At 43.5% G+C, this 144,179-nt stretch overlaps 1 protein-coding gene and 2 non-coding genes across 3 annotated transcripts; 1 reads left to right on the top strand and 2 right to left on the bottom strand.

Annotated features, from left to right (window-relative positions):
* Window positions 1-14,193: 14,193 nt before the first annotated feature.
* Window positions 14,194-14,279, bottom strand: TRNAR-UCU (transfer RNA arginine (anticodon UCU)). The gene is given in 2 exon segments: window positions 14,194-14,229; window positions 14,243-14,279. It is a non-coding gene; the product is annotated as a tRNA-Arg (tRNA).
* A 277-nt stretch (window positions 14,280-14,556) lies between these two features.
* TRNAR-UCU (transfer RNA arginine (anticodon UCU)) lies at window positions 14,557-14,642 on the bottom strand. The gene is given in 2 exon segments: window positions 14,557-14,592; window positions 14,606-14,642. It is a non-coding gene; the product is annotated as a tRNA-Arg (tRNA).
* Window positions 14,643-59,357: 44,715 nt separating this feature from the next.
* Window positions 59,358-143,129, top strand: LINGO3 (leucine rich repeat and Ig domain containing 3). The gene is made up of 2 exons (XM_069740613.1): window positions 59,358-59,441; window positions 137,339-143,129. The coding sequence occupies exon 2, from the start codon at window positions 137,371-137,373 to the stop codon at window positions 139,186-139,188; it is 1,818 nt and encodes a 605-aa protein (XP_069596714.1). The 5' UTR covers window positions 59,358-59,441; window positions 137,339-137,370; the 3' UTR covers window positions 139,189-143,129.
* Window positions 143,130-144,179: the final 1,050 nt, after the last annotated feature.

Here is a 144,179-nt window from a genome sequence, read left to right as displayed (position 1 = left end):
TACTTTTTCCACGGCGCTGTGATTTAAGTACCCTTAGCGGCCGCCGTTAAAAGGTGTATCGGCGGTCGCTAAGGGGTTAAATTGACTTGATTTACTAAAGTTGCTATAAAAAGAAAAAAAAGGGGGAGACATGCAAATTTTGTAGTATTATGATACTTACGCATAATGATATGTAAGATCATGTTTAACATTCATTCCCATAGGTATTCTTAAACAAAGAACACCCGAGATACGTCCAGAAATAAATGAAAAGTTTTGTTATTATTAATACAAACAAAATGAACAAAAATATAAAAAGGTGGGGACAATACCAGAACTTGAGGGGCACACCGAAGGGACAACAAGACTGCACAAAGTTCAATTACAATATACTGGAAAAAGTTCATAAAAATAGGAAACGGCAGTGAGCATGTGCTGGGAATATTTAATAGAAAAATATTCCAAATATATTACCCATTCAAAAATAAATAAATAAAGGACAGCGGTGAACATGTGCTAAAAATAATTAGCACACAAAAATAACAAATATACTGCCACTCCAAAGAGTAGTTTTAAGACACGTGCAAAAACTGACATTTGCAAAGTAAGCAGTGCAAAATGCACCAAATGAAATCTCCAGATAAATACCTTAACCCCTTCATGACCTTGGGATTTTCCGTTTTTCCGTGTTCGTTTTTCGCTCCCCTCCTTCCCAGAGCCATAACTTTTTTATTTTTCTGTCAATATGGTCATGTGAGAGCTTATTTTTTGTGAAACAAGTTGTACTTTTGAACAACATCATATGTTTTAGCATGTTGTGTACTAGAAAACGGGAAAAAAAATTCCAAGTGCGGTGAAATTGCAAAAAAAGTGCAATCCCACACTTTTTTTTTTTTTGGCTTTTTTGCTTGGTTCACTAAATGCTAAAACTGACCTGCCATTGTGATTCTCCAGGTCATTGTGAGTTCATAGACACCTAACATGTCTAGGTTATTTTTTATCTAATTTTATCTAAATTCCAAACTTTGATTTAAAAAAAATTGCGCTGTTTTCCGATACCCGTAGCGTCTCCATTTTTCATGATCTGGGGTCGTTTGAGGGTTTATTTTCCTATTTTTATGAACTTTTTCCAGTATATTTTAATTGAACATTGTGCAGTCTGGTTGTCCCTTCGGTGTGCCCCTCAAGTTCTGGTATTGTCCCCACCTTTCTATATTTTTGTTCATTTTTTTGTATTAATAATAAAAAACTTTTAATTTATTTCTGGACGTATCTCGGGTGTTCTTCTTTGTTTATGATTATATTTTCCGATTTGTCCCCTTTTTTTGAATTATCCATGTATACACACATTGAGGTGTAGGTATTTTCCTACTATTATATACTGTAAATAAAACGTTGTTGTCTGAAGAAACCATGGTTACACACTACAGGAAATTGTAAATGTGGACATCGCACATGTTTATGTTGCGATCATATGCTTAAGGCCGGCGTCACACTCAGCGTATAAAAATACGGTCTGTAATTTAAGGCCGTAATACGCAGAAAAGTCCCCAATATAGTGGTCCGTAGCTCCTGCATAAGCAGGGTGTGTCAGCGTATTTTGCGCATGGCATCCTCCGTATGTAATCCGTATGGCATCCGTACTGCGAGATTTTCTCGCAGGCTTGCAAAACCGACATACGGACATACAATGGATCCATGTTGTCAAAAAATCGTAACAACATATATACTGTCTATATATATATATATATATATATATACACATATATATATATATATATATATATATATATATGTCAGTAGACACATATATGTATATATATTAATATTTCATCCAGCGCGAGATAGCTTTAAAGCCGGTAATTCAATTGCCGGCTTTTGCTATCTCTTTCCTAAACCCGACATGATATGAGACATGGTTTACATACAGTAAACCATCTCATATCCCCATTTTATTTGCATATTCCACACTACTAATGTTAGTAGTGTGTATGTGCAAAATTTGGGCGCTCTAGCTATTAAAATAAAGGGTTAAATGGCGGAAAAAAATAGGCATGGGCTCCCGCGCAATTTTCTCCGCCAGAGTAGTAAAGCCAGTGACTGAGGGCAGATACTAATAGCCTAGAGAGGGTCCACGGTTATTGCCCCCCCCCACCCCCCCGGCTAAAAAAACATCTGCCCCCAGCCACCCCAGAAAAGGCATGCGCCTATTCTGGCACTTGGCCACTCTCTTCCCATTCCCGTGTAGCGGTGGGATATGGGATAATGAAGGGTTAATGTCACCTTGCTATTGTAAGGTGACATTAAGCCAGATTAATAATGGAGAGGCGTCAATTATGACACCTATCCATTATTAATCCAATAGTCTGAAATGGTTAAAAAAAACACAAACACATTATTACAAAGTCTTTTAATGAAATAAAAACACAGGTTGTTGGAATATTTTATTATCCTGGTAATCCACCTGAAGACCCTCGCTCTGTAACAAAGGAAAATGAAAAAAACAACAATATCTTATACCTTTCGATGATCTGTCACGTCCCACGATGTAAATCCATCTGAAGGTGTTAAAATTTTTTACAGGCAGGAGCTCTGCTATAATGCAGCTGTGCTCCTGGCTGTAAAACCCTGGCGAATGAATGTAAAGTAGGTCAATGACCTGTAGTTACCTTCATTCGCGGTGATGCACCCTCTGCTGGTCCGTGCGTATTTCTCGCAATTCACACTGCTGGTCCGTGTATAATCTGGATTTTCTGGCCCCCATAGACTTTCATTGGCGTATTTTTTGCGCAATACGGTGACAAACGCAGCATGCTGCGATTTTCTACAGCCGTAGAAGACCGTATAATATGGATCAGTAAAATACGGCTGATAGGAGCTGGGGCATAGAGAAGCATTGTACCGTATGCAATCCGTATTTTCAGCACCTCTCTTACGTCCGTAAAACACGGTAGTGTGACGCCGGCCTAATAGTAATGAATTTAAATCAAGCTTAACTGGTAAAAATTATAGAATTAAAAAATAAATAAATTACAATACCACCTATGTAGTATATCTTTTAACCCGTTTGTCCTGCGATGTTCAATATGTAGGTTTTACCACCAATCAATTAAAAATTAGGCTCAGGCGTCATCTTTCTGATGATGCCAACAAAAAAGTATTTAAATGTTCAGCAGCCTCAAAGCACTTTGCGATAAATCATAATGTGGATACTTTCATTTGTAAAGTTGCAGGAATAGAAAGATTCTCCAAACGTTTGAGAGGTGGGGACCATCAAAGAAAATTATTGAATAGAGAATCCTGGTGGATCTATAATCTGCGTACAAGAATACCTATGGTTAAATATTTGAGAACACTCAAGGAAAAAATACACACACGATGTTCACGGCAATACGTAATATACAGTATATATATACTTGTAGACAAAATATCTCCCAAGTTTGTGTTTTTTTAGCAGAAAAACTTATGGGGCTAGATAATATAGTTTTTAATTTTTCATCTTGGTGTAATATAGGAATATATTACTCCAGTCACCTTCCATGACAGCCACTTTGGAGGTTGTCTTCACCGCCCTAAGGGAGCAGGAACACAAAGAGGTTAAATACCTCTCCCCTTCCTGCAACCACCAGTGTTTTCCTGTCCCCTATGGGGCATGAAGAAGATCTCTGAAGTTGCTGCCGTGGCCTGCGATCGGAGCACCCCACATACCTCCAGCTGAGGTCGGGGGCTTCGTCTCTCCTCCTCCAGTGCTGCTCCTGTCTCTTCACTCTCACAGGACTCGAGACCTTCCCGCCCCTCCTGCGCTCCCTCCAGGGGTAAAGCGGGGAGGTGACGTGCGAGCCCGAGGCCTCTTGCAGCTTCCCGGTTTCCTCCTCCCCCTATGCTGTTCCCTTAGTGGGCTCTGGCCGGGTGGCGTGCCCCCACTTCCGAGGCTGTGTTCTACGCTGTGGTCCGCATCACTTCCAGTGGGGTGCGCGTCACTTCCGGTTCCTTCCCTGTTGTGTTACACGATGGAGCGCACGCACGCACCGTCTGGCGGTTTTTCCCCTTGGCCAAAGCAGCAAAACCAGGGATGTTCCATGGAAGTTTCCCCCTATTGGGCCAGATTTTGGGGAGGAGGAGCACAGATGACGCTGGACCCTCGATCCTATAAAAGATCCGGGTGGGGAGTCACCAGGTAAGACATACTGTTTGATGCTGACTGTGGATTGACAGACATGGACGGTGACAAACCCCCTTTCTCTGTGTCTGCGGAGCCCAGCGTACCCCCTCCTACTGTAAGTAGCAGGTGTCGGCCCTGGCTATCCAGTATTTAGTCTCACAAGTGGCTTAGCAATCTCTCTCTCTCTCTTATTGAGACAAAAGGTCTCTGACCCTAATAGAACAAGCCGCAAGTATATAAGTGTATAAGATGTGTGCTGCCAGGCTCCCCTCTACATATGGGAAAAAGCTCTGCCAGTCCTGTACAGATGAGGTCCTAAACTCCAAACAGCCCTCCCTCCTGGATAGCATCAGATCCCTCATTAAACAAGAAGTCCAAACCTCTATGGCTACCCTCTCCCAGATCCCGGTGCCTCAACCACCTCCTCCTAAAAAGAGGAAAAGGGCTCCGGTGGAGTCTGACTCGGACTCTGGAGAAATTTGATCCTCGGGCTCGGAGGACGTTTGGGAGAATGAGGGTTCCACTTCCACCCCCACCCCTAAATCAGAGAACAGTAAATACTATTTTAGTTCCGAGGATATGCGTGAGCTAATCAGTATCGTGAGAGGCACCATGGGGGTGCAGGATGAAGAAATTAAACTCACGGTACAGGACGAAATGTTTGGGGGTCTGAAACCCAAAGATCAAAGGGTTTTCCCCTACATAGAAATATACAAATTCTGATTCTACATGAATGGGGCCTCCCTGAAAAAGGACTTAGCGTACTCTCAGAACTAAAAACCACTTCCCTTTGGACGGGGATAACTCCTTATGGGAAACTCCTAAAGTGTATGTCCAGGTGTCCAGTGTAACTAAAAAACAGCCCTTCCCTTTGAGGACTCCTCCCAGCTCAAAGATCCAATGGATCAAAAATTAGAGAGCTTGTTAAGGAAATCCTTGGACACCTCCACAAATTTACTTAAAACCAACATAGCCTCCACATGTGTGGCCAGATCCCTGTTTATCTGGTTATGCAAACTTGAGGATCATCTGACACAGGGCACCTCAAGAGAGGAAATCCTAGACTCCTTACCCCTGCTGCAGAAGGCAACGGAGTTCCTAGCCGACGTCTCCGCTGAGTCTGTCCGAGTAACCATAAAAGCTGCCGTCCTCAACAACTCATCCAGGAGAGCACTATGGCTGAAATCTTGGGGAAGTGACTTCGTCTCCAAATCCAAATTGTGCAGCATTCCCTTCCAGGGTAATCATGTATTCGGGCCCGTTCTGGATGATATCCTGGATAAGGCTTCGGACAAGAAAAAATCTCTTCCTGAACCAAAAATCCCTAAGAGACATTTTTTTTTACCCCTCCCGTGACCAACTTTCACAGAGAGACTATAAGGGAAAAGGCAAAACAGGGAGATGGAGTTATCCCAAAGGAGGCAAAGGCAGGAACATCCTTGTCCCTCAATTCCAACAAACCCCAGAAAAGCAATGACAGCTCTCCGTTCTGGGTCGACTCTTACTCTTTCTCACCCAGTGGCAGTCCATCTCCACAAATCAATGTGTCCTTCGTACCATACGAGAAGGACTAAAAATAGAGTTTGAGAGACCTCCCCCACAATGCTTGAGGGTAACCTCCCTACAAACTCCACATATCCAAAACTCCTTATTAAAGGAGCTACAAGTTCTGCTCCATTCAAAGGTGATCTCACGGTGCCAAGACAGGAAGAAGGATGTGGCCTTTACTCGCGTCTCTTCCTGGTGACCAAACCATTGGGCAAAAACAGAATCATCATAAACCTGAAGCCATTAAACAAATCAGTCCGGTACAGGAGATTCAAAATGGAAACAATCAGGTCGACAACCCCCTCATCGGGAAGAATTAGTTAATGGCAACGGTGGAACTGAGGGATGCATATTACCATGTACCAATCCACACAGAACACAGGAAATTCCTCATATTTGCAGTCTCTCAAGGATAGCAAATCAAACACTTCCAGTTCAACATCCTACCCTTCGGCATCTCCTCGGCACCGCAGGTCTTTACCATAATTGTGGCAGAAGCAGTGATTTTCATCCGTCACAAGGGGATATGCATTGTCCCATATCTGGATGATTTCCTCATCACTGCACCATCTACCTCAAGTCTGAAGATGGACGTTACAAAGACCATAGAGATTTTAAGTTCCCTGGGCTGGATCCGAACTTAAAAAAAATCTGAAATCCATCCCTCCACAAGGAGAAAGTTTCTAGGGGTCCTTCTGGACTCAAAAGAAAGGACATCCTTTCTACCCAAGGATCATTAGGTCAATCTTGTCCGCAGGATAACCAGATTCAGGGACTAACGGGCACCAACTCTCACAGAATCAATGTCTGTTCTAGGATCCCTGACCGCATGCATTCAAGTGATTTACTGAGCTCAGGCTCATACACTAATCCTACAGACCCAGGTGCTTCTACATTCCAGAAGATGACAAATTCTATTGACCCAAAGGATTCCCCTTCCGGCCATGTAAGATCGGCCCTGAAGTGGTGGTTAAATTACCGAAACCTTCAGAAGGGGGTCAGCTGGGATCAGCTTCCCGTGAAAACACTCCGCTCAGATGCCAGCCAACGAGGTTGGGGTGCAGTGGTAGAGGGTTCCTATTTCCAGGGACGATGGCCATCAAACATCAGCACCAGTTCCTCAAACTTGAGAGAACTAAAAGCTGTGGAAGAAGCCCTAAAGGCGTCATTACCGCTGATCCAAAACCACCACGTCCGTATCTACTCAGACAACATGACCACAGTGGCCTATCTCCAGCACCAGGGAGGCACGAAGTAGGCCACTCTAAAGGAAATAGCAGCAAAGATTTTTTTCTGGGCAGAGAAAAACCTACTATCAGTCACGGCGGTACATCTGAGAGGGTTAGACAATACCCAGACAGATTTCCTCAGCTGGACAGACATACATCCAGGGGAGTGGTGCCTAGACGGTGTTCTTGTCCCTAACCTCAAGATGGGGGACTCAGAGGTGGACCTATTTGCCAACAGGCAGAATGCGAAAGCGGAAACATTTGTGGCACCCCTAGGGGTATTTGCCACAAAAATAGTTACTGACAGTAAATACAAATACTAAAATAGCAAGACTGCACTACCACCTCCGGCCAGAAGGGGGAGCTCCAGAGACTCCCCTTGATCCATTCTGGTCTGAGAGAAGAAATGGCAGTTGGGCTAAGGAGCTGAAAGTGAGAGGTCATACAGCTGAATTTCTAACAGTCCTGTGACTGTTTCCAGGCCTAAATCACCGGCCTGAGGAGAAGAGGGACAGAGAAAAAGGACATTGTGAGAACCGGGTAGCATTAATCACTACCCAGAACAGGCGCAAAGACGGATACCGGATCCGTGGCTGTATTCATTATATATAATACAGCAACTGGAAAAACGTGAGGTGATATCAGCTTCACTAGGGCCGGACGCAGCAACAGACACAGAGTTCAGCGGTGCTCCCGAAGGGGGTAAGCTGATAAAAGGACTCGGGTTGCCCGTCGAACCACGACCCGGAGGGGACAGATTGGGCCGGCAGCCAGTTCACATACAGCAGCAGGGCCACACAGAAATTGCGTACAATAAGAGGCGAAGACCCCGGCAGGGTCAAAGTAACTCAGAGTTCCCATACAGACTCCGGTGACAGGACTGGTTGTAAATCCCTTTATGTTGAAGTAAACTGGTTAAACGTTTCAGTGCCTCAGTCTTTCATTTGGACAATAGCCATCTATCCAGGGTCGGGATCATCACCGCTGGGAGAACCTGCTGCTGATCAAGTAAGTGCCTGTTCCCTCACGATACCCCTTACACTGTGCATTGCCTGAGACCACAGCACCGGGTCAAGCCACCCGTGACATCCCCCTCAAGAGACAGACCCCATTGGTCCGGTGCTGGGTACCCCGGTCTCCTGGGCATCACACATTGTTCTCCTTCTACCACAGGAACGGAGCACAGGGAATATATGCATTCACACAACTGTGGAATTTCAGCCTCGCTGATGCCTTTCCACCCATACCCATGCTGTCAAAGACATTACAAAAAATCCAGACATATCAAACCACCACAATCCTAATCTCCGCTCTGTGACACAGGAGTAGCTGGTACAGTGCCCTACTGGACATGGCTCAGGAGGGCCCCTGGCTTCTACCTCAAAAGTTGACCTCCTTCACCAAGGTCCTCTACTATGCCCGGACCTACACAAACTGAACCTGGCAGCATGGTTACTGAGGCCAAAATTCTGAAAGCCAAAGGACTCTCGGATAAAGTAATCCAAACTCTTGAAAAAAGCAGAAAGCCAATAACCACTGCCATCTATGCCAAAGTTTGGAAAAGGTTTTCGTCCTGGTTCTCCCCAAAAAACCCTGACCCCTTCCACCCCAATATAGCACAGATCTTAGACTTTTTACAAAAAGGTCTAGAAATGGGCCTTACCCCTAGCACACTAAAAGTGCAACTGTCAGCTCTTAGCACCTTTTTTGATTTTGACTTAGCCAGCCACCGCTGGATCAAACGCTTAATGGCACCAGCAGCCAGGATTCGTCCTAAACTCCGTAGTCAGGTGCCTCCTTGGGATCTCAATATCGTGCTTAACAGCCTAACCCAAGATCGAATTGAGCCTTTAGAAACTGTTACCATAAAAAACTTGACCCTTAAAACAGTCTTCTTAGGGTACCGTCACACTATACAATTTACCAACGATCACGACCAGCGATACGACCTGGCCGTGATCGTTGGTAAGTCGTAGTGTGGTCGCTGGAGAGCTGTCACACAGACAGCTCTCCAGCGACCAACGATGCCGAGGTCCCCGGGTAACCAGGGTAAACATCGGGTTACTAAGCGCAGGGCCGCGCTTAGTAACCTGATGTTTACCCTGGTTACCAGCATAAAAAAAAAACAGTACATACTTACATTCCGGTGTCTGTCCCTTGCCGTCTGCTTCCCGCACTCACTGACTGCCGGCCGTAAAGTGAAAGCACAGCACAGCGGTGACGTCACCGCTGTGCTCTGCTTTCACTTTACGGCCGGCAGTCAGTGAGTGCGGGAAGCAGACGGCAAGGGACCTGACGGACACAGGAATGTAAGTATGTACTGTTTGTTTTTTTTTACATTTACGCTGGTAACCAGGATAAACATCGGGTTACTGAGCGCGGTCCTGCGCTTAGTAACCCGATGTTTACCCTGGTTACAAGCGAACGCATCGCTAGATCGGTGTCACACACACCGATCTAGCGATGACAGCGGGAGATCCAGCGACGAAAGAATGTTCCAATCGATCTGCTATGACGTATGATTCTCAGCAGGATCCCTGATCGCTGCTGCATGTCAGACACAGCGATATCGTAACGATATCGCTGGAACGTCACGAATCGTACCGTCGTAGCAATCAAAATGGCACTGTGTGACGGTACCCTTAGTCGCAATCACTACTGCTAGATGTATAGGAGAGTTATTAGCCCTGTTGATACAGGAACATTAACTGATGCTCACTGCAGATAGTATTATTCTAAGATTAGATAATTCTTTTTTACCTAAAGTGGTCTCAAACTTCTATAGGGATCAGGATATTGTACTGCCCTCTTTCTGCCCAAATCCTTCCAGCCCTAAGGCGCAGACCTTTCACACCCTCGACGTTCGCAGGGTAGTCCTATTTTACCTACAACAGACTCAAGCTTGGCGAATTGGCCAGAATCTATTCATCCAGTTCTCAGGATGGAATAAAGGCAAAAAATATAGTTACTTACCGATAACGGTATTTCTCTGAGCCCATGACGGCACCATGGAGAGAGGGGATCCACCCACCAAGGACAGGAAACCTACAGATAAAAAGGCGTTACCTCTCTCCCGCATCAGTTGTTTACAGAGCATGATGGGAACTTAGGTTAATAAACAAAATATAATTTCAACATTACTCAAAGTCTTAACCGAGATACTGCGTGACTATTTACTTAGGTATCAACATAAAAATAATTTACTAGTGTACACACCCACTCGTGAAGAGTGGGAATGTACAGGTGCCGTCATGGACAAATACCGTTATCAGTAAGTAACTATATTTTTCTCTGTCCCCCATGACTGCACCACGGAGAGAATTGCAGAGACTGTACATTAGGGAGGGACCATGGCTTCCAGCACCCTTTTCCCAAAGGTAAGCTCTGAAGAAGAGACAAGGTCCAATCGATAGTGCTTAAAGAATGTAGAGGGTGAAGACCAGATAGTGGCTCTGCATATCTGATCAATTGAGGCACCGGCCCATTCCGCCCAGGAGGCTGCTACTGCTCTCTTTGAGTGAGCTCTGATTTTTCCCGGGACGGGCACCCCACTTGATGTATATTACAGGTTGATGGCGTCTCTGATCCATCTTGCTAGGGTGCTTTTGGAGGCTTTTTTCCCTTTCCAGGAAACCTGGAAACATACAAAAAGAGATCTATCCTCCCTACACTCTCAAGTGGCTTCTATGTAATGAATCAGGCATCTCCCAACATCCAACGTGTGTAAGGTCTTTTCCTCCTCAATCTTGGGGTTAGGAAAAAAGGAGGGAAGGGAGATTTCCTGTGCGCAATGGAATGGAGAAGCTACTTTTGGGAGGTAGGCTGGATCAGTTTTGAGAACAACCCTATCATCCAAGAATTGTGTGAAAGGGGGGCTGGTTGAAAAGGCTTGTATATCACTAACCCTGCGTGCAGCGGTGAGGGCAACCAATAGGGATGTTTTAAAAGATAGGATTCTCAATAGAACTTCTACCAAGGGTTCAAAGCGAGATTTAGTCAGAGCCGTAAGGACTAAATTTAAATCCCACTGAGAGATACTCTGTAAGGGTAGAGGTCTTGACCTTCCTGCTGCTTTTATGAACCTGGAAACCCAACGTTTCCCAGCTAGATCATAATTGAATAGAGCCCCCAAAGCTGCTACGCGGACCTTTAGGGTACTTGTGGCCAGACCTATTTCCAATCCCTTCTGCAGGAACTGTACTATGGCTTTAAGAGGAACTCCCTCATCTAATTTAGTGCCCGAGGACGACAGGAATTTTTTCCATATTTTCCCATACTGTTTGGTCGTAATCAGTTTCCTACTTTGCAGCAGGGTTGACACCATCCCCGGCGAGAACCCTCTATTTCATAAAAGATCCCTATCAAATTCCAGGCTGTCAAGTGTAAACTTGCAACCTGTGGATGCTCCTCATACTGCCTCCTCCCCGCCCAGAGGGACCCCGTGTGTGCGGCTGTCGGTGTCCGGGATGCTGCTGCTGCGCCATGAGGAGTTATCACCTGGAGAGGCAGCCGCCATCTCCTTTCTGTCTCTCCTCGCATACCCTAGAGGCTTGCTAACCCCAGCAGTGGCGCTTCAGGTGACCACACCAGCCGAGGCAGGGAACCCCCGCTGCCTGGATCGGACTGATTGGCCCCGGAATCCCACAAAGATCGAGGTAAGCTTCTGTAGGTCCCCCATCAAGGACAGGATACCAAACTGATGCGGGAAAGAGATACCGCCTTTTTATCTGCAGGTTTCCTGTCCTTGGTGGGCGGATCCCCTCCGTGGTGCCATCATGGGGGACAGAGAAAACATGGCAAAGAACACGATCATGCATTGGATCAGATAGTCTATTTGCCTAGCCTACTCATCACAGAAGCTGGATCCACATCCAGCCGCCACCTGGTCGTCTATCCACATGTTCACCAGACATTGCAGGCTAAATTTTAATAGGAATTTAATATTTGGCAGACGAGTTCGGCAGAATGTGATCTCTACCTAGAGAAATTAGCTGTTGGTACTACTCCGAAGTGGCTGTCGTGGAAGGTGACTGGAGAAAATAGAATTAGTCTTACCGGTAATTCAGTTTTTAGGAACCTTCCACGACAGCACTAATTTCCCTCCCTATCTGATGTTCTTATTGGATGATTCCTGCACTTGTGGTAACTATACATGCTAGTGTGTCCAGGAAAACACTGGTGGTTACAGGAAGGGGTATTTAAGGCTACGTTCACATTAGCGTTCCGCTAATGTGCGTCGCTGTTGCGTCGGCAACGCAGCGGCGACGCAGCGGCGACGCGCCCCTATGTTTAACATAGGGGACGCGTGCGTTTTTTTGGTTGCGTTTTTCGACACGTGCGTCGTTTCCGACGCTAGCGTCGGACGCAAGAAAATGCAACAAGTTGCATTTTTCGTGCGTCCGATTTTCGTCCAAAAACGACGCACGCGTCGCAAAACGCAGCGTTTTTGCGCGCGTTTTGCGCGCATTTTTTGTGCGTCGTGCGTTGCGTCGCCGAAGCACCGGCGCGCAACGCTAATGTGAACGTAGCCTAACCTCTTTGTGTTCCTGTCCCCTATTAGGGCGGGGAAGACAACCTCAGAAGTGGCTGTCGTGGAAGATTCCTAGAAGCTGAATTACTGGTAAGACTAATTCTATTTTCTGTATGAGACACTTAATGTCCATAAATTGTGGACTATATTGGGTAACAAAAGAAATTTTATTTTGTCCCTGATATATTTTATTAGTTTTTTCATTTAACATATATTCTCTATTTTTACGAGTAACCGAACTTGTTGCTCTATCTAGCATCCACTGGGAGTAGTCTCTTGCTTTTTACCCATTATTAATTTTAATTGCTTCCTTCTGGTAGATTGTTTTAATGGAGGTATTTCTTCTAATTCTTATGTGTTCGCCTAATGAAATATATTCTGTATGTTTTTTTGGGATGGCAAGACCTGACGTGGAATTTGTTGCGGTCTCTTTCCTATAAGGAGTGAATATCAAGCCTTTGGGTGATAGGTTTAAAGAAATGTCCAAAAAAATCAATTAAATTATCTTGAATATTCAAGGTGAATTTAAAATTCATATTATTATTATTATTGATTTAATGCATCCACAAATTTCTCAGCTACTTCCTCAATCCCATCCCATATCAGGAGGAGGTCGTCAAAATAACGACCATACCTCCTGATATGGGAGTGAAGTTCAGATGCAGCCGAGAAAATGTAACTTTGTTTTCTAATATTTACAAGGATTATGTACAAGTGGTAATGAATACAAAGTCTTAAAAACGTTTCTTTAACAGTGTAAAACATTTTCGCACACACAGTGTCCTTCCACTGTAGTCTACGCCATGGCAGGTGAAGCACACGGTTTTGCCCTACTTCATTACAGTCTAGCTTGTCACCACAGTCCTAATCAGCAGGTTTCTCTACCTGCTCAGCAGTTTTGTGTTCTTTCCTCTACTACTTGCACCCTTGATTTACAGCTTGGGACCACCCACTAGTCCTATGAACTCAGTCCTGTTTTGGACCATTGTCTTCAACATTTACCAAGCTCAGGCTTTCTCTTGACACGTCGTCCAATACAAGTCCCCTGTAAGATGGAAGGCCACAATTTCTCTTAGGAAGTTCCAGGTCGCGCTCTCCCCTAGTCTCTGTGTATAGTTCACCCAAAGTATACACATCCAGCACTTGTTGAGCCACATAAGACTTTGTTATCACAAATGTATACCTATTTGGGCCTAATGAAGGACTTTGTAAAGGCAATGGATAAAAATGCAAAAGCATTAAAGTATCTCATTGATAAATTTCCAAGGTTGAGTGAAGCAAAGATAAAGTGAGAAGTTTTTATTGGACTTCAGGCTGAATCTTTTCTACATTAATTATATGTAGTGGTAAAAGAAAAAGTTTTTAATATCAAAAAATTTGAATTCAGGAGGTCAAAGTCATTGAAACATGGCTCATTTTATAACTGAACCTGAAAACTTTAGAAAATATGTAGAACAGTGAGATACTTCAAGCACTGAAAGCACTTCAGGCACAGGAAATACATCAGGCATAGAAAAAACTTCAGGCACAGAAAACACCTCAGGCGCTGGAGATACTTCAGGCACAGAAGATACTGTACTCATAGTAACATAGTAACATAGTTAGTAAGGCCGAAAAAAGACATTTGTCCATCCAGTTCAGCCTATATTCCATCATAATAAATCCCCAGATCTACGTCCTTCTACAGAACCTAATAATTGTATGATACAATATTGTTCTGCTCCAGGAAGACATCCAGGAAAATACAACTCTGGTGGGACTCGAACCCACAACCTTTGAATCACATCAGTTCCCTAGAAGTCCAATGCGCTATCCATTGCGCCACAGAGCCACAAATTTATATAGCGCTAACATATTCCGCAGCGCTTTACAGTTTTGCACACATTATCATCACTGTCCCCGATGGGGCTCACAATCTAGATTCCCTATCAGTATGTCTTTGGAATGTGGGAGGAAACCGGAGTACCCGGAGGAAACCCACGCAAACACGGAGAGAACATACAAACTCTTTGCAGATGTTGTCCTGGGTGGGATTCGAACCCAGGACCCCAGCGCTGCAAGGCTGCAGTGCTATCCACTAAGCCACCGTGCTGCCCTTGGACTAAATACAACTCTGGGGGGACTCGAACCCACAACCTTTGAATCACATCAGTTCCCTAGAAGTCCAATGCGCTATCCATTGCGCCACAGAGCCACAAGTCTTTTTTGGAAAAGAGTACTAAATGCACATCTTTATCTTCCTCTTTATTGTTTTTATATAGTACTAACATATTCCGCAGCCCTTTACAGTTTGCCCACATTATCATTGCTGTACCCAATGGGGCTCACAATCTAAATTCCCTATCAGAATGCCTTTGGAATGTGGGAGGAAACTGGAGTGCCAGGAGGAAACCCACGCAAACCCGGGGAGAACATACAAACTCTTTGCAGATGTTGTCCTTGGTGGGATTCGAACCCAGGACTCCAGCGCTGCAAGGCTGCAGTGCTAAATACTGAGCCACCATGCTGCCCTCTTTCTTCATGGTTACACCCCTAATGATGTTATTATTAATTGTCGTGCACACACTTCTCAGTGCATGACATGGGATGCAAGCAGGTTAATGTATATCCTCTCACTCAATCCAGCGCTCAACCTATGTTTTAGACTATAAAGTGAGCATAAATCAATCCCTGACACATTCAGCACACCCTGATTTCTTAACGCTGCTGCCACCACTAATCAAATAGTCGAGGTGATGAATCCCCAAAATATATTACTGTCTGACAATCAAAAGGTCACACTCTCTCTCTCAAAGGCTATGAATTCTTTAGAGAATACAAGGATCAAACTTATTAAAGACTTTAATCTTTAATATAAATATATTGTGCTTACAGTAAAACATAAAAAGCTAAAAATAAAATGACACACAAATATGCAAAACAGTTATAAAATAAAAAGGGAGAAATAACAGAAATACTAAATGTTTCCATATACAGTTATCTTCTGTTTCCTTGAGGGAAGGAGAAATGAATCATATATCACACCAGCATACACAGGCCTCACATGTGAACAACTTCTCTTTGTGCCTCCCAGCTTATTATAGTCCTAACCATAGGTTCATATTTCCATTTTAACCCTTTCACGACCTATGACGAATAGATACATCACAGGTTGTGTCCCGGCATTTGATGCAGGTTCCGGTGCTGAGCCCGCATATTTTCAGGCAAATGACATGTGCCTCTAACAGCCACAGGTGCAATCAAGATCCATCTGCAGCTGTAATATGTTAAATGCCACTGTCAATCTCTGAAAGTGGCATTTAACTCATGCAAATCATATACGCGTCACTAGCTCATCCCATCTGCGCTCCTGTCACATGGTTTCAGGTCATTGATTTGTTGGCATGATTCTCCGGGGTTTGCAGGAGATCCCCGTGGCTGTCATTGCTGATCTGCTATGAGCGCAGCCCTGTGGCCGGCATTCATAGCAGATGATCAATTCTGCTACACATAGCGAAAATTGCATATCAGAAGATTGCAACTTAAAGTCTTCTAAGGAGACTATTGAGACAAGTGAAAATTTTTAAGTTTTAAAAAATATTCAAAAAATTAAAACAAAATAAAAGTTTAAATAACTGTCCTTTTGGCCCATTCAAAATAAAACAAAAAAAAACACATAATTGGTACCGCCAATCTATCAAATTATAAAATAATTAATCAAAACAATAAATGGCGTAACGAGATAAAAAATCAAAATGGCAGAAGTATGTTTTTTGGTCACCGCAACATTGCAATAAAATGCAATAACATATTGACGAAAAATTGAAAAAAAATTGTGGCTCTGGGAAGAAGCGGAGTGAAAAGCGCAAAAATGGAAAATCATAAGGTTGTGAAGAAGTTCAAATATAACAAGATTTAAACAGAGGGCCTTTTTCAGATGAAATATTCCCATGAAATTTCCCTACCCAGTAATTTTTATTTTCTTTCTGTAATTAACAAGGTCATGAATGTTCGGTTTGATGACTGACCTCCACATGTATTTATATTACCATATGGACATTAGTTCATATTAGTTACCGTATTTTTCTGACCATAAGACGCACTTTTTTCCTCCAAATTTGGGAGGAAAGTGTGGGTGCGTCTTATGGTACGGATGTAGCATGTGGGGAGGGGGGCAGCAGTGAGTGAGATCGCAGTTATCCCACTTAAGGATGTCCCCACTGCCAGGAATCAGTGCTGGGGAAACCATGTGGTCCCGATGATTAAGTGCAGTGAATATTCAATAGCTACTCCCCGCCCACCTATCAGCTGAGTGGTGAGGGAGCAGCAAATGAATACTGCACTTAAGCAGCAACACACATGGCTTCCCCAGCGCTGATTCCTGCAGCAGCTGGGGAGATCTGTGTGTCCGGGGGAGAGGAGGCAGCAGCAGCACAGCAGGGTCCGGGGGAGAGGAGATCGCTGTACCTTCCTGGGCTGGAGCTGAGTGCTGTGCAGTGTGCACAAGGAGGACCTGTGATGATGTCAGAAGTGGGCGGGCTGGAGCATCACATGGCAGCACAGAGCCCTCCCTCTTCTTGACATCATCACAGGTCCTTCAGACTCCAACACTAGAATCTGCTGGCTTCCATTACCTGTGCTGTGGAAAGGCAACAAGAGGGAGGGCTCTGTGTGCAGTCATGGGATGCTTTTACCTCACCACAGTGTGGTTGGCTGCCACAATTAAGAGGTTAGTCTTTCCAAAAGACAATAAAGCACTCTGCCACTTCTTTAGTGAACTATAACTCCCAGCATGTCATAGGATCTGCAGGACATGCTGGGAGTTATAGTTCTCCCATTGGATTTTAAAGCAGCACTCCAGTGTTATTTTGCAGTGCTGGAGCGTTGCTTTAAATATAAGCCCTGAGCCCCCATTCTTATAGTCACCCTCCAGCATCTTCATATAGTACTGTACAGACACCACACTGGTCCCTCAGCTTCCAACATAATAACATACTATTATATGTGGTGTTATTATATATAATAGTATGTTATTAAATATTTTACCACATTTTTTTGCTTGTAATTTTTTTTTCCCCTATTTTCCACCTCTAAAACCTGGGTGCGCCTTATAGTCCGGTGCGTCTTATAGTCCGAAAAATGTAACTTGAGGATTTTATTTATCCTGATCTACAAATTCCTGTTTAGTGTATGAAAGGGAGCCAGTGGTTTAATATAAGGTAGACATATGGACTATCCTGTAATAGGTCACGCATAGGTTAATTTGATTGAATCACTTGTTGGATGACACATACCGATGGGATTCTCCGTGCAGACAGTAATAGGATTCTATTTATAATCATACTATTACTGAAAGCATAACAGGATTACTGAGCAAAATTATAGAAGAACAGAACCACTGTGTTCTAAATGAGGCCATTAATAACCCCAGGTGTAAAGTGAACCTGGTAATTGCATCTATTCTCTAATTATGCCAAGGTCCCTGTATTTATCTCGACATTACTTGCCTATCTTCATCATAAAGGGGCTAATTGGCAGAACTCATTATTTGCAAAGAAAATGAAAAGTCTAATCTGTACTTCTCTTCTTTAAATTTCAAGGACAACACACAAAAATATATGAGCATAAGAATCATATTGCAGTGGTTTTTAATTTACCTTCCTACATTGGTGGATAGTAGTAATAAGCGAATTTGTTCAGAAAATGATCGCCAAACATAAATTCGGCACAAATATGCCACATTCGGATTCGTGATGAGAAACACAAGCAAAATTTTTGTAAGATTGCACTTACTGAGTGTATTGGGGGACACTCATTTGGCAGCGGATTAACGTAGTCAGGCACGGGTTTTCACTTTAACAGTCCATGTGGTTTATTATGGAGTCATAAGCCAGAGAAATATGAACAACAAGCAAACAGTCTTTACATCAATCTTCACATCATAGTATACGGCTTTGAAACGCGGTCACTAAACACGCTGAACCTCTGTGTCCAGTTATCGTGGGTGACCGTACACCATCCAGTTCATTAATGTCCATGGAGCACAACAGGCACCAACATATGACACTACGGTTGCAGTCTCTAATCATGCTGGACCTTACTCCATCCAGTTACCATGGGTGACTGCATGGTTCCCCATATGCTGGGTTACCTTCAAGGAGCTCCGGCTCCATACGCTGACTCCTGTCAGTACTCTCTCTCTCAGGGAAGCAGCCGCACTGGGATCACCTTCCGTGGCAATGCCTTGCTCACCAGACCACCTGACAGTCCAGATCCTCAGATGGGCTGTAGCTTCCCCAAACGCAGTGCCACCACGGACTCTGCACACGCGTCATCTCTGTGCGCTATTCAGGACGTCCATCCCCATCTGGGACCGTCCAACACACAGGCCCCCAGGTCCAAGGCCTCCCCATGTGCTCTTCAGGGATCTAGTCCTACTCCCAGGACCTCCCAACACAGAGGCCCTTCAGGACCTGGCACACAGACCACTCAGATCCATCCATTTCTCCCCATGTGACCCACATGGTCACATTATATACTTATAGCCACTCCCATAGGTGGGAGGTGTGTGTTGCTATTTCAACCATTACAACTACAGATATGCCTCCATGCATATCCTGAGGAGCACATGCAGCGCCCCTAGCTGTAACAGGGGTCACTGCATCACATTTTATAGAATCTGGAAAAATTGTTAACATTCGGTAAAAAGTGTAGGAAAATATTTGCATTGCCACAAAAGTATTTTCAGCACTTTAGCAATGATAATGGTGGTGTATCATGAGCGTTTGGCACATGTTTGATGAGGGGAGGGGGTTTGCAGAGCTCAGAGGCACCGCGTTCTTGAAAACAATAATTTTTCCTAACTTTATGTGTGCACATTGCAGCTAGCCAATCAGGGTGCAGGAAACATCCACAATATCCTGACATAATGGCTTGTGTCATTGGCTGCTGAAATCACATGTCCCTCTCCATATAAAGAGTGGGCATCTTGTTTTAGCACCATTTTGACAATGTAATAGCGCAGAGAAGCTGTTCCTGATGCTCACACTGTCAGCAAGATTTTAGAATCAGAAAAAGAAAAAATGTACACAGGAACCAATCCTATAAAAAAATAAAAAAAAAAATATTAACAAAGAAAAACAAAAAAAATACAGTAATTAAAAAGTGGGAAACCAAAAATTTGGCAACAAGAGCCCACCACATATTGTAAAGAGGTTGTACATAAAAGTTGGTGGACTAACACACGACACAGAGTATTACATCAAAAAAGAAGGCTAAAGTTCCTAGTAGAAAAAACATTCTAAAGTAGTGTGAAACATTACAAAGAGTTGATCACAATAGTACAAAAAGATTGCCTCTGGTGGGTGCCAGTGCCTGCCCTTACATACCTACGTATGTTTCGGCTATTGCCTTCTTCTGGGGGTCAGATTTTAGCTAGTTAGCTAGGCGGTTGTATATCAGTGAGGTAGTGCAGCTAGCTAGTGTCCAGTGTGCTTGTTAAATTTACCTTCCAGCTTTTTTTTTTTGGCCACAGACAGAGCCAGCAGGTGTTGTGAATTCTGTTGTCGGGCTCCCTCCTGTGGTCATGAATGGTACTTCGGCTGGTTCTGTCCATGGACTTCCTCGGGTGGCTGTGGGTGTTTCTGAGTTTCCTTCCACAGGTGACGAGGTTAATTCGTTAGCTGGCTGCTCTATTTAACTCCTCTTAGATCTTTGCTCCATGCCACCTGTCAATGTTCCAGTATTGGTCTAGTTCACTCCTGGATCGTTCTTGTGACCTGTCTTCCCAGCAGAAGCTAAGTGCCTGCTTGTATTTCTCTGGTTTGCTATTTTTCTGTCCAGCTTGCTATTTTGATTGTTGTCTTGCTTGCTGGAAGCTCTGGGACGCAGAGGGAGTGCCTCCGCACCGTGAGTCGGTGCGGAGGGTCTTTTTGCGCCCTCTGCGTGGTCTTTTTGTAGGTTTTTGTGCTGACCGCAAAGCTACCTTTCCTATCATCAGTCTGTTCAGTAAGTCGGGCCACACTTTGCTAAATCTATTTCATCTCTGTGTTTGTATTTTCATCTTTACTCACAGTCATTATATGTGGGGGGCTGCCTTTTCCTTTGGGGAATTTCTCTGAGGCAAGGTAGGCTTTATTTTTCTATCTTCAGGGCTAGCTAGTTCCTTAGGCTGTGCCGAGTTGCCTAGGGAGCGTTAGGAGCAATCCACGGCTATTTCTAGTGTGTTTGATAGGATTAGGGATTGCGGTCAGCAGAGTTCCCACGTCCCAGAGCTCGTCCTATATTATCAGTAACTATCAGGTCATTCCGTGTGCTCTTAACCACCAGGTCCATTATTGTCCTGACCACCAGGTCATAACAGCAGGGCACCTATCCTACAAGTGTTTTGTGCACTGCTTCTATTGTGCTCCATGCACGAGTATAGCATTCCAAATAATATTTTTTCACTAGCTAAATGTGAAACAGCGTGCCGTATCCCACCATGTCATTTAGTACTGTGGTGATATGAAACTGTCTGCAGACCTAACGTGCATTAAAAAAATGATAATTTTTCAGTTGCAAAAAGTTAGACAGCTGGCCATATCACACTTTGTCATTTTGTTGGGTTGAAATTAAGCTGTCTGCAGATCTTATGTACATTACCAAAAATATTTCTATTGCGAAACGTCATACAGTAGGGTACCTGACTTTTAAATAGTTTGTAGCATCTAGTGTGTTATAGATGCTTTGATACAGAGGCCATCAAAAATTCTTCTGTTCCTAGTGTCAAATAGTAGAAGACATCTCACATTCAAATAGCTTATAGCATCTAGTGTGTTATAGAGGCCTGATCCAGAGGCCACCAAAATATTCTTCTGTTCCTAGTGTCATACAGTAGGGAACATCTCACATTCAAATAGTTTGTAGCATCTAGTGTGTTATAGAGGCCTGATCCAGAGACCACAAAAATTCTTCTGTTTCTAGTGTCATACAGTAGGGGACCTGACTTTCAAAGAGTTTGTAGCATATCTTCTACAGGTGTCATCCACACTCAAACAATTCTTTCTTCTTTGACTATTTGACTAATGCGATACAGCTCGCAATATTTCACATTGGAATTTACTGCCGCTGAAATTCAGCTGTTTGCAGAGGAATGCAGAGTATAAAATCTCATTTTTTGTTGCTATTACTGTGCTCCTACCACACTATCTGAGCAAAATGCCTGGAAAAATGCGAGACCGTGGTGGAAGGTGAACTAGGCTTGGTGTTCAAGGTGTACGTGGGATAGGTGGTAAGGTTAATGAAAGCACCAGTGAACCAACATTACCTCCTATGCAAAGACATCTGACAACTTCTGGTACTGGACGGGCTACTCCACTACCTTTCTTTGGCAGATGCACAACGCCTTGTTGATGAGGCCCAGAAAGAGCATTTGCTTGAGTGGATGGCAAGCGCAGCTTCAAGTGGCCTCTCCAAATCTTCCTCCACCTCAACATCACACCCAGTACAGGCCACATATGTGGAACCCAAATTCCCATTGCTTCCCCCTGTGTCCCAACTCTCCAACTGTACAACTGACTATATGGAACCACAGATGGGTGAGTCTCAAGAGCTGTTCACATATTCTATGCTATGGTCATCAGAAGTGTACTCAAAAGCTTCACAGGGTCAAGAGGTAGAGATCTGCACAAAATGTTTTCAGCTTGAATCCGCGGCAGGATGAAGTAGAGTCCCAGCAGCATCATGACCCTCGTCATCAGACGTTAACTCCTGGGGGGAAGGTGATTCTGATGAGACTCTGTTATCAGAGGCTCACGTGGACTGTACTGTGCTGTCATGGAAGGAAGAGGAGGAGGGCGACTCCAAAGCGAGGACACAGATGATGATAATGAGGTGCTAGATCCCAGTTGGTGTGAACATAGAGGCACACAGTTGAGTAGGTTATCTGAGGAGGAAGACGAAGAGGTTATGTTGCATCATACGTCCCAGACACGTATTTATGTAACCACAATGACTGAGCAATGCATCCTTAGCCACAACTCTGGCTGTGAACAGCAGCATCCATGGGTCTGCAGCTTGCAGGGGTGGCAAGGGTTGCCTAGCCTGGGCTTTTTTTGACACTGCAAAGGATGAGCCAACTCATGTAATTTGCCAACTTTGCAAAAAAAAAAATTGAGTGGAGGTAAAAAGTGCAATAATTTGACTACTACATGTATGAACTTTCACATGCGCAATCAACGTGGGTTGCTCTGGGAATCCCACTGCACAAAAATGCAGACTAGTGAACCTCAACAACCATCAGCCGCCCAATCTATTACATCTGCTGCTTATTACTCCTTCTCTGTTACCGTGCCATCTATTGAGATGCAGATGTTAAACCACAGAACCTTGGGTTCTTTACCCGATCCAGTCACGCTGACTAAGAGCCCGCCATCAGCTGTAATGGATGCAGACATGCCTGCTGTTTTAAACCCATCTCAGAGAACGAGCACACCACATCTTTCGCAATCCACCGTAACATCACCTGCACCTCTCTCATGGTCCAGCAGTTTGCCAGGTTCACCGTACTCCACCCTCTCTCAGCACTGCAGCCAGCCCACAGTACCGCAGTTGTGGTCATGTAAAATATTGTTTCCACCTACGCATGATAACGCTAAGAGGTTGAACTTCACCATCTCCAATCTCTTGGCCACGGAAATGCTGCCTTTCCACCTGGTAAATACAGACAGTTTCAAAAGCTGATGGCCGTCGCAGTCCCCCAGTACCAATTGCCCAGTTGCCATTACTTTTCTAGGAAAGCTGTGCCTGCACTACACTAGCATGTAGCAGACAACATCACCAGTTCTCAGACTAAATCTATGTCTGCCACGGTGCATTCCACCACAGAAACTTGGACGAGTAAGCATGGCCAAGGGCGTTACATCTCATTGACTGGGAACTGGGTGACACACACGTGCCTTGCATGGCTCACGTCCTCAACCTGGTGGTACAGCTTTTTTCTGCTACTATCCTTGCTTGGGTGAGCTTCTTCTGATAGCACATAAGCTGTTTGCATCGATACAAAGGTCTTTGTCCATGCCAGCTAACAGGTTGATATGCTATCTGCCAACACGGTGGAATTGCACTCTGCACATGTTGCAGTGACCGTGGCAGCAGCAATGAACTATGACACATTATATCAGGTCATATAGCGTGGGCCAACGCAGTACGGATGTGGCGCATATCACATTTACAGAGTAGGCACAATTTAAGGACCTCTGCACGCTTGTGCACAGTTTTGAAATGGCTACTAAGATGGTTAATGCTGACAACGCCATCATCAGCATCACTTTTCTGGTGATCTATATGATAGAGCAGACTTTAAATAGCCTGCGGGAGGAGATGGTGGTCTCAGAAGAAGAGGAGGAATCATAGGAGGATGCAGAAGGGATAACATTGTCTCTAAGTTCCAGACTGTTGTCACACAGGTGGGTGCCAAGGGAGGGTGGATTACTGAGATCGAGGGGCGCTGGTGGCTGGTGATAGACAAACTGTTATCGAACTGTTATTGAAGGTGCAAGATCCGAGGAACAAATGGAGCAGGAAGAGGTGATGTGCAAGCAACTGTCAGTTGAAGAAGATAATCCTCCCCTCTCTGTTGTTCATGGTTGCCTGGAGGGGTTGGAGGAAACAAGAAAAATTGTTACAAAGCCACCATCACAGCATGGGCTTGGACCTCACGGTAGAGCCCGACATATGAGTGCTTTCTTGCTGCACTATTTGCAACATGATCCCTGTATAGTTATGATTAGAAATACTGCTGACTACTGGGTTGCCACTCTGTTAGATCCACATTATAAAACCAAATTTTGCCAGGTGCATCCCGTCCTGGAAAGGGACAAGTGAATGCTGGAGTATCAAAAACACGCTTTTACACAGCTGTGAAGAACATAGTTCGCATCATAGCTCTAGACTTCCAACCTCCGGCACGTCAATTCATCAATGCCAAAATATTAGCAGCCGCAGCAGTATTGTAAGTGGAAGAAGCCAATTCTGTGAGTCCTTTGACACTTTTTTAGACCATCTTGTGCACCAGCACAATAGAGTCCAAGTCTTACACGTGGTGAACGAATGGAGAGGATGGTGCAAGAGTATCTAGAACTGAATATGAATTTCATCAGGGAGGGGTTGGACTCTCACATTTTGGTCTTCCAAAATGGATGAGTGGCATGAGCTAACCTCACAAACCTTGAAGGTTTTATAGTGCCCGGCAGCCAGAATTCTCTGACAGCATATCTTGAGTGATGCTGGTGGTATCCTGATGGATAAGTGCAGCCAGCTGTCCCATGAAAGTGTAGACAGCCTAACTTTCATCAAGATGAGCAAGTCATGGAAATCCAAGGACTTTTGTACCCCAATCGCAGACTTTGCAGACTAGGTGATATTGCATTTTTTAGTGTGCTGTTTAATGTCATGTAACTGCACTCTGTGATATCTTTAGTGTGACTTCTGTGCCTGCTGTGGCTGCTGCTGCTTATGTTAGCACAAATTTGTGGAAATATGAACAGTCATGGTTGGTCTACATCTGCTGTGTTGGCTGTAGTGGAAGACCTGTCAGTCCCTATTATACTATTTCTACTCTCATGAAATTTATGCCACTTCTGTGGAGTAAGGCCCTCATTTGTTTAAATGTGAACGCTCCTGGTTGAGTGTCCATCTGCTGGATTGGGCATAGTGGAAGTTCTGTCGGTCCCTATCATACTATTTCTACTCTGGTGAAATTTATGCCACTTCTGTAGTGTAAGGCTGGGGTCACACTAGCGCATTACATCCGATGCGAGAGCATCGGATGCGATATGCTAATCACCCTCGGCTCCTGCTCTGCTGCGAGCAGGAGCCGAGTGTCATGCGTCTGTGCTCCTATCGTCTCGCACAGAGCAGATCGGAGCACAGCTGCGGAGGAGGCGGAGAAACTAATTTCTCCATCTCCTCCATTGCTGGGGTCCACTTATAACGCACAGCACTTGGATAATATCTGAGTGATGTGCGCTGTCTCACTCGCACCCATAGGCTCATATGGGTGCGAGTGAGCCGAGAGTTGGCCGAGTGTCCGTGACATTCGCAGCATGCTGCGATTGTCTCGGACCGAGGAAAACAACCGACAAAAAGTCGGCTGCTGGGAGCTGCCCCATAATTTAACATTGGTCCGAGTGCAATGCGATTTTTAATCGCATTGCACTCGTCTGTTTAAGTCGCCAGTGTGACCCCAGCCTAAGGCCCTCATTTGTTTAAATATGAACACTCCAGGTTGAGTGTCCATCTGCTGGATTGGGTGTAATGGAAGTCCTGTCGGTCCCTACTATGCTTTTTCTACTGTGGTGAAATTGATGCCACTTTGTTACTGTCTGCTAATAATATTTGGAAATGTGAACAACACTCCTGGTTGGGTGTCTATCTGCTGCTTTGGGTGTAGTGGAAGACCTGTCGGTCCCTATTATATTATTTCTACAGTCCTGAAATTGATGCCACTTTGGTGGTGTCTGCCAATAATTTTTGGAAATGTGAACACTCCTGGTTATGTCTCCTTCATGTGCGTTGCCTGAAGCAGTAGGTCTCCGAGACCGTCAGGCCTCCACTTCCTTGGTTCAACTACCCAGGGCCGCCATCAGGGTATTACAGCCGTGACTGGCGTATGGGGCCCGGTGAGCAGAGGGCCCCCTCTTACCTGCTCACCGGGCCCCTACCGGCAGCCACAGGCTGAACCGGGCCCTTAGCGACGGCCGGCGCTAGAGCTGTACGCTATTGACGTGCGGGCCCGCATCCGCACGTCAATAGTTAACAGCCGCCAGCCGCAGCGTGCAGGTCGCTGGCGTCTGACGTCATTGTCAGTCGCCGGCGAGTGCACGGTGCAGCTGCGTGGAGAGAGGAGCGCGGCAGGTAAGCAGAACTTTTTTTTTTTTTTGAGAGCGGCGATGCGGGGGGGAGGGGGGCCCAGGGCAGTAAAGCTGGACACAGGAAGGGGGGGGGCAGTAAAGCTGGACACAGGGAGGGGGGGGGCAGTAAAGCTGGACACAGGGGGGTCAGAAAGCTAGACACGGGGGGCAGAAAACTGGACACAGGGGGGGGCAGTAAAGCTGGACACAGGGGGGGCAGAAAGCTGGACACAGGGGGGGCAGAGTGCTGGACAGAGATGGGGCAGAGTGCTGGACAGAGATGGGGCAGAGTGCTGGACAGAGATGGGGCAGGATTGGACACAGATGGGGCAGAGTGCTGGACAGAGATGGGGCAGGATTGGACACAGATGGGGCAGGATTGGACACAGATGGGGCAGAGTGCTGGACACAGATGGGGCAGGATTGGACACAGATGGGGCAGGATTGGACACAGATGGGGCAGAGTGCTGGACACAGATGGGGCAGGATTGGACACAGATGGGGCAGAGTGCTATGGTGGCGGCTTAAAAAATCTTTTGGCCAAAACAAAAGCTGCCGGCTATATGTGTGATCTGGTGATGGGAACTGTTAATGTGTGATAGGTGAGAAGTGGAGATTTTCCAAGAGAGAGCGGTGGGACTGTGGACAGTTCGTGGGGTGGAGCCTGGAGGCGGGGCTGGGGTGGAGCCTGGGCGGAGTTTCAAGGGGGCCCCGAAAATTTTGCCAGTATGGGGCCCCAAAATTTCTAGTGGCAGCCCTGCAACTACCCATGTCACTATTCTTAAATTTTTCTGACAATGGTAATTTACAAAACTGATATGTGTGCCACCTGAGTGAGGCTCAGCATGAGATCAGGTAGTGGTGTTGCATGTGGTATCAGGGCTCCCAGCAAAGGAGGCCTATACCGATCCCTCACCCTCTTTGTCTAAGGCTACTTTCACACTAGCGTTGTACTCGGCCCGTCGCAGTGCGTCGGGCCGACGTACCGACGCTAGCAGTGAATGTGCCGCACAATGGGGGCAGCGGAGCATTTTTCGAGCGCATCCGCTGCCCCATTGTGAGGTGCGGGGAGGTGGGGGCGGAGTTCCGGCCGCACATGCGTGGTCGGAAATGGCGAACCGTCGGCAGCAAAAAACGTTACATGTAATGTTTTTTGCTGCCGGCGGTCCGCCACAACACGGCGCAACCGTCGCACGACGATTGCGACGTGTGTCAATGCGTCGCAATGCGTCGCTAATGTTAGTCTATGGGGAAAAAAAGCATCCTGCAGACAACTTTGCAGGATGCGTTTTTTCCCCTAAACGACGCATTGCGACGTATTGAAAACGACGCTAGTGTGAGAGTAGCCTTACTGTGACATTCAATTGAAAGCTGTAAATGCTGTCCCAGACCTCGATACCTCTTGTATGGCTGACTGCAGTGCTGTGCTGAAATTTGTAATGTGGGTGAATAGAGGCCACTTTCCTGGTGTCTGTCCCTCATTTGATGTGTTTTGACAGCATTTGGGGCCGTTATAAGGTGTTGTGCGCACGTTTGTTTTTCCCTTCTATTGATATGAATGGCGTTCAGTTATATTTGGTGAATATTCGATGAATTAATCGGCAAATATTGCAAACTCAGTGATCGTAATTAGAGTTGAGCGACCTTGACCTTTTTAGAGTCGAGCCGGGTTTCGCGAAACCCGACTATCTCAAAAGTCGAGTCGAGTGGAATCCGCCGATTATCGCGAAAAGTCGGGGATCAACCGAAACACGAAACCCAATGCAAGTCAATGGGGGAGCATAGTCGGCAGTGAGTAGAGGCCAGGAAAACATGTACAGAGCCGATTGTATTGGCAAAAACATCCATTCTTACTACTGAAGCTTGTCAATCATAATTTAGCTTATAATAATTGTAAGGCATTTGAAATTGGGGGTCATTTGGCTAAAGTTGTGGGGGGTAGGGCTGGTTCAAGTAATTAGTGTGCCCAGTAAATCTGGACCACCTCACGGCAGTGGAGCAGGGAGAGGTAAGTATTTCAACTTTGCAAGTGCTGTGATCCTGAGCAAGCAGGAGGGGCCCACTCGTTGGCACTGGCACAGGGCCCATCAAAGTACAGCGGTGTGCTTGCACGGCGGGGGCGCCTCCCACCGGCAGCAACACTTTTGCGTACTATGAGAGGCCCTGTGCCAGTGACATCGCCAACGAGTATTCCTCCCCCTACCTGATGAAGGAACCTGCACCTTCATCTGCACCTTCCTCTTTGTCCCCGTGTAATGTGGTATGGTATGCGGGAAGGGGGACCTGACTTTCAGCAGGGTCACAATCTTGCAGTGTAGCGTGCACGGGGAATGTTGCGTTATGGGTCAATGTACCAGCAGACTCATCTATCACTGGCTGGGCAATGGGCAGGATGAGGGGGAAACAGATATGGGCCCAAAGAATAAAGTGGGCTACATGCAGTTCAAAATTGGTAACAGGACTAACCAGGGGGCATTGCTTTGTTCAGTGGAGGACAACTGGAATGAGAGGCTGACACAGAGAGTAGGCCCAAATCAGTAAGTATTCTAAATGCAGTTCAAAATTGGCAACAGTAGTAAACCGGCGGCACATCTTTGTTCACTGGAGGAGAACAGCAAGGAGCGGCAGACACAGATAGAAGGCCCCAACCCAACTAGTAGGCCTAATGCAGTGTAGTTTTCAACAACTACTAAACGAGAGTCGGAAGACCGAAGCAATGGAGAGGAAACCTGGGGAACACCTTGGAGTGGAACACACCGTCTCTACACCCCATACCCAATGTGCAGGCCTAATGCAGTGTAGTTTTCAACAACTACTAAACGAGAGTCGGAAGACCGAAGCAATGTAGAGGAAACCTGGGGAACACCTTGGAGTGGAACACACCGTCTCTACACCCCATACCCAATGTGCAGGCCTAATGCAGCGTAGTTTTCAACAACTACTAAACGAGAGTCGGAAGACCGAAGAAATGGAGAGGAAACCTGGGGAACACCTTGGAGTGGAACACACCGTCTCTACACCCCATACCCAATGTGCAGGCCTAATGCAGTGTAGTTTTCAACAACTACTAAACGAGAGTCGGAAGACCGAAGCAATGTAGACGAAACCTGGGGAACACCTTGGAGTGGAACACACCGTCTCTACACCCCATACCAAATTTGTAGGCCTAATGCAGTGTAGTTTTCAACAACTACTAAACGAGAGTCGGAAGACCGAAGCAATGGAGAGGAAACCTGGGGAACACCTTGGAGTGGAAGACACCGTCTCTACACCCCATACCCAATGTGCAGGCCTAATGCAGTGTAGTTTTCAACAACTACTAAACGAGAGTCGGAAGACCGAAGCAATGGAGAGGAAACCTGGGGAACACCTTGGAGTGGAACACACCGTCTCTACACCCCATACCCAATTTGTAGGCCTAATGCAGTATAGTTTTCAACAACTACTAAACGAGAGTCAGAAGATTGAAGCAATGGCGAGGAAACCTGGGGAACACCTTGGAGTGGCAGACACCGTTAGTAGGCCCTACCGAAGTAGTAGCCCCAATGCAGTTTTCAAATTCCTAGAGGCCTAACATAACAAAAGTAGGATGTAGGCACTTTAAAATAGCTTCCAGGGGTACACGGGCAGCAGTGGTGTGGTCAGTGGAGGAGTATTGGAAGGAGGGACCGCAGACAGGCGTAGTAGGCCTAACATAACAAAATTAGGCTGTAGGCACTTTAAAATTGGTACCAGGAGTACACGGGCAGCAGTGGTGTGGTCAGCGGAGGACAATTTGAATTAGGGACTGCTGACAGACTTTGTAGGCTGTCCCCTGTGGACCATGCATCCAACACATTAACCCAGTGCGCCGTAATGGACACGTAACTTTTTGTGGACATGCCTACTGGTCCATGCGTCTCTTGTCAGGTGCACCTTTCTACTGTTTGATTGCCTGAGTGCTATGACAATGCAGACTTTTTCATGCCGGTGGAGGGCTGGGATGGCTTTTCTCGCAAAAGAAATGTCGACTGGGTAGCTTGAACCGTGGTACAGCGTAGTTCATCTGGGCTTTCTAAATATAAAACAAAGAAAAAAAGGAGGCTCCATGCACTTTCAGCTGGGTTCCAGGGGTACACGGCCAGCATTGGTCTGTTCAGTGGAGAACTATTGGAAGGAGGGACTGCAGACAGGCTTCGAAGGCCTAACATAATAAAATTGGGCTGTAGGCACTTTAAAATTGGTTCCAGGGGTACACGGGCAGCAGTAGACAGGTCAGTGGAGGCCTAGTGGAAGGAGGGACCGCAGACAGGCTTCGAAGGCCTAACATAATAAAATTGGGCTGTAGGCACTTTAAAATTGGTTCCAGGGGTACACGGGCAGTAGTAGACAGGTCACTGGAGGACTAGTGGAAGGATGGACCGCAGACAGGCTTCGAAGGCCTAACATAATAAAATTGGGCTGTATGCACTTTAAAATTGGTTCCAGGGGTACACGGGCAGCAGTAGACAGGTCAGTGGAGGCCTAGTGGAAGGAGAGACCGCAGACAGGCTTCGAAGGCCTAACATAATAAAATTGGGCTGTAGGCACTTTAAAATTGGTTCCAGGGGTACACGGGCAGCAGTAGACAGGTCAGTGGAGGACTAGTGGAAGGAGGGACCGCAGACAGGCTTCGAAGGCCTAACATAATAAAATTGGGCTGTAGGCACTTTAAAATTGGTTCCAGGGGTACACGGGCAGCAGTAGACAGGTCAGTGGAGGCCTAGTGGAAGGAGGGACCGCAGACAGGCTTCGAAGGCCTAACATAATAAAATTGGGCTGTAGGCACTTTAAAATTGGTTCCAGGGGTACACGGGCAGCAGTAGACAGGTCAGTGGAGGACTAGTGGAAGGAGGGACCACAGACAGGCTTCGAAGGCCTAACATAATAAAATTGGGCTGTAGGCACTTTAAAATTGGTTCCATGGGTACACGGGCAGCAGTAGACAGGTTAGTGGAGGACTAGTGGAAGGAGGGACCGCAGACAGGCTTCGAAGGCCTAACATAATAAAATTGGGCTGTAGGCACTTTAAAATTGGTTCCAGGGGTACACGGGCAGCAGTAGACAGGTCTGTGGAGGACTAGTGGAAGGAGGGACCGCAGACAGGCTTCGAAGGCCTAACATAATAAAATTGGGCTGTAGGCACTTTAAAATTGGTTCCAGGGGTACACGGGCAGCAGTAGACAGGTCTGTGGAGGACTAGTGGAAGGAGGGACCGCAGACAGGCTTCGAAGGCCTAACATAATAAAATTGGGCTGTAGGCACTTTAAAATTGGTTCCAGGGGTACACGGGCAGCAGTAGACAGGTCAGTGGAGGACTAGTGGAAGGAGGGACCGCAGACAGGCTTCGAAGGCCTAACATAATAAAATTGGGCTGTAGGCACTTTAAAATTGGTTCCAGGGGTATACGGGCAGCAGTAGACAGGTCAGTGGAGGCCTAGTGGAAGGAGGGACCGCAGACAGGCTTCGAAGGCCTAACGTAATAAAATTGGGCTGTAGGCACTTTGAATTCTCTTGCAGGGGTACACAGGCACCATTGGTGTTGTCAGCGGAGGCCGATTGTAATGAGTGTCTGCCAGTTAGTAGTCCCAAACAATAAATACATGTTAATGTCTCGCATTACAACAAAACGAAACCACAAAAGGGTGCAATCATTAGGTACAGGGGTGGGCTCCTCTGCGTAGTTTCAGACCTAGTAATTTGGCGCAAAGTATTTACTTGGGTAAATATAGGACACTGCCCCTGTGGTAGAGCAATGTTTGAGCTGGGGGTGGGGGAACTCTTTTGTGGCAGGCGGTACAGGCCCAGGGCCTCTCATGTTACAACAGTGTGTCTGACGTTGGGTGCGCACCACCACCGCCAGAGACACTTTATTGTACTATGAGGGACCCAGTGGCAGTGCCGTCGACCAAAAGCGGGCACACCCATCTCTTCAGACAAACAGCACTCTCACGGGTGCTTGCGCCAAGTGGCGATAACACGACCCCGTGTGGGGAGTTTGGCCATTTAGGGAGGTGTAAACATGTCGTATGCTGGACAATCAGCTGCTGCAAATTACGAGATTGGAAAAGTCATTCAGAGTAGTCTACAGGCAAGACTTTTTCATAGGAAAGCTAGGTGTCGGCCGGGCAAGGTGGGGCAAAAGAATTCGAAATCCAGTTGTGGTTCATTTTAATGAAGGTTAGATCATCAACATTTTGGGTAGCCAGACGAGTCCTTTTTTCGGTTAAAATTGAACCTGCAGCACTAAATACTCTTTCTGATAGGACAGTAGCTGCCGGGCAAGCAAGCTCCTGCAATGCATATTCTGCCAATTCTGGCCAGGTGTCTAATTTGGATGCCCAGTAATCAAATGGGAATGACGGTTGAGGTAGAACATCGATAAGGGATGAAAAATAGTTAGTAACCATACTGGACAAATGTTGTCTCCTGTCACTTTGAATTGATGCAGCAGTACCTGTCCTGTCTGCGGTCATAGCAAAATCACTCCACAACCTGGTCAGAAAACCCCTCTGTCCAACGCCACTTCGGATTTCTGCACCTCTAACACTTCTGGTCTGCTGCCCCTTGCAGCTCGTGTGAGAAAGATCACGGGCGCTGTGTGCTGGGAATGCCTGAAGCAAACGGTCAACAAGAGTTGATTGTTTGGTTGCTAATATTAGTTCCAAGTTCTCATGTGGCATAATATTTTGCAATTTGCCTTTATAGCGAGGATCAAGCAGGCAGGCCAACCAGTAATCGTCATCGTTCATCATTTTCGTAATGCGTGTGTCCCTTTTGAGGATACGTAAGGCATAATCCGCCATGTGTGCCAAAGTTCCAGTTGTCAAATCTGCGGTTGTGCTTGGTTGAGGGGCAGTTTCAGGCAAATCTACATCACTTGTGTCCCTCAAATAACCCAGAACCCGGCCTTGCCACGCCACCAATTTCCAGTGGCCCCGGAGAAGCTTCCTCATTAAAAAAATACTCATCCCCATCATCCTCCTCATCCTCCTCCTCCTGTTCGCCCGCTACCTCGTCCTGTACACTGCCCTGACCAGACAATGGCTGACTGTCATCAAGGCTTTCCTCTTCCTCGGCTGCAGATGCCTGCTCCTTTATGTGCGTCAAACTTTGCATCAGCAGACGCATTAGGGGGATGCTCATGCTTATTATGGCGTTGTCTGCACTAACCAGCCATGTGCATTCCTCAAAACACTGAAGGACTTGACACATGTCTTGTATCCTCGACCACTGCACACCTGACAACTCCATGTCTGCCATCCTACTGCCTGCCCGTGTATGGGTATCCTCCCACAAAAACATAACAGCCCGCCTCTGTTCGCACAGTCTCTGAAGCATGTGCAGTGTTGAGTTCCACCTTGTTGCAACATCTATGATTAGGCGATGCTGGGGAAGGTTCAAAGACCGCTGATAGGTCTGCATACGGCGGGAGTGTACGGGCGAACGGCGGATATGTGAGCAAAGTCCGCACACTTTGAGGAGCAGGTCGGATAACCCCGGATAACTTTTCAGGAAGCACTGCACCACCAGGTTTAAGGTGTGAGCCAGGCAAGGAATGTGTTTCAGTTGGGAAAGGGAGATGGCAGCCATGAAATTCCTTCTGTTATCACTCACTACCTTGCCTGCCTCAAGATCTACTGTGCCCAGCCACGACTGCGTTTCTCTCTGCAAGAACTCGGACAGAACTTCTGCGGTGTGTCTGTTGTCGCCCAAACACTTCATAGCCAATACAGCCTGCTGACGCTTGCCAGTAGCTGGCCCATAATGGGACAACTGGTGTGCAACAGTGGCAGCTGCGGATGGAGTGGTTTGCCGACTGCGGTCTGTGGACGAGCTCTCGCTTCTGCAGAAGGACGAGGAGGAGGAGGGGGTGCGAACACCTACAGCCAACTGTTTCCTAGACCGTGGGCTAGGCAGAACTGTCCCGAAATTGATGTCCCCTGTGGACCCTGCATCCACCACATTCACCCAGTGTGCCGTGATGGACACGTAACGTCCCTGGCCATGCCTACTGGTCCATGCATCTGTTGTCAGGTGCACCTTTGTACTCACAGATTGCCTGAGTGCATGGACGATGCGCTCTTTAACATGCTGGTGGAGGGCTGGGATGGCTTTTCTCGAAAAGAAGTGTCGACTGGGTAGCTCGTAGCGTGGTTCAGCGTAGTCCATCAGGGCTTTGAAAGCTTCACTTTCAACTAACTGGTAGGGCATCATCTCTAACGAGATTAGTCTAGCTATGTGGGCGTTCAAACCCTGTGTACGCGGATGCGAGGATAAGTACTTCCTTTTTCCAACCAGAGTCTCATGTAGGGTGAGATGGACTGGAGAGCTGGAGATCGTGGAACTAGCGGGTGTGCCGGTGGACATGAGAATGAGAGACGGTTGGAGACGGTATTGTTTCCGCCGGTGCCCTACATGCAGTGTTTCCTACTACGAAATTGGTGATTCCCTGACCCTGACTGCTTTGGCCTGGCAAAGAAACCTGCTCAGATACTGCAGGTGGTGCGGAAAATGGTGGCCTTACAGTGACGGCAGGGATGTAGCGTTGCTGACTAGCTTCATTGGCCGAGGGTGCTAGAACCTTAAGGGACGTTTGGTAGTTAGTCCAGGCTTGCAAATGCATGGTGGTTAAATGTCTATGCATGCAACTTGTATTGAGACTTTTCAGATTCTGACCTCTGCTTAAGGTAGTTGAACACTTTTGACAGATGACTTTGCGCTGATCAATTGGATGTTGTTTAAAAAAATGCCAGACTGCACTCTTTCGAGCCTCGGATCCCTTTTCAGGCATTGCAGACTGAGCTTTAACCGGATGGCCACGCTGTCCTCCAACAGGTTTTGGCTTTGCCACGCGTTTTGTCCTATCTACGGGCCCGGCAGATGGAACCTGTTGCGATGTTGATGCCTGCTGCGGCCCCTCCTCCTCCGCTTCAGAACTACTGCTGCCTGCACCCTGTTCCCCCAATGGCTGCCAATCGGGGTCAACAACTGGGTCATCTATAACCTCCTCTTCTAGCTCGTGCGCAACTTCGTCTGTGTCACCGTGTAAGTCGGTGGTAGAGCGTTCGTGACGGGGCAACATAGTCTCATCAGGGTCTGATTCTGGATCAGTACCCTGCAAGGGCAATGTTGTGGTCTGAGTCAAAGGACCAGCATAGTAGTCTGGCTGTGGCTGTGCATCAGTGCACTCCATGTCAGATTCAACTTGTTATGGGCATGGCCTGTTAACTGTTTCACTTTCTAAGCCAGGGACGGTATCTGTAAAGAGCTCCATGGAGTGACCCGTTGTGTCGCCTGCTGCATCCTTCTCTGTTGTTGTTTTTGCTGAAGAGGACAAGGAAGCGACTTGTCCCTGACCGTGAACATTCACTAACGACGCGCTGCTTTTACATTTACCAATTTCAAAAGAAGAGGCAAAAGAGCTAGAGGCTGAGTCAGCAAGGTAAGCCAAAACTTGCTCTTGCTGCTCCGGCTTTAAAAGCGGTTTTCCTACTCCAAGAAAAGGGAGCGTTCGAGGCCTTCTGTAGCCAGACGACGAACCTGGCTCCACAGCTCCAGACTTAGGTGCAATATTTTTTTTCCCACGACCACCTGATGCTCCACTACCACTACCATCATTACCAGCTGACAATGAACGCCCACGGCCACGACCTCTTCCACCAGACTTCCTCATTGTTTTAAAAACTTAACCAAAGTAACGGTATTTGTTGCTGTCAAACAACTTACACGGTGAGCTATAACTTCAGTATGATTTAGATATCCCTTTACAGGTGGGTGAGACCGCAAGGAAAATCAGGCACAATGTTACACACTCTGTTTTCGGTGGCACCAAATGAGAGAGATGCCACACACGCAGGACTGTCACTCAAGCACAAATGTCAATATTGATCTCCCACTTTTTTTTTTTTTTTTTTCAGGGAGACTTTAGAAACCAAATTAAAAAAATGATTTTTTCAGGGACAATTTAGAAACCAAATAAAAAAAAATAGGCTTTCTATGGCCCACTATTTGAGAGAGAGAGATGGCACACCCAGGAGTCAAGACTGGCACACAAGCAGAAAGGCCAATATTAATCTCCCACTGATTTTTTTTTATTTTTTCAGGGAGAATTTAGAAACCAAATAAAAAAAAAATAGGCTTTCTATGGCCCACTATTTGAGAGACAGAGATGGCACACCCAGGAGTCAAGACTGGCACACAAGCAGAAAGGCCAATATTAATCTCCCACTGATTTTTTTTTATTTTTTCAGGGAGAATTTAGAAACCAAATAAAAAAAAAAGGCTTTCTAAGGCCCACTATTTGAGAGACAGAGATGGCACACCCAGGAGTCAAGACTGGCACACAAGCAGAAAGGCCAATATTAATCTCCCACTGATTTTTTTTATTTTTTCAGGGAGAATTTAGAAACCAAATAAAAAAAATAGACTTTCTATGGCCCACTATTTGAGAGACAGAGATGGCACACCCAGGAGTCAGGAATGGCACACAAGCAGAAAGGCCAATATTAATCTCCGACTGATTTTTTTTTATTTTTACAGGGAGACTTTAGAAACCAAATTTTAAAAAATGATTTTTTCAGGGAGAATTTAGAAACAAAAAAAAAAAAATAGGCTTTCTATGGCCCACTATTTGAGAGAGAGAGATGGCACACCCAGGAGTCAAGACTGGCACACAAGCAGAAAGGCCAATATTAATCTCCCACTGATTTTTTTTTTAAATTTTTAGGGAGAATTTAGAAACCAAATAAAAAAAAAATAGGCTTTCTATGGCCCACTATTTGAGAGACAGAGATGGCACACCCAGGAGTCAAGACTGGCACACAAGCAGAAAGGCCAATATTAATCTCCCACTGATTTTTTTTTTTATTTTTTCAGGGAGAATTTAGAAACCAAATAAAAAAAAAATAGGCTTTCCATGGCGCACTATTTGAGAGACAGAGATGGCACACCCAGGAGTCAGGAATGGCACACAAGCAGAAAGGCCAATATTAATCTCCCACAGATTTTTTTTTATTTTTACAGGGAGACTTTAGAAACCAAATTAAAAAAATGATTTTTTCAGGGAGAATTTAGAAACCAAATTTAAAAAAAATGATTTTTTCAGGGAGAATTTAGAAACCAAATAAAAAAAAAATAGGCTTTCTATGGCCCACTATTTGAGAGAGAGAGATGGCACACCCAGGAGTCAAGACTGGCACACAAGCAGAAAGGCCAATATTAATCTCTCACAGATTTTTTTTTATTTTTTCAGGGAGAATTTAGAAACCAAATAAAAAAAAATAGGCTTTCTATGGCCCACTATTTGAGAGAGAGAGATGGCACACCCAGGAGTCAAGACTGGCACACAAGCAGAAAGGCCAATATTAATCTCCGACTGATTTTTTTTTATTTTTACAGGGAGACTTTAGAAACCAAATTTAAAAAAATGATTTTTTCAGGGAGAATTTAGAAACCAAATAAAAAAAAAATGATTTTTTCAGGGAGAATTTAGAAACCAAATAAAAAAAAAATAGGCTTTCTATGGCGCACTATTTGAGAGACAGAGATGGCACACCCAGGAGTCAAGACTGGCACACAAGCAGAAAGGCCAATATTAATCTCCCACAGATTTTTTTTTATTTTTACAGGGAGACTTTAGAAACCAAATAAAAAAAATGATTTTTTCAGGGAGAATTTAGAAACCAAATTAAAAAAAATGATTTTTTCAGGGAGAATTTAGAAACCAAATTAAAAAAAATAGGCTTTCTATGGCCCACTATTTGAGAGAGAGTGATGGCACACCCAGGAGTCAAGACTGGCACACAAGCAGAAAGGCCAATATTAATCTCCCACTGATTTTTTTTTTAATTTTTTCAGGGAGAATTTAGAAACCAAATAAAAAAAAAATAGGCTTTCTATGGCCCACTATGTGAGAGACAGAGATGGCACACCCAGGAGTCAAGACTGGCACACAAGCAGAAAGGCCAATATTAATCTCCCACTGATTTTTTTTATTTTTACAGGGAGACTTTAGAAACCAAATTAAAAAAATGATTTTTTCAGGGAGAATTTAGAAACCAAATTAAAAAAAATGATTTTTTCAGGGAGAATTTAGAAACCAAATAAAAAAAAAAAATAGGCTTTCTATGGCACACTATTTGAGAGACAGAGATGGCACACCCAGGAGTCAGGAATGGCACACAAGCAGAAAGGCCAATATTAATCTCCCACTGATTTTTTTTGTTTTTTCAGGGAGAATTTAGAAACCAAATAAAAAAAAAAAATTGGCTTTCTATGGCCCACTATTTGAGAGAGAGATGGCACACCCAGGAGTCAGGAGTGGCACACAAGCAGAAAGGCCAATATTAATCTCCCACTGATTTTTTTTTTATTTTTACAGGGAGACTTTAGAAACCAAATTAAAAAAATGATTTTTTCAGGGAGAATTTAGAAACCAAATAAAAAAAAAATGATTTTTTCAGGGAGAATTTAGAAACCAAATTAAAAAAAATAGGCTTTCTATGGCCCACTATTTGAGAGAGAGATGGCACACCCAGGAGTCAGGAATGGCACACAAGCAGAAAGGCCAATATTAATCTCCCACTGATTTTTTTTGTTTTTTCAGGGAGAATTTAGAAACCAAATAAAAAAAAAAAATTGGCTTTCTATGGCCCACTATTTGAGAGAGATGGCACACCCAGGAGTCAGGAGTGGCACACAAGCAGAAAGGCCAATATTAATCTCCCACTGATTTTTTTTTTATTTTTCCAGGGAGAATTTAGAAACCAAATAAAAAATAAATAGGCTTTCTATGGCCCACTATTTGAGAGAGAGATGGCACACTCAGGACTGGCACACAAGCCCAAAGGCCAATATTAATCTCCCACTGTTTTTTTTTATCAGGGAGAATTTATAAACCTCACAAAAAAAAACTGAAAAATAAAAAGGCTTTCTATGGCCCACTATGTGAGAGAGATGGCACACACAGGGATGGCACTCTAGCAGAAATGCCAATCTTAATCTCCCACAACTTATTTTTTTAGGGAGAATTTAAAAAAAAACAAAAACAGGGACTGTCCTACAATTACTATCTCCCTGCAGTAATCTCAGCCAGGTATGGCAGGCAGCAATAAGGAGTGGACTGATGCACAAATGAAATAAAAAGTGTGGACAAACAAGATAGCTGTGCAGAAAGGAAGGAACAACAGGATTTGTGCTTTGAAAAAAGCAGTTGGTTTGCACAGCGGCGTACACACAGCAATGCAGCTAACAGGGAGCCTTCTAGGGCAGCCCAATGAGCTACAGCGCTGAGGGGGAAAAAAAAAGTAGCTTCCACTGTCCCTGCAAACAAAAGGTGGTGTTGGACAGTGGAAATCGCTACAGCACAAGCGGTTTGGTGGTTAATGGACCCTGCCTAACGCTATCCCTGCTTCTGACGAAGCGGCAGCAACCTCTCCTTAGGCTCAGATCAGCAGCAGTAAGATGGCGGTCGGCGGGAACGCCCCTTTATAGCCCCTGTGACGCCGCAGACAGCAAGCCAATCACTGCAATGCCCTTCTCTAAGATGGTGGGGACCAGGACCTATGTCATCACGCTGCCCACACTCTGCGTCCACCTTCATTGGCTGAGAAATGGCGCTTTTCGCGTCATTGAAACGCGACTTTGGCGCGAAAGTCGCGTACCACATGGCCGACCCCACACAGGGGTCGGGTCGGGTTTCATGAAACCCGACTTTGCCAAAAGTCGGCGACTTTTGAAAATGAACGATCCGTTTCACTCAACCCTAATCGTAATCCGAACCGAACATTGAAATATTCGCTCATCTCTAGTGGATAGTCATTTCTTAAGCTTTCACACATGAGCCGGGGTTACCACACAGGCACCCTAGTCATTAGATGTAATTCATTGCAAACATTATTTATTGCCCACTGAGGTCTCACAATTAGGTCTACTTTTACAACCCAGTTGAGCCAGTCTCATGTATTGATTTATTGCTGTGAACTGGAGCTCTACATTATGATTCTTGCTTGTCCTATCTTTTAAATAATCTCTATTTCACTGTGTTTGAATTATTTGTCATTTGACCTTGACCTTTCTTGTTTGCTTTGAGTTATTGCTTAGTAAATTTGATTTCCATTTTGGTCAGGAATCCCAGCCACATTCACAAATCCTAATGGTGAGATGGAACAGCACATAGTTTCTCTATTGCTTTGTTAGATTAACTTTCCGCACATTATCTTCTCATTTAATTGGAATATTTAGAAAATATAGAGTGCTTAGATCCTGATTATATGGATAACCAAAGAGGATTTCCTTGATTCATGTGTAGTAGAGTCACTAAAGCCCTGTCTCATTCTTTAATATCAGGCTTAATCCACAACATAAAATAAAGAAATTACATATTACTCAGTCTTCACAATGTAGCACGGATTAGTTATGCAACATTTACTAAAAGGAGCAATTTCAGTCAATACTAACCAAGCAAATAAAATGCCAAAGCAGAAAGAACATGAGAAAGTTTTGACAATGCACAGAAAAACAACCGTACAATATTGAGCAATACAAATAATAATTTACTACATGGTTGAACACGGTTTTTGAAAATTACGTCCCTCAAGACGAGATAGGTGAACTCATGTAATTTCTCACATATCACACTTCTTGGACACTTATAGAAACAGCACCAGAGGCCTAAGAATTAAGGGACTAGAGGGTATCAATGTGACCATTAGGGGTGGAAATGTTACAACCCAATTACTGAGATGTGAATCCAAATGGATGTACAAGCTACGAAGCCTCACACCAGTTGGACTGAATGAAGAGCTTCTGTTTACTGGCTATTACAAGCAACTTTAACATCATTCTCTTTTTTGGGGGGGATTTTGTGGTTTAAGGGACTCAGCCTATAGGAAAATATGTCAAACCCCCCCTTTTTTTCTCTCTGATTGGTACCCAATATAGGAAACTAGTCTTCTTTCTGCCATTCTAGACATTACCTTGGTGATCGTATCTTGTTAAATCTTTCCTCGCGCCGTTGCTATACATGTTTGGGGTACAATTAAACAAAAGGCACTTCATGATATACCCTAGTTATGTTTTTTATGTCATATTGATAGGCAATTATTACAGGCAGAAGTGCTCTCTCATTCTAAACGGTTGGTGCGTTGATAGATTCAAACTGATTCGTACCCGATGTAGGGCTCGCAGAGGGGCCTGTTATGATCCGGTGGTTAGGACAAATAATGGACCTGATAGTTACTGATAATAAGGACGAGCTCTGGGACGTGGGAACTCTGCTGACCGCAATCCCTAAACCTATCAAAACACACTAGAAATAGCCGTGGATTGCTCCTAACGCTCCCTATGCAACTCGGCACAGCCTGAGAAACTAGCTAGCCCTGAAGATAGAAAAATAAGCCTACCTTGCCTCAGAGAAATTCCCCAAAGGAAAAGGCAGCCCCCCACATATAATGACTGTGAGTAAAGATGAAAATACAAACACAGAGATGAAATAGATTTAGCAAAGTGAGGCCCGACTTACTGAACAGACCCAGGATAGAAAAGGTTACTTTGCGGTCAGCACAAAAACCTACAAAAGACCACGCAGAGAGTGCAGGGAAAAATACCTTCCGCACCGACTCACGGTGCGGGAGGCGCCCCTCTGCGTCCCAGAGCTTCCAGCAAGCAAGGCAATATTGACAAAAGCAAGCTGGACAGAAAAAATAGCAAACAAGCAAAATAGCACAGAGTAACTTAGCTCCTGCTGGAGCAACAGGAACTCAGAACGATCCAGGAGTGAACTAGAGCCATAGTACAACATTGACAGCTGGCATGGGGCAAAGATCTAAGTGGAGTTAAATAGAGCAGCCCACTAACGAATTAGCCTCGTCACCTGTGGAAGGAAACTCAGAAACACCCACAGGCACCAGAGAAAGTCCATGGACAGAACCAGCCGAAGTACCATTCATGACCACAGGAGGGAGCCTGACAACATAATTCACAACAGGGGCCCATTCTACAAGCTTCAATTGATTTTGAAAACTAATTTAGGTTGTCTGGTTCCTATTACATCTGTACTTAAAAAACATATTGATTTAGGGGATATAAAAAACATCCCCGATGGTGATGATATTCCCCTCTCTTTGGAGGGTTAAAAATTGCTGGTTTCAAACCACTTTTGGTGGACCTTTGGTCAAACCTATGTCCTTTTTGATACATATTTTAATATTGCTAAATGCGGTTAGGATTATTGAAGGGCTATGTGCCTTAATTCTGGATGGGTCTTGCGCTTTGAGGGGCTTTTGCCCTTGGGGACGCATGTACTGTCGTCAGACTTTATTCACTTTTCGGGTGTGCGGACTTGAATTTGTATGTGCGGTGATGGGTGATCTACGGCGCATGTGCAATAGGTGGAACGCTGTTCTATCTTCATGGCGACCCCTGCCCTTGCACGGTGATATTCTCGCACACTTTAAATGACATGAAAAGGGATATCTGTACTTTTACGCCACAATAAGCCCATTACTTTGAGGAGTGCTATGTATTTCTGTTAATATATCTGCCCATCTAACTCGGTAGTTAGTAGTAATTCGTTGCATATTTAGCCTCTGATGATGTCTAAGTTGCCGCGCTTGCGCAATAGAGTCGACGCCGTCTTATTTCTATGGTGGTCGCTGCTCATGCGCACTATATAACCGCCTGGTTAACTGCGTTTTCTCAGCAGTAATTCGTTGCTAATTCAGCCTCTGATGGTGTCCAAGTTGCCGCTCTTGTGCAATAGAGTCAACACCGTCTCATCTCTATGGTGATCTCTGCTCATGCGCATTAGCTACTTTCAGTATTTAATAAGGATAATGTGTTAGCGTTCTGCTCCGGCGTGACTCGTGCTGCAGCTGCATTGAATTCTTTAATCTGTGAGTGTATAAATACTTTATTGTTTGTCAGTTAACCACACTACTTTGCCCCTGATGAAGTCACTGAGGTGACGACACGTGTTGGGTGGGTTACATGGGAGCTGGTTCCTGATTCTTGTCAGCTAAATGCACGGTGTGAACATGTCCATTAGGTGCTTATGTTAAATGTTTTGGGAAATGTCCTGCTTATTTATATACTATGCCTGTATTGTTATGGCATTAATTATTCCCTGTGTATTTGATACATTTATTACCTCCACTTAGGCTGCTACAGAGGTTGCACTGTGCACTTTCTGGATCTATATTGGGTACCAATCTGCAATATAAGGATTGCTATATTCTCTCCTTAGTATAACTTGGATTTAACCAATGTGACGTTGTTTATTATACTGCTTAGGAGGAAATGTGATAATGGACTGGACCCATTTCTTCTATTCTTCTTCCCCGTATTTTTTATTGGGTATCTTGGGTATATCTTGTTATTTGTGGTTTTAAATGTTTTTAAACTTTGAGAGTTGTGTGGTCAAAAGACATTGAATAAATAAAATTTGTTAATTTTTCATGTTGATCCCTGCATATGTGCACGGCTCTTTTGCCTCTTTGTATAGTGTATACATCTATATTTACAGTGTTTGTGTGTGTACATATAGCCATTTTTTGTGTTTATATATCAATGTCAGTGTTTGTTTATATTACCGTGTGTATGTGTGTCTATATATATATGTATATATATATATAATCATATATATCAGTGCATCCGTGTGTATTTTTTTCTAGAAACGCTAAACTTGCTTTAATAATTTGTTGCCTATTCTGTAGCAAATTGTATTATATATTGGGCACTTTTTTTTATAGGGGCAGGGCCACTAACAGCAATTCGAATCGACTGTGACATTTATGTCTCTACTTATATTCACCTGTTATTTTTTATTTATTTTTCAGCTGCTTCACACATTTCCCCCACAGCACACCAAGGACGTAATAATCTTCTGGGGGGATGTTTACATATTGAAATATATTTTTATTTTCATCTTATTTTCCTTGTAATAGGAGCTAGTATAATATCTCCTGTTACAAGGGTACTGCAGTTTTCTGGTTGCAAAGCAGAGCTGTCTGGGTGTCCTACGACCTAATAGCTCCTGTTCCCTTACTATACACATTGATCACATAACCACTAGGTATGGAGGAGGAAGCACTGTCAGTGCTTCCTAATACTGTGTACATTGCACATCTTTCGTGCTGTGTATACAGCGATGGAGAAGTCACAGACTATAATAAACCATCTGTGCCTTCTCTCTGAGGATTTTCGCTGCTGAAGCTATGCGATTGCATGTTGCTATGCTCATATGCAGTGATGTTTTAGAACATCACTGCAGAGTAGCAGAAGCATCGCTCAGACATTTAAAGTCCAGAAGCAGTAAAGAACTAGCTTTTAAAAAAGTCCTAGACGTGATAATACGTCCCTCGCAGAGCCCTAATCTCAACAACATGGAGCCTGTCTTGTCCTGGATTACTTTACAGACTTTTTTCCACACCTGACATCTCCTGAAAATACTATGACAGAAAACATATGGAATTTTTAGACATTCAAATTCATATTGCCGATGACGATCTGATAGAGACAAATGTCTTTAGAAAAGATACAGCAGTCAAGATACTGCTCTACTGTAGCTCTGCCCACAATCCATCCACTATGCGAGCAATTCCAGTTCTATAGAATAAAACACATAACAATGAAAATTGTATGTATAATAATAGAGGAAAAACTAGCAACTGCAAATCTAAACTTAGAGTAGCATAGCTTTAAATAAACAACAGAAAACTACAGGTGTGTACAGGTGAACACATCACAGCACTGATAAGCTAAATTAAGCCCTAACTATAAGTACAACAAATAGAGCACATCATGTCACAAAGGAATACAACAAGATAATGGAATCATAAATTGCTGATACCTTGGGGCATGATGAGACAATAAAGATAGTATTCCAGGAGAGACACAAGGAAGGGGTGCACAAGCTCCTCGACGCATGTTTCACCTCACTGGGCTTCATCAGGAGACATAGCTAACATTAACATGAGTGCATTATTTATGTATAGATAAAAGGGTGTAACCAATTAGTGTATCCCCTTGTAAGGCCAGAAAAACCACTGATGACAGCTAGGAGAAATACAAATCTTGGGGATCATTTGGTCAAGAGTCATTATGTAGCTGAACAAAAAAAAATGTTAAGCTTCAAGGGACCAAAATGAGGATTGCGTTTCTTGTAAAAAATATATCTAGGTCTGCCTCATTTCATATCCTCTGAAGGTATGGAGGAGTTTGAGATTAGGACATTCATTTCTTGTAGTGCAACCCAGGTAATTTACCATGCGACGTGTACCTGTGGTAAAATTTACAGTGCACTGACCTCACATGAACTGCGCATCTGCACAAGAGAACACATCAGAAACATTTTAGCAGCAAAGGAGACAACATATACTGCATCAATTAAAATACTACCCAAACACGTTAAACACTCTTTTATACAGTGCCTTGCGAAAGTATTCGGCCCCCTATAACTTTTTAACCTTTTCCCACATATCATGCTTCAAACATAAAGATACCAAATGTACATTTTTGTTGAATAATCAACAACAAGTGGAACACATTTGCAAAGTTGTACGAAATGTATTGGTTATTTTAAATTTTTATGGAAATTCAAAAACTGAAAAGTGGGGCGTGCAATATCATTCGGCCCCTTTAACTTAATACTTTGTTGTGCCACCTTTTGCTGCGATTACAGCTGCAAGTCGCTTGGGGTATGTCTCTATCAGTTTTGTACATCGAGAGACTGAAATTCTTGCCCATTCTTCCTTGGCAAACAGCTCGAGCTCAGTGAGGTTTGATGGAGATCGTTTGTGAACAGCAGTTTTCAGCTCTTTCCACACATTCTTGATTGGATTAAGGTCTGGACTTTGACTTGGCCATTCTAAAGGTACCGTCACACTAGACGATATCGCTAGCAATCCGTGACGTTGCAGCGTCCTGGCTAGCGATATCGTCCAGTGTGACAGGCAGCAGCGATCAGGCCCCTGCTGTGCTGTCGCTGGTCGGGGAAGAAAGTCCAGAACTTTATTTCGTCGCTGGACTCCCCGCAGACATCGCTGAATCGGCGTGTGTGACACCGATTCAGCGATGTCTTCACTGGTAACCAGGGTAAACATCGGGTAACTAAGCGCAGGGCCGCGCTTAGTAACCCGATGTTTACCCTGGTTACCATCCTAAAAGTAAAAAAAACAAACACTACATACTTACCTAACGCTGTCTGTCCTCTAGCGCTGTGCTCTGCACTCCTGCTGTACTGGCTGTGAGCGTCGGTCAGCCGGAAAGCAGAGCGGTGACGTCACCGCTCTGCTTTCCGGCCGCTGTGCTCACAGCCAGTACAGAAGGAGTGCAGAGCACAGCGCTGGAGGACAGACGGCTGTAGGTAAGTATGTAGTGTTTGTTTTTTTTACTTTTAGGATGGTAACCAGGGTAAACATCGGGTTACTAAGCGCGGCCCTGCGCTTAGTTACCCGATGTTTACCCTGGTTACCGGCATCGTTGGTCGCTGGAGAGCGGTCTGTGTGACAGCTCTCCAGCGACCAAACAGCGACGCTGCAGCGATCCGGATTGTTGTCGGTATCGCTGCAGCGTCGCTAAGTGTGACGGTACCTTAACACCTGGATACGTTTATTTGTGAACCATTCCATTGCAGATTTCGCTTTATGTTTGGGATCATTGTCTTGTTGGAAGACAAATCTCCGTCCCAGTCTCAGGTCTTTTGCAGATTCCAACAGGTTTTCTTCAAGAATGGTCCTGTATTTGGCTCCATCCATCTTCCCATCAATTTTAACCATCTTCCCTGTCCAACGAAAATGTGAACATTCCTGGTTGGGTCTCCATCTGCTGGATTGGGTGTAGTAGAAGACTGGCATCAAATGAGAAATTGGATGCCAAAGATGTACATAACCTATAAAATAGGCTCAAAACAATTTCAAACTCAGATCTCGGCAGCTGTATCACGTTTGTAAAAAAAAATAAAATAAATTTATTTTAATGTGCAACAGCCCTGCACACAGAACAATTTCAACACCACTAAATGAAAAGGTTGGATATAGCGAGCTTTATCACGTTGATCAACATAAAAAAAATAAATATTTTAATGTGTCTGAGGTCTGCAGACCTCACAAAATGGCAACGTGGGATACGGAGGGCTGTATTACATTCAGCAACAGACAAAAATAAAAAATTTTTTAATGCGCATTAGGTCTGCAGACAGGTTCATATCACTGCCACAATATGACAATGGGGGATATGGTGGGCTGTATCACATTCAGCAACAGAAAAAATGTAGCAGGCTGTTTCACATTTAGAAACAGAAAAAAATATAATTTTTTTTAATGCGCCTTAGGTCTGCAGGCAGTTTCATATTACCACAGCACAAAATGACAAGGTGAAATACAGCAGGCTGTTTCACATTTAGCTAGTGAAAAAATATTATTTAGAATGCTGTACACATGCATGGAGCACAATAGAAGCAGTGTACAACACACTTGTAGGACATGTACCCTGCTGGCTTTGCCTGTGGCCAAAAAACAGTGCCAGCGTCAGGAGCAGCCTCTCTGCACTGTGCAGTGTCAAGATGGTGCTAAAACAAGATGTCCACTCTTTATATGGAGAGGGGCATGTGATTTCAGCAGCCAATGACACAAGGTATTGTGTCAGGACAATGTGGGAATTTCATGCACCCTGATTGGCTAGCTGCAATGTGCACACATAATGTTAGGGGGAAAAATGACTGTTTCCAAGAATGCTGCACCTTTGAGCTCTGCAAACCCCCTCCGCTTATCAAACACTGGCCAAGAGCTCATGATACATCACCATTATCATTGCTAAAGTGCTGAAAATACTTTTGTGACAATGCATTTTCCCGCACTTTTACCAAATGTTACCGATTTTTCTGGATTTTATAAAATTTTGCTGGTGTTTCCAATCACGAATTTGAATATGCCATCTTCGTTCAAAATTTATGCATGGCGATCATTTTCCGAACAAATTCGCACATCATTAGTCAGGTCCCCTACTGTATGACATTAAGCACAGAAGAATTTTTTGGTGGCCTCTGGATAAGGCCTCTATAACACACTAGATGCTACAAAGTAATTGAATGAATGTGATATGTCCCCTACTGTATGACACTAGGAACAGAACTATTTTTTAGTGGCCTCTGGATAATACCTTTATAACATGCTAGATGCTACTAACTATTTGAATGTGAGATGTCCAGTACTATATGACACTAGGAACAGAATCATTTTTTGGTGGTCTCTGGATCAGGCCTCTATAACACACCAGATGCTACAAACTATTTGAAAATCAGGTCCCCTATTGTATGACACTAGGACCAGAACAATGTTTTGGTGGCCTCTGGATCATGCCTCTATAACACACTAGATGCTACAAACTATTTGAATGTGAGATGTTCCCTAATGTATGACACTAGGAACAGGAGAATTTTTGGTGGCTTCTAGATCAGGCCTCTATAACAAATTAGATGTTACAAACTATTTGAAAGTCAGGTCCGCTACTGTATGACATTTAGAAACAGAAAAACTTTTTTGGTTATGTGCGTGAGAGCTGCAGACAACTTAATTTCAACCCCAAAAAATGAGAAGTTTGATACGACGGGCTGTCTAACCTTTTGCAACTGAAAAATTATAATTTTTTTAATGTGCCTTAGGTCTCCAGCAGTTTCATATCCCCACAGCACAAAATGACAAGGTGGGATACAGCAGGCTGTTTCACATTTAGCTAATGAAAAAATATTATTTAAAATGCTATACTCATGCATGGAGCACAATAGAAGCAGTGCACAACACACTTGTAGGACATGTGCCCTGCTGACTTTGTCTGTGGCCTAAACAAAAATGCTCAAAGGTAAATTTAACAGCCACACTGGGCACTAGTTAAGGTACCGTCACACTTAGCGACGCTGCAGCGATACCGACAACGATCCGGATCGCTGCAGCGTCACTGTTTGGTCGCTGGAGAGCTGTCACACAGACAGCTCTCCAGCGACCAACGATCCCGAGGTCCCCGGTAACCAGGGTAAACATCGGGTAACTAAGCGCAGGGCCACGCTTAGTAACCCGATGTTTACCCTGGTTACCATCCTAAAAAGTAAAAAAACAAACGCTACATACTTACCTACCGCTGTCTGTCCTCGGCGCTCTGCTTCTCTGGTCTGGCTGTGAGCTCCGGGCAGCCAGAAAGCAGAGCGGTGACGTCACCGCTCTGCTTTCCGGCTGACCGACGCTCACAGCCAGAGCAGGAGGAGAGCAGAGCACAGCGCTGGAGGACAGACGGCTGTAGGTAAGTATGTAGTGTTTGTTTTTTTACTTTTAGGATGGTAACCAGGGTAAACATCGGGTTACTAAGCGCGGCCCTGCGCTTAGTTACCCGATGTTTACCCTGGTTACCAGCAAAGACATCGCTGAATCGGTGTCACACACGCCGATTCAGCGATGTCTACGGGGAGTCCAGCGACGAAATAAAGTTCTGGACTTTCTTCCCCGACCAGCGATCTCCCAGCAGGGGCCTGATCGCTGCTGCCTGTCACACTGGACGATATCGCTAGCGAGGACGCTGCAACGTCACGGATCGCTAGCGATATCGTCTAGTGTGACGGTACCTTTAGCTACACTATCTGACTGATATACAACCACCTGGCTAACTAGCTAAAATCTTGCTGCTAGCAGTGCCAGTGTCAAGAGCAGCCTCTTTGTTCTGTTACAGTGTCAAAATGGCACTAAAACAAGATGTCCGCTCTTTATATGGAGAGGCACATGTGATTTTAGCAGCCAGTGCCACAAGCCATGCTGTCAGGACCTTTTGGATGTTTCCTACATCCTAGTCGCAATGTGCACAAATAAAGTTAGGAAAAAAATGGCTGTTAATAAGAATGCTGCACCTCTGAGCTCTGCAAACCCCTTTCCCCTCATCAAACACGTGCCAAACGCTCATGATACACTACCATTAACGTTGTTAAAGCGCTGAAATTTGTGGCAACACAAATATTTTCCCTTACTTTTTACCGAATGTTCCCGATTTCTCCTGATTCTATAAAATTTTGCTCATGTTTCCGATCATGAATCCAAATGTGCCATATTCGTGCCGAATTTATGTTTGGCGATCGTTTTCCGAACAGATTCGCTCATCACTACTGTTCACATATCCAGTAATCATTAGTTAGACTGGATACAAGAGTAATCTATTAAATAGTCATCAGCTATTCTTTCATTTGAAAAGGATCAATTTTTTGCTTAATGGATCAGTTTCAAACGGACCAAAAGGAAAGAGGGGGGGCTGTATGGGGCGCAGCTAAAAGGAGGCCCCCACATGACTGCGTTGCCATGGGAGCAGTGCAGTAGGTTTTCTTTTAAAAAATAAAGGTGTTATTGAGTAAAGGAGCCCGGGGATTGGAAGAGTAGGATTTGGGGTGGGGATTTATGCAAAAAGGGAGGTGGGGGCTTGGGAAAGTGCGGGAAAAGGGGAGATCAGTTACCTTAGACGGGCGAAGTGAGTGGACCTGCTGCCACATCCCTCTCACCATGTCTTCTGTGGACAGCCTGGTAGCTCAGCTTCGTCGGGAGGCCAGTTCCAGGAGGGCCGGATGGCTGGAGGAGCAGCTCACAGGGCTGCTCGGAGGCAGTGGGAGCCAGGACAGCGGGAGCCGGGGCAGCAGAACCAGGCGGTCTAGGCCGCCAGACAGGCTGTCCCCCAACACTACACCGCGCGGCAGGCGCAGGCCGCGGAGCCCCTACAGGGACCCTGCGGGGGCTGGGGGACGCGGCCGATCCACCTTGCCCGCCCCCTCCCCCGGCAGGAATCCACCTGGCGGCCCTGCCGGCGCGAGGCGGCGCGGTGCTGGGCGAGCGGTGCAGACGCGGCAGGACGCCGGCGCTGCACAGGATGTCAGGGCCGCACTTCCGGTGCGGCCTAGCAGAGGGCGCGGCGGCGCCACAGCACCGATAGCAGCAGCTTCTACCCGCCGGGGAGCACCTCCCGCGGTGGCGGCAACACGAGCAGGGGGACGGGGAAGGAGCCCAGCGGCGGCGGCAGCATCCACCAGGCAGGAGCCGGGGAGTATCGCGGCGGGCGCAATTGCGGCGGGGGCACCCGGATCCCATCCCCCCAGTGCACCTGGCTCTGCGACAGGACGGCAGAGCAGACTATCGGGCAGGACAGCGGCGGCATCACGGCAAGGAGCGGGTCGCGGTCGGGCCGCAGGAGCGGCGTCCAGAGGAGACAGTCCAGCGGCTGGAGGCAGAGGAATCACGGAGCCGGACAGATCCAGATCCAGCAGGAGGTCGAGGGACCGGTCGCCTTCGCCAGTCTCGGTCCCCCCTGGTGACGTGGAGGCCAGGGGTGCGGGCCTGGGGCAGATGAGCGGCAGCGATGATTCCGGGAACGAACATCGCGACGAAATGGACCAGCAGGATTCAGGAAGCACGGCTGGTGGGGACACAGCACCTGCGCAGCCACGTGAGTACATGTCCAGTCTTTCCCCAGTGCCGGGTGTTTCGGGTGTGGTGGAGCGGGGTGGGGGCTGTAATGAGGTCCCGGGGGTCAGAGAACTTCTAGCGGGTATATCGCAGATTTTGCGTAGATTGGATGGGGGCGGGGGTAGCTCAGTTGCTAACAGTGTGGGATCGTCGCCCGCTGGTGCCTGGGTGTCAGTTGCCGGGGGCGTAGCAGGGGGTTCGAACGAGATTGCGAGCTCGGGTAGCGGGACACCTGTTTCTGTGGCGGGGGTGTCGGTGTCGGTACAAACGGAAACGGGAAAAGGTGATACCGTTAAGTTAGACGACAGGGCAAAAGGCGAGGTATATGTGTGTTTTGAGGGTCCGCTGGGGGCCCATTTGAAGAAAGAAGTCAAGGAAAAGATTTGGAAAGATGAGTACGTAGAGATTTTCTCTCTCCTTCCTTTAGAAAAATTTAACTTGGATAAAGGAAAGAAAGACGACAGCAAAAAGGAAGAGGAAGAAAAGAGGCGTTGGCGCCTTATTCCTCAGACGTTCGTTAACTGGCAGCAGGCCTTTGCCATTCTAGCGAGTGTTATAGGGGAGAAATTCCCCGAGAATTGCTCGGGCCTGTTTTGTTATTTGGATGCTATTGGTGAAGCGCATCGTACCTACGGGGGCCAGGCTTGGCTGAGATACGATGAACAGTTCAGGCAGCGAAAAGCAGTGAGGCCGGAGATAAGGTGGGACCAAAAAGACATCGGGTTGTGGCTGAAGGTGATGGCTCCGGTGCGTTATGGGCAGTCCTTTCAGGGGGGAGGGGGGGATAGCAGTCAGCAGTCAGGACAAAGTGGAGGACACGGGTCTCAGGGTTCAAAGGAAAAATCTGGGACATGCTGGCAGTTTAATGAGGGCCAGTGCAAGTATGGCACCACTTGTAAATTTAAACACGTGTGCTCCCATTGCAACGGGGCCTCTCACGGAGCCGCTAAGTGTTTCAAGAAATCACGTGGTAAGCCATCAGTGGGTGGCGGTCAAGGGGGTGACTCCGGTGAGGGTTCAAAAGATGGCCCCCTATCTAAGTAGATACCCGGATGTTAAAAAGGCGGAGGTTATTAGGGACGGTTTTCTTGAGGGGTTTAAGATCCCTCACCCGATGCATGTTGTTCCTTTTTCTACAAAAAATTTGAGATCAGCTGGCTTGCATGCGGAGGTGGTTTCGGCTAAATTGGCAAAAGAGGTTGAGCTGGGAAGAATGGCGGGGCCTTTTAGTTCGTTGCCCATGGCGGGTGTAATTGTTTCCCCGCTTGGGGTGGTGCCCAAGAAGGAGCCGAACAAGTTCCGGCTAATTCAGCATCTTTCATATCCCAAAGGATCCTCGGTTAATGACGGGATTGCGGAGGAGTTGTGCTCCGTTGTTTACACATCGTTTGATGCGGCTGTTCGGTGGGTGCGAATGTACGGGCCTGGAGCATTGCTGGCAAAAACGGACATCGAGTCGGCATTTAGGCTCTTGCCGGTGCACCCGCAGAGCATTCCTTTGTTAGGTTGTTGGTGGGAGGGTGGTTTTTACTTGGATAGGTGTTTGCCTATGGGATGTTCTATTTCCTGTGCATTGTTTGAGACTTTCAGTACCTTTTTAGAGTGGGTAGTGAGAGATGTATCGGCCGTTCCTTCTGTCATTCACTATTTGGATGATTTTTTGTTTGTTGGTCCACCGGATTCAGCAGTGTGCTGTCATTTACTTGGGACCATGGAATGGGTGGCCGGACAGTTTGGTGTTCCTTTGGCACAGGGAAAAACGGAGGGCCCCTGCACGGTCTTGAGTTTCTTAGGGATTCTCATTGATTCTGAGAAAATGGAGTGTAGGTTGCCTGATGATAAGTTGGAGTTGCTTAAGCGAGAGGTGAGTCGGATTGGAAAATTGCGGAAGACTTCATTGAAGGAGTTGCAGTCGCTGCTGGGCCGCCTGAATTTTGCTTGTCGTATTATGCCGATGGGCAGGATATTTTGCCGCAGATTGTCCAGGGCGACGGCTGGAGTTCGGTCGGCTCATCATTTTATTCGTTTGGGTAGAGAGCATAAGGAGGACCTTCTTGTTTGGCAACGTTTTTTGGAAGGCTATAATGGCAGGTCGCTTATTCAGCAGGAGGATCTGAATGCTTTTGATTGCGAGATCTACACAGACGCAGCAGGTGGAGTTGGTTATGGGGCCTACTGTGGAGGAAAATGGAGCGTCGGGGTGTGGCCAGAGGATTGGCGAAAGAAGGGGCTCACCAAGAATTTGGCATTGTTGGAGTTGTTCCCGATTGTGGTGTCAGTGTTTGTTTGGGGTGACAGCTTTCGTGATCGGCGAGTACGTTTCCATTGCGATAACTCGAGCGTGGTGGCCGTGATTAACAGCTTATCTTCTTCTTCCCCTCCAGTAATTAGGTTGGTCAGGGAGTTGGTACTGAGATGCTTGGAGTTGAATGCATGGATTACGGCGGTGCACGTGCCAGGAGTTCAGAACAATATAGCTGATGCTTTGTCTCGTTTGCAGTGGGACCGATTCCGGGATTTGGCTCCAGATTCGGAGGCGGCAGGAGCAGCATGTCCTTTGCATCTGTGGCAGGTGGTTACGGAAGGGGAGGCCGATTGATCCAAGCCTCGGTGTCAAACAGGACATGGTCAGATTATGCGGCGTCATGGGCCATGTGGGAAAGTTGGTTGTTTCAATGCGGCTCGGCTGAGTCAGATAGCGACAGGGCAATGGCGTTATTGGCACTGGTAGGTAAGGTCGTGGAGTGGGGTTGGTCCGTGTCTAGGTTAAACAAGTTTATAGCAGGTTTGGCTTTTGGTTTTCAGTTGCAAGGATTGAGGGACGTCACAAAGGACTTTGTTATACGGCAGGCGTTGAAAGGTTTTCGTAAGGGTAATTCGACTTTTGATAAGCGCAGGCCCATTTATTTTGGGTTGTTGCAGCGGTTAGGGGAGGCCTTGGGCGTAATTTGTTCATCTCAGTTTGAGGTGGTACTGTTTCAATTGGCCTTTTCTCTAGCGTTTTTTGGTGCTTTGCGTCTGGGTGAATTGGTTTCCCCGAGCAAGGACAGGTCAGGTGGTCTTTTGGCGGAAGATGTGGTTTTTTGGGAAGGGGGAGTTGCCTTTTGGATAAGGCGTTCAAAGACGGATCAGCTAGGTAGGGGAAAGAAAGTAGTGCTAGGAAGGGTGGCGGGTAGCGGGATGTGTCCGCAACGCTGCTTAGAGGCATATTGGAATTTGTCATCAGTCAGGTCAGGCCCTCTGTTGCAACACCAAGAGGGGGATTTCTTGTCACGTTTCCAGTTTGTAGCCATTTTGAAGAAGGGCTTGGGTTTGCTGGGTGTTAACCCGGAAAATTTCGGCTCGCATTCTTTTAGGATTGGGGCCGCATCTGAGGCCGATGGTTTGGGCCTTGGGCCGGAGGTGATCAAGAAAATAGGCAGATGGAGTTCTAATCGTTACCTGTCTTATGTGCGGCATTAAATCAACAATGCGGGGTGAAGAGGGACGTCTTTGCGGATTGTTAATTATGGTTGTGTTTTTCAGGTCGTACCCCTCTTTTGGCGTGGATTGTCGGACACTCTTTCGTTTATTGGGGCGCCCTCCGGGCCGATGCGCGCGCGAATGGTAGGCAACTGGGTTTCGGCCGAGAGGCAGTGATCATCCGTTGGATGGGGACTCGTGGTATGTCGTGGCGTAGTTTTTTGCCGGAATTCTCCCGCGCCGCCCGTCTGGATCGCCCTCCGGATATTTTAGTGGTTCACTTGGGGGGTAATGATTTGGGGGCAAAACCCGTGAGGGAACTCATTCGGGATATCCGTTATGACTTGTTGAGGCTGTGGGTATCTTTTCCCGGTATGCTGACTGTGTGGTCAGACATTGTGCCGCGGAAGACGTGGCGGGAGGCCCGTTCCCATAAAGGGATTAACAGAGCCAGGGTAAAATTGAACAGGATGGTGGCGAGTTTTGTGTCCCGGAATGGGGGTATTGCCGTGAGGCATTTCGAGCTGGAGGCCGGGGTCGGTAATTTTTGGAGGGATGATGGAGTGCATCTTAACGAGATCGGGATGGATTTATGGGCGCTCGGTCTACAGGAAGGAGTTGAAAGAGCTTTGGCGGTGGTGGGGCACTCACGAGCCTGAGGTGGTCAGGGCTGTTCGTGTGTGGCGGGGGGTGGGGTTCTTGGAGTTGGTGATGATGCTGATAGGGTTGATCTGGCTTTTGGTACGGGCTCTGGACGGGGTGTTTACCTCGGGAGCTTTGTGGTTGGTTTGCCCGAAATGGGTTACATGGTGCCCTCGAGCTGGTGGTTACGGCTGAGGGTAAATACGTGTTTTTTGTAAAAATTTTGGGTAGGCTCTCTGCCTATTATGAGCCAGATTTTTTAGCTCCAAGAGCCCCCCCCTCGAGGTTTTATATATTTACTGTTTACATGTTGTTATTTATGTATTTGTTTGTTAATAAAATGGCCGCTGTGGCCAAATTATCCAAAAAGAAATTAACGTGGTGGTGTGTTTTCCTGGGTAATAGATGGAGGGGTTAAGAGGGGCAAGGTAGTTGGGGGTGGGGGATGCTTTACGGAAAGGATCCTTTATTGGCCATACGCGGTCAAGAGGGGGGGCTGTATGGGGCGCAGCTAAAAGGAGGCCCCCACATGACTGCGTTGCCATGGGAGCAGTGCAGTAGGTTTTCTTTTAAAAAATAAAGGTGTTATTGAGTAAAGGAGCCCGGGGATTGGAAGAGTAGGATTTGGGGTGGGGATTTATGCAAAAAGGGAGGTGGGGGCTTGGGAAAGTGCGGGAAAAGGGGAGATCAGTTACCTTAGACGGGCGAAGTGAGTCCCTCCCACCCTCCCTGTTTTAGCGGTTCTATGAGGCAACGTAGCTTTAGGCAAGATCGGCGAGTTCGTCAATTCTTAAGGTAAAAAAAAAAAAAAAAAAAAAAGGGGTCTTTTGAATTATATTTCTTTTCTGTTGATTTATTGAAGGCAAGCATTCTGTATTATTGTCACAGTGGCGTTGGCGGGGGGTGGGGTTCTTGGAGTTGGTGATGATGCTGATAGGGTTGATCTGGCTTTTGGTACGGGCTCTGGACGGGGTGTTTACCTCGGGAGCTTTGTGGTTGGTTTGCCCGAAATGGGTTACATGGTGCCCTCGAGCTGGTGGTTACGGCTGAGGGTAAATACGTGTTTTTTGTAAAAATTTTGGGTAGGCTCTCTGCCTATTATGAGCCAGATTTTTTAGCTCCAAGAGCCCCCCCCTCGAGGTTTTATATATTTACTGTTTACATGTTGTTATTTATGTATTTGTTTGTTAATAAAATGGCCGCTGTGGCCAAATTATCCAAAAAGAAATTAACGTGGTGGTGTGTTTTCCTGGGTAATAGATGGAGGGGTTAAGAGGGGCAAGGTAGTTGGGGGTGGGGGATGCTTTACGGAAAGGATCCTTTATTGGCCATACGCGGTCATGGCTGTTTAACAGATACGTCTTCCCTAGACTTAAATGTTAAAAAAATGGATCCAATTGAAATCAGATTTCTGTAGCCGGGCAAAAAAGTTGTATCTGCACAATTTTTTTGTCAACTGATTACTACTGCTGGATCAGTTCTAACTGATGACTACAAGACATGTGACAATAGCGGACCCCAGTATTTGAGAGGAGCATATTTAATGAAATATCTGATGCGCTTAAATTGCTCTGCTCAGGGGAGCTCATATTTCTTGATAAATTGTTTGAGTGATGTGAAACGTTCTAAGGAAACTAGACATTTAACTATCCATCAGCTTGAATCAAATTTAACTCATGTATTTATGATCCCCTTTATGGCAAACCTTTCACATTTTTCTGTTTCACCCTTTCACTTTAATACTACTAATTGAACATTTTTGTCACAAAAAAATATTATGTGGCATACACTATGACCAGAATAGCCTGGACTGCTTTCTGTCAGCACTTTAACAGCCTCTTATATTTCGCTACATGGGTAGATTCTAGAAATGAATGAATGTTCCAAAATTCATTTTGGGAAGATTCACTTCATTAATGTGGGATATTCGATTCATATCGAATACATTTAATGTGAAATGAGTTGGATAGTAAGAGGTTAAAAGAAATCCTTCCATCAAGGTCTCCTACTCACTTAGCCCTATGTCATCATGTTGCACAACACACACCATTAATGTGGGGCGTGACCTACCGGACAGCAGACTGCCTAGTGAATGGAAGGAAATAGAAGATAGAAGCATCAATCGAAGGATCGGTAGTGGCACGACACGAACAGGAAGGACCATGGAGAGATATGAGAGATGTTTTAGTCTCTTGCCAGTGTTTTATAATCCAGTAACATAGATTGACTCATTTGATTCCTTCCATTGAAACTCCTTATATTCTTATCCTACCATTGGGACTACACTCAAACTTTATCAAGGCTATGCCTCTAAGGGAAAATGCTCTTAGGAACTTTCTCCATTATACATCAATTCTGCTAAAATCCTTCATTCTTTTTTTCCTGGGGCTGAAACTTGGTAGCCTAAAGTTCAGAGTGTTGACTTTCCTTAAGCAGCATCAAGGCTTAGGGCTGTTTTTCTTTCTTAGATACCTTTAGATAGTCATACCTTCTGCTCTTTATTAGTCAGCATGAGGCCCATTTTGGATGCTTCGCAAACACCTTTTTGTGAAGAAACGCTTCTGCACATCTCTTGGAGCTGCAGTCGCTTACAATCTGTTTTTTTATACAAGTTTTCCCTTTACTTCCACATCCAATCCAGTTCTAGATTTGTTCTAGTGCAGCAAAATTTGTGTTAAGATTAAGAGATAAGAAACTTGTCTGTCATATGACTTACTGCGGATGCAACCAAGGCTCAAATCCTTATTAACTAAAGTCCACTAAGCCACATTTAATAGTTTACTAAATTACTACTAATAGAGAAAATTACCGTAACAAGTTTTCTCATCATCCTCAATGTTTTTTTGTGTTTTTTTTTCATTATTTTATAATACTCCTTAGTTTGTATTTAAATTTTCTTTATTGACTTGATTTGACATTGATTTATTTTTTCTCTCTCTTGTTCTTATATTTTTCTTATTAACTTTAGTGCCTGTCACTTTGATCGTGCATTTAATGTCCTTCTTGTCTTTCCATAAGAAGTGTACATTTGGAGGCTCTTTTCTGATATTTTGCAATTTATTATTATTTTGTTGCTGAATTTTTTCTTAGGTAATTTTTAATTTTTATTTTTAAATTACATTAAACTCGACCACCAGATTTGTCGAAATACAGATGAAGCAAATATCAAAGTTTTTCTAACCTCTATTTAGAAAGTGTACTTCAAAGAATGACACAAAAAGAGGAGAAAAAAGGTATACCTATAGGAGATGAGGCAATGGGTAAGACAATAGGTAAAAGGGAATGCAGAGAAGGGGTGATGAGAATAGACAGGGGGAGAATGAGAATGAGGAAAGGGGTGGCAGGAGGGGGAGTCACTGACTGAGGCATGCTGCAGCCCAATGATATGTTTGAGCAGCAAGGGAACAGCACAGAGTGATTGGGAGGAGGGACACACCGAGGAGACACTGGGACACACACTGAGTGTAGCTGTAGGAGGATGAGGAGGGAGAGAGACACAAGAAGGACACAAGCACAGTGAGTGTTGGATGTATTGCGGACCCACTAAATCAGATGCATGCATATGGGGTCAGGACTTGATGAGCACCGGGAGCTGCAGTGCAGGCTGGGGTGCAGTAAGGGAAACGTATTGGGCATCAATACTTGAATGATAACAGTGGTTTGCAGCGTAATATAGCGTAGCATCCACCGACGGAAAACATTCATCAATGGTACACTGCACACATTTTAACATAGAGAAAAAAAATAAGGCTACTATGTTATGTTCTTCAGCACAACCTTATGATCAGTAGATATCGTTGCCTATACACAACCTACAATTGGGGTCACGCGGTGTAGAGGAATGTGTGCCTGCTTCGCTGTAGATATATTCCCATCTTGCTAGCTTTGTTTTTTAAGAATGACTGCAATTGCTTTGCGTGTTCGGTGTAGACAGAAAAGACTTCAGGGCAAGTGTTTTTGTTCCTGCTACTATGCACCGAAAAGGCGAATATCACATCCTCCGGTGCAACAAACAACACATTCACCAAACCACTAGAACAAAACACATGTAGCCAAGCATAGACTATCAATCATGTAGACGTTTCATGATTTAAAAGCTACGAAAAGTATCGCACTGCAACCAGAACATCATACGCACCCTGCTAATAACAATGTATCATGCTCATAGGCAGTCAATACATTACATCACGCAGCCTCCTAATAACAGTGTTTCATGCCTCGTTTGATAATAAGGGCATATTATATGTCAAAGATAATAACAGGAGTAAATCACCCTCAATGGATTGTATGGAGGAATGGAACTAATGCTAGGTTTACACAAACGATTTTGACCCCAATCAGACTATTGTCCAGAAAATTCATTATCAAAACGGTTGCCTGAGCTGCCATTAACACACAGAAATATTTACAATGAGAAAAGTCATTACGGTTACAGCAGAATAAAATGCTTCTATTCCCCCTAATGAGATTTTCGTTTTCACTCACAGTCATGAAATAGGTCAATTATATTCCAAATGTATATTACCTTTGGTCATTTGAAGTGAAAATCTAGCAGCAATCTGCCTCCTAAGGACGCTTTGTGACAAGCTTTTGACTTTATATGTCATTTAAGTGACAAGCTTTTCGCTAAGTGTAAAGTCACATTATACACATTTCTTGCAAATTATTTGCTTCAATTCTTTATTGGAAACAAGTGTGAACTATTCGATATTATACATGAGCTGGAGACGCCATTGTGATTCTCCGGCACAGTGCATGCACAATTAGGCATAGCCAGGTCTTTGAAATATAAAAATGTGGTCTCTGTATAGTTTGAAAAAGTAATTATACAAAAAAATGACTTGGGAACAAATGCGAGGGCTGCTAATAATACAGTACGTGGAGCTCTAGTATAGCTTTCCTTGATCATTTATGACACACAGCATTTGGTAACCCACTGGCAAAACATTGTGCACAGCCAGGTTGTGTCAGCCGCATTGAAAATGCCAGCACAAGAGACTGACAGGTCTTACTTTTCTATACTGCTGAGAATCAATTTGTGCCTCATTGATGCTGTTAGGAAAATGTCTGCCACTTTCACGCTTGTTTTAATTATACCAGGAAACAGTTCTAGGTCTCATCTGATCTCTTGGATGTCCGTGGATGCCGCAAAATCTTCCATATGTACCATAAACGGCTAGGTTTACATCTGCAGCTCCTTTTTTTATCACAGTATCAGGAAACAAAAAATGATGGTATTCCCGATCAGACATATGATGGATACCAATGTTGCAGTAAGAACCATTGTCTATGGTGGGGTATGTCAGAGCTCTGTTAGGGTGTCTGCCATTTACCTTCCACAAAATAGTGATGAATGCTGTGATGATTTCTTCACGCAGAAGTAAAAGAATCAGTTCAGAGCCTCCTCTACAGATACGAACCTAACCATATGTAGGTGATTAGTGATGAGTGAACGTGCTTGGAAAAGGTGTTATCCGAGCATTCTCCTGTGCTAACCCAGTGTCTTCGGTGTCTTCGGCGAAACATATGTTTGAGTTCCCGCACCTGCATGTCTCACTGCTGTTCGACATCCGCAACACGTGCAGTGATTGCCTAATATGTTCAAATCCCCACGCCTGCATCTCTTGTGACTGTTCAACAGCCACAACACATGCAGGGATTGCCTAACAAACAGGCAGTACCTACATGTGTTGCACTTGCAACTGTTGAACAGCCGTGAGGGACTCAAACATTCGGTTAGCACACTAGCATGCTGGGATAACACCTTATCCGAGCACATTTGTTCATCACTACAGGTAATATATATACTATACATACAGTATATATATATATATATATATATACAGTGGGGCAAAAAAGTATTTAGTCAGTCAGCAATAGTGCAAGTTCCACCACTTAAAAAGATGAGAGGCGTCTGTAATTTACATCATAGGTAGACCTCAACTATGGGAGACAAACTGAGAAAAAAAAATCCAGAAAATCACATTGTCTGTTTTTTTAACATTTTTTTTGCATATTATGGTGGAAAATAAGTATTTGGTCACAAACAAAATTTCATCTCAATACTTTGTAATATATCCTTTGTTGGCAATGACAGAGGTCAAACGTTTTCTGTAAGTCTTCACAAGGTTGCCACACACTGTTGTTGGTATGTTGGCCCATTCCTCCATGCAGATCTCCTCTAGAGCAGTGATGTTTTTGGCTTTTCGCTTGGCAACACAGACTTTCAACTCCCTCCAAAGGTTTTTTATAGAGTTGAGATCTGGAGACTGGCTAGGCCACTCCAGGACCTTGAAATGCTTCTTACGAAGCCACTCCTTCGTTGCCCTGGCGGTGTGCTTTGGATCATTGTCATGTTGAAAGACCCAGCCACGTTTCATCTTCAATGCCCTTGCTCATGGAAGGAGGTTTGCACTCAAAATCTCACGATACATGGCCCCATTCATTCTTTCATGTACCCGGATCAGTCGTCCTGGCCCCTTTGCAGAGAAACAGCCCCAAAGCATGATGTTTCCACCACCATGCTTTACAGTAGGTATGGTGTTTGATGGATGCAACTCAGTATTCTTTTTCCTCCAAACACAACAAGTTGTGTTTCTACCAAACAGTTCCAGTTTGGTTTCATCAGACCATAGGACATTCTCCCAAAACTCCTCTGGATCATCCAAATGCTCTCTAGCAAACTTCAGACGGGCCCGGACATGTACTGGCTTAAGCAGTGGGACACGTCTGGCACTGCAGGATCTGAGTCCATGGTGGTGTAGTGTGTTACTTATGGTAGGCCTTGTTACATTGGTCCCAGCTCTCTGCAGTTCATTCACTAGGTCCCCCCGCGTGGTTCTGGGATTTTTGCTCACCGTTCTTGTGATCATTCTGACCCCACGGGGTGGGATTTTGCGTGGAGCCCCAGATCGAGGGAGATTATCAGTGGTCTTGTATGTCTTCCATTTTCTAATTATTGCTCCCACTGTTGATTTCTTCACTCCAAGCTGGTTGGCTATTGCAGATTCAGTCTTCCCAGCCTGGTGCAGGGCTACAATTTTGTTTCTGGTGTCCTTTGACAGCTCTTTGGTCTTCACCATAGTGGAGTTTGGAGTCAGACTGTTTGAGGGTGGGCACAGGTGTCTTTTTATACTGATAACAAGTTTAAACAGGTGCCATTACTACAGGTAATGAGTGGAGGAAAGAGGAGACTCTTAAAGAAGAAGTTACAGGTCTGTGAGAGCCAGAAATCTTGATTGTTTGTTTCTGACCAAATACTTATTTTCCACCATAATATGCAAATAAAATGTTAAAAAAACAGAGAATGTGATTTTCTGGATTTTTTTTTCTCAGTTTGTCTCCCATAGTTGAGGTCTACCTATGATGTAAATTACAGACGCCTCTCATCTTTTTAAGTGGTGGAACTTGCACTATTGCTGACTGACTAAATACTTTTTTGCCCCACTGTATATATATATATACAGTATATACCATATTTGTCGCTTTGTTAGACGCTCCGCATTATAAGACGCACCCCAAATTTTGAGGAGACAAATAGGAAAAAAAAATGTTTTAATAAATTGGTGGTGCTTCATATTGTTTACCAGGGGAGGTGGCTGTGGTGAAGCAGGGTCCCAGGGTCGCTGCTGGAGGAGGCATAAGTGGAGCGTTGCTGCAGGCTGGGATGAGGGGGTGTGCAGGGGGGCTCCTGTGCTGCAGGTGGGGCTCCTGTGCTGGAGGGGGGCTCCTGTGCTGCAAGGGTGTCTCTGGTGCTGTAGGGGTGTCTCTGGTGCTGCAGGAGTGTCTCCGATTCTGTGGAGTTCTCTGCTGACATTTTGTGAAAGGCCAGAGCCCCCCGGCAGTTCGTCCATGCTTTCCTGTGTGGTGAATTTTGGGAAAACGGCCGCTGGGAGGCGGCGCATGTGCAGATGGAGATCTTGGGACCAAGATCTCGAGAGATGAGATCTCAGCTCTGAAATCTCATCTCCCGAGATCTTGGTGCCGAGATCTTTATCTGCACATGCGCCGCCTCCCAGCGCCCATTTTCCCGAAGTCCATCGCACAGGAAAGCATGGACGAACTGCCAGGGGCTCTGGTCTTTCACAAAATGTTGGCAGAACCCCCTGCAACACCGGAGACTCCAGCATCAGCCTGGGCAACAGAGGACACGCTGGGCAGCAGCAGCGGTGGCGGACACCCCCTCATCCCAGCCTGCAACAGTAACGGTAAGCGGTATATCCGCTTTGTAAGACGCACCCCCATTTCCCTCCAAATTTGGGGGAAATAAAGTGCGTCTTACAAAGCGAAAAATATGGTACATATACAGGGTGGGTCATTTATATGGATACACCTAAACAAAATGGGAATGGTTGTGATATCAATTTCCTGTTTGTGGCACATTAGTATATGGGAGGGGGAAAACGTTTCAAGATGGGTGGTGACCATGGAGGCCATTTTGAAGTCGGACATTTTGGATCCAACTTTATTTTTTCCAACGGGAAGAGGGTCATGTGACACATCCAAGTTATTGAGAATTTCACAAGAAAAACAGTGGTGTGCTTGGTTTTATTGTAACTTTATTCTTTCATGAGATATTTACAAGTTTATGACCACTTATAAAATGTGTTAAAAGTGCTGCCCATTGTATTGTGCTGCCCGTTGTTTCAGATGCTGGGGACATCTGAAGGCAACTGTCTATGCTGCGAAGATACAGGATATGCAGCATCTGAAACAACGGATACTGGAAGCCTGTGCAAGCATTTCTTCTGCGGTGTTGCTATCAGTGTGTCAAGAGTGGGAGAAGAGGGTTGCATTGACAATCCAACACAATGGGCAGCACTTTGAACACATTATAAGTGGTCATTAACTTGTAAATAACTCATGAAAGAATAAAATTACATTAAAACCAAGCACACCATTGTTTTTCTTGTGAAATTCTCAAGTGTGATGTGTCACATGACCCTCTTCCCATTGGAAAAAATAAAGTTGGATACAAAATGCCCGACTTCAAAATGGCCACCATGGTCACCACCCATCTTGAAAGTTCCCCCCAATATACTAATGTGCAACAAGCAGGAAGTTGATATCACCAACCATTCCCATTTTATTTAGGTGTATCCATATAAATAGCCCACCCTATATATATATATATATATATATATATATATATATATATATATATATATATATATAGGTATGCTGCTCATCTACTCAGCTTTTCCTGCAATGTCTGTCTATGTGAAGTGCATGTAATTGCCACCTGGTATGCTGCTCATCTACTCAGCTTTTCCTACAATGTTTGTCTATGTGAAGTGCATGTAATTGCCACCTGGTATGCTGCTCATCTACTCAGCTTTTCCTGCAATGTCTGTCTATGTGAAGTGCATGTAATTGCCACCTGGTATGCTGCTCATCTACTCAGCTTTTCCTGCAATGTCTGTCTATGTGAAGTGCATGTAATTGCCACATGGCATGCTTTGCTTACCCATTATTTTCTATCCATTTGTACTTCACTCCTCTTGCATCTTCCTTGCACACCTGAGTGACCAATCGACCCCACCCCCTCTTTATGACCTGGCTTAACTGTGAACATGTGCTCTGGACACACACACCCACATACCCCCTCTCAGCTGTGAGCCCTTAGGTGCACATAAATTAAAAGCCATGAGTCTGACCAGACGTGTCTGACCATCTTTGAAATTCCATCTTTTAAATTACAGATTTTTAATTACTATGAATTAGACTAGATTTGGACTGGAATTGACTGGAAGGTAAAAGAATTGAAAACTACTATAATGTTTCGGTTTCTTTTAACATTCACCCCCATACTACTTTATTTCTTCCTATTTAATGTAATCCCTCCACCCAGTAAGGAACTAGTCATTTCTTCCTCCATCCTCCCCAGCCACCTCACCTCCTCCACAGAACTATTCCCACACATACAATCCTTTCTTTCCAGGCACACACGGCCACATCATGACCTATCCTGCTCCCACCTTCTAACGCTCTATCCACTGCTCCTCATTGCTGGTGACATATCCCCAAATCCTGGCCCTCTTAATCACATCCCCACACTCATTTCTAATCCCCTGTGTCATGGTCAGGACATGGTTAATGTCCTGTCAGGGTTAATTTTTGCTAGCCTCTTTTCTATATTGGGAGGGGTATTTATACTCGCTCCTAGCCTGGTTTCTCTGTCAGCTATAGATTCTGTTTCTGTCTGTATGCGTGACTCCTGGATTGTGTGCCTGGTTTGCATAGCGTTGTCTTGCTTTCTGTGCTTTACCCTGTTTGTGTTCCTGGCTACTGAACTCTGGCTTTGCTTCTGACGATCCTCTGCCTCTCTGTTTTGGTACCTCGTTATCTCCTGGCTACGACTTCTGCTTGTTTGATAATTCTTTAGTGCTTGTCCCTTCTCTGTTTCCCTGGCATCTGGCTCCGCCCCCTTTTCCTCCTCCCACTCTGTCACATGGTCTAGGTCCTGTTCATTACCTGTACACTGTTTCATGTCAAAGGTCCTGTGGGTTCAGGTTAGTAACTTGGCATTTTGCTCAACTGCTGTGTGCAGCTTCCCCTGCAGCATAGATATTCAGGCACCGTGACACCCTGCCACAATCCTCTACATGTCTTCGCAATCACAGTAACCTCATACCCATTCATCCAGCCCCCAATCCCCCAATTTCCCTACCTGGAGCTCTATGGAACGCACGCGCTGTCTGCAATAAACTGTCATTTATCCACGACCTCTGGCTTACCCCCTCTGACTCAGCCTCTCCAGCCGTTCTTTCGTATGGTGGATTACACCTCTCACACCCCTCGCCCCAGCAACAAACGTGGTGGAGGGGTTGGCTTGCTCCTGTCCAATACCTGCTCCTTTAGCCCAATTCCACTACCACCCTCTGCTACTCTTCCCTCGTTCGAGGTGCACTCCGTCCGCATCTACTCCCCCTCCAATCTCCAGCTGGCTGTCATCTACCGCCCCCCAGAACTAGCCATCTCTACCTTTCTTGACCACTTCACTGTTGTGAATTCTGTGGCTGAGTTCACTTCTGTGGTCACAAGTGGTATTGCAGTCTCTGGGCTTCCTCCCTCAGGTGTTTTGGTGAGCTCGTTGGCTGCCTTGCTATTTAGCTCCACCTGAGTCTGTCTTCCTTGCTCCTTGTCAATGTTCCAGTGTTGGATCTGAGCTACTGCATCTTTCCTTGGGCCTGCTGCTCTGCTAGATAAGTGCTTCTAGTTTGTTTTCTGTTTTTTCTGTCCAGCTTGTTATTATCTTTTGCTGGAAGCTCTGAGAAGCAAAGGGGTGCACCGCCGTGCTGTTAGTTCGGCACGGTGGGTCTTTTTTGCCCCTTTGCGTGGTTTTCGTTTTAGGGTTTTTTGTAGACTGCATAGTTCTCTTTGCTATCCTCGCTCTGTCTAGAATATCGGGCCTCACTTTGCTGAATCTATTTCATTCCTACGTTTGTCTTTTCATCTTGCTAACAGTCATTATATGTGGGGGCTGCCTATTCCTTTGGGGTATTTCTCTGAGGTAAGTCAGGCTTGTATTTCTATCTTCAGGCTAGTCAGCTCCTCAGGCAGTGCCGAGTTGCATAGGTAGTTGTTAGGCGCAATCCACTGCTGCTTCCAGTTGTGTGAGGACAGATCAGGTACTGCAGTCTACAGAGATTCCACGTCTCAGAGCTCGTCCTATTGTTTTGGGTTTTTGCCAGATCTCTGTATGTGCGCTGATTACTGCACGCTGTGTTGCCTGATTGCCAGCCATAACAGTACAAGGAGCCAATTCAATGATTTCCAATAGAGGGAAAAAAGAAATCCTGACATCATTTTTTTTTCTTAGCTCTGTCTTCAGTCTTTTTTTTCCCCTAGACATTAGAGTGCTTCAGGACACAGCTGTGGACATGGATATTCAGGCTCTGTGCTCCTCAATGGATAATCTCGTTGTAAATGTACAAAAGATTCAAGATACTATTGATCAGAAATCGATGCTAGAACCAAGAATTCCGATTCCTGATTTGTTTTTTGGTGACAGAACTAAGTTCCTGAGCTTCAGAAATAATTGTAAGCTATTTTTGGCCTTGAAACCTCATTCTTCTGGTAATCCTATTCAACAGGTTTTGATTATTATTTCTTTTTTGCGCGGCGACCCACAGGACTGGGCGTTTTCTCTTGCACCAGGAGATTCTGCATTGAGTAATGTTGATGCATTTTTCCAGGCGCTGGGATTGCTTTACGATGAGCCTAATTCAGTGGATCAAGCTGAGAAAAATCTGCTGGCTTTATGCCAGGGTCAGGATGATGTAGAAGTATATTGTCAGAAATTTAGAAAATGGTCAGTACTCACTCTGTGGAATGAATCTGCACTAGCGGCTTTGTTCAGAAAGGGTCTCTCTGAAGCTCTTAAGGATGTAATGGTGGGATTTCCTATGCCTGCTGGTTTGAATGAGTCTATGTCCTTGGCCATTCAGATCGGTCGTCGCTTGCGCGAGCGTAAATCTGTGCACCATCTGGCGGTATTGTCTGAGAGTAAGCCTGAGCCTATGCAGTGCAACAGGACTATGACTAAAGTAGAACGGCACGAACACAGACGTCTGAACAGACTGTGTTTCTATTGTGGTGATTCTACTCATGCTATTTCTAATTGTCCTAAACGCACTAGGCGGTTCGATAGCTCTGCCGTTATTGGTACTGTACAGTCCAAATTCCTTTTGTCCATTACCTTAATGTGCTCTTTGTCATCATATTCTGTCATGGCGTTTGTGGATTCAGGCGCTGCCCTGAATCTGATGGATTTGGATTATGCTAAACGTTGTGGATTTTTCTTGGAGCCTTTGCAGTGTCCTATTCCGTTGAGAGGAATTGATGCTACACCTCTGGCCAAGAATAAGCCTCAGTACTGGGCCCAGCTGACCATGTGCATGGCTCCTGCACATCAGGAAGTTATTCGCTTTTTGGTACTGCATAATTTGCATGATGTGGTCGTGTTGGGGTTGCCATGGCTACAAACCCATAATCCAGTATTGGATTGGAACTCTATGTCGGTAACCAGCTGGGGTTGTCAGGGAGTACATGGTGATGTTCCATTTTTGTCTATTTCGTCATCCATTCCTTCTGACATCCCAGAGTTCTTGTCGGACTTTCAGGATGTATTTGAAGAGTCCAAGTCTGATGCCCTTCCTCCGCATAGGAATTGTGATTGTGCTATCGATTTGATTCCTGGTAGTAAATTCCCTAAGGGTCGTTTATTTAATTTGTCCGTACCTGAACACACCGCTATGCGCAGTTATGTGAAGGAGTCCCTGGAGAAGGGACATATTCGCCCATCGTCGTCACCATTGGGAGCAGGGTTCTTTTTTGTAGCCAAGAAGGATGGTTCGCTAAGACCGTGTATTGATTACCGCCTTCTTAATAAGATCACTGTTAAGTTTCAGTATCCCTTGCCATTGATTTCTGACTTGTTTGCTCGGATTAAGGGGGCTAGTTGGTTTACTAAGATTGATCTTCGTGGTGCGTATAATCTGGTGAGAATCAGGCAGGGAGATGAATGGAAAACGGCATTTAATACGCCCGAGGGTCATTTTGAGTATCTGGTGATGCCGTTCGGACTTGCCAATGCTCCATCTGTTTTTCAGTCTTTTATGCATGACATTTTCCGTGAGTATCTGGATAAATTCTTGATTGTTTACTTGGATGACATTTTGATCTTCTCAGATGATTGGGAGTCTCATGTAAAGCAAGTCAGAATGGTTTTCCAGGTACTGCGTGCTAATTCCTTGTTCGTGAAGGGATCAAAGTGTCTCTTCGGTGTGCAGAAAGTTTCATTTTTGGGGTTCATCTTTTCCCCTTCTACTATCGAGATGGATCCGGTTAAGGTTCAGGCCATCCAGGATTGGACTCAGCCGACATCTCTAAAAAGTTTGCAGAAATTCCTGGGCTTTGCTAATTTTTATCGTCGCTTCATCTGTAATTTTTCTAGCATTGCCAGACCATTGACCGATTTGACCAAGAAGGGTGCTGATTTGGTTAATTTGTCTTCTGCTGCCGTGGAAGCTTTTCAGGAGTTGAAGCGTCGTTTTTGCTGTGCCCCTGTGTTGTGTCAACCTGATGTTTCTCTTCCGTTCCAGGTCGAGGTTGATGCTTCTGAGATTGGTGCAGGGGCGGTTTTGTCACAGAGAGGTTCTGGTTGCTCAGTGTTCAAACCATGTGCTTTCTTTTCCAGGAAATTTTCTGCTGCTGAGCGTAATTATGATGTGGGCAACCGAGAGTTGCTGGCCATGAAGTGGGCATTCGAGGAGTGGCGTCATTGGCTTGAGGGTGCTAAGCATCGCGTGGTGGTTTTGACTGATCATAAGAACCTTACTTATCTTGAGTCTGCCAAGCGCTTGAATCCTAGACAGGCCCGTTGGTCGTTATTTTTTGCTCGTTTTGATTTTGTGATTTCATACCTTCCGGGCTCTAAAAATGTGAAGGCGGATGCTCTGTCTAGGAGTTTTGTGCCCGACTCTCCGGGGTTATCTGAGCCGGCGAGTATCCTCAAGGAAGGAGTCATTGTGTCTGCCATCTCCCCTGATTTGCGGAGAGTGTTGCAGAAATTTCAGGCTAATAAACCTGATCGTTGTCCGGCCGAGAAACTGTTCGTCCCTGATAGGTGGACTAGTAAAGTTATCTCTGAACTTCATTGTTCGGTGCTGGCCGGTCATCCAGGAATCTTTGGTACCAGGGAGTTGGTTGCTAGATCCTTCTGGTGGCCATCTCTGTCGCGGGATGTGCGTGCTTTTGTGCAGTCCTGTGGAATTTGTGCTAGGGCTAAGCCCTGCTGTTCACGTGCCAGTGGGTTGCTTTTGCCCTTGCCGGTCCCGAAGAGGCCTTGGACACATATTTCGATGGATTTCATTTCTGACCTTCCCGTTTCTCAAAAGATGTCTGTCATTTGGGTGGTCTGTGATCGCTTTTCTAAAATGGTCCATCTGGTGCCCTTGGTTAAATTGCCTTCCTCCTCTGATTTGGTGCCTTTGTTCTTCCAGCATGTGGTTCGTTTACATGGCATTCCTGAGAATATTGTTTCTGACAGAGGTTCCCAGTTTGTCTCGAGGTTCTGGCGAGCCTTTTGTGGTAGGATGGGCATTGACCTATCTTTTTCCTCGGCCTTCCATCCTCAGACTAATGGCCAGACCGAACGAACCAATCAGACCTTGGAAACATATCTGAGATGTTTTGTTTCCGCTGACCAGGATGATTGGGTGTCATTTTTGCCGTTGGCTGAGTTCGCCCTTAATAATCGGGCCAGCTCGGCTACCTTGGTCTCTCCATTTTTCTGCAATTCTGGGTTCCATCCTCGTTTCTCTTCAGGACAGGTTGAGTCTTCGGACTGTCCTGGTGTGGATTATGTGGTGGACAGGTTGCAGCAGATCTGGACTCAGGTAGTGGACAATTTGACCTTGTCCCAGGAGAAGGCTCAGCTTTTCGCTAATCGCAGACGCCGTGTGGGACCCCGACTTCGTGTTGGGGATCTGGTTTGGTTATCTTCTCGTCATATACCTATGAAGGTTTCCTCTCCTAAATTTAAACCTCGTTTTATTGGTCCGTATAGGATTTCTGAGATTCTCAATCCGGTGTCTTTTCGTCTGACCCTCCCAGACTCCTTTTCCATACATAATGTATTCCATAGGTCGTTGTTGAGGAGATACGTGGCACCTATGGTTCCATCTGTGGAGCCTCCTGCCCCTGTTTTGGTGGAGGGGGAATTGGAGTATATTGTGGAGAAGATTTTGGATTCTCGTGTCTCTAGACGGAAACTCCAGTATCTGGTCAAATGGAAGGGTTATGCTCAGGAAGATAATTCCTGGGTTTTTGCCTCTGATGTCCATGCCCCAGATCTTGTTCGTGCCTTTCATGTGGCTCATCCTGGTCGGCCTGGGGGTTCTGGTGAGGGTTCGGTGACCCCTCCTCAAGGGGGGGGTACTGTTGTGAATTCTGTGGCTGAGTTCACTTCTGTGGTCACAAGTGGTATTGCAGTCTCTGGGCTTCCTCCCTCAGGTGTTTTGGTGAGCTCGTTGGCTGCCTTGCTATTTAGCTCCACCTGAGTCTGTCTTCCTTGCTCCTTGTCAATGTTCCAGTGTTGGATCTGAGCTACTGCATCTTTCCTTGGGCCTGCTGCTCTGCTAGATAAGTGCTTCTAGTTTGTTTTCTGTTTTTTCTGTCCAGCTTGTTATTATCTTTTGCTGGAAGCTCTGAGAAGCAAAGGGGTGCACCGCCGTGCTGTTAGTTCGGCACGGTGGGTCTTTTTTGCCCCTTTGCGTGGTTTTCGTTTTAGGGTTTTTTGTAGACTGCATAGTTCTCTTTGCTATCCTCGCTCTGTCTAGAATATCGGGCCTCACTTTGCTGAATCTATTTCATTCCTACGTTTGTCTTTTCATCTTGCTAACAGTCATTATATGTGGGGGCTGCCTATTCCTTTGGGGTATTTCTCTGAGGTAAGTCAGGCTTGTATTTCTATCTTCAGGCTAGTCAGCTCCTCAGGCAGTGCCGAGTTGCATAGGTAGTTGTTAGGCGCAATCCACTGCTGCTTCCAGTTGTGTGAGGACAGTTCAGGTACTGCAGTCTACAGAGATTCCACGTCTCAGAGCTCGTCCTATTGTTTTGGGTTTTTGCCAGATCTCTGTATGTGCGCTGATTACTGCACGCTGTGTTGCCTGATTGCCAGCCATAACACTTCACCACCTGGCTACTTTATTTCCTCTCAGCCGACATCCCCACTATCATCACGGGTGACTTCAATATCCCCATTGACACTTCCACCTCAGCCGCCTCTAAACTTTTATCGCTCACTGTCTCCTTTGGTCTCACTCAATGGTCATCTGCAGCGACCCATAAAGATGGCCACACATTGGACCTCATCTTCACCCGCCTCTGTTCCCTTACTAACCTCACTAACTCACCCCTCCCCCTGTCTGACCACAACCTACTGACATTTTCTTCTCTCTCCCCTTCTAGTGCGCAACCTCTACTCCACAAACTCACTCACCCTCGCAGAAATCTCAAACACCTCAATTTACAATCACTCTCTGTGTCCCTTCTCCCTCTTACAGACATAGCTTCCTTCCATGACACAGATGCTGCTGCCTCTTTTTATAACACCACAATAACAGCAACACTCGATTCGGCCGCCCCACTCATGCATAGCAAAACTCGCAGAATCAACAGGCAGCCCTGGCTAACCAGCTGGGCCAAAGAACTGAGATGGGCTTCCAGGATCGCTGAACGGCGATGGAAGAGATCTCGTTCTGCTGAGTACTTCACTGCATACAAGCAGTCCCTCGCCAGCTTCAAGTCCGCGCTCACTGCCGCAAAACAAACTTACTTCTCATCTCTCATATCCTCCCTGACTCACAACCATAAACAGCTCTTCAACACTTTCAATTCTCTAATCCGTCCCCCAGCATCTCCTCCCTCCCCTCTCATTTCAGCTGAAGAATTTGCCTCTTTCTTTAAGCAGAAGATAGATAACATCAGACAAAACTTTGGCCCGCAGCCCCCAATGCCCCTCCTCTTGACTTCTCAGCCCTGTTCCAAAGCCAGCTTCTCCACCATGACAGACGATCAGCTCTCCATCCTGCTATCAAGATCACATCTCACCACTTGCACCCTTGACCCGCTTCTGTCCCACCTCATCCCTAATCTCACAAAAGTCTTCATCCCAACCCTAACACAACTCTTCTACCTCTCACTTACAAATGGTGTCTTCCCCTCCTCCTTCAAACACACATCAATCAAACCTATCCTCAAAAAACCCTCCCTCAACCCATCCTCTGTGTCCAGCTATCGTCTGATATCCCTTCCCCCTTATGCCTCAAAACTACTGGAACAGCATGTCCATCTTGAACTGTCCTCACACCTCTCCTCCTGCTCCCTCTTTGACTGGTTACAATCTGACTTCCGAACACATCACTCAACTGAAACTGCCCTAACTAAAGTGACCAATGACCTACTAACCGCCAAGAGCAAGCGACACTACTCTGTCCTCCTCCTCCTGGACCTGTCTTCTGCCTTCGACACTGTGGACCACTCCCTCCTGTTACAGATTCTCTCATCTCTTGGCATCACAGACTTGGCCCTATCCTGGATCTCATCATATCTAACAGACCGGACATTCAGTGTCTCCCTCTCCCACACCACCTTCTCATCTCGCCACCTGTCTGTCCGTGTTCCCCAAGGCTCAGTTCTAGGACCTCTACTCTTCTCCATCTACACCTTCAGCCTGGGATAGCTCATAGAATCCCACGGTTTACAATATCATCTCTACGCTGATGACACGCAGATCTACCTATCTGGACCCGACCTCACTTCCTTACTGACCAAAATCCCACAATGTCTGTCTGCTATTTCATCCTTCCTTTCTGCTCGTTTTCTAAAACTGAACATGGACAAAACAGAATTCATCATCTTTCCCCCACTTCACTCTACCCCTCCACCCAACCTATCCATCAATGTCAATGGCTGCTCACTTTCCCCGGTACCGCACGCTCGGTGCCTTGGGGTGATCCTTAACTCTACCCTCTCTTTCAAGCCACATATCCAAGCCCTTGCCTCCTCTTGCCAATTCCAACTCAAAAACATTTCCCGGATCCGTGCATTCCTTGACCATGAAACCACAAAAACACTAGTACATGCCCTTATCATCTCCTGCCTCGACTACTGCAACCTCCTACTCTCTGGCCTCCCCTCTAGCACTCTAGCACCACTCCAATCCATCCTAAACTCTGCTGCCCGACTAATCCACCTGTCTCCCCTTTACTCCCCAGCCTCTCCTCTCTGCCAGGCCCTTCACTGGCTTCCTATTGCCCAGAGGCTACAGTTCAAAACACTAACAATGACATACAAAGCCATTCACAATCTGACTCCTCCATACATCTGTGACATGGTCTCCCGTTACCTACCTATATGCAACCTTCGATCATCTCATGATCTCCTTCTCTACTCCTCTCTCATCTCTTCCTCCCACAACGGCATCCAAGACTTCTCCCGTGCTTCCCCTATACTCCGGAACTCTCTACCCCAGCACATCAGGCTCTCACCTACCACGGAAACCTTCAAAAGGAACCTGAAGACCCACCTCTTCCGACAAGCCTACAACCTGCAGTGATCCCCAGTATACTGAACCGCCACATGACCAGCTCTACCCTCACCTAGTGTATCCTCGCCCATCCCCTGTAGACTGTAAGCCCTCGTGGGCAGGGTCCTCTCTCCTCCTGTACTTGTGTGTGCCTTGTTTTACTCATGTTTATTGTACTTGTCTATATTTGCCCCGTTCACATGTAAAGCCCATGGAATAAATGGCGCTATAAAAATGAATAATAATAATAATATATATATATATATATACATATAATAGTCCTTCTTTCTATGCTAGGATTTGAGGAAGTGCCAATGTTGCTGATACTTTTACTTCGTGTACAACAGTGAAATCATAAGCAGCGTTTTACAAAATTAAATGCCTTAGTGCCAAAACAGTGCTGGCTGTAAAGGTACCGTCACACTAGACGATATCGCTAGCGATCCGTGACGTTGCAGCGTCCTGGCTAGCGATATCGTCCAGTGTGACACGCAGCAGCGATCAGGCCCCTGCTGTGCTGTCGCTGGTCGGGGAAGAAAGTCCAGAACTTTATTTCGTTGCTGGACTCCCCGCAGACATCGCTGAATCGGCGTGTGTGACACCGATTCAGCGATGTCTTCACTGGTAACCAGGGTAAACATCGGGTAACTAAGCGCAGGGCCGCGCTTAGTAACCCGATGTTTACCCTGGTTACCATCCTAAAAGTAAAAAAAACAAACACTACATACTTACCTACAGCCGTCTGTCCTCCAGCGCTGTGCTCTGCTCTCCTCCTGTACTGTCTGTGAGCGTCGGTCAGCCGGAAAGCAGAGCAGTGACGTCACCGCTCTGCTTTCCGGCCGCTGTGCTCACAGCCAGTACACGAGGAGTGCAGAGCACAGCGCTGGAGGACAGACGGCTGTAGGTAAGTATGTAGTGTTTGTTTTTTTTACTTTTAGGATGGTAACCAGGGTAAACATTGGGTTACTAAGCGCGGCCCTGCGCTTAGTTACCCGATGTTTACCCTGGTTACCGGCATCGTTGGTCGCTGGAGAGCGGTCTGTGTGACAGCTCTCCAGCGACCAAACAGCGACGCTGCAGCGATCCGGATCGTTGTCGGTATCGCTGCAGCGTCGCTAAGTGTGACGGTACCTTAAGTGTCAGAAAGGGAATAATCCCTTGTTAGAAACCCTAGGCTAATGTGTTATCAGAAATTAAATCCACAGAGATAAGACATGACTGTCCGGGCAGTTTGAACAATTACCACTTTAGATAATCATGGGCATATAAAAGGAATATCAAAAACAGTATTTCAAGCAATTCGAGACCGGCATAAGTAAGGTCAGACTATATATTACAAAAAAGGGAGCAATTGCCTTCTGCCACCTTGGAGTCTCTACCTTTTCTCAAGTGATTCCAACTAACAAAGGAATGTGCATGTTGAAGTCCAACATGCCAAACCATACTTTTAGTAGCAGCACAAAGGAAGGTAGATTGTCGTTGGAATCTGTGAACATTATCGAGATTTGATACAATTACTTGTTTGTATACAATTCAAGGTACCATAATTCTTCAACTTAATGATACCATTTTCTAACCGAAATCACAACTAATGTTACTGGACACAACACTATTCAAATAGGAAAGTTTGGGATTGATTTTTACTTGATTTATCATTGGTTCTTAAATACACTAAAGTGTATCATGCCAGGAGAGAGCAGTTTTGTTTTTTTTTTAATTAAACTTAATTTACAAAACAAGTTTATTAAACATACGGTATATCATCCATGTGAAAAAATTCAAGAAAAAATTCACCAAATTCAAGAAATGGTTGAATCACCAGCAATATTTTCCACTAAAATGATCCCTCTTTGACATTGCTATTAACCCCAGATCTCGCTATATGATGAACCTTATGAAAGTGAGATACATGCTTCTAAAAATTTTTCAACAGTTTTTCCACAATATCCCTCTAGATAATTTAGCACAATTTTCATTATAGATTTTCATACATGAACTGCTAGTTTTCAGTTTGAGCCCCTTGGTCAGGTTTGTGATCGGGTCAAGACTTTAGGCCAGTCCAAAACAAACCATTTTGCTTTGAAGGCCATTCAGCTGGAAAGTTCTATCTTTAATTTTACATTATTCACTTGCTCATAACCCAATTAAGTTCCATCTCATGAACAGATGGCCAGATGCAGAATTCATGGTTCATCACCAATGGCAAGTTAATAAGGGGCAAATACAAGGCAGCATTATGGTTGTAAACAGCAGCCTTAGTGTTGCACTTTTATTTTTTATTTTGGTGAGTTTATGTTTGCTTCTTAAATTGCATGAAAATATTTTACTATTCTCTTTTTTTGTGGGCAGATTTACCTAAATGGTAGATATCTATTTTTACCTATATTATCTGTTTTCTTTGTATTGTACAGACTGGCTGGTGCAGAAACCTTAGAGGAGATAGCACAGAGTTATGAATCAGGAGTGGGGTCACAACAATGAAATGAAATTAAAAAAAGCCACAGTAGGGCAATTATTATTTTACTAATTGGGCTTATTTATTTGTAGTGGTTGAAAAATCTGGCTAAAGAAAAACTGGAATTTAACCGGTTACATTACTTTATTTTACTGTCTGATCATCTGCATTAGCCATTATATTTGGCTAAGAACTTACTACTTGTTTCTTGAGAAGAGCAGCCAAATCCCCTTTGACTGTAAATCATGCAACTAACTACTTATTTGACTGCTAAATGTGATATTGCAATACTCCACTAACCTCCTTAATTGAACACCAGCTGGAACCATAAGAAGTGGATAAATTATTTAATCTTCAATCACTGTTCTGTAAAAATAGTGAGTAGAAAGTGGTACATAATATACCCAAGGATAATGCACTACAAATAATAATAAAATATATATATGTCTATTACCAGATATTGTATACTACATAGATATGGGATAGATAGATAGATACATAGATAGATAGATAGATAGATAGATAGATAGATAGATAGATAGATAGATAGATAGATAGATAGATACGGTAAGACATTGATATACAGATCCTCCTTGAAACATGGACTAAGGCCAATAATGAATCCTATGTCCCCATCGGATACAGGGAATACTCTGTCTCCGCCCTGAAAAACAAAAACATCAAACAGGGCCGGAGCTCAGGAGGAATATTAGTATGGTACAAAGAAGAGCTCCATGAACATATCAGAGCAGTGAAGAGAGGAGACAGCCATATCTGGATAAGAATAAGCCGCTCCATCCTCACATCCGTGGCCGACATCTACCTCTGTGCAGTGTACGTAGCTCCTCCAGAGTCTCCATACTTCAACCCAGACAGCTTTGAGACCCTAAAGACTGAAGCTGCCCATTTCCAGACTCTTGGGAACGTTCTCATCTACGGAGACCTCAACGCAAGAATGGGAAGAGAAAGAGACTACCTGACCACTGATGGAAACATCTATATACTTGGAGCAGATACCGACTGTGACAACCCAGTGCACACCGACAGGAACAGCTATGATTGCACAGTTAATAAAAGTGGCAGAACGCTGTTGAACCTATGCCGAAGCCTTGGACTTTGTATCCTCAATGGCCGCACCAAGGGAGACTCACTGGGAAGACACACCCTAAACTCCCATGTGGGCAGCAGTGTGATAGACTATGCCATCACAGATATGGACCCTACAAATATTGGCGCCCTTATAGTCACCCCACAAACACATCTGTCAGACCATAACCAACTGCTCCTATACATCAAATCCACAAAGAAATCACCCTCACAAACCCCGCAAAAGACCGGCCTCTTTAGCCTGCCACCATCCTTCAAATGGTCCAAGATGTCGGCCCCAAAATACAAAGATGCCATCAACAGACCAGAGATCAAAGAGAAGCTCCAATGTTTCCATAATAACGTGTATGAACTCAACCCAGAAGGAGTACACCTAGCGGTAAGAGACCTTAACGACATTCTATATACCATGGCAGAAATGTCTGACCTGAAAAGAAGCATCAACAAGAGACCGAGTAAACAAAATCCCAACAACTGGTTTGACAAAGAATGCAAGACCATACGGAAGGCCCTAAGAATGGCCTCAAATAAAAAACACAGAGACCCCAATAACCCCACTCTGAGAGAAGCCTACCACACCGTACAACGAAATCACAGAGCCATCCTCAGAAAGAAAAAGCAAAACGACATCTCTACCAAACTCCTCCAACTCCAAGATGCCCTTGAAGACAACAAATTTTGGGAACTGTGGAATCACCTTGGATCCAACCAGAAAAGCAACAGCCTCCACATCCAGAGCGGCAACATCTGGCTCCAGTACTTCAAGGACCTCTACAATGACATCCCAAGTGAAGACCTGAACCTGGCACAAAAAGAGCTTGTGAAAAAACTGAAAGATATGGAGGAAAAGTTCAAAGATTTCCAAAATCCTCTGGATACACCAATCACACTGACAGAAATAACAGAAAGGATCACACAGATAAAAGGTAAAAAAGCCAGTGGTCCAGATGGGATCCTCCCAGAAATGCTGAAATACAGCCCTCCAGACATCCAGGCTGCGATAACAAAACTATTTAATATTGTACTGCAGGCCGGCTGCTTCCCCAAAAACTGGAACCAAGGCCTCATAACCCCTATACACAAAAATGGGGACAAGTACGACCCAGCAAACTACCGAGGGATATGTGTCAGCAGCAACCTGGGTAAACTCTTCAACTGCATCCTGAACAAGAGGATCCTCACCTTCCTCACCGAGCACAACGTCCTCAGCAAGAGCCAAGCAGGGTTCATGCCAAACCACCGCACCACTGACCACATCTACACTCTGCACAGCCTCATCAAGAGCCACGTCCACAATACAAAGAACGGGAAGATATACGCTAGTTTTGTGGACTTCAAGAAGGCCTTCGACTCAGTGTGGCACCCAGGACTATTCCTAAAATTGCTGGGGAGCGGAATAGGAGGCAAAACATATGATGTCATCCGAAGCTCCTACACAGAGAACAGTTGCAGTGTGAAGGTCAACGGAAGGAGGACAGCCTATTTCCAACAAAGTCGAGGAGTGAGACAGGGCTGCAGCCTCAGTCCAACGCTCTTTAACATCTACATCAATGAGCTGGCAGTGGCCCTAGAGTCCTCCTCAGCACCAGGACTCACCCTCCATGACACCCAGGTGAAATTTCTGCTGTATGCAGATGACCTCGTGCTGTTATCACCAACTGAGAAAGGCCTCCAAGATCATCTGAAAATCCTAGAGACCTTCAGCAGCACATGGGCACTGCCAATCAACGAGAAAAAAACTAATATCATGGTGTTCCAGAAAAGAAAGCAGAAACCCACTGGCAATCCTACCTTTATGATAGACAACCGTCCACTTGCTGAAACCAACAGGTACACCTACCTGGGCCTAGAACTCAGCCAGTCAGGGAGCTTCAAGCAAGCCATAGAGTCACTAAAAGACAAGGCATCCAAAGCCTTCTATGCCATCAGAAGGCGTCTGTACCACCTCAAGGCACCAGTAACCGTATGGCTAAAAATTTTTGACTCCATCATTGCCCCAATTCTTCTATACGGTAGTGAGGTCTGGGGCCCAGTCTCATACCCAAACTGGTCAAAGTGGGACGCTGGGCCGACAGAAATATTCCACCTAGAGTTCTGCAAGCATCTTCTCCAAGTCCATCGGAGCACATCAAATAGCGCCTGCCGAGCAGAGCTGGGCAGATTCCCACTACACATCGCAATAAAGAAGAAGGCGCTGTCATTCAAGGCTCATCTACAAAGTAGCAGTCCCAGCTCCTACCATCACAAAGCCTTCCTACACCAGGAAGCCTCAGGAAGCCTCCCAAGAAAAAGTACCCAAAGCCAGTCTGACCAAGCCATCAACCTCCATGGCCTGACAAAAGGTGAAATCCAGAAAATTGTACACAAAGTCAAAGAGGAATATCTCAGCATCTGGAGGAACGACATAAACAAATCCCAGAAACTGACAATATACTGGAATCTACAGAGGGAGTACAAACTGGCCCCATATCTAGAGAAACTAGAAAACCCCAAAGATCGACAGATCCTGAGCCGGTACAGACTGAGCACCCACAGCCTACTCATCGAATCCGTGCGGCACCGACAGAACTACAAGCCTCGAGAGAACAGACTCTGCCAGCAGTGCCCCCAGGAGGCCGTGGAGGATGAGGCCCACTTCCTGCTGAGGTGCCCCAAATACTCCGCAGTGAGGGACACTCACTTCAAGAGGCTGTCTGATCTCCTCCCAGACTTCACCTCCAAGGAGGAGGAAGAGAAACTGCCGATAATACTGGGGGAAGAGGAAAGTGCAGTGGCCGTAGCAGCGGAATATGTCAGTGCCTGCCACAGACTAAGAGGAGCCTGATATGTCATGGACTCCCGTACCCCAACACTGGACATATCCCTATCCCCCGACTAAAGAGCCCGATATGTCATGGACTCCTATACCCCACCCTGGAAACATCTCCTATCCTCTAAAAGGAATTTGATATTCCCTGGACCTCTATATGCCCCCCCTCCCCCACCCCCGTATTTTTACCATATGCTTTGGCAATGCTAACATGTACTTAGTCCTGCCAATAAAGCTCATTTGAATTTGAATTTGAATTTAAAATAGATAGATAGATAGATAGATAGTAGACAGATAACAGATAGATAGATAGATAGATAGATAGATAGATAGATACGGTAGATAGATAGATAGATAGATAGATAGATAGATAGATAGATAGATAGATAGATAACAGATAGATAGATAGATAAGAGATAGATAGATAAGAGATAGATAGATAGATAGATAGATAGATAGATAGATAGTAGACAGAAAACGGATAGATAGATAGATAGATAGATAGATACGGTAGATAGGTAGATAACAGATAGATAGATAGATAAGAGATAGATATATAGATAGTAGACAGATAACAGATAGATCGATAGATAGATACATAGATAACAGATAGATAGATAGATAGATAGATAGATACATAGATAGGAGATACATAGATAGATAGGTAGATAGATAGATAGATAGATAGATAGATAGATAGATAGACGATCGATAGATATTAGATGGATAGATAGAGACAGATAGATAGATAGATAGATAGATAGATAGATAGATAGATAGATAGATAGATAGATAGATAGATAGATAGATAAATAGATAGATAGACGTAATATAGAAAATTGGAACAGCACACTATTAACACATACAGAGGGGAAAATAAGTATTTGATACACTGCCCATTTTGCAAGTTTTCTTACCTACACAGAATGGAGAGGTCTGTAATTTTGATCACATAGGAAGGACACTGTTAGCTGAATAAATAGTGTTCTATGGGGGGTACTTAGTGGGCTATAAGAGAGTTGATTGCTCTTATGAGAAATTGACTTTCACTATGATTGACAGTCGTGAAAGTATTAAATAAGCGCAGTTATAGGTATCGATTATGATCCACTAGGAAAATAGAACATTTCCCTTTGGCACATTGTATATACCATAACCATTTGATCGCTAGAGCAGCAGGATATAATTTTTAAGGAACCCCCCCAGGAAGAAGCTGCACGTGAAATGTGCGTCGGGGATCTGCGCTGCCTAACTAGGTCGTATACCCTTCATTTATTATGTCATCTTTTTGATCTCCTGTTTGCACCCATGGTTATTAAGTTTATTGTTGTATTTGAGGCATTAGCCCTATTTTGTGAAATATGCCTGAAATATCCTTACCATTGTGGCAGTACCTAGACTAGCACCATGCATCTTATTTGACTGACACATTTTTTTACAGCATTTATCTGCATATTTGACAAACAGATACCATACATAGCCATAGCCTATGGTATATAGAAATTCTCTGCATTAAGAAAATATATATAGCCACGCATGTGCATTATGATGACTTTATATTGTTGTAGGCCTTACTGATATTTGAGATATTAGTACAGCATATTTCAGTAAACTTATGGATCTACAGTCATGGCCAAAAGTATTGACACCCCTGCAATTCTGTCAGATAATACTCATTTTCTTCCTGAAAATGATTGCAAACACAAATTCTTTGGTATTATTATCTTCATTTAATTTGTCTTAAATGAAAAAACACAAAAGAGAATGAAGCAAAAAGCAAAACATTGATAATTTCACACAAAACTCCAAATATGGGCCAGACAAAAGTATTGGCACCCTCAGCCTAATACTTGGTTGCACAACCTTTAGCCAAAATAACTGCGACCAACCGCTTCCGGTGACCATCAGTGAGTTTCTTACAATGTTCTGCTGGAATTTTAGACCATTCTTCTTTGGCAAACTGCTACAGGTCCCTGATATTTGAAGGGTGCCTTCTCCAAACTGCCATTTTTAGATCTCTCCACAGGTGTTCTATGGGATTCAGGTCTGGACTCATTGCTGGCCACCTTAGAAGTCTCCAGTGCTTTCTCTCAAACCATTTTCTAGTGCTTTTTGAAGTGTGTTTTGGGTAATTGTCCTGCTGGAAGACCCATGACCTCTGAGGGAGATCCAGCTTTCTCACACTGGGCCCTACATTATGCTGCAAAATTTGTTGGTAGTCTTCAGACTTCATTATGCCATGAACACGGTCAAGCAGTCCAGTGCCAGAGGCAGCAAAGCAACCCCAAAACATCAGGGAACCTCCGCCACGTTTGACTGTAGGGACCGTGTTCTTTTCTTTGAATGCCTCTTTTTTTTCTCCTGTAAACTCTATGTTGATGCCTTTGCCCAAAAAGCTCTACTTTTGTCTCCTCTGACCAGAGAACATTATTCCAAAACGTTTTAGGCGTTTTCAGGTAAGTTTTGGCAAACTCCAGCCTGGCTTTTTTATGTCTCGGGGTAAGAAGTGGGGCCTTCCTGGGTCTCCTACCATACAGTCCCTTTTCATTCAGATGCCGATGGATATTACAGGTTGACACTGTTGTACCCTCAGACTGCAGGGCAGCTTGAACTTGTTTGGATGTTAGTCGAGGTTCTTTATCCAACATCCGCACAATCTATCGTTGAAATCTCTTGTCAATTTTTCTTTTTCGTCCACATCTAGGGAGGTTAGCCACAGTGCCATGGGCTTTAAACTTCTTGATGACACTGCACGGTAGACACAGGAACATTCAGGTCTTTGGAGATGGACTTGTAGCCTTGAGATTGCTCATGCTTCCTCACAATTTGGTTTCTCAAGTCCTCAGACAGTTCTTTGGTCTTCTTTCTTTTCTCCATGCTCAATGTGGTACACACAAGGACACAGGACAGAGGTTGAGTCAACTTTAATCCATGTCAACTGGCTGCAAGTGTGTTTTAGTTATTGCCAACACCTGTTAGGTGCCACAGGTAAGTTACAGGTGCTGTTAATTACACAAATTAGAGAAGCATCACATCATTTTTCGAACAGTGCCAATACTTTTGTCCACCCCCTTTTTTACGTTTGGTGTGGAATTATATCCAATTTGGCTTTAGGACAATTCTTTTTGTGTTTTTTCATTTAAGACAAATTAAATGAAGATAATAATACCAAATAATTTGTGTTTGCAATCATTTTCAGGAAGAAAATGAGTATTATCTGGAAGAATTGCAGGTGTGTCAATACTTTTGGCCATGACTGTATGCATACCATTATATAGTTTATGGGGATGTTGTAGGCTAAAATTTGACTGCTTTGAGTAAAAGGTTTACATTATTTATCTCCATGTATTAGGGTTACTTTATGCATTAGTGGCATTCTTCTATCCTTTTTTCCAGAGCCAAGGGATTGGCTATGTACAAAGACACTGATTTAATATACAGGGGTGTACTACCCAGTTAGGCGGTTGAATTCTGCAATTGTATCTCCATTTTTTACATTTTTTTACTTTATTTTAAACTTGTTGACAGTAAAGTTGATTGAATTTTTACCTTTGGCGTTTGCTTCCTTGTTCTGTTTGGATTTAGGATATGTTTGGTAGCTCCTCATAAATAGACAGGAGTCTGGTGGGTGCTTGATCAATTATCTAACTGGTCCAAAAAAAGTAAAGCAGTGTGTTGGAATACACATTTATTTTTTCAGGGTTTCAATGTTGAGTCTCATTTAAGTAAATATAGGTCAGTAAATAAATAAATATATATATATATTGTAAGATTGCTCTCACTTAGTGTATTGGGGGACACTCGCTTGGCACGGGATTAACGTAGTCAGGCATGATTTTTTACTTAAACACAGTCTACACGGTTTATTAAAGTGTCATAAACCGGGTTGTGCACAGTTCACATTATAACACAACAGGCACCAACTGGTGATATTAACTTGCAGCTTTGTCTTCAACACTTCATTTACGGCTTTGTCTCACAGACACTAAATATGCTGGACCTCTCACTTCACCCAGTTACCATGGGTGTCTGTACGCCGTACTCTTCACCAATGTCCCAAGTCACATACAGCGCATATGACACTGGGTCGCGGTCTCTAAACACGCCGAACCTCACTGGGTTCAGTCACCGTGGGAGACCACACAGTTCATAGAACATCACAAGCACCAACAGTCTGTATAGGTACCTGACTGGAGCTCCTGCTCCACCTGCTGACTCCTTGTCAGTCCACTCCTCCGGGAAAGCTGCCTCACAGGGATCACCAACTTGCCTGGGCAGCATGTCCTAGTCAGTCCTGACCCACCGAAGGACAGTAGCTTCCCCCACATAGACCATCCAGAATCATAGTCTTTCTGTGCGCTATTCAGGGATTCGGTCCTACTCCCAGGACCTCCCAACACATCAGCATGTGCTCTTCAGGAAGCCTCCTCCCAGGTCTTCCAACACAGGTTGCCCAGTGTGCTATTCAGGATTCCTACTCCCAGGAAATCCAACACACTGCCATCTCCTCCTCACATGAACCGCACATGTGACCTGTCCAGGTGCTATTCAGGACCTCATCCAACACCCCAGGCATATGACCTGTCCAGGTACTATTCAGGACCTCGTCCAACACCCCAGGCATATAACCTTTCCAAGTGCTATTCAGGACCTCGTCCAACACCCCAGGCATATGACCTGTCCAGGTACTATTCAGGACCTCGTCCAACACCCCAGGCATATAATCTGTCCAGGTGCTATTCAGGATGTCAGTCCAATACCCCAGGCATATGACCTGTCCAGATGCTATTCAGGACATCAGACCAACACCCCAGCCCACTAGCAAGTCCAAAGCCCACCATGTGCTCCTCAGGACTCCTACTCCCAGGAAATCCAACACAGGTTGTTCAGTGTGCTCTTCAGGGATCCGGTCCTACTCCCAGGGCCTCCCAACACACAAACATGTGACCTGTCCCGGTGCTATTCAGGACCTCTGTCCAACACCCCAGGCCACCAGGTCCAAAGCCCCACCATGTGCTCTTTACGATTCCTACTCCCAGGAGATCCAACACATAGGTTCTCTAGGACCTTCCACTGGAACCACACAGGCGCATGTGACCCATATCCTGGTCACATTATATACCCTTGACCACTCCCCTGGGTGGGAGTGTGGATGTGTGGCTAGTTTGTCCCACCCATCTCACACAACTAGCCTAGTAAGTCTCCCTTACAACTACAGCATACATATACACACTCTTGAGGGACTACAGGTCCCAGAACAACAATATTGCATCAGACTTACCACGCAGACTCCCTCTGCGACACATATCGGCCATTCACAACACAGCCAGTCACTGTTTCACCACAATTATCAAAATAGGTATGCCTCCATGCACATCCCAAGGAGCACTCACAGCGCCCCCTAGCTGTCACAGGGGTCACTGCATCACAATAAAATATATATATATATGTATATATAGTGGCGAAAATAAGTATTTGCCGATTTTTTTATTTCTCCCACCTACAAAGAATGGAGAAGTCTATAATTTTTATCGTAGGTACACTTCACCTGTGAGAAACAGAATCTAAAAATAAAACCCAGAAAATCACCTTGCATGATTTTAAAATACCGTATACACTTGTGTATAAGCCTGTCCGTTCATAAGCCGAGGCACCTAATTTGGCCACAAAAAATTGTGAAAACGTATTGACTCAAGTATAAGCCGGGTATGCATTGTCCCCTCATCCCTATCCTGGTATGAATGGTTCCTCATCCCTATCCTTGTATGCATGGCCCCTTCATCCCTATCCTGGTATGCATGGTTCCTTATCCCTATCCTGGTATGCATGGTTCCTCAGCCCTATCCTGGTATACATGGCCTCCTCATCCCCATCCTTGAATGCATGGCCCCTTCATCCCCATCCTTGTATGCATGGCAATCTCATTCCTATCCTGGTATGCATCATTCCTCATCCCCTTTTTTGTATACATGGCCATCTCATCCCTATCCTGTTACTGTATGTATTGCCCCCTCATCCCTATTCTTGTATGCCTGGTTCATCATCCCTATCCTTGCATGTATGGTTCCTCATCCCTATGCTTGTATGCATGGCCCCAATGAGAAAAGCATAAAAAAATCCTTCTTACCTGCCCTGCGCGCCCTTGCAGAACTTGTTCCAGTGCCAGCAACTCCTGCGGCCGGGCGATCACATATCCCCGCTACTTAAGGGAATAAATATTCACCTCTCTCTATGCCTATGGGAGTGGAAAGAGGTGAATATTTATCATAACTCTTAAGTATCACGCATACGTGACTGGCTGGCCGCTGCTGAAAGCCGGCAGCTACGATTGACACTGTTCGAGCTATAAGAGAAATGAATATTCACTTCCAGCACAGTGAATATTCATTTCTCTTCAGCAGCGGGCACAGGACTTAGCCGCAGCCGCCGGCTCCTGCCTATTGTGACCCTCTGCTTCGCCGTTCCCCCTCCCCTGCCGTCTTCTGGGACAATGACTTGGGTATAAGCCGAGGGGGGCATTTTCAGGACAAAAAATGTGCTGAAAAACTTTCCCTCCTACTCTGCACTCATTGCCTTTATTAATTGCACCTGTTTGAACTTGTTACCTGTATAAAAGACACCTGTTCACACACTCAATCAATCACACTCCAATCATTCCACCATGTCCAAGACCATAGAGCTGTCTAAGGACACCAGGGACAAAATTGTAGACTTGCAAAAAACTGGGTTGGGCTACAGGACAAGAGGCAAGCAGCTTGGTGAGAAGGTGGCAACTGTTATCACAAATATTAGAAAATGGAAAAAACACAAGATGACTGTCAATCTTCCTCAGTCTGGGGCTCCATGCAAGTTCTCGCCTCATGGGGTAAGGATGATAATGAGAAAGGTCAGGAATCAGCTCAGAATTACACAGGAGGACCTGGATCCTCCACATACATCCGTCGTAATATCACTATTGGGGAACAGAAGGCTCTTAATAACCTTAAGCATAATACCTCAATTATATGTAAACCTACTGATAAAGGGGTACCCTTCTGGTAATTGATAAGAAACAGTACATTAGTGAGCTCAGGAGACAGTTGTCTGACACAGATGTATGTATGCCTATTTCTACCATTGCTGTACCATGAAACTGGTACAGCATTTGGAAGTAAAATGGCCCCACAGTATGCAAATCTTTTCATGACCCAGCTTGAAAGTGACTTTTTGTCCTTATGTCGCATCAGGCTTCTGGCCTACTACTATTACCTTGATGATATTTTAATCATCTGGACCGAGTCTGAGCAACAGCTAAGGACGTTCCATGAACAGTTTAATCAATTTCATCCCACCATCAACTTAACACTTAACGACTCCTGTACTGAAATGTACTTTTTTGGACACCATCATTAAGCTACAGAACAATGAAATAGAGATATCCCTGTATCAAAATCCGACTGTCCAACATACCTTAAATGAGACAGTTTCCATCCAAAACACATAAAAAACTCTATTGTCTACAGCCAAGCCATCAGATACAATTGTATATGTTCCAACCCCATAGATAGAGACAAACACCTTGTTCGCCTTAAGGTACCGTCACATTAAGCGACGCTGCAGCAATATAGACAACGATGCCGATCGCTGCAGCGTCACTGTTTAGTCGTTGTGTGGTCGCTGGAGAGCTGTCACACAGACAGCTCTCCAGCGACCAACGATGCCGAAGTCCCCGGGTAACCAGGGTAAACATCAGGTTACTAAGCGCAGGGCCGCGCTTAGTAACCCGATGTTTACACTGGTTACCATTGTACATGTAAAAAAAAAACCACTACATACTTACATTCCGGTGTCTGTCGCGTCCCCCGGCGTTCAGCTTCCCTGCACTGTGTAAGCGCCGGCCATAAAGCAGAGCGGTGACGTCACCGCTGTGCTCTGCTTTACGGCCGGCCGGCGCTGACACAGTGCAGGGAAGCTGAACGCCGGGGGACGCGACAGACACCGGAATGTAAGTATGTAGTGTTTTTTTTTTACATGTACAATGGTAACCCAGGGTAAATATCGGGTTACTAAGCGCGGCCCTGCGCTTAGTAACCCGATGTTTACCCTGGTTACAAGTGAAGACATCGCTGGATCGGCGTCACACACGCCGATTCAGCGATGTCAGCGGGTGATCCAGCGACGAAATAAAGTTCTGGCCTTCTAGCTCCGACCAGCGATGTCACAGCAGGATCCTGATCGCTGCTGCGTGTCAAACACAACGATATCGCTATCCAGGACGCTGCAACGTCACGGATCGCTATCGTTATCATTCTAAAGTCGCTCAGTGTGAAGGTACCTTTAGAAAGACCTTTTTGAATCAGAGCTACCATCCAAGAACAATTGAAAACTAAATTACAAGAGCCACAGGAATATCAAGGAACCATCTCCTACATTACAAAGCTAAAGAAGAAAATAACCGGGTGCCTCTAGTAGTCACCTACAATCCAAATCTGGAAGTGCTAAGGAGAGATGCACAGAAATTACAACCTTTACTACAAAAATATGCCTGATTACAATCCCTATTTCCAGACCCACCATTACTGTGTTTCAGGCAGCCCCCAAATCGAAGAGGCATCATTGTCAAAAGATCCATGTCCTCTCCAACAGCTACAGGAACCTTTCCTTGCAACCAGAAAAAATGTAAAACCTGTCCATTTATAATGACCATGGACAAGATAAAGATCCCCAATTCACATCAGGACTACAAGATCCCAAGTACTTTCAGCTGCATCACATCTAATGTGGCGTACTGAATTATATGTACTAAATGTCCATCTGAGGGTCTGTGTGTAGGGGAGACAGGGCAAAAATAAGGATGAATTCTCATCGCCACACAGAATAAGAGAAAAAAGAATAGATCTACATGTGGCCAAACATTTTTGCATCCCCCCGATCACAGTACATTAGTACATTGGACATGACAATACTTGTATTAAATGGTACTGTAACTTTAAATCTCAGAGAGATATAGTGCCTTGCGAAAGTATTCGGCTCCCTGGAACTTTTCAACCTTTTCCCACATATCATGCTTCAAACTGCAGTACTTTGCTCTGCCCTCAACACGGCAGACAAAGTACGCCTGCGCCGGAGCCGTGGCTGAAGATCAGAAGAGGACGTCTTGGAATGAAGATGTGATGCGCCGCAGCGGACCAGAGACACCCATCCGACCGGACCAGCAGCAGGACCGCCCCTGGGTGAATATAATCTAATGTCTTTTTCTCCTATTTCAGGTAACATTGGGGGCTTATCTACAGCATTACAGAATGATATACATTGTGTGTGGCGGATGTGCCTATACCTGGGAGATATGTTATAGAGTTTACCATATAGGAAGCATATACTTTGGGACATACGTCCTGGCTAATTATAGGTTTACATGTAGTGCCCTGTCATGGGAATGATTATGTAGATTACTGACTCGTAGTAATAGCCGTTTCCCAAGGCATAGTAGATAGATCTGTGTATTACTCTATTACCCCTGGCTGTGCGTGCTTATGGGTGATTGTGATTTATGGAGTGTTTCGTCTCTCTTTTTGTACACCTTGGCTATATGCTTTTAATGATATTTTTCAATAAAAATTGTGATTTTATTAACTATATTTGGCCTTTTGATCATCTTTTGTATCGTTGTCTATGTAGTAACTGGTGACAGGCTCTACAAATTCCTTTGTAGATTACATGGTATATATATCTATATATTACGTATGTTTATGATGTTCTAAGATTTTTCTGATTACCATGTTTATGTGTCATATTTATCTGTGTAAGCATTACAGAATGCTATAGATAAGCCCCTGATGCCGGTGGGCTTACCTCACCCGCGATTTTCGGGGTGACAGGTTCCCTTTAAATATGTGATTATTCAGATTTTGTATTATTCTATGCCTGATGAAGAAACCTGAGTAGTTTTGAAAGCTTGCAATTTGGTACCATCTTTTCAGTTAGCCATTAAAAGGTATCAACCACTGAGGACTCTCAATTCTAGATATTTTTCTATCTACTGGTCGGTTGTGGAGGAGGTCTATACCTTGGGAGTTATTGATGAAGATCTGTGTATATATTTGATACAGGAGAATCCAATTATGCCAGTACTGTATATACTGCCAAAAATACAAAATGGGTTAAAAGTTCCCCCTAGTAGACCCATTGTCATGGAGATGGAATCCAACTTTAGTTCTTTGTCAATTTTTCTTATCAAAGTACTCTGAGATTTTGTGCTGAGTATTAGGTCCTATGTTAAAGACACGTGTGATTTTTTTGCCAAAATCAGCGGCTGGGGCTTTTTAGTCTCATTCAATGTGTGCAACTTGTACACATTTATTGACAAATAGAGTGGGATGGAGGTTATATAAACTACCATTATGCAATCAAACATGTTGGTGATATAGCTACAATTCAGACTGTCTTTGCTCAAAATTATGTTGTATAAAAATTATTATCTTTTCCAGGATTAATTTTTTGGACAGCAGCAAGGCACCGCAATGGGGGCAATTGTAGCCCCGACATACGCTAATCTCTTTATGGTGCAATTTGAAGAGTCATTTGTGTATCGCAGCCAGGTCTTTCAACATGTATCGTGAGATTTTGACAATCTCCTTCCCTCAGTAAGAGCATTGAAGATGGGTTGTGTCTGAGTCTTCCAGCATGACAATGACCCAATACTCACAGCCAGGGCAACAAAGGAGCGATTCCATGAGAAGCATTTCAAGGTCCTGGAGTGAAATAACCAGTCTCCAGACCTGAACCCAATAGAAAATATTTCAAGGGAGCCAAAACTCAATGTTGCCCAGAGACAGCCCCAAGTATATTATATATTGATATAAACTAACTCTGTTACTTCACAGAGTCCATTAGCAAAGAGAACGCTGTGCCCTGTTCAGCTCACAGGGGAACACAGCTACTTAGTAGAGCCGACAGTGGTCATGCTGTCAAATGCAAACATGCAGCTCCTCTCCGGTGGAGCCGGAATTCTAATGGCTATTATCCAGCCCTGAATCCACACACATGAAACTCCTCGCCTGGAGGTGCCAGCATTCTAGGGGCTTATTTCAGCCGGGTCCCTGACTGCCTACACAAAACTCTTCGCCGGATGTGCCAGCATTTTAGGGGCTTATTTCAACCGGGTCCCTGACTGCACACACACGACCACACTGGCACTGAGCACATACATAATTTACACTAGCGCATGGCCGTGCGGACCTGCGAACGTTTAAGGCTATGTGTCCACGTTCAGGATTGCATCAGGATTTGGTCAGGATTTTATGCAGGTAAAATCCTGAACAAATCTGCACCTGAGGTCACTGGCAGGTCACCTGCATTGTCCTTGCATTTTTTCTACAATGTAAGGACATGCTGCATTCTTAAAAGACGCGCCGCATGTACGTTTTCGCGGGTATGCTGCATGCGTCTTTTACTGCGGCAGCCAGGGTTGTCCATCTGGCTAATCGTTACTCGGACGTGTCCGCTCTTCGCCAGTCGTCACACTGGCTGCCCATTCATCATAGGATACAATTCAAAGTACTTGTTCTCACCCACAAAGCTCTCCACAGTGCGGCACCCCCTTACATCTCCTCCCTCATTTCTGTCTATCGGCATAGCCGACCACTGCGCTCTGCAAACGACTTTTGACTAACCTCTGCACTAATCCGTACCTCCCACTCCCGACTCCAAGACTTCTCCCGTGCTGCACCAATCCTCTGGAATGCTCTACCCCAAGATATTAGGACCATCCACAACTTGCATAGTTTTAGGCGCTCGCTCAAAACTCATTTGTTCAGAGCGGCCTATCACGTTCCCTAATCAAACTCATTTTATGTTTGTGTGTGTGTGTAGCCCATTCAATATCTCCATCTACCCCCCACTCCATGAAGATGGCTGGACCATCATTGTAAATACATCATTGTAAATACACACCTGTACTTTGTATCTCCCCCACCTCATTTTAGATTGTGAGCTCTTACGAGCAGGGTCGTCTTATTTTGTCTTATTTTGCTTTATTACTGTATTGTTAACATTGTTACCTATGACTGTTGTGTTTGAAACTGTTAAACTGTAAAGCGCTGCGGAATATGTTGGCGCTATATAAATAAAGATTATTATTATTATTATTATTATAATGGAGACAGGATTTCATTAAATACCCTCCACTATGCTGTAACATCTGGACGCTGCGTTTTTGATGCTGCGGCTCAACACTGCATCAAAAAAGCAGCGTTTCCTGAATGTGTAGACATACCCTTATAGTTGCAGCTCTACAGGACCTTCCTGGAGGACCAATGGGAGCTGCTGCAGGGTCTGAGCGTGTGACCCTCGACCTCAAATGAGAGATCCTCCCGTGGGCATGCTCAGCGTGTGCAAAGAAGGACTTAGTCCCATAAAAGCCTGCTTGCTGCAGACCAGTAAAGGGTACAATAGCAGGGCCTGAAAAGGCAGCAGTAACCCTTTGCACAATACCAGACTGAGTGAGATGCTGGGACCGACGTCTTCGCTGAGCAGGCTCCACTGCAGCTGATGCAGAATGGGAGACCGCAGTGGACATGGGTCAAGATTCCCCCTGTGCAGCGACGGGAACTCGACTCCTAACACTTACTTCATGCAATAAAATGCACATTAATTATGTAAAAATCATACAATGTGATTTTGATTTTCTGGATATTTTTTAAGATTCTGTATCTCACTGGTGAACAGTACCTATGATAAAAATTACAGATCTCTCCATTCTTTGTTGGTGGGAAAAGTTGCAAAATCAGCCTTTATCAAATACTTATTTTCCCCACTATAAGGGATCGGTGCAGGGCCTCCCAAGTGAAATATCCACTTTTTGCAAAATTGCTAAATATATAGAAATTGAAAAAAACAGGTAGCACTCAAATATTTTCAAAGGTAAAGTGGACTTTAATTAGCCCATGTGCCCATGTCTACTTTATCTTTGGTAATATTGGAGTGTTGCCTGCCTTTTTCAATTCATAGATAGCTATGTGATAGATAGATAGATAGATAGATAGATAGATAGATAGATAGATAGATAGATAGATAGAACACTCAATAATTGATATCAAAACAAAAAGGAAAACTAGGAAGACAATAAAGATATTTGGTGTATATTAATTATCACCAATAGTGTATAATATTTGTTTCAACGAATTAGGAAAAACTTTACTTGGTTGGTACCCTGCCATAGTTACATTATGGTTCTTCACTGATGCACAGAGTTATTGTCATGCTGCAACAATGCAGGTATGTGCAGACTCCATGAAGGAGAGTGGGCGACAGAAAAAGAGGTCACACTTGCCATACCGCAGCCCAATGCAAGCTACCCTGCGACACCAGGTGGCGACAGAGAGTGGTCAAAACAAGCCAAGTTCGTAACAGTCGGTAAGCGTATAGTTTAAAGGGGAAAACAGAACTCGTGGTCAATATACAAGCTGAGGGTCTGAACCAGCCAGGAGCAAAGGTACCAGAGACGTGAGACAGAAATCGGAGTCAGAGTAAGCCAAAAGGTCAAAAAGCCAGACAGACGTGCGGTAACAAAAACGGGAAGCGGGAGACAAAGTCAGAGTTTTAGTCGGGTCACAAATGGAGGGGATACACACCAGAGTCAAACTAGGCCGTATACAGGAGACAGGTCAGGTACAGGTAAAGGAGGTCAGAGGCAAAAGGAACACAGGGGTTTCACAGGTAGCAGTCTCAGAAAGCCCAAAACTACACAAGCTGCCAGCAAGAGAACCAAGAAATAGCCACTCCCAAATCAAAGAGAGGCAGGAATGGTTAACCCCACCATGACCAGGCTGGAGCTGGAGAAAAATGGCAAACTCCGACCCGGATCACGACAGCTATATTATGGATCCATTTAGTGGACATCTGAAATTTCTACTGTACACTCATACAAAAGCTGAGTTATTTCTGAAGGATAAATCAGTCATAATAAAATGATGCCATGGATCATTGCATGCTGTATTGCAAAGGTAACATATACCATAAATAGTCACCATATGCAAGGAAACATATTGCCGATGACTCAATATTGCAAAACCTTGGGAACCCATGTGCCACAAAGCAAACTTGATGCACATGGCCAACTTAACTAAGATATAGATATAGATCATATTTAAAGAGGACCTTTCAGTGGCTCCTACAATTTGCGCTGCTCCACTGATTCTGGAACAGTTTATCTTTTTCTTCTGCATCTTTTGATTTCATAATTATACCCCCTGGAAATAAAGATGCAAATTTAATGTTCAACCAACTGGGTGTATACCCCAGAACTTTTCTGTGGTTGTTTACTATTTTTCCTCTGCATTGACCAATCAAAACATGACTGCGCCCACAGAGAAGTTCTGTGGTATACACCCATTTAGTTGAAGGGAAAAATTAGCATCTTTATTAGTGGGGCATAGCTTTGGAACAGAGGAGCATACAAAAAGAAGAAAAAATGTTCTAGAATCAGAGGAACAGCATCAAATCGAGGAGGTACACAGTTTAACTTAAAAAAAAACAGTGTAAGCTCCTCTTTATGAATACTTGTGGAGAGTTCATGGGAAATTAGATCAGAAATGTACAAGTTCAGCTATGCAAGTATTGGCAGGAGGGAGAGAGTTGAGAGTGGGCACTAAAGAGTTGAAAGAGTAGCCACCGAGAAGGTCATTGCAGCAATCTATGTGAGAGGAATTTACAATTATATTCATTGACTGGGGAAGATGGGGAAAGACTAGACATAAGAAATATTACATTTGAAAGTAGCATGTAGGTAAGATTTACGGGTTTAAGTGTGAAGTTTGAAAGACAGGGCAGAGACAATGGTTATCCTAAAGCAATGGGCTTGTGAGAAGTGGAACCCATCCACAGCATAAGTCTAGTGGAGGAAGGAGGTGAGTGAAATGGTGGAAAAATAATGAATCCACTTTTTTTTACAAATTGAGAACAGTAGAAGCTGACACTCTTGAATTTTCAATAGCAAACAGGTAATACATTATATGAACCAGAGGTAAATCTGAGTGTGTCATCAGCATAAAAGTGGTAGTAAAAGCCGTGAGATTCTATCAGCTGTCCTAGGCTAAAGTCTTAGATGAACAAGAGTAGGGTTCCCAGGACAAAGTCTTAAAGGACATCAACAGGGAAAGGATGAGACAAAGTGGTCTTGTGTGAATTGGAGGCAATAAATATTCAGTTTCTAAGTTAGGAACAGATCCAGGAGAGCGCTAAAGTTATGATTCCATGGGATAAGAGTGTTTGTCAGAGGAGGGAGTGGTTAATTGTTTCAGGCAGAGGATTGGCAGGAAGCAGATTAGTAACTTTGGCTAAAGAGGTTGTCCATTTTCAGGAAAGTGGGCTCCAAACTTGTATGAAATACATAAAATAAACTCAGCAGGTAATCCCCCTCCCATGATCAAGTGCCAGCTCCCAGAGGCTTCTACAGTCCTGATGTTTTGAGTATAGTAGTAACGTCACATCACAATACCTGTAACCAATCTAGCCAAATTGTTCAATGGTTCGTGCACTGAGCTCAACTTCACGTGCCATCAACCACAGTGCACAAGCACTGCTGTTAATGCCACATCCCCCTATAGTCAAAACACTTGGACCAGAGCTGAGGCAGAGAGTTGATAATGGACACAGAAAGGGTGAATACCGTCTGAACTTGTTATTTTACGTATTTTACACAGGTTAAGACAAACAATTTCCTGAAAATGGACAACCCCTGTAACGCCATTTTAGTTGAGCGGTGATGTCAGAAGCCAGATTATAGCTGATGAAAATGCAAGATGGATGGGACGTGGGAAGATAGTTCAAGGTAGACAAGTTGTTCAAGGAGTTAAATATATAAATGTAAGTTTTCAATAGCTAACCCCTTTTCAGTACAGCAAAAACAATATTAGTTTACTTCAAATATATGGCATAGCCTACCATTACCACAGTGAACTCTATTCATTTAACTTTACCAGAAGAGAAAGAAGGAGGTAAATAACGGCTGGAATTTCTTTGTTTGGTGTATGGTTCAGGGGTATTTATTACTCAGCCTGGTACAGAAAACTGCTGAAACCACAATTCTTTTTAATTATAAACTGTGAACATCACAGGAGATAACTGCTTAAACTTAAAATGCAGATCTTTTGTTTTTAAGGTAGGTAAGCCAAAGCAATAGATGTCAGATAGTGGTCTATAGTCATCTTTCCATTGAGAGCACTTGCGCGTTTGGTTGAGCCAAAGGTGCATTTGTATGGGGATCGAGAAGAACAGTTGTTGGCCCATTTAGTCAACAGCTATTGTATGGTATGGCCAATTTAAGACATAATTTATGGATCTACATTCAAATTGTTACAGAACGGCAAATCTCCAGATTTAGTTGTTCCCAAAAGAACCGCTACATTTATAGCCACATATGTCTGGCAAGCAAAATCAGCAGATTTGTCAGAAACATCATTATCCTTCTGTTCCCTTGGTGTGTTTGTAAAACAAGCAGAGCCACCTCATGATCTCCTGCATGCTATATCTTTACAGGACATCTGATCTGAGTATGAGAAACATCCATTCCAGACATCACTTAAAATCTGTGGTTTTTGTGTCTAGGGTTGGCATCCCATTGCAAGTAACATAAGAAGACCGGCACTCACTTGTAAATTTGCAGAATTTGTAGAATTTTATTCCATGCTCTTCAAAAACAAATGTCTGTTTTTTGAAGAGCATAGAATAGAAATCTACAAATTCTTCAAATTTACAAGTGAGTGCCATTGATCTGAGTATGAGTTATCCATTCAATATGCAGAAATAAATGAGCACCTGCAGTGAATATGGAAACAAATGCATCCTTACTTACATAAAGAGGTTAAGGTGTAGTTTATTAAATGATATTTAGACATGCACATATGCCAAATGCTTAATTATCCTTCTGCACCCTATTCTTTAGGTATACTTGAGCCAGCAGATCCTTAAGCATTGTAACAGCAGTCATTTATAGACTTTATAGGTACTTCCATCGTTTAGACTTTACCTTAATACCATGTGCAAAAAACTAATGAGAGATACCCCAACCAACTTTATTGAAAGAAAATTAATGTGGCAGGTCGGCTCACTAAGCTGATCTTCGATATAGACACAGGCACACATGGGTTAAAATCTCTGGGTGGTTTATTATATCATAAACCCAAAAATGGTAACAGAAAACAGCCTTTCTGGCTCAAAAGGAAATGAAAAGTTTATAAGCAGTCCTGCCCAACACTTCTGAGCCAATACATATGGCAGCTCCCACAGAAGCATCAGCCTAGGCCTTGCTTGCCTCTTACCTACTCACCTAAAAACCGACCCATAACATCATGCTGAAAAGACACTTATGGGTTTTTAGATCACGGAGGAAAGCAGATTCTGTGACACATATCTCCCATCACATATAGTGCTATTGACCCTGTCACATTAATGACAAAAGTGTAAGACCTCAAGCTTTTCCTACTGAAAGAACTTAGCTTATCAGAAAAAATCTAGCTATAATATAACATTTATTTGAATCAAATATTAAAATAGTCAAAAAAGACACCAGGAAAGGTAATCAAATATAACAATAACAATAATACTACTAGATACCAGGGCATTTAACATCCAAAATTTAAATGTGGAGTACTCTCTCTCACCCTATTGATGCCCTGAGAAGTGTCAATTCCTGGCTGTGGAGGTTGGCACCCTAACTTCCACGCAATCTGGCGCTGCGTTCATCAATGGCTAGCCCTAATGTTCCCTATTGTACTCTGATCTAGGGTTACTTATCACCATTAAAACAGCCAAAATCTTTTTAGTACTTTGGGGTTTTTTGGACTACCTGTGGTACATTGCTTTCTAATATTGAGTCTCTTGTTTTTGACCACCCTGGTAGTATCTCCTATTGATGGACAATGGTTATTGAGGTTTTTTGGCTGTTTTGTTGGTGATAAGTAACCCTAGATCAGAGTACAACATGGGACATTATGGCTAGCCGTCGGTGAGCGGGGGCGCCAGATTGCGTCCGAGCTAGGGTGCCAACCTCCACAGCCAGGAAGGGACGCATCTCCGGGCAACAATAGGGTGAGAGAGTACTCCACATTTAAATTTTGGGTATTAAGTGCCCTAGTATATAATAGCATTATTGTTATGTTTTATTATCTTTCTGGTCTCTTTTTAGACTATTTTAATATTTGTTTCAAATAAATGTTACATTATTATTATTTTTAATAAGCCGTATTTTGTTAAACTCATCTCTTGGCATGCTTTGAAAAAATAACTTAGTGGCTAAAACCTAGAAAATTGATTTGTCAGTTTTTAGTGTCCTATAAAAAAATAAATGTATAAAATATTGGTTCAAATACTAAAAAGGATAAGACTGCACTGTTACCTTCTACGTATCCTGGCTCTACTGCACCACTGGTTCTTTACTGCTTTTGCTTATGCTACTTAATGGTAAATGTGTACTTCCGACAGGTTACTACTACAGCCGATCCCTTGCTAGATAAAATGTAGACAACATGAACTTAATTCAAACAGCCTGATTATGCGCAAAATTTAGCACAGTGGTGCAAGTTGTGATAAATTTGGCACATCTTGCTAGGAGTTAGGCACTTTTATGGATTGATATTTTTATATGTCTTACTTTAGACCGTTCATTTTTGCCTAAAACTTGGCACATGCCAATAATAAATACTATATACACTGCTCAAAAAAATAAAGGGAACACTAAAATCCCACATCCTAGATATCACTGAGTGAAATATTCCAGTAAATCTTTATTCATTACATACACTGCGTGCAGAATTATTAGGCAAGTTGTATTTTAATCACATGATACTTTTTATACATGTTTTCCTACTCCAAGCTGTTGAGGCTTGAGAGCCAATTACCAGTTAAGTAAATCAGGTGATGTGCATCTCTAATGAGGAGGGGTGTTGTCTAATGACATCAAAACCGTATGTAAGGTGTACTTAATTATTAGCCAACTTCTTTTCCTTTGGCAAAATGGGTCAGAAGAGAGATTTGATGGGCTCTTAAAATTCCCAAATTGTGAGATGTCCTGCAGAGGGATGCAGCAGTCTTGAAATTGCCAAACTTTTGAAGCGTGATCACCGAACAATCAAGCATTTCACAGCAAATAGCCAACAGGGTCACAAGAAGCGTGTTGGGCAAAAAGGGCGCAAAATAACTGGCCATGAATTGAGGAAAATCAAGCGTGAAGCTGTCAAGATGCCATTTGCCACCAGTTGTGCCATATTTCAGAGCTGCAAAGTTACTGGAGTAACAAAAAGCACAAGGTGTGCGATACTCAGGGACATTGCAAAGGTAAGGAAGGCTGAAAAACGACCTCCTTTGAACAAGAAACATAAGATAAAATGTCAAGACTGGGCCAAAAAATATCTTAAGACTGACTTTTCAAAGGTTTTATGGACTGATGAAATGAGAGTGACTTTTGATGGGCCAGAGGCTGGATCAGTAAAAGGCAGAGAGCTCCACTCCAACTCAGACGCCAGCAAGGTATGGGCTGGTATCATCAAAGATGAACTTATGGGACCTTTTCGGGTTGAGGATGGAGTGAAGCTCAACTCCCAGACCTACTGCCAGTTTCTAGAAAACTTCTTCAAGCAGTGGTACAGGATGAAGTCAGTATCGTTCAATAAAACATGATTTTCATGCAGGACAATGCTCGATCAGATGCCTCCAACTACTCCACAGCGTGGCTGGCCAGTGAAGATCTCAAAGAAGAAAAAATAATGACATGGCCCCCTTGTTCACCTGATCTGAACCCCATAGAGAACCTGTGGTCCCTCATAAAATTTGAGATCTGCAGGGAGGGAAAACGGTAAACCTCTCGAAACAGTGTCTGGGAGGCTGTGGTGGCTGCTGCACGCAATGTTGATCATAAACAGATCTAGCAACTGACAGAATATATGGATGGAAGGCTGTTAGTGTCATCATAAAGAAAGGTGGCTATATTGGTCACTAATTTTTTTGGGTTTTGTTTTTGCATGTTAGAAATGTTTATTTCTAAATTTTGTGCAGTTATATTGGTTTGCCTGGTGAAAATAAACAAGTAAGATGGGAATATATTTGGTTTTTATTAAGTTGCCTAATAATTCTGCACAGTAATAGTTACCTGCACAAACAGATATCCTCCTAAGATAGCCAAATCTAAAAATAACCCACTCCAACTTCCAAAAATATTAAGCTTTGATATTTACGAGTCTTTTGGGTTGATTGAGAACATAGTTGTTGATCAATAATAAAAATAATCCTCTAAAATACAACTTGCCTAATAATTCTGCACGCGGTGTAGTGTAATGTGTTAAGAACAATAAAACCTAAAAGTTATCAACGTAAATCACAACTAATATCCTGCGGAGGACTGGAGTTGGAATGATGCGCAAAATCAAAGTGGAAAATGAAGTTACAAGCTGATCCAACTTCAGTGGAAATGCATCAAGACAAGGAAATAATGCTCAGTAGTGTGTGTGGCTTCCATGTGCCTGTATGACCTCTGTTGTGAATTCTGTTGGCAAGCTCCCTCCTGTGGTCATGAATGGTACTTCGGCTGGTTCTGTCCATGGGCTTCCTCTGGTGGTTGTGAGTGGAGCTGCGGCTTCTGAGTTTCCTTCCACAGGTGACGAGGTTAATTCGTTAGCTGGCTGCTCTATTTAACTCCACTTAGATCATTGCTCCATGCCACCTGTCAATGTTCCAGTATTGGTCTAGTTCTCTCCTGGATCGTTCTTGTGACCTGTCTTCCCAGCAGAAGCTAAGTTCCTGCTTGTTTTTCTCTGGTTTGCTATTTTTCTGTCCAACTTGCTATTTTGATTTTTGTCTTGCTTGCTGGAAGCTCTGGGACGCAGAGGGAGCGCCTCCGCACCGTGAGTCGGTGCGAAGGGTCTTTTTGCGCCCTCTGCGTGGTCTTTTTGTAGTTTTTTGTGCTGACCGCAAAGTTACCTTTCCTATCCTCTGTCTGTTCAGTAAGTCGGGCCTCACTTTGCTAAATCTATTTTATCTCTGTGTTTGTAATTTTCATCTTTACTCACAGTCATTATATGTGGGGGGCTGCCTTTTCCTTTGGGGTATTTATCTGAGGCAAGGTAGGCTTTATTTTTCTATCTCTAGGGCTAGCTAGTTTCTTAGGCTGTGTCGAGTTGCATAGGGAGCGTTAGGAGCAATCCACGGCTATTTCTAGTGTATGTGATAGGATTAGGGATTGCGGTCAGCAGAGTTCCCACGTCTCAGAGCTCGTCCTATATTATTAGTAACTATCAGGTCATTCCGTGTGCTCTTAACCACCAGGTCGATTATTGTCCTTACCACCAGGTCATAACAGTACAGGTGGCCCAAAGTATTAATGCATCTCAATAGAGGGATAAGAGAAGTTCTGATCTGCTGGTCTGAATGAGTCTATGTCTTTGGCCATTCAGATCGATCGACGCTTGCGTGAGCGTAAAGCTGTGCACCATTTGGTGGTATTATCTGAGCATAGACCTGAGCCTATGCAATGTGATAGGACTTTGACCAGAGCTGAACGGCAAGAACACAGACGTCGGAATGGGCTGTTTTTACTGTGGTGATTCCACTCATGCTATCTCCGATTGTCCTAAGCGCACTAAGCGTTTCGATAGGTCTGCTACCATTGGTACGGTACAGTCGAAATTTCTTTTGTCCGTTACTCTGATTTGCTCTTTGTCATCCTATTCTGTTATGGCATTTGTGGATTCAGGCGCTGCCCTGAATTTGATTGACTTGGAGTTTGCTAGGCGCTGTGGTTTTTTCTTGGTGCCCTTGCAGTATCCTATTCCATTGAGAGGAATTGATGCTACGCCTTTGGCCAAGAATAAGCCTCAGTACTGGACCCAATTGACCATGTGCATGGCTCCTGCACATCAGGAGGATATTCGCTTTTTGGTGTTGCATAATCTGCATGATGTGGTCGTTTTGGGGTTGCCATGGCTACAGGTCCATAATCCAGTATTGGATTGGAAATCTATGTCTGTGTCCAGCTGGGGTTGTCAGGGGGTACATGGTGATGTTCCATTTCTGTCTATTTCGTCATCCACCCCTTCTGAAGTCCCGGAGTTTTTGTCGGATTACCGGGATGTATTTGATGAGCCCAAATCCAGTGCCCTACCTCCTCATAGGGATTGTGATTGTGCTATCAATTTGATTCCTGGTAGTAAGTTTCCTAAGGGCCGACTGTTCAATTTATCTGTGCCAGAGCACGCCGCTATGCGGAGTTATGTAAAGGAATCCTTGGAGAAGGGTCATATTCGCCCGTCGTCGTCACCATTGGGAGCAGGGTTCTTTTTTGTGGCCAGGAAGGATGGTTCTTTGAGACCTTGTATTGATTACCGCCTTCTTAATAAGATCACAGTCAAATTTCAGTACCCTTTGCCGCTGCTGTCTGATTTATTTGCTCGGATTAAGGGGGCTAGTTGGTTCACCAAGATAGATCTTCGTGGTGCGTATAATCTTGTGCGTATTAAACAGGGTGATGAATGGAAAACAGCATTTAATACGCCCGAGGGCCATTTTGAGTACCTGGTTATGCCATTCGGGCTTTCCAATGCTCCATCAGTATTTCAGTCCTTTATGCATGACATCTTCCGAGAGTACCTGGATAAATTCCTGATTGTATATTTGGATGATATTTTGGTCTTCTCGGATGATTGGGAGTCTCACGTGAAGCAGGTCAGAATGGTGTTCCAGGTCCTTCGTGCGAATTCTTTGTTTGTGAAGGGGTCAAAGTGTCTCTTTGGAGTTCAGAAGGTTTCATTTTTGAGTTTCATTTTTTCCCCTTCTACTATCGAGATGGACCCTGTTAAAGTCCAGGCCATTTATGATTGGACTCAGCCGACATCTGTGAAGAGTCTGCAAAAGTTCCTGGGCTTTGCTAATTTTTATCGTCGCTTCATCAGTAATTTTTCTAGTGTTGCTAAACCGTTGACTGATTTGACCAAGAAGGGTGCTGATGTGGTCAATTGGTCTTCTGCAGTTGTGGAAGCTTTTCAGGAGTTGAAGCATCGTTTTTCTTCTGCCCCTGTGTTGTGCCAGCCAGATGTTTCGTTTCCGTTTCAGGTCGAGGTTGATGCTTCTGAGATTGGAGCAGGGGCTGTTTTGTCGCAAAGAAGTTCTGATGGCTCGGTGATGAAACCATGTGCCTTCTTTTCTAGAAAGTTTTCACCTGCTGAGCGCAATTATGATGTTGGCAATCGAGAGTTGTTGGCCATGAAGTGGGCATTCGAGGAGTGGCGTCATTGGCTTGAAGGAGCCAAGCATCGCGTGGTGGTCTTGACGGATCACAAGAATTTGACTTATCTCGAGTCTGCCAAACGGTTGAATCCTAGACAGGCTCGTTGGTCGCTATTTTTCTCCCGTTTTGATTTTGTGGTTTCGTACCTTCCAGGCTCTAAGAATGTGAAGGCTGATGCCCTGTCAAGGAGTTTTGTGCCCGACTCTCCGGGTGTTCCTGAGCCGGCAGGTATTCTCAAAGAGGGGGTAATTTTGTCTGCCATCTCCCCTGATTTGCGGCGGGTGCTGCAAAAATTTCAGGCTGATAGACCTGACCGTTGCCCAGTGGAGAAACTGTTTGTCCCTGATAAATGGACTAGTAGAGTTATCTCTGAGGTTCATTGTTCGGTGTTGGCTGGTCATCCTGGAATCTTTGGTACCAGAGATTTGGTGGCTAGATCCTTTTGGTGGCCGTCTTTGTTGCGGGATGTGCGTTCTTTTGTGCAGTCCTGTGGGACTTGTGCTCGGGCTAAGCCCTGCTGTTCTCGTGCCAGTGGGTTGCTTTTGCCCTTGCCGGTCCCGAAGAGGCCCTGGACGCATATCTCTATGGATTTTATTTCGGATCTCCCTGTCTCTCAAAAGATGTCGGTCATTTGGGTGGTTTGTGATCGCTTCTCTAAGATGGTCCATTTGGTACCCTTGTCTAAATTGCCTTCCTCCTCTGATTTGGTGCCATTGTTTGTCCAGCATGTGGTTCGTTTACATGGCATTCCGGAGAACATAGTTTCGGACAGAGGTTCCCAGTTTGTTTCGAGGTTTTGGCGAGCCTTTTGTGCTAGGATGGGCATTGATTTGTCTTTTTCCTCGGCTTTCCATCCTCAGACAAATGGTCAAACCGAACGAACTAATCAGACTTTGGAAACATATCTGAGATGCTTTGTTTCTGCTGATCAGGATGATTGGGTGTCCTTTTTGCCTTTGGCTGAGTTCGCCCTTAATAATCGGGCCAGCTCGGCTACTTTGGTTTCGCCGTTTTTCTGCAATTCTGGTTTCCATCCTCGTTTCTCTTCAGGGCAGGTTGAGTCTTCTGACTGTCCTGGTGTAGATACTGTGGTGGATAGGTTGCAGCAGATTTGGACTCATGTGGTGGACAATTTGACATTGTCCCAGGAGAAGGCTCAACGTTTCGCTAACCGCCGGTGCTGTGTGGGTCCCCGACTTCGTGTTGGGGATTTGGTTTGGTTGTCGTCTCGTTATGTTCCTATGAAGGTTTCCTCTCCTAAGTTTAAGCCTCGTTTCATTGGTCTGTATAAGATTTCTGATGTTCTCAATCCTGTGTCGTTTCGTTTGACCCTTCCAGCTTCTTTTGCCATCCATAATGTATTCCATAGGTCATTGTTGCGGAGATAGGTGGCGCCTGTGGTTCCATCCGTTGATCCTCCTGCCCCGGTGTTGGTTGAGGGGGAGTTGGAGTATGTGGTGGAGAAGATTTTGGATTCTCGTATTTCGAGACGGACACTCCAGTACCTGGTCAAGTGGAAGGGTTATGGTCAGGAAGATAATTCCTGGGTCTTTGCCTCCGATGTTCATGCTGCCGATCTGGTTCGTGCCTTTCATTTGGCTCGTCCTGGTCGGCCTGGGGGCTCTGGTGAGGGTTCGGTGACCCCTCCCCAAGGGGGGGTACTGTTGTGAATTCTGTTGGCAAGCTCTCTCCTGTGGTCATGAATGGCACTTCGGCTGGTTCTGTCCATGGGCTTCCTCTGGTGGTTGTGAGTGGAGCTGCGGCTTCTGAGTTTCCTACCACAGGTGACGAGGTTAATTCGTTAGCTGGCTGCTCTATTTAACTCCACTTAGATCATTGCTCCATGCCACCTGTCAATGTTCCAGTATTGGTCTAGTTCTCTCCTGGATCGTTCTTGTGACCTGTCTTCCCAGCAGAAGCTAAGTTCCTGCTTGTTTTTCTCTGGTTTGCTATTTTTCTGTCCAGCTTGCTATTTTGATTTTTGTCTTGCTTGCTGGAAGCTCTGGGACGCAGAGGGAGCACCCCCGCACCGTGAGTCGGTGCGGAGGGTCTTTTTGCGCCCTCTGCGTGGTCTTTTTGTAGTTTTTTGTGCTGACCGCAAAGTTACCTTTCCTATCCTCTGTCTGTTCAGTAAGTCGGGCCTCACTTTGCTAAATCTATTTCATCTCTGTGTTTGTAATTTTCATCTTTACTCACAGTCATTATATGTGGGGGGCTGCCTTTTCCTTTGGGGTATTTATCTGAGGCAAGGTAGGCTTTATTTTTCTATCTCTAGGGCTAGCTAGTTTCTTAGGCTGTGTCGAGTTGCATAGGGAGCGTTAGGAGCAATCCACGGCTATTTCTAGTGTGTATGATAGGATTAGGGATTGCGGTCAGCAGAGTTCCCACGTCTCAGAGCTCGTCCTATATTATTAGTAACTATCAGGTCATTCCGTGTGCTCTTAACCACCAGGTCCATTATTGTCCTTACCAACAGGTCATAACAGACCTCCCTACAATTCCTGGCTATGCTCCTGATGAGGCGGCGGATGGTCTCCTGAGGTATTTCCTCCCAGACCTGGACTAAAGCATCCGCCAACTCCTGGACAGTCTGTGGTGCAACGTGACGTTGGTGGATGGAGCAAGACATGATGTCCCAGATGTGCTCAATCAGATTCAGGTCAGGGGAACGGGCGGGCTGGTTCATAGCTTCAATGCCTTCATCTTGCAGGAACTGCTGACACACTGCTGACAACACTCTGTTGTCTATTCCATTAGCACAACAGCATGTGAAATTGATTGTCAAACAGTGTTGCTTCCTACGTGGACAGTTTGATTTCACAGAAGTTTGATTTAAGGTACCTTCACACATAACGATATTGTTAACGATATCGTTGCTATTTGTGACGTAGCAACGATATCGTTAATGAAATCGTTATGTGTGACAGCGACCAACGATCAGGCCCCTGCTGGGAGATCGTTGGTCGCTGAATAAAGTCCAGAACTTTATTTCGTCGCTGGACTCCCTGGAGACATCGCTGGATCGGCGTGTGTGACACCGATCCAGCGATGTCTTCACTGGTAACCAGGGTAAACATCGGGTAACTAAGCGCAGGGCCGCGCTTAGTAACCCGATGTTTACCCTGGTTACCATCCTAAAAGTAAAAAAAAACAAACACTAGATACTTACCTACAGCTGTCTGTCCTCCAGCGCTGCGCTCTGCACTCCTCCTGTACTGGCTGTGAGCCGGAAAGCAGAGCGGTGACGTCACCGCTCTGCTTTCCGGCTCCCAGACAGTACAGGAGGAGAGCAGAGAAGCAGAGCGCAGCACTGGAGGACAGACGGCTGTAGGTAAGTATGTACTGTTTGTTTTTTTTTACTTTTAGGATGGTAACCAGGGTAAACATCGGGTTACTAAGCGCGGCCCTGCGCTTAGTTACCCGATGTTTACCCTGGTTACCGGCATCGTTGGTCGCTGGAGAGCGGTCTGTGTGACAGCTCTCCAGCGACCAAACAGCGACGCTGCAGCGATCCGGATCGTTGTCGGTATCGCTGCAGCGTCGCTAAATGTGAAGGGGCCTTTACTTGGAGTTTTATTGTGTTCTTCAAGTGTTCCCTTTATTTTTTTGAGCAGTGTGTTTTATTTACTCCATTTGCAAAACCTATTTTGAAGCTGAAAAACTAAGGTGTTGAGTGAGCCACATTTGTACTTTCTGGCACAGCACATGAATAGATTTGGTTATAATGAGGCACAACAATCTTTTTGTATGTGCATTCTGGCAAGCCCTGCACAGTTGACCCACAAGGCCAAGTGTCCCTGGAAAAAATGTGGAATGTTGTCATCTGTGATTGATGTGATTTTGACAATAAAATATTGTGGGGTTAACATCCTCAGTAGCACCAGAAGCAGACCCATATAACGTATAATTACAGGCTTCTTTGTGCCATCTGCAGCTGTTACCATCAGTCAAGTATACAAAGACTATGAATTGATGCCATTCATGATATAGCTCTACTGTAGTGAATTAGTAGTTATGGCTCTACACCAGCAGTTACGTTCATTGCTGCAGTGTGTGCTGGCTAAATGAGCCATTATCTGTGTATTTGAACAGGTTACACAGCAGGGGAAGGTATAAGGTTTCTGTTCCTTTCATGTATTACAAGTTCTCTAGTTTCTCTTTGGCTGCATGCACAATACAGAAAAAGAACCAGAGTGACCTGTCTGTCTGACATGAATAATTTCATTCACGCTTCCCTCACCATACCCATTGTGAGGTAGGTAGGAGTTAGGTTACCAGCTGGTATACACCAATAGCTGTCACATGGAGTATGTGCACAGCTCAAAACACAGCCCCAACAGTGTTCTTTAAAGAGGACCTGTCACCAGGTCAAAGCTGGACCAATCCATGCTCTTATTTTATTCCCACTGCTCTCCTGAGTAATCCGTTTGTTTGTTTGTTTTTTCAAATCCACCATACAATTTGGGCCTTTTTAGGTTGTGCTTCCAACATGCTCATTTTTATGGTCTTTACCAAGGATTATTTTTATTCTCTTGGGGCATATCTTTATATTACTCTGCACAATTACCTGGTGAACCCCCTTGGCAAACACCATAAAAATTAGCACCAAATAACAAAGCACAAATCTCTGGAATTGTATGGGTAGTTTTAACCAAAAAAACGGAGTAGCAGGAATAAAGGGGAGCAAAAGAAATAAAGTATGAGATAGATCTGATATGCAAATTGGGTCTTCAGAGAAAAAGAGGACTTGAACTCTATAGTGCCACCTGTTGGAAGTAGCGATCCTACAAGTCACAATCAACCCTTTAACAAGTCTTGTTGCCATATGACTTAGGATAAAAGCCAAATCAGTATCTCAATTCGCAGACACGGTGCTTCGGGCTGTTGGCCCTCGTCAGTGCGAAGCATGAGAACTGATTTGGCTAGGTGAGAGGCTCTGGACTGAGGTCTAAGGGGTAAGGTTTCTCCTTGTGGAGAGTGACATACCAGCTCTGGCTTGTCAAGGTAAGGAGGCTTATTCGCCATGCAATGCTCCTCTGGGTAATTTAATATGCAAATTGCCTCTTCAGAGAATAAGAGGACTTGAACTCTATAGCGCCACCTGTTGGAAGTAGCAATCCTACTAGTCACAATCAACCCTTTAACGAGTCATGCAATATGACTTCGGATAAGTCACTCTCCTTCATGACCTGACTCTGCGGCCCATTTTCTTGGCTGAGTTTGAAACCTCAGCTATAGAATAAGAAAATGTACAAAGTCGATCTGAAATATTTGATGGGGTTCATGAAGAATCTTCGTTATGATATAGTATTAAAAAAATTACATTTATTTATTCATTCTTAAGAAGAGATGTCTAAGGGGGGATATGTAACTGGTACAAGTGCATTACTGGCCCATACAACAAGTATGGTCAAAAGCTGTTTCAAGCATAATCCCCTGAAAAAACAAGAGGTACTCCCTCCACATGGAGAAAGGAAGGTTCAATCTCCAGAGGAAATAGACCTTCTTTACCATAAGAACTAATAAGAACTTTGTTCTTTACCTTAAGCAGGAACCATTGATGGTTTAAAAAAAGACTTGGATACTTTTTTTTAAAGAAAATAACATAAATACATATGTAAATGTGTAAAGTTCTTTCCTGAGTGTTTGGTCCAGTGGATTGACAATTGAGATTAGGAGGGAAAGATTAGCTCTTTTTGGGCAGACTGCATCATGCATTGTCGTAGCGCATGTGCACCTTTATCCTTTCCTATCACTCAGTTGAACATAATGGACTTTTGTCTTTTTTCAACTGTATTAACTATGTATCTTACCTATAGTATTATTATTATTATTTACTATTATAGTGCCATTTATTCCATGGTACTTTACTACTTTACATGTGATGGTGGGGTATGCAAAATAAAAAACAAGTGCAATTATCTTCAACAATACAAGTCATGACTGGTATAGAAGGAGAGAGAACCCTGACTATGAGGGCTCACAATCTACAATCTACTATATATCACTAGCATCTGACCATAATTGCTCAGGTATTTAAAGGCAGAAATAGTTTTTTTTTATATATATAATATGAGTGTAGATGTATTAATTTACTAAATTAAATATTTCAGTATTGATATACTATCTATTTTGTAACATAAGATGCTTTGTTTTTTATTGTGTAAACTTTTCATTTCTTCTTTGGAGATTATATTAGACAGATAGATAGATAGATAGATAGATAGATAGATAGATAGATAGATAGATAGATAGATAGATAGATAGATAGATAGATAGATAGATAGATAGATAGAAGATAGATAGATAAGAGATAGATAGATAGATAAGAGATAGATAGATAGATAATAGATAGATAGATAAAAGATAGACATATAATAGATATGAGATAGATAGATAGTAGATAGATAGATAGATACATACATACATAGATAATATATATGAAAAAGATAGATAGATAGATAGTAGATACAGTGGGGCAAAAAAGTATTTAGTCAGTCAGCAATAGTGCAAGTTCCACCACTTAAAAAGATGAGAGGCGTCTGTAATTTACATCATAGGTAGACCTCAACTATGGGAGACAAACTGAGAAAAAAAAATCCAGAAAATCACATTGTCTGTTTTTTTATCATTTTTTTGCATATTATGGTGGAAAATAAGTATTTGGTCAGAAACAAACAATCAAGATTTCTGGCTCTCACAGACCTGTAACTTTTTCTTTAAGAGTCTCCTCTTTCCTCCACTCATTACCTGTAGTAATGGCACCTGTTTAAACTTGTTATCAGTATAAAAAGACACCTGTGCACACCCTCAAACAGTCTGACTCCAAACTCCACTATGGTGAAGACCAAAGAGCTGTCAGAGGACACCAGAAACAAAATTGTAGCCCTGCACCAGGCTGGGAAGACTGAATCTGCAATAGCCAACCAGCTTGGAGTGAAGAAATCAACAGTGGGAGCAATAATTAGAAAATGGAAGACATACAAGACCACTGATAATCTCCCTCGATCTTGGGCTCCACGCAAAATCCCACCCCGTGGGGTCAGAATGATCACAAGAACGGTGAGCAAAAATCCCAGAACCACGCGGGGGGACCTAGTGAATGAACTGCAGAGAGCTGGGACCAATGTAACAAGGCCTACCATAAGTAACACACTACGCCATCATGGACTCAGATTCTGCAGTGCCAGACGTGTCCCACTGCTTAAGCCAGTACATGTCCGGGCCCGTCTGAAGTTTGCTAGAGAGCATTTGGATGATCCAGAGGAGTTTTGGGAGAATGTCCTATGGTCTGATGAAACCAAACTGGAACTGTTTGGTAGAAACACAACTTGTCGTGTTTGGAGGAAAAAGAATACTGAGTTGCATCCATCAAACACCATACCTACTGTAAAGCATGGTGGTGGAAACATCATGCTTTGGGGCTGTTTCTCTGCAAAGGGGCCAGCACGACTGATCCGGGTACATGAAAGAATGAATGGGGCCATGTATCGTGAGATTTTGAGTGCAAACCTACTTCCATCAGCAAGGGCATTGAAGATGAAACGTGGCTGGGTCTTTCAACATGACAATGATCCAAAGCACGCCGCCAGGGCAACGAAGGAGTGGCTTCGTAAGAAGCATTTCAAGGTCCTGGAGTGGCCTAGCCAGTCTCCAGATCTCAACCCTATAGAAAAGCTTTGGAGGGAGTTGAAAGTCCGTGTTGCCAAGCGAAAAGCCAAAAACATCACTGCTCTAGAGGAGATCTGCATGGAGGAATGGGCCAACATACCAACAACAGTGTGTGGCAACCTTGTGAAGACTTACAGAAAACATTTGACCTCTGTCATTGCCAACAAAGGATATATTACAAAGTATTGAGATGAAATTTTGTTTCTGACCAAATACTTATTTTCCACCATAATATGCAAATAAAATGTTAAAAAAACAGACAATGTGATTTTCTGGATTTCTTTTTCTCAGTTTGTCTCCCATAGTTGAGGTCTACCTATGATGTAAATTACAGACGCCTCTCATCTTTTTAAATGGTGGAACTTGCACTATTGCTGACTGACTAAATACTTTTTTGCCCCACTGTAGCTAGATACATACATACATATGAGATAGCTAGATAGATAGATAGATACATAGATATGAGATAGATAGATATGAGATAGATAGATAGATAGATAGATAGATAGATAGATAGATAGATAGATAGATAGATAGATAGATAGATAGGTCATGGAGTGGCCTAGACAGTCTCCAGACCTTAGTCCCATAGAAAACTTATGGAGGGAGTTGAAGCTCTGAGTTGTCAAGTGACAGCCTCAAAATCTAAATGATTTTTAGAGATGATCTGCACAGAGGAGTGGACCAAAATTCCTCTTGACATGTACGCAAACCTCATCATCAACTACAAAAAATGGCTGACTGCTGTGCTTGCCCACAAGGGTTTTGCCACCAAGTATTAAGTCTTGTTTGCCAGAGGAATCAAATATTTATTTCTCACTGCAAAATGCAAATTAATTTTTTATAATTTATACAATGTGATTTTCTGGATTTTATCTTTGATATTGTATCTCTCAATGTTAAAATTAACCTACCCTTAAAATTATAGACTGTTCATTTCTTTGTCATTAAGCTCTAATTTATTAACAATAAAAAAACTAATAATATTCTCACCCAGTGCACAAAGTTAAGCCAGTCTGTGGCTATAGCCCTACCTGACAGAACAAGGAGTATTTTTGTAGATTGCAAGCTCTCACGAGCAGGGTCGTCTTATTTTGCTTTAATTATTGTATTGTTAACGTTGTTACTTATGACTTTTGTGTTTGAAACTGTTCAACTGTAAAGCGCTGCGGAATATGTTGGCGCTATATAAATAAAGATTATTATTATTATAGTCAATTCATGGCTATTCAACAACTAAGAAATAGTTCTGATTAAGCTTTTAGAAGGGCGGATAGGGGTAGAGCAGTGGTCATTTTAAACAGTTTACTATATTTAAAGGTTATAAAAAGACATGCTAAATAAACCTGAACCCTATCACAATATAACTTATGATTTCACTAATAGCTGCATAATTAGGTTTACAAAATTGATGAAGTCAGTTTGGGTTTAAATCTAAAAAGGAAGAAGTATTATTAAATTCCAGTAATCCTATTATGTCCATTTTCCATAGACTTTGGAAAATCCACAAATCCCAGGTCCCACCTCCATTGCAAAAAGAAAAGAAAGGGGCCCGCATACCTTTAGTATAAATGAATGTACAGTGGCACAAAAAAGCTATGTGATCAATATATAAACATATACATGCACAATGCGTCATCACACTGCGAGTAATGACCTTTATGACCTATCATAGCAAATCATTGGATCTTGCAGTGAGAGACTTGGTCCCTGGGTTGAGTGCTATTTTTGCTAAATTTTATTGGTGTAAAAATGATTTTTGGATAATCTTTTGTGACATAGCTAGCCTTTACTCATGTATCCCACATGTTAAGATACTATAATGAACGGGAGAACAAACTAGGAGCGTTCAAAACATAATAAAAAATATAAACTTTATTACAGAGCCATAAAAAGACATATACAAACATATAATTGAAAGGGACAAGAACACTAAAAGTGATCCCTTGAAACCAATATAGTCATATAATAATGTAAACCATTACGAAACGTGTGTGACCGCAGAGAGGTACAGCATGGATGACAATGTCCATATATAGCACACAGAGCTATAGATTACACCCCTAAGGCTAAAACAGTAATCCTAAAATGAGGTGAGCAGTTAATGCTGCCGTAATAACCATCCATGCTCCCCGGCACACTCATAGGAGACCACTGGTACTGCCAGTATAATGAATGCATATAGCGTAATGAACAGCACGAGTAATCGTGCCTTGAAGAAGCATAGAGACGCTGGAGCGAAACGCGCGTCGGGGGTGTCGCCCAACTCATTTGATCCCTTGTTACCGGGTAAGCGGAATGTTTAGGTGATTACTCGTGCTGTTCATTACGCTATATGCATTCATTATACTGGCAGTACCAGTGGTCTCCTATGAGTGTGCCGGGGAGCATGGATGGTTATTACGGCAGCATTAACTGCTCACCTCATTTTAGGATTACTGTTTTAGCCTTAGGGGTGTAATCTATAGCTCTGTGTGCTATATATGGACATTGTCATCCATGCTGTACCTCTCTGCGGTCACACACGTTTCGTAATGGTTTACATTATTATATGACTATATTGGTTTCAAGGGATCACTTTTAGTGTTCTTGTCCCTTTCAATTATATGTTTGTATATGTCTTTTTATGGCTCTGTAATAAAGTTTATATTTTTTATTATGTTTTGAACGCTCCTAGTTTGTTCTCCCGTTCATTATATTAGTCTTTTTGGAGTAGGATTTATAGTGTCCAGGATTTTATCCTTGGACACTTTGTATTATGAGTCTGGGTTTGTGTTTATTAATGTTAAGATACTAGTAGCAATATGCTTTCATTTACAGAAATATAGCTCATATGCACATAGTTTACAGGAATATATAGTATGATGCATAGGCTAGCTTCTCAAATACAATTTTTTCACTTTCAATAATTGGTTTTATTTGTAATAATTCACTAAACCTAAAGTTTGTAGGCATTTCTGACAACATACAGAATTAATAGCTGCTCCCAATTGATAATTGGTATCCATGTTTTTATAGTTGTTCAGCTTGAAACACGTTAGAATTTTTTCCATGTTTTGGAACTGCCAATATGTGCAGTAAATAATGATATAAATAAAGATTCGGAAGATGTTATCCCAGGCACTGGACTTTCTTTCTCCAATTATATTCTGTACTGCTCTTGCATTAGTGTTCAAAAAGCGACCCCCAATGTCTTGTCTTTACAGATCAATGGAGTTTCATTTACTGACCCCAAACGATCACAGCTTATTGCTGGCTCTATCAGCATCGGCATTTGTAACAATATCAAATAGCAAAAAAATGACCGCTATGGTATAGAGTCTTGTCTTTTTTTAATCAGAAACACAAAATCCAGTCCAAAGTGCCTTAGCTGCTCCATTTCATGTTTCCAGATATCTACTAATTTCAATGTCAAGGACCAGCAGCATAAAACTGAGGCACACCTCAAACTTAGGTTTCTGCCATGAATTAGCCAGTGGATCTGCTCCTGTTTAGCTCTGCTATAATTCAATTGAGCAATTGGATGTTATTCAATCTAGAATGGTAATAAAATAACTAAGACCTTACCACAATATTTATTGGCAATCCTTATAGTTGTTCACGTTTCTTCTCGCGAGATTTCGCAATGTATTACTAGGAACACTAGCCGGAAGCATCGCTGCGCGGGACGCCCGTAAGTGAGAATACTGCGATTTTTTTATTTTTTTAACCTGGTTTGTGTTGTGTATGCGTTTTTCCAGCGGAAAACCGCTGCGAAATCGCATACACAACAGGTGCACATAGCCTCGACGGGTCCGACAGAAAGACGGGCCCAGTGCACCCGTTTTTTACAATCTGCACATGATCCGTCTTTTCAACATTTTGACGGATCCTGTGCAGATTGTAAAAACGGAAGTGTGAAAGAAGCCAATGTAAGAATTTCTATAGAAAAAAGTCCAACTCACCTTAGTAGATATCCTTAGGTGTCCAGAGCAGGGAGAACGCTGTGTCAAAGCGTGGGGCAATCAAAACGAGAGAAATCCAGCTCAACGAACTTGTGAACAAACTCCTTCTTTATTCACCAAAAGGTGCTCAGCAAAGGATAAAACAACATCAGCGTTGACAGTTACATGATATGCGACATCGACGCATTTCAGGTAGCTACGTACCATTAATCATGATATCTGAAAAACGATATGGTAGTGATGTAGCTGTGATGTGATGTGTAGCCCGTCCAAGGAAAAAAAGAGGCAGTGAAATGCTATGGACCAGTGATGGTGTCGATAGTAAAGATGCTTGTTTTGTTAGCCAGAGGGTGAGTATGCACTATGCATCAAGACAATTCAGTGGTTCTGCTATTCTGGTGGGTATAATAGTAAGAATATCACAATAATACAATTGGAAAATTAATTTTCCTGTTTTTCTCCTAAGTTCTTTAAAAGTGAAGAACAAATATTGTAAATATGTTTCCCTAATGCACCTCAATGTGCAATAAATAAGTGAAATGCAAATCAGGTAAAAGTTTCTTCCCTTCCACCACCTTGGTATTGGAGGCTGGAACTGGCTGGGAACTGCATCACATTTAACAACCCCATAACAGAAGAATGTGAAGCCACCAATACTGACTAACCAATCTACCAGACGAGGATGGATCTGCTTAGAAAGGGTTTGAGTCTCTCACTACATACACAGAGAGCCCACAAAAGACTCACACAGAAGAAACTGTGGTAGGATTTTCTGCAGTTGTTCCTTCGAGTCTCCTCCACTTGCGGCTCCATGAAACACTGGAATTGCTTTTCACATTGCTTTTTATATATACATCCAGCATGAAGAAAGCAGTACAAACCTCCTTTGTGCTTACATCGTGAAGAAGATTTTTTTCCCCACATAAAGGCCCGTTGCAGCTCAGAGACAGGAAGTCACAACCTCAACCAACCATCACCTATGTCTAAAGGTCTAGAGCCTTTATTACTAAATTAGAGGGAAATGCTCACAGTTTAGACCAGTGGCCCAACCACTGTCAATTTTCAGAATCTCACTACGCCCCAACAATCAAGACGCTGAAAGGCAGAGGAGCAACGTGCTTCTGAAAATCTAAAGATAGAACTATAGAAAACTCCTTTAAGTTGTTCCATATACATTTTTTCTCCTGTATTCTCACTTTGTATGTCCGGGTTCCTTTATGGATATCTTGGAATGTCATTTTGTCCTAACAGGCAATTTATTCTTCTATGACTGCAGACCGTTAGACATTATGTTGTCAGTTCCTTTTAAAATAGTCAATGAAATCAGATTAAACGTAAATTAGGATTTATTTTATTGTTTCTAATTATACACATTTAAGAAAGGGTGGAAATTTGGTTTCAGATCATAACATTTTTCAGGAGTTAATGGATCTTCTTTAAGTGGGAGCATTCATGATTTCTTAAATTTAGCAATAAACATTGCTATTATAGTGCTTTGAACAACACATATATTAAGAGAATAGTGAAATACAGAGGCCCTCCAAGCATATTAAAAGCATTACTAGCATATTATAAGCCTATATACTAGGGAGTGGAATATATGTGGAGAGCCTTACACACTATGTATCCTTGGCGGAGCATGATTTTTTTTGTACAACCAATTGGTCAACATGTCTGAGTTGCCAATAATACTGTAGATGCTCCCCTTTAGTGTATTGATTAGCTAGCTAATATAATAGACTTTCACTATGTGACTTGCACACACTATTTCTGCATTGTAGGCTCTGAGAATACATACTGAAATCACAGCATTTGACACTAAGAGAGCTTGTCCAACTTTTGAAGACAATACTGGACCTGTGCTGCAGTGATCCATCGAAACATTACAACTTTAAAGGGCTTCTCCAGCTAACACAGATGACACTGTTCTACAACCAAATTGGTTCAGAGGTGGAAACATTTGAACTTAACTAATTTTGTGGTGCTGAAAATGAATATGATGCTTACATTCGCTGATTGGTTCTCATTTTCAAGATCCAGAGTAATTAATTATTTATGAGAACTTTCATGCAGGCTGATAGAAAAATTACATCTTTATTGTTTCATCATCATTATTGAATTCTTAGTAGTTAGTATATTACATCATCTGTTTAGTCTATTGAGCCTTCAGTATTTTATCATCTTAATGTGACCAATCAAAAAAAGCCAACTCAGCTCAGATGACGTTATCCTAATTACAATTCTGTCACCTACTTCTATAAATGCTCTATGTGTAAAGTATACAATTTTAGGATTTCTTAGCTTAGTTTTGTATTGACATGTTTCTATATGTTTTCTATACAGTATGTTTTTTCAGTTATGCCTCGTTCTTGAGGTAACCAAGTGGATATTTTTTGCTACATATGCGGTGAAGTCACGTTTGCATCACAAAGGCAAAAGGTGATTACCCTGATAAGTAAAGTTTACAACCTATAGTTGGACTGTAGAATAGGAGATCAGAACAAAAGTTTGGCCCCTCACATGGGAAGAGGCAATCTATGCCCTTTGCATTCCCAAGGATCTAGAGACAGCAATCCAATGTCACTAACAATTTCTATTTCTGCATGGTGCCCCCCATGAGAAAAGGAGTTTCAAGGAAGAAGAAGTGGACTTTACAGTATCCAAACATTCCATCTGCAATATGCTCAGCACCACATACAGAAGATCTGCTGGTTCCAAAAGCACAAGAAACATTTTCAGTTGAGTCAAGTGAGGAAGAAGAGGGTGCTTACCGTCAAGAAATATCTTCCTCTCACGATCCTGACTTTCTGTCAGCGAAACCTCAACTGAACCATACCTTATAACACAAAGTAAACTAAATGATCTTGTTAGATAATTCAATCTGCCCAAATGTCAGGCTAAGTTCTTAGGTTCCAGGCCACAGCAGTGGAATCTCCTAGCGGACGATGTTAGTATCTCTTTGTCCCGCCACCGTGATAAAGATCTTGTCCAATATTTCTTCATGGATAGCAATCTTGTGACATGCAACAGCATCAACAGTTCAATGAGAGCTCTGAAGATAAGTCATAATCCATAGGAATAGAGGCTCTTCATCGATTCTTGCAAAACAAGCCTAAAAGCCATCTTTCTGCATAATGGCAATGCGCGACCTTCAATTCCAGTTGGTTATGCAGTCCACATGAAAGAAACCTATAATAACATGTTGAGGTGTCTGAACTATGACCAACATTTGCGGCTCCTCTGGTGACTTAAAGGTGGATGCCCTCTATCTTGGTCTCCAAGGTACATATATAAAGTAGTGTTGCTTTCTGTGTCAGTGATAATGTCTTGCAAGAGAATATTACTGCAATAAAAGAGACTGGCACCTCCAACATTCACTACAGCCAGGGAGTAAAAATGTCCTGCATCCAGCACTTGTTGACCCATATAAGATTTTTTTACTGTGATTGCATATCAAGTTGAGCCTAATGAAGAACGTTGTAAAGGTAATGGATAAAAATGCAAAAGCATTCAAGTATTTGATTGATAAAATTCAAAGACTGGGTGAAGCAAAGATAAAGGAAGGATTCTTTATTGGACCTCAGATTTGTAAGCTTCTTCAAGATTAGGAGTTTCTCCGTTTGTTGCAGCGCAAGGAAAAGACTGCATGGGCAGCATTCGCATTAGAGTTGGCTAATTTTTGGGGAAACTCAAGAGCAGATAACTATGAAGGGTTGGTGGAAAATCTCCTCAAAACATATAAGGATCTTGGTTTTACCATGTCCTTAAAGATTTATTTCTTACATTCACATCTAGACTTTTTTTCCCCAAATAACAAGCACAGAGAATATTTTCACCAAGATATTGCGGCTAAGAAGAAAAGAGATCAAGGTAAATGGAATCCATCAATGCTTGCAGATTACTGTTGGACAATTGTAAGAAATGATCCCATGCAGGAGTACAGGAGACAAGCAAAAAAGTTGTCACTCTACATATTTTGTAGTGCAATTTCTGTAACCCTTTATAATTTGATCTCGTGCTTAGACAAGTTTTAGCTATTTGAATTGTTGCTAAGTTTCCTCTAAATAAATCAGAAAGTTGGCATAATAAAATATTGTGCTTCTTTAAATTTGCAAAAATCAGAATGTTTCAAGGTAATGAAACTTGTATACATTAATTATTTGTAATTCCACATATATTTGATATAAATATTTTAGGTTTAGAACTAGCATTTAATATTACCTTTGCTAAATTTAGGTAGGTTGAAACTGCTATGCTAGCAGTCCCCACTAAGGGAGTAACCACCATTAATATGGTTTGTGTTTTTTTGTTTTTTTTTCTGCTAGTTTGGGACTTACCCCCTTTAACTATTAGAGGCTTATACCCTGTCCTTTTAAATGGTTTTTATATGCTAAATGTTATTAATAAAGATTATTTTTATTGTATTTTTTTTTTTTATCGCACTTCTTTTTTTTTTGCATGGTGAATATCATGTGAAATATGTGGAATCAAAAATTTCTGAAGTGATTAATCGCCTATACAGTTAAGGACTATGAAAATAATTAATTATTTGTAGCAGTAAAAGAAAAACTCTGATATCATAAAAACAAGAGCCAACTAAACATTTTCATTGTTAGATTTGAATTCAGGAGGTCATAATCATTTTAGAAATGGCTCGTTTCATAAGTGAACCTGACAACTTTTGAAAATATGTAGAACAATGTTATTTATCAGCCATCTTTTGCTGGGAGTCACACTGATCGGTAGACCAGGGAACTTTTATTTCCCATTTGAATTTTTATCCTCATTACGAAATCCTGGCCTACCAGAGAGTTGAGCACATCACTCAGCAGCCCTATAGGGAATGAATGAATGTTGCTCTATTCTAACATGGAAAAAAGTGCCCCATCCTCCAGATTAGTGCATGGCCACTATAAATCAACAAATTAACTGCCATGCTGAGGATAAGTGATAACTTGTTTTAACCAGACAACTTCTTAAAACTTGGCTATTTACAGATAGATACAAATGAATGTGGCAATGTGACAACATTATACATTTCAAACGTCCAAAATAAAGAATATAATCTCCAAACAGATACAACTAATCAAGTCCCCCATATATATAATGAAGAGGAAACAAGAGGGAAAAACAAAAATCACGTATCATTAAAATCCAATAATTTATTTAATGCGTAATTATTAAAAATAAAACTGAATGTGAAAATCACAAACAATTGAGGGTCATACAGTAATCAGGAATAAATAACTAATTGGACATGTATGAGTATTAATAACACACCTAATCCATTTGACACAAAAATCAATAGAAAATGCTCAAATGCCAAAAGATTTTTTCTCTTGTTGTAAAAAATGGGATGATTAGAGTAAGAAAGTGCCTAGTGCAAATAGGTGCTTTTATAAAGCTCAATGTCCATATGTAAACTAAGCCATATTTACTTACATAGAATATTATCCCGGTGTCTATACCCTCAAGAACCCAGACAACACCATTTCGCCGTAATGGCTTCCTCAATAGGGGGCACATGCCCCCGGGATCTCGGGCCGCGCGTGCACGCAGGCGCAGTAAACAAGACATCAAGTGATGTCAGTTGTTGGGCAGCGTGAACTGCGCATGCTCAAGGCAGAATATGACCGCGCAAGCGCCTGGACAACTGAATAACGCCGAGGAGGCGGCGCCCTTCTCGCAGAGTGACGGCTGGGAGGCGTTTGGATGAGGGGGGAAAGACCTGCCTCCCTGGCAATTTCACAGGTATGAGGGACCAAATTCAAAAGTGATTATTTCTGCAGTGCAACAAACAATAACTAAAAGAGCCACCTAGTCAGAAAGCAGCATTAGTGCTGCATAAGATGGCTCTTTTAGTTACAAATGCCTAGGGGGGTGACAGGTTCCCTTTAAAAGGCTCTCAGCGGCACACGTGGGCGTGCTAGTATCACTTATGTGTGGTGTCTGTGAGTGGATACTCTACCACTCTGTTTGCACGTGACGCTCTATACACTGAGAGTTCTTTCCTTAGCAAGGTAGGACTGGGTAGCTACACCTTGGCTTCGCATCTGTCTCCTTCATGTGTGCGGTTAGCACAGGTGAGTTAACGAGCGAGTCCAATCCTCAGGCTACACCTCTCAGGCAAAGCGTCAAATTAGTTCTTTCCTTTAGCTCAGAATCTGCTTCATTCTTGTGTGTGATTGACACAGTTTAGTTGCAGAGTGAGCGCAACCCACGTTTAACATGGTATAGTACTCAGCATATTGCGTGTATTACCTCTCAGTGAAGTAACTGAGTTTGGTACTTTGCGTTATATTCATACTGTGCGGAGTTAACGCAGTCTGATTAAGGTTAACGCTCACTGCTTCGTTCCGCCATTGTTCACACTAGCAGCTGTTATACATCTCTGCACGGTGGACCCTGGGTTGCGATTGCACTTTATTATTTATTTTTATTTAGTGCAATCTGCCAACCTTAACAGTATGTATGTATTGCTTTTTATTTTTGTGTTGCAATGCTGACTTACTTACTGTATGATGACATTAACACTGTCAGTGCCAATGTTTTGGATACATGATGTATACTGATTTCTGAAGGGAAAATATCTTCCAAGTAGAGCTCGCAGAAGAATGCTTACATAGGTTCAGTGGGTACAGCACTATCACGGAATGTCTTGATCTATTTCTTCAATAAGGGGATTTCGGACTCTTATGTCCAGACACATTATGTATGCAGTCATAAAGCCCAAAGTTGCTCTTGTTTGGTTGCTCGGCAACAGAATTGGAGATGTAGTCCTGGAGGTTATGTCACATAGCTGTATGTTGCCCTCTTCGATGGTCCTTTTATCCACCTTGACATTCATTTCAAAGATTTAGAATATTTGGCACAATTATTCTCATATAATATCACAATATGTTTTGAAGGCAGATACAGTCTAGTGATATGAGAAATTGTTTCTTGCAAGAAAAACTTTCAGAAGTGAAAATGAATCCAGCTTGTCTTACGAAACTGGATGTGATGTAATCACTGGGTTGTCTTAATATTATGATTTTTAGCCTGTGCAAGATGAATTGTATAACATATTGTAAGACTGGAAATCATAATTAACTGACTCTTGGCAATTCATTAATATTGTATGAAAATGAGAGAATAAATCAAAGCACGTTGCTCACTTGCTAGGACACTCATTAAAAGCACAACAGATGTGCTGTAGCACATTCCCCTTGAGATGTCCCCTAGTATCATAGCTTTTCTAAACCACTCTTTCTTTAATGGTGTTTTCTATAAAATACAGTATTTCATTTATTTTACGTTTTAAATGTTAACTATCTACAGAATGTACAGGATAATGGAGTCAAAATGTGGTTTAATCTCATGTATCACCAATGTGTTACATCCTTATCTGGAACTACTTCTTCAATGTCTACATTTGTCACCAAGCATCAATGCATTTACTCTGGTTTAACTTAGACATTTATTTGATACTAGCTGAAGAGCCTGTCATTGCCTGGGTATAGTAAATATCTGTGGTTAGTTATAGCACCTCACTTCTCTTATTTTCCCATCACACCTCTCATTTTCCCAATCACATCTTTCATTTTCCCCCTCACATCTCTCATTTTCTCCCTTACACCTCTCATTTTCTCCCTCACTCCTCTCATTCCCCCCTAACACTTGTCATTTCGACCTCACATCTGTCATTTTCCGATCACTCCACTATTTTCCCTCGCTCCTCTCATTTTGCACTCACACCTTTTCATTTTCACCTCACACCCCTCATTTTCACCTCAGTATATACATGTTTGCATCTCCCTTATATATAGTATACACCTGTATGTCATCTCCTGTATATAGTATATACCTGTATGTCATCTCCCCTGTATATAGTATATACCTGCTGTGTGTCATCTCCCCTGTATATAGTATATACCTGTATGTCATCTTCTATATATAGTAAATACCTGTATGTCATCTCCTTCTATATATAGTATATACCTGTATGTCATCTCCTCCTGTATATAGTATATATCTGTGTGTCATCTTCTATATATAGCATATACCTGTATGTCATCTCCTCCTGTATATAGTATGTACCTGTATGTCATCTCCTCCTCTATATAGTATATACCTGTGTGTGATCTATCCTGTATATAGTATATATCTGTGTGTCATCTCCCCTGTATATAGTATATACCTGTGTGTCATCTCCTCCTGTATTAGACCTCGTTCACACGTTATTTGCTCAGTATTTTTACCTCAGTATTTGTAAGCTAAATTGGCAGCCTGATAAATCCCCAGCCAACAGGAAGCCCTCCCCCTGGCAGTATATATTAACTCACACATACACATAATAGACAGGTCATGTGACTGACAGCTGCCGTATTTCCTATATGGTACATTTGTTGCTCTTGTAGTTTGTCTGCTTATTAATCAGATTTTTATTTTTGAAGGATAATACCAGACTTGTGTGTGTTTTAGGGCGAGTTTCATGTGTCAAGTTGTGTGTGTTGAGTTGCGTGTGGCGACATGCATGTAGCGACTTTTGTGAGATGAGTTTTGTGTGGCAACATGCGTGTAGCAACTTTTTGTGTGTCGAGTTGCATGTGACAGGTTAGTGTAGCAAGTTGTGTGCAGCAAGTTTTGTACATGGCGAGTTTTGCGCATGGCGAGTTTTATGTGTGGTGCCTTTTGAGTATGTGCAAGTTTTGTGTGAGGCAACTTTTGCATGTGTTGCAACTTTTGTGCATGTAGCAATTTTTCCGCGTGTGCAAGTTTTGCGTGTGGCGAGTTTTCCATGAGGTGAGTTTCGCACTTGTGTCGAGTTTTGCGTGAGCCTAGTTTTTGCATGTGGCGAATTTTGCGCGTGGCGAGTTTTGAGTGGCGACTTTTGTGTTTCGACTTTTATGTGGCGAGGTTGGTGTATGTGTGGTGAAATGTGTGCTGAGGGTGGTATATGTGTTCAAGCACGTGGTAGTGTGTGGCCCATTTTGTGTGTGTTCATATCCCCGTGTGTGGTGAGTATCCCATGTCGGGGCCCCACCTTAGCAACTGTACAGTATATAGTCTTTGGCGCCATCGCTCTTGTTCACATCTGGCAGCTGTCAATTTGCCTCCAACACTTTTCCTTTCACTTTTCCCCATTATGTAGATAGGGGCAAAATTGTTTGGTGAATTGGAAAGCGCGGGGTTAAAATTTCACCTCACAACATAGCATATGACGCTCTCGGGGTCCAGATGTGTGACTGTGCAAAATTTTGTGGCTGTAGCTGCGACGCCTCCAACACTTTTCCTTTCACTTTTTCCCCATTATGTAGATAGGGGCAAAATTGTTTGGTGAATTGGAAAGCGCGGGGTTAAAATTTCATCTCACAACATAGCCTATGACGCTCTCGGGGTCCAGACGTGTGACTGTGCAAAATTTTGTGGCTGTAGCTGCGACGGTGCAGTGCCAATCCCGGACATACATACACACACACACATACACATACACATTCAGCTTTATATATTAGATTTTCCTTTTCTGAACCCACCATAATTCTGATATCATAATCTCTGTGATCCCTCCTGACTTTGAATACAGCTTGTATGACTCCGCTCTTGACTGACCTTCTGTTATCCTACCCATGGCTATTTCCGTCACTATTGTTTTGTCTCCTGATTATGCACCTACTTCTGTCCCTACAGTTATTGACCTGGCTAGTTTGACCACTCTTACCTCAGGCTATCTCCTTTGGCCAGAAGCTATTTCATAGACTCAACCCAGTGAGCCCTGTTTAAGCCATAATTAAGCATTATCATTGATGTGTCTTTTATTTGCTGCACACATTTCCTTGGTGGACTACTGTATCTTTAGTGCTCAACGCTGCCCATTTCTCGCTGCTTTTTCAAAAGAACTTAAACACCACATCTTGAAACCACAGCTTGCTTTAAAATCTTTGCCAGGGAGAGTTCTTGCTGATGATGTACCTTGTGCTGTGTTGCTGTGCTCAGTTGCCATGGTGTCATCCACAACCTCACCTTTGTATCACAGTTTGACTGTTCCTCACCCAGTTTTAAGCTTCCTACATAGTTGTGATGAGCGAGCAGCAAACTGCTTGGGTGCTCAGAACTTGAATCAAGCGCTTTGGATTGCTCGGGTGCTTGATTCAAGCACCGAGCATAATGCACATCAATGAAGCAGTTACATTTTTACAGCCGACTTCCACTCGACGGCCATGGGGTCGGACGAGAGAAAGAGAGAGCGAGCGTTCCTGGCTTCAGTGCTGTGCAGCTCAGAGATCCGAGCACTCGAGCACCATATGATACTCAGCACTGCTCGGTACTTGATCCAGCACCCAAATGCTCTATCGACTCTCAAACACTGGTGAGCATGCTTGCCTATCACTACTTCACAGGTATTTCAGTTAATAGCTGTGTTTCAACCCACATATGAAATAACTAGATGGCGGCCTGATTCTAACGCATCGGGTATTCTAGAATATTCTGACTGACAGAACATGTTCAGTGAACGTGACTGAACTATGTCGCACTGTGACTGACAGAACTTGTTCAGTAAACGTGACTGAACTACGAGGCACTGTGACTGACAGAACTTGTTCAGTAAACGTGACTGAACTACGTGGTACTGTGACTGACAGAACTTGTTCAGTAAATGTGACAGAACTATGGCCGGACCGCGCCTGTCAGCCACATAGTATATTGCCCAGTCACGTAGTATACAGCACAGAGCCACGTAGTATACTGCCCAGTCACGTAGTATATTGGCCAGTCACGTAGTATATTGGCCAGTCACGTAGTATGAACCATATCCCTGTTAAAAAAAAGAATTAAAATAAAAAATTGTTAGATACTCACCTTCCGGAGCCCCCGGATCGAAGCGGCCGGTTACCAATGCTCCTCGCATGCACCACTCTAAAGAGTGCATTGTGGTCTCGCAAGATGATGACGTAGTGGTCTCGCGAGACCGCACTTCATCAGCTCGCAAGACCGCAATGCATGGAGCGGTCACCGGGGCGTCGCGAGGAGCATCGGTAACCGGCCGCTTCGATCCGGGGGCTCCGGAATGTGAGTATGTAACTATTTTTTAATTTTTTTAATTATTTTTAACATGAGATCTTTTTACTATTCATGCTGCATAGGCAGCATGAATAGTAAAAAGTTGGTCGCACAGGGTTAATAGCAGCGTTAACCGAGTGCATTACACCGTGGTCAACGCTGCCATTAACCCTGTGTGAGCGCTGACTGAAGGGGAGTACGGAGCGAGTACTGACTGCGGGGAGGAAGGAGCAACCATTTTTCCGCCGGACTGTGGCCGTCGCTGATTGGTCACGGCAGCCATGACAGGCAGCTGGCGAGACCAATCAGCGACTTGGATTCCATTTCAGACAGAGGCCGCAACCAATGAATATCCGTGACAAACAGACAGACAGACGGAAGTGACCCTTAGACAATTATATAGTAGATGGTATAATTTTATAGTATAGGCCAATACAATAGCAGTGATACACAATTTATTAATTTATTAAACAAGGTTTTTTACTGGGAAAACTTGAATTTTGGGAAGGGTGTTTTTACTCTTTTTTTTTCTTATACTATATGGTGTGTGAATATTTTTTTTTCTGTTAAACATTAGATGGCATCACTTTTGCTTCATATAACCCAGCCCCGTGGGCTGACTTGATATCCAACCTAATACTGTTGTAAGAGATAATATAGTATTACATTCCTTACCAGAAGTGACAGATTGTTGGTTTTAATTTATATTAGTGCGTCACTATCAGTAATTTGATGAGACTGTTTTGTATGGCTTGTATTTTTTAGCTACCGTATATACTCGAGTATAAGCCGACCCGAGTATAAGCCGACCCCCCTAATTTTGCCACAAAAAACTGGGAAAACCTAATGACTCGAGTATAAGCTAGGGTGGAAAATGCAGCAGCTACCGGTAAATGTCAAAAGAAAAAATAGAAACCAATAAAAGTAAAATTAATTGAGACATCAGTAGGTTAAGTGTTTTTGAATATCCATATTGAATCAGGAGCCCCATATATTGCTCCATAAAGTTTATGATGGCCCCATAAGATGCTCCATATTAAAATATGCCCCATATAATCCTGCATAAAGGTTAATAATGGCCCCATAAGATGCTCCATAGACACATTTGCCCAATATAATGCTGCACAAACCTTGATTATGGCCCCAAAAGATGCTCCATACAGACACTTGCCCCATATAATGCTCTACAAACATTAATTATGGCCCCATAAGATGCTCCATAAATATATTTGCCCCCGTATAGTGCTGCACAAACGTTATGGACCCATAAGATGCTCCATACAGACAATTGCCCCATATAGTGCTGCACAAATGTTATGGCCCCATAAGATACTCCATACAGACAATTGCCCCATATAGTGCAGCACAAACGTTGATTATGGCCACATACAGACACTTGCCCCATATAGTGCTGCACAAACGTTGATTATGGCACCATACAGACACTTGCACCATATAGTGCTGCACAAACGTTATGGCCCCATAAGATGCTCCATACAGACACTTGCCCCATTTGCTGCAATAAAAAATAACAAATCACACACTCACCTATTCGTCGCTCAGGCCCCCGGCACTTTCAATATTCACCTGACTTCGTTCCGGCGCCACTCCATCTTCGGCGTCTTCTGCACTGACGTTCAGGCAGAGGGTGCACACTAACCACGTCACCGCACCCTCAGACCTGAGCGTCACTGCAGAAGACACTGAAGATGGAGCGGCGCCAGAACGGGGAACAGGTGAATATCGCGCAGCGCAGCGCTCCCCTCCCCGTTATACTCACCTGCTCCTGGCGCGGTGCAGTCCCTGCTTCCTCGGCGCCATAGCTTCTCCCTGTACTGAGCGGTCACCGTTACCGCTCATTACAGTAATTAATATGCGGCTCCACCCCTATGGGAGGTGGAACAGCATATTCATTACTGTATTGAGTGGTACCATGTGACCGCTCAGTACAGGATGAAGCTGCCGGCGCCGGTGAGCCAGGGAGCTGCAGGGATCGCGCTAGGAGCAGGTGAGTATAAATAGAAAGGCTTCACATCTTATTCCTCTCTTCTTTTTACCTTCCTTAAATATTTAATTTCATCAATTAAAATATGTATAATAAAATCTAAAACCATAAAATGTATCACCGACTTAGCAATAAAATCAAGCCTATGTTACATAAAACTGGCCTCCTAAATGTTTGAGTGAATTATACCCTTCAAACTAGTAACATTTACATACTCTGAAAAACATATAAATGCAACACTTTTGTTTTTGCTTCCATTTTTCTTGTGCTGAACTCAAACATCTAAGACCTTTTCTACATACACAAAAGGCCTTTTTCTTCTCAAATATTGTTCACAAATTTGTCTAAATCTGTGTTGGTGAGCCCTTCTCCTTTGCCGAGATAATCCATCCACCTCACAGGTGTGGCATATCAGGATGTTGATTAGATAGCATGATTACTGCACAGGTGTGTTTTAGGGTAGCCACAATAAAAGCTGTTGATCTAGAATTAAATGTTCATTTCTTTACCAAAGGCGTTTCAGAGAATTTGGCAGTACATCCAACCGGGCCTCACAATCGCAGACCATGTGTAGCTGTAAGGCCCCACAGATGAAACACAATGTCCCTTCTGTTGCATGTGTAGCGTGTGCAGCAGTACACCCAGCCTCTGTCACTCCGGCTCCAGGTTCCTGAGCTGCACAAACCATTCCAGAGACACAGTTCTTTTACACTGGATTAACTTTACTTAGCAAAAAGGTATCCATCGCATTTGCAGCACAGCTTATACAGAGCAACATGTCCTGCACTTTCCCTGGCTTCCGGTCAGCCTCAGTTCTTCCTGACCACTCTGTTACTCCTATTTCTGGACAATCTCGGACCTGCTACTGTGCCTTCAATCCCACCAGCAACTAACCATTCCCTTGTCCGGTCTCATCAGGAAAAGGCACCAGGTTTGCCATCTCAGCTTCACCTGCCCCGGTCATAGACCCCGGATCCCTCTTGGAACGGTCCTTTCTATCTGGTGCCCGCCTGCATGACTCTCAGCCTGGGGCCCCTTCCTGCTGTAACAGCTTTATCCCCATGGCTGGCAGACTGTCTCTTTCGCTGCTCCTGGCTACACTTCTTGCCTTGGGCAAGGCTGCCCGGGCTCTGCTTCCTAACCAGGAAGTGTCTATCTCCCCTTGCGTCTGTACTGCACTGCCCTATAGCTCCTCCCAACAATTACTATTATTATTATTTATCATTATAGCACCATTTATTCCATGGCGCTTTACATGTGAGGAGGGGTATATATAATAAAAACAAGTACAGTAATCTTAAACAATACAAGTCACGAATGGTACAGGAGGAGAGAGGACCCTGCCCGCGAGGGCTCACAATCTACAAGGTATGGGTGAGGACGCAATAGGCGAGGGCAGAGCTGGTCGTGCAGTGGTTTGGTGGATCGGTGGTCACTGCAGCTTGCAACTACTACACCCCTATGCTGCTGTATCTTACTAACACTCCTATCTATTCTATTCTATTCACTATCTCTATGATGCCTCCACTATTGTAATCCCTCTACGGTCCTACACTACCTACAATTCTATCCTCACTCTAGTTCTATACAGAATAATAAATAATAATAATAATCTTTATTTTTATATAGCGCTAACATATTCCGCAGCGCTTTACAGTTTGCACACATTATCATCACTGTCCCCAATTGGGCTCACAATCTAGAATTCCTATCAGTATGTCTTTAGAATGTGGGAGGAAACCGGAGTACCCGGAGGAAACCCACGCAAACACGGAGAGAACATACAAACTCTTTGCAGATGTTGTCCTGGGTGGGATTAGAACCCAGGACCCCAGCGCTGCAAGGCTGTAGTGCTAACCACTGCGCCACCGTCACATATTAAAGACATCCACATTACAGTACATGGCACATAACAAATACATTTACTTTAATGAACCATGAGGTGCCACACGTCATCATGTGAACAGCGTCCAGAGGAGAGGAGACATGTGAGGGTCCCCGCCACCTCCTTACATAATCACACCAGCCCAGGATCTCAACATCCAGCATTTTTACCTCCAAGATCATCTGAAACCAGCCACTGGACAGCTGCTACAACGATCAAAGAACCAAAGAATTTCTGAACAAACCATCTCATGGAAGCTTTTCGTCCTCATCGGGGTCTCCACCTGACTGCAGTTTGTCGTCGTAACTGACTTGAGGGGGCAAATGCTCACATTCGATGGTATCTGGCTGGCACATTCGAGAGGTGTTTTCTTTATTGATTAATCCAGGTTTTCCCTATGCAGGACAGATGGCTGACTGTGTGTATGGCTCAGAAGCTGAGCTCCCTCCACACGCAGCCAATACCAGCTATATTATATACAGTGGGGGAAAAAGTATTTAGTCAGTGACCGATTGTGCAAATTCTCCCTTTTAAAAAGATGAGAGAGGCCTGTAATTGACATCATAGTTAGACCACAACTATGAGAGTCAAAATGAGAAAACAAATCCAGTAAATCACCTTGTCTGATTTGGCAAAATTTATTTTGCAAAATATGGTGGAAAATAAGTATTTGGTCATTAACAAAAGTTCATCTCAATATTTTGTTATATATCCTTTGTTGGCAATGACAGTGGTCAAACGTTTTCTGTAAGTCTTCATAAGGCTGGCACACACTGTTGGTGGTATGTTGGCCCATTCCTCCATGCAGATCTCCTCTAGACCAGTTATATTTTGGATCTGTCGCTGGGCAACATGGACTTTCAACTCCCTTCAAAGATTTTCTATGGGGTTGAGATCTGGAGACTAGCTAGGCTACTCCAGGACCTTCATATGCTTCTTACAAAGCCACTCATTTTTTGCCTTGGCGGTGTGCTTAGGATCATTATCATGCTGAAAGACCCATCCACATTTCATCTTCAATGCCCTTGCTGATGGAAGGAGGTTTGAACTCAAAATCTCATGATACATGGTCCCATTCATTCTTTCATCTACACGGATCAGTCATCATGGTCCCTTTGCAGAGAAACAGCCCCAAAGCATGATGTTGCCACCCCCATGCTTCACAGCAGGTATGGTGTTCTTTGGATGCAACTCAGCATTCTGTCTCGTCCAAACACGAGTTTTGTTTCTACCAAACAGTTCTACTTTGCTTTCATCAGACCATATGACATTCTCCCAATACTCTTCTGGATAATCCAAATGCTCACTAGCAAACTTCAGACGGGCTCGGGCATATACTGGCTTAAACAGGGGGACACGTCTGGCACTGCAGGATCTGAGTCCCTGGTGGCGTAGTGTGGTACTGATGGTAGCACTGCTATGAAAAAATGGAATTGGCACAGTCGTGTGTAAAGAGTCCGTGTTATATAGGGGTTCAATTACTTATGGCATTAAATGTACCTGCTCCAGGATGAAAGGGTACTCATCCATGGAGAGCAACAAAGACCAAGTCTTTGATGAATAGTCAGAAAAGTGGCAGCACTCACCATCCCTTTAAAAGCAATCTTTTATTCTGGTGTCACATAAAATAGCAGTGGCAGGAGGGAACGATGTGGACAGAACATCAGGATGACGGCCGTTTTGCGCTCGTATACGCTTCTACGGGACCCATAGAAGCATATACGAGCGCAAAAAGGCCGTCGTTCTGACATTCTGTCCACATCGTTCCCTCCTGCCTCTGCTATTTTATGTAATAATACAAAACCCGGCACTCAACTTTGTGGTGTGAAGAAACGAAAGATTTATTATCCCAAATCAGAAAACGTTTCGGTCCCACAGCTGGACCTTCATCAGTAACGTTTACCCTGCTAATCAGCGGTGGACGCCGCGATGACAGCACCCATATAGGCTGTAACTTTTCTCTCTAGATATCCAATACTATATTGGTAGCAACCTCCGGGCAGGCCATATAGCCACTTGAATCTATACATTGTCCCAGTAAACGTTACTGATGAAGGTCCAGCTGTGGGACCGAAACGTTTTCTGATTTGGGATAATAAATCTTTCGTTTCTTCACACCACAAAGTTGAGTGCCGGGTTTTGTATTATTTGCTGATTACGGTTTGGGAACCTACCCGTGCACCTCATACGGTTGTGCACACGTGTTTCTAACAACTCTGCTATTTTATGTGACTCCAGAATGAAGGATTGCTTTTAAAGGGTCGGTGAGTGCTACCACTTTTCTGACTATACATCAAAGACTTGTAACTGATGGTAGCCTTTGTTACAGTGGTCCCAGTTCTATGCAGGTCCATCACTAGGTCCCCCGTGTGGTCCTCGGATTTTTACTCACCGTTCTTGTTATCATTTTGGAGCACGAGATCAAGGGAGATTTTCAGTGGTCTTGTATGTCTTACATTTTCTTATTATTGCTCCCACAGTTGATTTCATCACACCAAGCTGCTTGCCTATTCCATATTCAGTCTTCTCAGCCTGGTGCAGGGCTACAATTTTGTTTCTGGTGTCCTTCGACAACTCTTTGGTCTTCACCATAGTGGAGTTTGAAGTGTGACTATTTGAGGTTGTGGACAGGTGCCTTTTATACTGATAACAAGTTCAAACAGGTGCCATTACTATAGGTCATTACCTGGAGGACAGAGGAGCCTCTTAAAGAAGAAGTTATAGGACTGTGAGAGCCAGAAATCTTGCATGTTTTTAGGTGACCAAATACTTATTTTCCACCATATTTTGCAAAATAAATTTTGCCAAATCAGACAAGGTGATTTTCTGGATTTGTTTTCTCATTTTGAATCTCATAGTTGTGGTTAATTACTGGCCTCTCTCATCTTTTTAAGTGGGAGAACTTGCACAATTGGTCGCTGACTAAACACTTTTTTCCCCACTGTAGCTGGCATATATAGTATCTCTAATAGCCATGGCTGGCACCCAGTTACTGCCACGGCTGTTGACCAGTTAAATGCCGCTGTCAATCTCCGCAAGTAAATTTTAAATGGAATGCGCTCTGTGACCATGCACACCAGCTCCCTTTGTCAATCCTCGGAACACGATTACAGAGGACCAATGGGTTAATATGACAGCCAAGGGTCTGCTAAACACCCATGTTATTGTCATCTCCGTTCGGTGAAGATAAGCCGTAGGCTGAGCTAGATAGGAGAATGAGATTTTCAATATGTCATGCAGTACTACGGTACTGCTGTATATAGTATAATCGATCAAATGGTTGCAGTTTGAAGTCCCCTAAGGGGACTCACAAATTACGTAAAGAATAAAGAAAGGAGATATCAAAAAAATAGTAATACAAATATAAAAGCTCAAATCATCCACGCCTTTTTTCGAAGTTAAAAATTAAAAAAGGAAAATTCAGGGTCATTACAGGTAACAATGAGAAGTCCTTCATGAAGTAAAACACTACCAAAATATAAAACCCTTCTCAAATACATATTATTAGGAAATCTAAACATTTTTTAGTAATGAGCTATCTGGCCCTGGAAGAGAAGGAGACGTTCTGGTTCTCTACTGTCTCACTATTTTGACAACTGTGAAGGCTTCTTGCTTCTAACAAGAGAAAGACAAGGAATAGACTTGATGTGTGCAACATGGAAGCCCAGTAGAGATCTGTGCTGCTGTCTTATCCATGCTGGGTTTACCTATGTTAGAAGAGTTGTAAGATGGATATATGTACTATGGAGGAGGTTAGAAACAGCAACTGATGCTTATTGCGGTTATGATTTACAGTAAGCAGCACTGTCACATTATATAAATATGAATAGAGAGAGGTGAGAACTGTAACCGTTCACTGGAAATATTATTTTGCTATACAATTAGTTTACTGTTTTTAATATTCAGAGACGTAAGGTGCAGGAAATAAAAAACCACCCTGCGTCTATGATTTTTAAGATAAAGAAATTTCATATTCACTGCAAACATTATATTTCAAGGCTATTATGTCTTTCCTTTCAACGATACTGCAGCGCCGTCATCGTATCATTCATCTTAAGTGAGTAACCCATCATTTTATCCCATAGTATAAAAGCATAAGGGTTATTGTAAATAATCTGCCCAGATTCACCTGCCATAATAGGAAATAATGGAAAGTGTGCGCAACCATATCACTCTATTATCGCAATGATCAAATAAACAGTGTTCTGGGGAAACCTCACAGTGACTGGCAAAACGCTTCCATTCAGGTCAAGTGACTGCCACCCCCCCTAAAATCCATTTGTGCATCATGATATTGCACACTAATGCATAATAAATCCCGCTGGGCTCTGTAGGATTTCGCTGCGTGTAATACTGGAAGCCACAGACATGAAGCAAATAAGCTGCCATTTTATAATCCTTCACACACAAATTGGAATACATTATCTTGCCCTCAGCAGGGATGCAATCATTTATGGTGACATTATAATTAATATCCAAGATCAAGAAGCGACACGTGTAGTACACATCATCTTCTCTGATCCTCCGCACTGATGTGACTAGGTAGAGCAGCTATACTGGGGGGGATTTCGTTTTTCCTTTACGATAGATTGAATACTAGAGGGGGTCATTTTCTCACAGGAGATCGTCATTTTTACATTTTAATTCCTAATTTTCCGGGTGTGCTGGTGTGACAATAACTCCTGTATTGTTTCCACTTAATCTCTAAGTATCGTTTTGGGATTATTATCAATTCCATGACTATGATTATGTGGTCGTTCCTCTTTTTCCCTTTCATCCACTCTATAATATATAAAATAGGATTTATGTAGGACTTTCTGGGTCTTCAGGAGTCAAAGATTGAGCAGATTAAATGACACAAAGCCCAAATCTTGGGGGCTTTAGAGACACTCAGACCGCGGCCTCGGGAAGGTGCTCCTGCAGATTATATCTCTCGGATTTATATGTGTAACATAATATTGCAGATTTTCAGACATTAGACAGGATTAGAGGAAAGCAACAGATGACATTTTCTCTAGTTGGAAAATTCCTGGTTTTTCTCTCTTGCTAAGAGAATTAACCCTTTCCCTCACTAGCCATGTTGGCGTCTAGAAACGAAATGGCGCACTCGCTAATTACATTACGGACGCACGGTTCTATCAAAGTGACCACATCTGCGCTGCACAGCAGCGAGCGCAGTCAGCGCTGCCATCAGAACTGATACTCCCTGCATGATTTTATGCTGCATAAAGCATATTACACAGGCCAAAAATGGCATACATACAAATTAAATGGCTGCGTGCTTTAATAAGTTGCATATCCAGGTTGAAAGCGTCTGTTTGATTTTTGGTTTAGTAGGGTAACAGTTGATAATACACTTAAACAATAAAAGTAAGCATTATTTATCTAGTACATCCCCCTCCTCTTCAGCTGTGGTGGTCTGCAGGAATTTGACACATTCATTGCTCACTTGAGCACTGCAGCCAATCACTGGCCTCAGTGGCGTTTAGGGCATTTAACCCTTGAGGCCAGTAATTGGCAGCAGTGTTCAAGTGAATGATGGACGTGAACTCATCAGTGCAGGAACCATTGGTGCTAGAGCAGAGGGGAATTCAACAGATAATATTAAATCTATTAGATTAAAGGGAATCTGACACTAGGGTTTTGCTACCCAATTTGAGAGAAGCATGATGTACTGACAGAGACCCTGATTCCAGCGATGCGTCACTTATTGAGCTCCTTGCTGCAGCTTTGATTAAAACCTCTTTTATCTGCTGCAGACCTACCAGATCTCTGAACGCTGAGCTCTGTAGGACCCCGCCCACACTGCTGATTGGCAGCTTTCCAACTACACTGTGCATAGGCAGAAAGCTGACAATCAGTGGTGGGGAGTGGATTATACAGAACTCATGGAGGACTATCTGACAGCATGTTTACTAGTCCTCTAGTGATAATCTAAATATTGATTTGATCAAAACTACACCAACCAAATCAGTATGTGATACAGTGCTGGAATTAGCGCCTATATTACACTGCTCTCAGGTTAGGTAGCAAAAACCTGGTGAAATATTCTCCTTAACACATTTACAGCTGTGACCTTAAAGGGATTTTTAAAAACAATTGTAATCCATTGTTTGTTAATTTAGTACTTTAACTTCTGTTTCTAATTTTTAGGTGCCTGACAAAATGGTAGCCCCGCTGATAATATGATGCCTAATAAAATAGCATCATGTTGGCCCTCCATCTTAGTTTTCCACCTTCTGCTGCTGTGTTCAGAAAGAAAGGCTTTGGGATGCCCTGCTCGTTGTGATTGTGCACCTCAGATCCGGTCAGTCATTTGCCACCGCAAACGCCTCACTTCTGTCCCAGAAGGGATTCCATCTGAAACAAAACTCCTTGACCTCAGCAAGAATCGTATATGCTGCCTGAATCCTGGGGAGCTGTCCTCATATCCACAGCTTGAAGAGGTCGATCTAAGTGAAAATATTATCTCAGTAATAGAGCCAGGAGCTTTTGCCAATCTCGTTTATCTTCAAACCCTTAAACTGAAAGGCAATCAACTGAAACTTATTCCGACTGGAGTGTTTAGCAGACTGAGCAATCTAACATTACTGGATATCAGTGAAAATAAAATTGTCATACTCTTAGACTTTATGTTTCAAGACCTTCGTAATTTGAAAATCCTTGAAGTTGGGGACAATGAGCTGTTGTACATTTCGCAGAAAGCCTTTTCTGGATTGGTGGGCCTAGAACAACTGACAATTGAGAAATGCAATCTAACCACTATATCACCTGACTCACTTTTCTATTTGCAAGGCCTTGAGATCCTGAAGCTCCGACAGCTGGGCATCAGTTCATTGGAGGAACAGAATTTTCAGAAGCTTTACAACCTCAAAAAACTAGAAATTGATTGCTGGTCTTTTTTAGAAGAAGTCTGCCCAACTGCTTTCCAAGGATTAAACCTTACTTCTCTTTCCATCACCTATACCAATCTCACCTCAGTGCCAGCAGCTGCTCTAAGGAGTCTTACATACCTAGAATATCTAAATCTTTCCTACAATCCCATTCGAGTCATTCAGCGAGGCTCCTTCAGGGACCTTGTTAGGCTAAGGGAGCTCCATGTGGTTGGAGCTTCCTTAACTGTTGTGGAATCACAATCATTTTATGGCTTGAGACAGATTCGTCTGCTGAATGTCTCCAATAATCTGCTTTCAACTCTGGAAGAGAACACTTTTCAGTCGGTCAATACTCTAGAGACATTAAGAGTGGATGCCAACCCTCTAGCCTGTGACTGTCGTTTGCTATGGATTTTACAAAGAAGGAAAACATTAAATTTTAATGGCCACCAGCCCGTATGTGCTTCTCCTGCTGAAATCCAAGGTAATGCATTGTGTGACTTTCCAGATTCAATTCTTTTTGAATACTTTACATGCCAAAAACCCAAAATAAGGGACAGGAAGCTCCAACATATCATAGCTCATGAAGGACAGCCTGTATCATTTCACTGCCGGGCAGATGGAGAACCTGTTCCGCTCATTGTCTGGGTTTCACCACAGAGAAGGATGATCACTAGCAGAAGTGTAGGAAGATCTACTGTGCTGCCAGAGGGTACGCTTGAAATAAGATATGCTCAGATTCAAGACAGTGGAACATATATATGTATTGCCACAAATGCCGGAGGAAATGACACTTACTTTGCAACACTGACTGTAAAAGGTGATAACTCACCATATGCTAACCGAACACTGTATCTTGCAGAATACAATGATACCTACCACAATGACACACATGTTTTCTTAAAGTTTACTTTGGACCTAAAAACAATCTTAGTATCAACAGCTATGGGCTGCATTACCTTTTTGGGAGTGGTTCTATTCTGCTTTCTTCTACTATTTGTATGGAGCAGAGGAAGAGGACAACACAAAAATAACTTCTCAGTTGAGTACTCCTTCCGTAAAGTTGATGGGCCTGCCTCTGCTGCGGGACAAGGTGGAGCTCGAAAGTTTAATATGAAAATGATATGAAAAGTTACTGTATATTTAATGGATTGGACACTGTGATATTTTGCTCATTACATGTAGTGAGTTCAAAGGCGTGCCTCATTAATGGGCTTAGATAGTGTTTTCACCTATGCCATCATTTTTCTTCCATTAAAATAAGGGCTTTTTGTTGGCTTTTGCCAAATACGTTGCCCTGACCAGCTACACTCAGCTATTTTTGTAAAATATAGCAGGGTTGGTTTGATATCTAATTCTCAGCATTCCAGGAGCCAGGTGCCTCTCCCATAAGGTGCGATTAAGTAATGAGCACTGACTTACAATCAATTAAAAAAAAACAATATGATGCCAAGTTCCAAAAAATGACGGTGCGTTTGAACAGGAAGTCTACTTTTGTTTGAGAAATAATGCAACAATCATGCAGGGTTAACGTAACTAGCCTTAAAAGAAATGGACACTGGTTTATAAATTATAACTTCATCCCAGCACATAAAAAATATTATTAAGGTCTATGAAAGAATAAAAAATGTACAATATACATAAAACATATAGAAAAATGATGAACACATTAGGGAGATTTCTCAGGAATTATCAGACATATAGAGCCATCTGAGAAGAAATAATATTATTAAAATATTATAATGTTGAACATTTATGATTTTAACCCCTCAGCTTTCTCAGACTTCCGGTAATATCCAGTCTGTTAATCCCTCCCGGTCACTCCAATGTATGGACATCATTGGTGACATGAGTTTCATGGGCAGTCAAACTGCTGAAGCTCACAATGAGCATGCTTGGTTCCAACCACCATGGTTTGCTTCACGCATGTTTTTGTTAAAAGGATCTAGCACGTTTGTGTGAGTAGACTGTCCATGTAATCTCGGATTCTCAATATATAGTGCCAGAAGGTGGAGACGACCAGCTGAACACTAGAGGTGTATTGAGAAAAGGAGTATTGGCCTGCTTACCATCACTATGCAAGCTAGGACTTGGCGCAGACTAAGCGCACTAGGTGCAGAGAGCCAAGCAAGAATAGCCTCTAAAAACTCACACAAGTCTATATAGTGTCAGAAAACCATGTACTGCGGACAAACTAGGTAAATGGGCAATTTGAGACTTGAGGGTCACATTAATACCCTTTGTCACATGACAAATTGAGATGAATTACGTAAAAACATTTAAGCACTAACAAATTTTATCATCTGAAATCCTATTGTGAACTCACATCTTAATCAAATAATGTACACATTTTGTATACTTCGATAATTAAGAGAGGATGTTAGTATTAAAATCTATAAGAGACTAGTTACCAGCTGTTAGTAGACAAAAACATAGAAATATTCAGAATTGGGTGTAAAAGATTGACATTCTGTTAAAACAGAGATCTGATGACATTCTCATAGTCAAAAACTCATAGTTTGCAAATGGTGATTATATTAACTTATGGCTGTATTGGCTGAAAAGTTCATCTTGTAGTAAATAAACAGAATAAGAATGATGTACACAAAATATACACAGAACTCTTTTTGTCACATCCCGTGTGGGCATCAGTATTCCCTACGACAGAAGGGAATAAATGCCGCAATGTGTTCAGAATGCAGAAGATACTTACATATCTGCAGAAAAATAATTACACTTCTCAACATTGAGATTACAACAACAAGAAGAAAAAAGTTGTGGATTTATGGAAATCACAGAATGTATAGACATGTTAATGATATGCAAATTATGAAGCAATTTTCTAAATAAATCGATTGATTCAGTATTTTGTATGTGAGCCACATGCAGAAATACACACACATGCTTTGGCTGCTATCATTGAGGTTACTAATGGTTGTCTGAAGAATGTTCTGCATCTCTGAATGCCCTTGGACACACAAATTGCCAAGATCCGCTGCTGACAGCTACTTTTTAATCAGCCTTTGTTCTGATGTCCACGTACCCATTGTAGATGTATTGGGATACATTAGTTAACACGTATTTGAAATTAATTGTTTGAATTTAGAAACCTTTCGGACATAGCCGATAAAAAAATTCTTTGGTGGGATATGAACGGCCACGGCCAGGTTAATCTTTGGTCTTTCTCCCTAAATGCCTCAAAGAGCCTTGAGCACATATTTAATACAATGTAACCAGAATGAGTGAATCAAATTGGATATGACTAATTTGAGGGCTAGGAAGTTTTTTTTTTTTTAAAAAAAGGGATCATCTGTACGAGGCTCATTCCTAACCTGTCCGGCAGGCGCAGCTCCCCTCACTGGTTCTCCACTTCCTTCAGATTTGTCTATGATCTGGATGCTCCATGGCTGCCTAGTCCTCATGCAGTCACATGGTGTGGGATCAGTGACATCAAAGAAGTGCATTACGCTCTATGTTACCACATGAGCACTGTGACCACAAAGCTATCTGAAGACCAATCCAAAGCAAGCGGATGTGGCAGCACAAATGAATTGTAGGTCCAAGACAGGTGAGTATAATGTTTTATTATTTTTATCCCATGCATTGTCCTCCATTTACTATGCTTTGGGGCATACATTTTGGGAGATTTGCTCATCTCTAGTCCTAACCACTAAATGCCCAACAAGACCGTCTGTTTGGACATCTTTTAATTATCCAGCTATCACAATTTGGCCTTTAGTAAAGTTGTTCATTTGTTTACTTGTCCATTCACAGTGGTATTAATATGTTGTCAGATTCTTCCAAAACCATATGGACCTTTGAAAATGGCTTATAGTGTATATCCAAGTAAATTTTTCTATTCAAGCAGACCAAAGACTCAGTTTACATGGATACTCTAACTGTTCATCAGCTGTGCAGCTCCCTATACAAAAAGCAGCGATGCACCTTTCTATCATAGCCAGCACTACCTTCTTAACAATTGGTTAGATGTTCTTCGCTCCGAACAGATGAGGTAGCCTTCGCTCCTTGTGCCCATTGTGTTGTGGGTGTATATGACCATGGCTCACTGGTTGCCCTTCCTTGGAATACTTTTAGGAGGTACTTTCCACTGCCAGGAACAGCCTACAAGACTATGTATAGAATGGTCCATTTTAGAATATTATTTTATGCCCCATTTAGTCCAGCAGTGGACAACTACATAAAGTGCTGTCAAAGAGCTGGATGAGAGTTTAACCACTTATTAATTGCTTCAGAAAGAATGTGTTAATAATGTTTACTGAAAATATGAGCTGCATTCAATACTGTGATGGGTTTACTTTATAATTAGTCACTTGTACTGAATCAATAAAATGTGGTCTCTCAATTATTTCTCCTCGTAGAATAATGGCACCATTCCTGCCTACATTCATTTTAGCATGATAATATAAAATGTTGCCCTAGACAAGCAACTTACGGCATAGTTTAGTAAAAGTAGATGTAAATAATTATTTTATTATGTGCAATTTACTTACAACTTAATTGTAGGGGATTATCTGAGCTACTCATTCGTTTGCAGTGTTATCTCTTTGTTTTGACGAGGATTCAACTCATGGTTTTATTACTTTTACTGTATAAACCTCATTATTGGTTGAAAGAGTAAAAGACACCTTTATAAAGTCAATTTACATCAATAAGACCATGTAATGAAGCAAAAACCTTCCAGTGCGACATTTGTGAACGGCAAATGTTTTCAGGGATGAATGGAGTTTATCTTTTTTTTTTTTTCAAAGAACAAAATTTTAAGGACAACATGACATTTTAATGACAAGAGTATTTATGAAAAAAACATATTTCTCTTTACCCAATAAAAACTACATCAAGTTCTCAGCTTTGTAACAAATACAACCCGAACCACCTGCATCCATGTCCTTTTTTGTCTTCCGAAAATGTCCATTAACTTTCCTGCTTATTCTCTATACCTATTATTTCTTCTCCAAAAATGTATACCCTTAATGCTAGGACTGCATGAATATTATATTGTTCTCATGTAAATTCTGTTATTCTCCATGGGAAATAAAGTGCATGTGGTTAGCAAGGCTACATTGACATTTTCATAACATGGATTTTCTACAATTTTGCTGTAAGTAGACCAGTTGCACACAGCGATCTGGTTTTGACTTTTATTATTTGGAGGCAAATTTAAAAAAAATGAAAACAGCAACATGATTGTTTTTATAGTCAACTGCTCTAATTTTTATTTGCACTCATTTTTATACATTTCTCCTTTGTGGTTTCCAGGTTTATACTTTGGCCCCATTTCACCATTTGCCGGGGGGGGGGGGGAGTTAAGCCACTTTTCTTTATTGTATTGTGGTATTTGTTACCATTTTTTGCTCCAAATTCTTCAAAATGGCTCACGTAGTTTATGAGATTTGCACAAATTTTTTTTGTCTTTGACCTGCTTCGCGACTAATTACGGTACTTACAAAAGCCACACATTTCCTAACATAATGCAAAAATTGCTGGCATACATAAAATCACTCTAGAGGTGGGGTAGAGTTCATTTTTACCAAATTTTATGACATGTTAAAAAAGTCAGATTTGAAGAATCAGTCTAAACCATATGGAAAAGCCACGTTGATGTAAAAATCATAAAACTAAAACAGCAAGCGAAAAGTTTAAAATGGGCGAAAATTGTTTGATGAATTTGTAACAGCTCAAAAAGTCACAAATTGAGAATATTTATGCAACAAAAATGGCAAAGATGCAATGGGCCCTATGAGTGAGCCTTTTTGGTCTATTTAAAACTTACCTTCCATTTTGTTTAGAGGTTTTCCCGACAAAATCATCAACAGTTCTGAGACTGTTTTCAGTCACAATAATGAAAGGATACCTCTAAGTTAAATTCCAAGTGAGGATTAAGAAAACGTCATGTTCTAAATATATGCCTGGATTTACAGTGCTTTGAAAAAATATTCACACGCAATGACCTTTTCCACATTTTTTCATGCTGCACCGACAAACTTAAATCCATTTTAGTGGGCTTTTATGTGATATGCTAACACAAACTAGCCAAATCTTGTGAAGTGTAATGGAAATGATACATGATTTTCTAATTATTTTAAAAATATCAATCTGAA

This window comes from Ranitomeya imitator, chromosome 1 (genome assembly GCF_032444005.1).
Source record: "Ranitomeya imitator isolate aRanImi1 chromosome 1, aRanImi1.pri, whole genome shotgun sequence".
Taxonomy (NCBI): Eukaryota; Metazoa; Chordata; class Amphibia; order Anura; family Dendrobatidae; genus Ranitomeya; species Ranitomeya imitator.
The sequence above is the reverse complement of the archived record's forward strand: the minus strand, read 5'-3'. Positions and strand labels throughout refer to the sequence as shown.

Bases quoted from the DNA above. Each gene is read 5' to 3' on its own strand.
- LINGO3 (XM_069740613.1), top strand. From the start codon at position 137,371: ATGATGCCTAATAAAATAGCATCATGTTGGCCCTCCATCTTAGTTTTC.